The 127,605-nt window shown below is 58.1% G+C and overlaps 3 protein-coding genes, 1 long non-coding RNA gene and 1 other non-coding gene across 5 annotated transcripts; 1 reads left to right on the top strand and 4 right to left on the bottom strand.

The window, feature by feature from the left end:
• Nucleotides 1–7,544: 7,544 nt before the first annotated feature.
• NOC4L (nucleolar complex associated 4 homolog) lies at nt 7,545–11,657 on the bottom strand. The gene is made up of 15 exons (XM_032846894.1): nt 11,529–11,657; nt 11,251–11,371; nt 10,775–10,881; nt 10,386–10,493; nt 10,034–10,183; nt 9,857–9,956; nt 9,719–9,753; nt 9,245–9,295; nt 9,053–9,164; nt 8,824–8,884; nt 8,559–8,669; nt 8,312–8,472; nt 8,135–8,217; nt 7,920–8,033; nt 7,545–7,834 (listed from the first exon to the last, which is right to left on the bottom strand). The coding sequence occupies exons 1-15, from the start codon at nt 11,643–11,645 to the stop codon at nt 7,715–7,717; spliced, it is 1,551 nt and encodes a 516-aa protein (XP_032702785.1). The 5' UTR covers nt 11,646–11,657; the 3' UTR covers nt 7,545–7,714.
• Nucleotides 11,658–11,713: 56 nt separating this feature from the next.
• Nucleotides 11,714–16,652, top strand: DDX51 (DEAD-box helicase 51). The gene is made up of 15 exons (XM_032846898.1): nt 11,714–12,187; nt 12,283–12,434; nt 13,438–13,588; nt 13,904–14,044; nt 14,130–14,201; nt 14,292–14,398; nt 14,518–14,626; nt 14,710–14,855; nt 15,054–15,246; nt 15,326–15,441; nt 15,528–15,644; nt 15,842–15,943; nt 16,046–16,109; nt 16,201–16,335; nt 16,573–16,652. Exons 1-15 carry the CDS (start codon nt 11,714–11,716, stop codon nt 16,597–16,599), a joined length of 2,106 nt encoding a protein of 701 aa, XP_032702789.1. The 3' UTR covers nt 16,600–16,652.
• Nucleotides 16,653–28,499: 11,847 nt separating this feature from the next.
• On the bottom strand, nt 28,500–110,858 carry EP400 (E1A binding protein p400). Its single transcript, XM_032846896.1, is given in 53 exon segments — nt 28,500–28,832; nt 29,573–29,650; nt 33,262–33,408; nt 35,283–35,407; nt 35,823–36,018; nt 37,790–38,008; nt 39,760–39,929; nt 40,034–40,241; nt 46,421–46,530; nt 46,612–46,657; nt 47,608–47,859; nt 47,947–48,025; nt 50,623–50,679; nt 50,817–50,953; nt 53,182–53,355; nt 53,482–53,723; nt 53,934–54,087; nt 54,166–54,210; nt 54,426–54,560; nt 54,862–54,945; nt 55,153–55,293; nt 58,744–58,887; nt 59,074–59,185; nt 62,087–62,283; nt 63,336–63,505; nt 63,589–63,791; nt 67,186–67,457; nt 67,930–68,024; nt 69,192–69,347; nt 70,952–71,116; nt 72,922–73,022; nt 73,024–73,141; nt 73,840–74,009; nt 75,319–75,485; nt 77,335–77,521; nt 79,363–79,499; nt 79,604–79,778; nt 80,026–80,195; nt 81,035–81,171; nt 84,151–84,328; nt 84,580–84,770; nt 85,784–85,891; nt 88,375–88,464; nt 89,216–89,273; nt 89,635–89,684; nt 90,435–90,513; nt 91,109–91,249; nt 92,778–92,963; nt 93,695–93,985; nt 96,067–96,452; nt 96,969–97,076; nt 98,429–98,519; nt 109,533–110,858. Coding segments are annotated over 53 exon segments (9,231 nt in total). The 3' UTR covers nt 28,500–28,559.
• LOC116860720 lies at nt 62,459–62,588 on the bottom strand. Its single transcript, XR_004381339.1, has one exon. It is a non-coding gene; the product is annotated as a small nucleolar RNA SNORA49 (small nucleolar RNA).
• Nucleotides 110,859–110,872: 14 nt separating the features above from the next.
• On the bottom strand, nt 110,873–123,339 carry LOC116860715. Its single transcript, XR_004381338.1, has 3 exons — nt 123,227–123,339; nt 113,600–113,749; nt 110,873–110,892 (listed from the first exon to the last, which is right to left on the bottom strand). It is a non-coding gene; the product is annotated as an uncharacterized LOC116860715 (long non-coding RNA).
• Between the last annotated feature and the right edge of the window lie 4,266 nt (nt 123,340–127,605).

Below are 127,605 nucleotides of genomic sequence, written 5' to 3'. Positions count from 1 at the left end.
CAGAGCACCTGACCGGCCTCAGAGTGGATGGACCCCCACCCTCCTTGAGGCGGTACATTGAACCCCCCCAGTGCCGTGGTTGGCCTGCCGCTGGGGTCCCGGGCCTCTCCAGCAAAGGAGGCTCCCAGTTGTCCCCTTGGAGGGCAGCCCGGCCATCCCCGTGGACCCTCGCTGCCCAGCAGTGCAGATTGTCCAGCCCAGGCTTCAGGGACCCTGTGCTCCATGGTGCCCTAAATGGCTTGGATCCCCCCGATGCAGGCCCAGGTTCCACACTGGCTGCCTCCTTAGTCTGTTGGGCCGGGCCATCCCCCAAACATGCACACCCCCAGGGTGGAGAGTGCCTCCCCTCAGAAAGTCTTTCAAGGAGTCCAGTTAAAACTGGCTGCACGAAGTCCCTTTCGTAAATAGTGCCTGATGGGCCTGGGCTGCCACATGCTCAACCCCTAGCGCCAGACTCACTTCCCATGGCCCAGGCTGTGGCGGGGGGAACAGGGCCCTCCCCAGCTGGGTTCGGGACACGGGGATGGGATTACACGGTGCCCTGGAGGTCCCTGTGGACGGTGCCCATGTTCAGGGAGCGGATAAAGGGGCCAGGCAGGGGTGGAGGCAGGGGTGGGAGGGACACAGCCTCTGGAGGGATCCTTGGCCACAACCGGAGGCTGGAGACACCAGCAAGGACCCTCCCCTGTAGCCTCAGGAGGCAACTCGGCCTGAATCACCCATGTGAGGACCACTGGCTTTCAAACCGGGGAGACCACACCTTTGTTGTTTGCAGCCCGTGGGTCAGTGTCCCCACATGAGGATGGCCCTGGGAGCCGTCCACCTGCATTTCCCCATTCCCTCATCAGAATGCAGGTGGGAGGGCACTGTTGTCCCTACCCGAGCTATGCCCAGCCTTCCCGTGTCCCAGCTGGCCGTACTGCAGGGTCCAGCCCCAGGTGAAACCCAGCCACAGGGCTTGGGGACACAATAAAACGCTGTTTTATGGCACTGAATTTTGGTTTGTTACACAGGAACATAAACAGAGGCGCGGGAGCCCTGCCTGAGAAATCAACCCAAGTGATGCAGGAAATGCATCACAGTGTGTCCCTCCCCGGGGGACGGCTGCACAGCTGGCCAGACCACACAGCATGCAGTGAGCACAGACTGCAGCTGGGAGGACAGAGGGACAAGGGCGCGGAGGGGTGGGAGTGGATAAGAGGCACCTGCTTTTACTAAGAGAGGAGCCAGGTGGGGAGCGGGCCCATGGGCAGAAGGAGAAGTCCCGCGGCACCCGAGTGGCCACAACAGGGCAGTGGACTCTCCCCCCAAGCACGACTATGCTGGGCGTCCTGTAACCCCACTAACTCCTCCAGCTCAGGACGCTGCGCAGCCGGGAAGGGGGCTGCCCAAGGTTAGACATAGGACCTCAGGACCCAGCAATCCATCCAAGACAGGTGTGACAGGTGGTCATAAAGCCCCGCCCACCAATGTGCACGGCAGCGCGGTCTGCGGTGGCCAGAGGGGCAGACCCCTGAATTTGCCCAAACCGATGACTGAACAAACCCGACGTGTCCATCCATACCAGGGACTGTTACTTGGCCACGAAAGGAGTGGAGAGCAGCCACGCTGGGCCTGGTGCCGAGGCCGAGGAGAGGAGCAGGGGTGGAGAGGGAGAGGTTGGCAGGTGCCTGCACGGTCCCAGACGCTGCTGCATCCTGCTGGTAGCAAACGCCCTACTGCACGTCCAGAATTTGACCCAACTTCCAGGAATCGGTTGTGTCCAATTAGCAGAATTAAGCACAGAAATACCAGCCCATGTTCTCCACGGTCAAAGCAAAAGCAATCACTACTGACTGACAGACGATTCAATATCACAACTCAGGGGACACAGAGGGCAGAGGACGGTCTCACGTCAGCATGCACTGGGTCGTCATGCTTCCAAAACAGAGGCCGGCGGGATTCTTGGGTTTGTGCCGAAGGGGAATGGGTGCCAACGTGGTAAGCATGGCCATGCCTGGGACCAGGTTCAGGGGATCTCACGCAGACATACCGGAACGTCGTCAGAGCAGCTGTCCAACCCTGGGTAACGAGGCGACCTGTAAGACAATCCAGCCGCTCCACGGAGAGCCCTGGGGGCACGCCTGGCAGAAAGCCAAGAAAGGAACTCCCCAAACACAAAGCCGATTCCTCCACCGGCAAGGGCTGTCACCTGTCCCTCCAGGTGGCCAGGTTCCTCTGCACGTCCGTGGACCGGACCCGTCGCCAAGCACTCGGTCATGCACACGTCCACGGCTTCCAAAAGGTTGGCAAGAAAGATCGCCAGGCCAGCGCTTGGCCGGCCACCACCCACTGGCCCAACCCACCCACCCCCTCTCACGGAGAACCACTGAGGCGCACACGTACTCACCCAGGCCCTGTGGCCTGCCGCGCGCCGCCGTGGCACAGGAGAGCTGCTCCGCGAGACCACAGAAACCACACCTGCCACCATGGCCGTTTGCAGAGACCTGGTTTCGAGCCCTAAGGCCTGGGGCAATTTGGTGCAGCCCTGGCACCTGCACCGCTCACTGTGCGCTTGGGACAGCCCAGGCGGGGTGTGCCGGCCTGGCCAGCGGACGCCAAACTCACAACCTTCACCACCCTGCTGCGGAAAGCGGCGAAGAGTGTCGCGGCTTCCGTGCAGGGACCAGCTCCTCTCCCGCAGGGGCGAGTGAACAGGGCACAGGGCGCAGTCCCGGGGGAAGGCACTGGCAGGGGAAGGGGGCATTCACCGAGCTCGTCAGGCTAACTGACCTCTCGGGAGGTGCACCTGCCGACACCGGGCTGCCCGCAGCTGGTCTGCCAGATGCCAGGCAGGTACGCAAGCGCTGTTCCCTCCGGGATGGGCACACCTCATCTGGTTGGATGGCTGCGTGACTTAGGTGACTGCGACTTCATTGTCTGCCGGCCCCATTCACCTCCTGGAGGGGACAGGGCATGGGACACTGAGGGAGGGAGAGGCTTTGCCAGGTATGCGTGGCAAGGACCCAACGGAAGGATGCTCCCGCCCACAGCAGGTGCCCGGTCGGCACTGGCCTTGGCGATGGTCCAATAGAAACTTCGAGTTTTTCTAAAAACTCTGGGCCCGTGGACACTGGAGCCTCTGTGCCAGGAGAAGGGGCAGTGAGCCAGGAGCTGCTCACAGGCACAGGAAGGGCCCATGTCCCTGGCCCCCTGAATAAGAGGATGGCGAGAGCTTCCCCGTGCACCTCCTTGCGGGGCAGGAAATGCCACACCCCTGAGTTTCTGCAAAGGGATACACATTCTGTTCCCAGCTCCCATCCTGGGAAGGGCAAGAGTGGGGTCTCTGTTGGTCAAGATCCCCCGTTCCCCTGGGTTGGGTGCTGCCCAGTAGGGATGTATGGGCTGGGAACAGAGAAGTTGCATTTGACACTGGGGGGTGGCTACACGGTCACAGGGGAGGAGAGGCCACTGCTGCCCCACGCAGAGGGAAAAAGGGAGGGGCCGGGCCATCCGTGAGAGCCAACCCTAGAGTCAGGATCACACCCACAGCCCTTGGGACCTGAGTGCCCCCCTTCACTACCTGTCCTCCCACCCCCCCCCATGCTGAAAGGACCATCATCCCACCCATGCTGTCCTAAGACACACACAGGAGGCCGCTGGTCCTCCCTTACCCGGGAGGCTCTTGCCTGCCCTGCTGCCCCTGGGGCCTGGACATCAGTTCCGGACGCTCCATCCAACGCTGCCTCCACTGACAGTTTCTATTCCGGAGGCATCCCTCACCTGCTCTCTGGGCCTGCGTCCTTCCTGGGAGCCAGGCAGAGGCCAGCCCCCAGTTTGTTCCGGGTCTACGGACCCCAGACTGCAGGGCAGACAGCACACAGGGTCGCTGGGACAGGACCTTCTTCCTACAGAGCACAGCGCAGGGGCTCAGCCCCACACCACGTGTCCACCAGGGCTACTGATCCCTGCCCGAGGACGAGGGCTGACACAGCCCGGCGTGCAGGACTCTCAGCCCGCCTGCTGGGGGCTTGCGTCTGCCTGAAGCAGGTGACGGGATCTAACTAGATCCAGACGGTAGTTACACGGCATAAACGCGCCAAATGGCACTGAATCAGGCACCGAATCAGTTTTAAAATGGTCAACTTAGATTGGGTGGATTTCATCCCAATTTTTATAACCATATCCCAAATATTGCATAGAGAATACTTTAATAGTGTATCTGAAATTCCAAAAACTGTTGTTAAAGATTTGCTTATTTAATTTCAGAGGGAGCATGTGCAGAGAGGGGCAGAGGAAGAGAACCTCCAGCAGACACCTGCAGAGCACGATTTCATGACCTGAGCTGAGAGGGAGAGTGTGACGCTGGGCCCACTGAGTCACTCAGGAGCCCCTCAAAAAAAAGTGTTTTTGGGGGGAGCCTGGGTGGCTCAGTCATTAAGTGTCTGCCTTCGGCTCAGGTCATGGCCCCAGGGTCCTGGGAGTGAGACCTGTGCTGGGCTCCCTGCTCGGCGGAGGGCCTGCTTCTCCCCCTCCCTCTCCAGCTCCCCTGTGCTTGTGTCCCCTCTTGTTATCCCTCTGTTATAAATGAACAAAACCTTAAAAAATATAACGTGTTTTTTAAAAAGCTCCAGCTCGAGCTAGGGCGTGACAACATCCCCAGCAGCAAAGGTAGGGCCATGGGCTGGGTGGCCAGGCGGAGGCGCCAGAGAGCGCGGCCTGAGCCGGCCCACCACGGGGCGCTCCCCGGAGCCGGTGGGGTGGTGTGTGAGCGGCTCCTCCAGACCACCCAGGACGGCAGTACGGGCGCTGGAGGGGATGAGCAGCAGGTGTTGGAGAGCCAGGCACCAAGGCTGGGAACCGCGGGTCCCGCCAGCGCGGCTGGACCCTGGGTCAGCGCCTCCCCATCTTCCGTGCACTTTAGCTTTGCGTTGCTTCTGTAATTGAAGTGATAAATGAACCCAGAACCATATTTTTTTTCCAAAGATTTTACTTATTTATTTGACAGACGGAGATCACAGAGAAGCAGGCAGAGAGAGGAGGAAGCAGGCTCCCCGCTGAGTGGAGAGCCCGATGCGGGGCTCGATCCCAGGACCCCAGGATCACGACCCGAGCCGAAGGCAGAGGCCTTAACCCACTGAGCCATCCCGGCGCCCCGAGAACCACGCTTTGATTAGCGAACCAGCAACTGGTTTGTGGAAAAGCCTTGTTGTGCTGTTGAGGGCACAGCCTGAAGCAGCCCGGCCCTGGCCTCTTGGTCCCCAGGGGTGCTCACGGACTCATGGTCAGCACAGTACAAGCCCCAACAGGGAGAGGCCTCCGCACCGGAGAACCCCCAGCAACTCAGACCAGCTCCCGGAAGGCCAGCCCGAGAGATCTGCTGCAGGAAACCAGCACCGTCCTGGGCACTGGGCGCCGACACGGTCCCAGCAGAGACGGGCAGCACTCAGACCACCGACACGCGCCGCATGTGGGGTGGGCAGCTGCCCCCGCAGGGACGGCCACAAGCTGCCACGGAAGGTAAGGAGGCCCTGGAAGAGCAGGGGGCACGGCCCGGGGGCTGCCGGGACCAGTGAGAGGGGCCTCCATACAGATGCAGTGCCACCTGACCTCCTCAGGACGTGTGACCGCCAGGCCCCACTCCAGCACTGTCACTCAGATCCCGGAGGGTTCCGGAGTCCCTGACCATTCCAGCTCGAACATTCCCGGACCAAGAGCCCCGACATCTGTCAGGTGCTCAGGTTCCCAGCCCAGAAACCTGAGAGGCTGTCCTGGCCACCCCAGTGCTACTGCCCCTGCCCCGCGTCCACTCAGCCAACCTCCCCAGGGGCAACCACCCAGGGCCAGAGGTGGAGAAAGGCCAGCCCGGGGGCCTAGATGGCTCAGTGGGTTGAGCACCCAACTCTGTTTCAGCTCCAGTCATGATCTCAGGGTCTTGGGATCCAGCACCACCCCTCCCCCCAACCCAGTCAGGCTCTAAGCTCAGCGGGGAGTTTGCTGGTCTCTCTTTCTCCCTCTGCCCTTCCCCCCCCCAACGCTTGCTCACTCACTTGACAAATAAAATCTTTTGAAAAGCTAAAGTAAAATAAAAAAGAAACAGCAGCCTAATACCAAATGTGCCCAAGTGCAGCTGCCCAGCCCCGGCACTCAGGGGGCACAGCGGCCTTTGTCCAGGCGGTGAGAGTCCCCAAACCTGCCAAATTGAGGAGGTCTACACAGGACACACGATGCTGAATTGGGGGTGGGGGTGTGACAGACCAGAAAACGTGCTTAAGCCTTTTATAATTTAACTTTAAAAGTCAATGGCGTTTCTTTTAATCGGTGAGCCCCCAGCCCACCCACACGGCCCCCTGGTGTCCGCACACAGAAGCTCAGGCAGGACATCTGGTAGCCAGGAGCCTCGGGACAGTCCCTCACAACACGCATGAGCCCCTCCTCTCTGCCAGGCAAGTCCTGGGCCCTGGGGCTGAGGCAAGGAGCAGGTCAATAATGAGCCTCCCTCAGTCCTGGCAAAGGCTGGCAGGGACAGTCCATGGACTACTGCAGGACAGCAGGGCCATGACGATGCAGAGAGTGCCACATGGGACACACAAAGTGGAGCCTCCCCAAAGCCCCACTCAGCCCGAGGTCTGAAGAGCAGAGGCAATGCAAGAGACAGCTGTGAAAACAGCAGAGCAAAGGCCCTGGGGCAGGAACCGGGCTAGGAGAAGCCCTGCAGTACAGCTGGGGGCAGGGGTGCTAGCATCCGTAACTCACACAACCCTATACAGAGGGAAAGCACTCCTTCACCACCCCGGCAAAGCCCACACCAGGCACACCAGGTCCTCAGCCACCGGAGCAGTTCCCTAGAGGCCAACCGGGCCAAACAATGGCCCACTGTGACTCCAGGGCATTCCTGTGGGGAGGGGCTGTGCCGGGAATTCAAATGGGAGGCTGCAGGCAACCAGGGTATCCCACCCCCACCTGTGCCTCTGTCAGGCCCCCTAGCCCACGCGAGCTGCTGTCACACACGGGATTCCTCCATCCCCAGACAAGTAGGTTTTCCAGAGGAACCTGCATTCAAACAGGGTCACCTGACAAAAATGGGGCCTCAAAGGAACACACCGGACCGAAATAAGCGCCTGGCCCGTGGCTGCCGGCACCCACTCTGCTGAGGGACAGGATGGAACAGTAAGCGGCCTTCAGCTGTAACTCCCTCTGATGGGGGACACACACCCTGGGACCCAGGGATCAGGGGACAAAGGGGTCCTCCTCAGGACCTGGCCAGGAACGGGCATGAGCGCTCCCTGTGTGCCCCAAGACTAAGCAGGACAGAGATCCCTCACTGTCGCTCCTGGGTCACAAAGTCCAACTCTAGTGGAAAGACAGAGGACTTGACCCAGACCCTTCCATGATACAAGGGGCCCCGGGGAGTCTGGGGTGCCCAGGGAAGCTGGCAGGGCTGCCAGAAGCCACTTCCGTAGGCCCGTCCCTCCCAGCACCCAGCCTGCACCCCCCAGGCTTCGGTGAAGGGGGAGGCCCCTGGACAGCACCTTCCAGTGGCGGCGGCGGGGGGGGGGGGGGCCTGCCGGTGCACACAGCGGGCCGGCACTGTGGACGTCGGCCCGTGGACACGGCTGCCACAGGAGCCGGGAGACAGGTTCAGCGGCTCCCCAGACCCCTCACTGCCCACAGTCCACCCTGTTGGCTCTCCCACGAAACCACTGATGGGGCGGGGGGCAGGGAGACCACAGGGTCAGCTGAGTGTGAAGTGCTGCGCGCAGAGGTCATCCTGCCGGCCCAGCAGACCCCGAGCGGGGATGAACTCCAGTGGTACGGACCCCTGGCCCTTCTTCTTCAGGTCCCGCTCAAACACCTGCAAGGCACAGGCAGATGACACGCCCGTACCGCGAGGTCCCTGCACTCCAGCCACCCAGGTCCCAGCGTCCCCCAGCCCTCACCTCGAATGCTGTGAGCTCCAGCAGTGGGGCGATGCTGACCTCGGGCACAGACAGCGCCTGGTTGATGACGCTGGCAGCCTGGGACACCTCAGGGTGGTAATGCCGCTGGAGGGCCTATGAAGCACGTGATGTCACCTCCCCCCCGCTCCGGACACCGGCCCAGGCTCAGGTCGGCGGGGGCGAGGCAAGGAGAGTGACACGCCCACCATGCTCACCTGCAGCTCCCACAGCGAACTCTCCAGAGCTCGGCTCTTGGCGGGGTCCTCCTCTTCGGGGTCATAGGGGTCGGCATCCAGCTCTAGGAATGAGACCAGGCCCTACTCCACAACTGGCCCCGTGTACTGGCTGCTGGGGGCAGGCCCCCCGGTCTCCCCAGCCCCCGCTGCACTCACCCGGGCCCAGGGGGCGGTGCACGAGGACACGGCAGGCGGGGTGGCGGCGCAGCAGGTTGCAGATGAAGGGCAGGACCATGAGCAGGGCCTCGGGGGGCGCTGTTAGGGCCAGGCGGGACAAGCGCTTGGCGAATGCAGCCACCAGGTAGGCGGGCAGATGGCTGGGCGGGACAGTGGGTGTGAGTGAGACCCCCTGGCCCAGCACCTCGATCCCTGCTCTGGGTCTCAGCCCCGCCCCAGCACTCACGAGGACGACAGGAAGAGATCGGCCAAGTGGAAAAACCGGGCCCGGTACTTCACGTGAAAGACAGACGGGTCCAGAAGACCATAGAGTTTCCGGTAGAAATCGGGGTACTCGCTGGGGGGCGTGTAAGTGAACAGCAGGCACGCAGTGGAAACAGGCAATGAAGAGACAAAGAGCGGCTTCCAGGGACTCTGTCCCCTCTCCCATGCTTCTCCAGCCTGACCCCCACCACCGCCCCCGGGCCAGCCCAGCCCAGATGAGCACTCACAGGTTGTGCTGATGAATCAGGATAAAAAGTCCGTTCAAGGCCAAGAGACTAATGGCTCCCCCTGTGGACAAACGTGCAGCTGTGAAGCCCCAGCCCACCGCACCCCTCCAGCTGGGGCAGGAGTCCATCAAAGCTGGAGGCCACCAGCCCACAGACCCAGCTTCCCCAGTCCAGCCCGGGAGGGAGGGCAGGATCCTGAGCTGCCGGAGCCCAGACCGCAGGCACTCACCCACGTCGTAGGCGCGGGTAAGGAAGTCGATCATGAGGCTGGGCTGGGCCAGGTGCGGCAGGATGGAGTCGTGCATGATTACCAGCACCTTCTTGTAGAGACTGAGGGGTAGCTGGCGGGAAAGCAAAAGGTGTGGGTCCACCTGCCCTACTCCAAGAACCCTGTGAGCCAAGGGGCCCATCCCGCCCCTACCTTATGCTTGAGAAAGCCGAGCCACATCCCTTGGAAAGCCTTCCTGTGCTCCTACAGTGGGGGGTGGGGTGTCAGACCTGCACACAAGGACACAAGGCGCCTACCCCAGTCCCCTGCCCTCAGAAGAGACACTGCCCATACTGCTTCCCCCCTTGCCCTGTGGTAGGAAAAACTCACAACCCCAAATCCAAGAATTCCCGATGACACAAGAAATGCCCCGCCTGGATCCTCCCCCCACGAAAGCAAGTAAGCGTCCCATCTGTGACTGCCCACAGCAACAAGGGCCCACTGAGAGTCCTGGAACAAGGTACCAGTGCACCGCCCCCATCCTGGCCCCGGTCCCTGTGAGGGAACCCCACGACTGCCTAGGCCAGGGGAAGGGCAGCTAGTCCTCTTCCTGTCCCACACACACTGCCTCTGCCTGGAAAGAGCCTTTGTCCCAGGGAGGCCCCCAACCCCTCTGGAGCATCTCACCTTCAGATGAACGACCTTCCACGTGCGCGGCAGCTCTGTGAGGAAAGCAGCGGTCAGCGGACGGGCAGGAGAGGGGCAGCCCACCTCATGTGCCTGCCCGCCCGCCGGCCGCCCAGGATGCCCACTGAGGATGCTCACCCCCGTGCTTCACGTAGAAGCTGGAGATCCCACGCTCCTGACAGGGTAGACTCACGGACGACAACAGCGTGAAGGCATTGTTCCAGAACGTGAGCGGCACCTGCAGAAGGCCTGGCCTGAGCACGGGCATGGCCACAGCCCACCCACTCCCCTAGCCACAAGACCCAGCCGGCTCACCTCCGGGTGCCTGTCAGTGACGCGGCCCACAGTGTCCGTGGCCGCCTGCATCGTGTGGTAGCGGATGTCGTCGTGCTCCAGGTACTCCCGGAACCGGGCCAGGAGCAGCGAGCAGTCGTCCTCCGGAGACAGCAGACCTTCCACCACCGCCTAGATGCCGGACGGGGAAGGGGGCCTCAGTGTGTCAGCCCACGGCCAAGCGACCACCCGAGGAGACCACCGAGCCAGCAGGCTCACCCCCTGCTGCATGGGAGAGTCTGGCAAGCGCACCACACTCACTAGCCCCCTGCACCAGGCCCCATCCCAGCTCTGGCCAGAGGTTTCTGTGTCCTCCCGCCCCAGCGCTCCCCACCTTGAGGAGCTGGCGAGGAAACAGGTAGTAGCCGTCCCACTTCGGTTTCTCCAGGGGGTGAGCTCCTTCCAGCTGCACAAACTTCATGAGTGTGCTGAGAGCCAGCTCCTGCGGACAGCGGGGAGCAGAGTAGCCAAAGGTCCCGACCACAGGTGACGCCCGCTGTCGGCAAAGCCACAGAACCCCCCAGCACGCCGACCCAAGTACGCCTGACACGGCATTCCCACAAGCACCGGGACACAAACACCAGCCATCAGAACTCCAGCCACACGGAACGTGAACACGGCCTCAGCTGGGCCCAGGATCGGAGGCGTAGGCAGCCTCAGCCCTGCGTCCGTGCCTGTGGACAGCCTGGTGCAGGCACCGTGGGGGAGACCAGCAGGACTCACCTTGACCTCGAAGGAGGGGTGAACCAGGAGCTCCTGGAGGCGGTTGAGGCAGCTGCGGTAGCGGTGCCGCATCCACACCTTGTACTTGCGTGTAGCTCCCTGAGAGCCTGCAGGGAGCCCCAGGTCAGCCCACCCCCCCCCCCAAACCCTCCACCACTCCCGCCCCGCCAGGGACACTGACCTGGGGTGGGAAGAAAGAACCTCCTCCCTCCAGGGCATGATCTGTCACCCCTCACTGGACCCCAATACAGAAACGACCCAGGATGGGAACGTGTGGCACAGCTTCACCAGATGCTGGCCATAAAGGCAGACGCTGTGGTCACCAAGCCGCAGGGCTCTCTCCGGCTGCCGCCCCCAGCACCATCCTCCTCCCACCCTGGGCCCGCGGAGCAGCTTCGGGGCCGAGTCTCCTCCCGCTTTCCCAGAGCGTCGACCCCGCAGGCGGACCCCAGCCCAGGGCCCTCGGGGACGCTCACCCGCCATGACCGAGTCCTCGGAGGGCAGCTGGCCCACAAACAGCTCTCCCCGCTGCAGCAGGGCCCCGAAAAGACGGCTGCACGCGCGCACCGCCTCCTGGGTCTCCTCGTGGTCCTCGGACTGCAGGGACAGGCCGGTCGCGGGGGCCCCCACTTCGGCCCCACGCCCGGCCCCGCCCTCACCCGCCCACCCGAACCTCGCGCCCGCGCGCCCCCCGACGCCCCCTCCCCGGCCTCCGACCCCGGGACCCCGGCCGCCGCGACCCGCGCGTCCCCACCTGCAGCACCGCCAGGATGTCGAACACCGCGTTGGCCTCGCCGCGGCTCGCCAGCACCGCCTCCAGCAGACGGCCCATCGCCCGGCGCACGCCCTCTGGGCCGGAGTCCTGCTCCATGCCGCCGCCGCCGCCGCCGCACGCGACAAAAACCCGAACTCGCGCGCCCGCACCCAGCACCCCCGCTGATGTCACCTCCCCACGCAGGGGGCCTCCTGCACGCGGCCGCCGTCGCCCCGCCCCGCTGTGACGTCACTTCCCCGCGCCCGGGAAGTCCCGCGAGCGGCCGCCGCCGCCCGGTCCGCGACGTCACCGCTCCGCGCCGCTGCCATCATCGCGGCGCGTCTGGCCGGGAGGCGTGCGGCTGGCTGGCATGGCGCTCTTCCACGTCGCGCGGTACTCCGGCCCCGAGGCGGCCGGGGCGGACAGCGAGGCGGACGGCCGGGCGCGCGCGCTGCTGGAGCGGCTGCAGTGCCGGGCCCGAGAGCGGCAGCAGCAAAAGCAGCCGCAACAGCAGGCGGCCGCACGAACGTCAGAGGCGGCGGGGCGGCGGCGGCGGCGACCGCGCCGACCGCGGAGGCGCGAAGGCAGCGGGGCGCCGGGGAGCCCGCACGCGCCGCCGGGGAAGCGGCGGAAGGTGGACGGCGAGGACGCGCGCGCAGGTGGGGCCGGGCCGGGCGGGAACGAGGGCGCGGCCGTGCGACCGGGGTCCGCGGGGTGCTGACGCGCCGCCCCCGGGCCCGCTTCTGCCGTGCAGGGAGCAGCGAGGAGGCGCCGGGCGAGAGCGGCGCGGACGCCGAGGGCGCGGGGCCGCCGGAGCACCCAGGCGGACGGCCCCTGGGAGAGGCGTCGGGGCCTCCAGCCCACGCCCTGCTGCTCGGGGGCTTTGGGAGAAGCAGGGCGCCCAAGGTGAGCGGCCCGGGGTGGGAAGGGAAGCTTTCGACGACTTTGCTTCAGCCCGGAAGTGGGTGGGGTGGCTATCGCCAGTCCCGCCCGTGCTCGGGGTAGCCCGGAGGCCGGCGCCTGCCACCGGGGAAGGTCCTTAAGTAGATGAAGAGTCTCCCCCCGAGTTGCGTGGCCTGTAATTTTCCTTTTGGTTGTTCAAGCCCTGTGCAAGCTCAGTACTTCTGCGTTTAGTTGTAAGCTCGATTTTGTGAGTATAGTTAAGCGGGTTTGCAGTTGTCACAGTTGGGTCTTAAAGTAATCTAAGTTACCTGGTGTGTACGTATAAGGAGCTCCTATCCCATGTTTGCCTGCTTGGTAAAGAAAATGAGTTTCTGGTGTCTTTGAAGTTAGTCTTTTTATTGGGGTGGAGATTTTCAGTAAGTAAGGACCGTACAGAAGGCTTCTGGGATGACCGTGACTGCAGGGAAGGAAGCGGTGGGCTTGCCAGGGTGCGTGGGGGCACCTTCATGTCTGTGCCCGTGTGGAGGTCTGCCTTGAGTTGGGATAAACTGGGGTAAGATGGACAGCGGAGGTGAGTTATCACTCAGAAGGCAGGTGGCACCAAGGCCCTGAGGCAGCTGTGAGCCTCAGTGTGTAGGAACAGAGGTGTGTATGGCTAGGGCTCACAGTGATTGGAAATGAGGCTGGGGGCAAGTGAGTCTCATGTCATGGAGAGCTTTGCAGGCGCCGCACCTCAGGGGTGGACGTTATCCCGAGTGTGAGAGGAAGCCCCCACCCCCAGGGGGGTTTGCTCAGGAGAGTAGCACTTTCTTGTGCGTTTCTAAATTCCTTTAAAGATTGTGTGGAAGCTGGGGAAGAGGAGGCGTAGGGAAACTAGTTCGAGTGGTTGCCTGCCTTGCTGTGGCCTCGTCAGCTTGAGCCACCCAGAGCCTGGTTTCTGCAGGTCTTACTCCCCTAGCCCCACGGAGCCTGGAGTATTCAACTGGCCCCTTTCTCTTTACGGTAGGTCCAGCCTTTCCTGCCTTCATGGCTGGCTGAGCCCAGCTGTGTTGGAAGGAGTGTCACTGAAGACTCGGTGCCTATCGAGCACATCCCCGCAGTGCACCCCGACATGCAGAAGAAACTGCGGGCACACGGCATCTCGTCCTACTTCCCAGGTGCTGGGGGCCGGGACGGGCACGCCTTCAAGAGTGTCTGCACCAAGAGCCGCACAAGGCCACAGTGCAGCAGCTGTGAACGTGGGCTTCTAGGCATGTCCGGCTTCTTGGCATGTCCGGCTTCGCGTGCCAGCTGGGTTTTTGGCATCTTTGGCCGCCGGGCCTGATGCTCCAAGAGGCTCTGGAGCTGTCTTGGAGTGCGAATGGCCTAGAGATCGTTGAGGAGGAGCAAGGCTGCTCGTGGCTTCGGTGCCTGTGTTGATTCTGGGTGTTCGTGCACATTGTGACCCGCGTCTCCTCCTTTGTCCAGTCCAGGCAGCAGTGGTCCCTGCCCTCCTGGAGAGCACAGCCAACGGGTTTCTGGTGGCCAGAGGTGGCTACCGGCCCAGAGACCTTTGTGTTTCTGCCCCGACAGGCAGCGGGAAGACTTTGGCCTTTGTCATCCCTGTGGTACAGGTCAGTGTAAGGACCCCAGCCTCCGAGGGGGCTCTGCAGGCAGGGAGCTGGCTCTGCTCACAGGGTGGCTCTCGTCCCCCCCCAGGCCCTGCTCGGTCGAGCTGTCTGCCAGGTCCGTGCCTTGGTTGTGCTGCCCACTAAGGAGCTGGCCCAGCAGGTTCGTGCACCCTGCGCCTCCGGGTCAGACCTAGGATCTGTGTCACTGTGCTGCTTCGTACCAGCGTGGTGACGGCTGCTTCTTCTCCAGGTGAGCAAAGTGTTCAACATCTACACAGACGCCACACCTCTGCGTGTCGCCCTGATCACCGGGCATAAGTCACTGGTCAAGGAGCAGGAGAGTCTCGTCCAGAAGACGTAGGTCCTGGGGGGCTAGGGGCTCCTCAGGGAGCGGCTGTCTGAACCCTGTCAGCAGGCTCCCTGTGGTGTTGCGGGGGTCGGTGTGGGGCCCTTGGCTGAGCCACTCTGCTCCTCAGAGCAGACGGCTTCCGCTGCTTGGCTGATGTGGTGGTGGCCACCCCAGGCCGCCTGGTGGACCACATCGACCAGACTCCAGGATTCAGCCTCCAGCACCTCCGATTCCTGGTATGCTGCACCCCAGAGGAAGGCCGGGGTTTGGAGCTGGTGCTGGCCTCAGCCACCCAACACCAGGCCTCCTGCTTCCCCAGGTCATCGACGAGGCCGACCGCATGATAGACAGCATGCACCAGTCCTGGCTGCCCCGGGTGGTGGAGGCAGCCTTCCCGAGCGATGGTGCCAAGGATCCCTTTGTCCTGCTCCAGAGGCGGCAGCCCCAGGCCCCCACCGCCGCCAGGTACCTGAAGCTGAGCCCTGCCCTGTTCTTGGTGCGTCCGCGCGAGCACAGCCCCATCAGGCTTTCCCTCTGAGACCCGCTTGGCCTCAGGCTGGTCCGGTTTGTTCTGGGGCGGTCAGTGTCTGGGGGGGTGGCCAGGGCTCTGTCGGTTAGCTGGCCGGGCTGAGACTGCTGTCCCACCACCCGCTCCCCTTTCAGTATCTCTTGTCCTCAGATGCCCCTGCAGAAGCTGCTCTTCTCGGCCACCCTGACGCAGAATCCAGAGAAGCTGCAGCAGCTGGGCCTCCACCAGCCCTGGCTCTTCTCCACGGGGCTGACGCGCAGAGACCCGGGAGACAGTGACACAGACAGGGACTCAGGCGGGAAGTACGCCTTCCCAGCCGGACTCTCGGTGAGGGGGGCGTGCAGGGGCGGGAAGGGGGAGCCGCTCAGGCGCTTGGGGCCTGGCCAACCCTGTGCCATCCCCACAGCACCACTACGTGCCCTGCAGCCTCCGCACTAAGCCACTGGCCATCCTGCACCTGATCCTGGAGAAGAATTTCTCAAGGGTCCTCTGCTTCACCAACTCCCGTGAAAACTCCCACAGGTGCGGCCCCAGGGGGTGCAGGGGGAGCCCAGGGGAGCCGGGCTCCAGGCCCGGTCCACTCAGTTCCTTCTGGTTCTTCCCACCAGGCTCTTCCTGCTAGTCCAGGCGTTCGGAGGCATGACGGCGGCTGAGTTCTCCTCCCGCCGCGGGCCCGGCCAGAGGAAGGCAGTCTTGAAGCAGTTTGAGCAGGGCAAGATTCAGCTGTGAGTGCCCCAGAGAGGGGAAGGGGACGGCTCCAGCCGGGTAGCAGCCTGGGATCCCTGCAGGGGGCTTTGCTGCGGGAGACTCAGCTCCTCAGCGCGGAGGCCTCCCCGGCAGGCCCGGGCGGGGTCATGGGCACAGGGCGTCGGGGGCTCCCGGCCTCAAGCAGGGCCCGCCCACAGCCCCTGGTGTCCCCCAGCCTCATCAGCACAGACGCCACCGCTCGAGGCATCGACGTGCAGGGCGTGCAGCTGGTCGTCAACTACGACGCCCCCCAGTACCTGCGCACCTACGTGCACCGGTGAGGGTCCCGTGCCTTTGGAGGGAGAATCCGTGGAGGGAAGCCCCGTCCCATCGGACCCCCGTGCGCCATCGTCCTGGAGGTAGTTGTGCTTGGTTTCAGGGTCGGAAGAACCGCCCGCGCTGGGAGAACCGGACAGGCATTCACTCTGCTCCTCAAAGTGCAGGTCCGTCTGCTGCAGTCTAACCGGGGGCGGGGGCCTCTGCTGGCAGCACTGCTCGTGGAGAACGGGACCCCTTTCTCTCATCGCCCTGCAGGAGAAGAGATTCCTCCGCATGCTAGCGGAAGCCGGGGTGCCAGACATGACGCGGCACGACGTCCCCAGTGAGTTTCTGCAGCCGCTGGTCCCGCGGTACGAGGAGGCCTTGTCCCAGCTGGAGCGAGCCATCAAGGTGAGGGGCCGAGGTGTTCCTGACCCATGGCTCATGTCTGGGAAGACCGAACAACAGCGTGTAGGAAGGGGAGAGGGTGGGAGGGCGGGGAGGGGTTTCCGGCCTTGGGAGGAGGGCTGGGGCCAGAGCTGCACCCAAGTGAGTGCTGGGCCATGCTGCTGCTGCGGCTTGGGGGTGGGGAGCCTCAGGGGCAGGGCGCAGGTGGCGCCACAGGGCCTTTGCCTCTCCCTGCCGCAGGAAGAACGAAGGCAGAAGGCGCCCTGACGGGCTCGGGGGACAGGCGAGCTGAGCCCCCTGCAGAGCAAACCCTTCTATCCTCTGCCGGGCTCAGTCACTTCCTTTCCAGAAAAATCCTAAGCCGCAGCTGCTGGATACGGAGCAAAAGACAAGATTCCTTGGACTTCAGAGGGAGCAGCCAGCAGAAAAGGCCTTCATCCCCCAGCGCGCTGCCTCCTTGTGCCAGGCCCCAGACAGTCGCTACAGCAGGCCTGGCGCTGGGCAAGCTCAGGCCTGGGTGAGACGCTCACCAGGCAGCCTCTGCCCGGGGTGCGGATCTTGTGAACCTGCTCACGTTACTGCAGAACTGACAGGGCGGCATCCGGGACCCCGGGTGGCCTCAGGGCGTCTGCCACGCTGCACATCCATGAGCCATTCCTGCGCTGTCACGGCTTCCACGCGGGGCACAGCACACCACGCAGCTGGGGGTCCTCCCCACGGGGATGAGACAAACCTCACCACCCACCAGAACGTGCGCCGTGAACATAACGGAAAACAGGCTTCAGAAGCACTGACCCGGCACTTGTGTAAGGATTTTTGTCCAAAATTGCACGCTGATATTAAAACAAACTTGAAGAAACCCGAATGGAGTGGTGGCGTTTGGTGTGTCCTGAAAGCATGCGCTTCACTGCGGCAGGGTAAGGTTCGGAAACAGCCACATGGTTGCTCGTGGGGCCGTGGGAGGGCGCAGGAAACCTCACACTCAAACGGCCACAGACTTCTGGATGGAGAGCAGCTTTCACGTGAGACCCGCTTACATCTCCAAACACGGGCTGTGCACGGCCCACTCACCACCACCCGCTCCCACCCCCCTCGCTGGGGCCTTGCTGGCTGCTGGAGCCTGGCTGGGCTCTGCATACGGGGGGGGGGCGGTGGTCAGGACCCGTCGCTGGGGCACCACCACCACAGACACACCAAGCTGCCTGCTCGCGGGACAAGCTCTCACTTCCCCGAGGAACCCAGGCTCGCGGAGGGCGGCCTTCACCCCGGGCTTCCTTGCAGACGTCCCCTGGACTCTGGGAACCTGAGGCTAGGCTGATGGGAGGGCCTGTCCCACCAGCACAGCGAGGTGTGTGCTTACTGCTGTTCCGTGTGTTACCTGTCGCGTCCACTCACGCGTGACGACTGCTGGTGGAATCTGTTCGGGAAGGGGAGACCTGGATACGACACGCTCCAGACTCGGAAACACATATTGCAGACACGGATGCGTGCGCGCAGACAGCTTGTACGCCTGCCCCCACCGCTGGACTCTGCGACAGCTGGTCTTCAGCTACTTTTCAGCTACCCCGTGTCCTTTCACTGCCTCACTTACTTATTCTCTGCTTCCTGAGTTGTCTTACTGCAGTCGCTCCTGCTCTCCTCTCACGTCTGGGGGCAGTAACGGCTCTAATCGGCGTTGGTCCTTCGTATGCTGACCGTCGCTAACGTGCTCTCCGCCTTTGTCTTACATACGTATACATACATAGATATATTTTTTTAAGATTTTACTCATCCGACAGAGACAGCGAGAGAAGGAACACAAGCAGGGGTGAGTGGGAGAGGGAGAAGCAGGCTTCCCGTCAAGCAGGAGGCCCATTCTGGGGCTCCATCCCAGGACCCCAAGAGCATGACCCATGCCAGACACTTCATCGACTGAGCCACCCAGGCGCCCCTCCTTTGTTCCGTATTTTGCCATTTCAGGAATGTTTTAAAATTCTATATTTTTATTTAAATGCAGTAAGTTAATATACACCGTATTGTTAGTTTCAGAGGTAGAACTCGGTGACTCAGCAGTTGCATACAACACCCAGTGCTCGTTCTGCCACGAGCCCTCCTTCGTGCCATCCCCCCGTTACCCCAGCCCGTTACCCCACCCACCCACCACCCCTCCAACAACCCTCAGTGTGTTTCCTATGATTAAGAATCTCACACGGTTCGTCTCCCTGATTTTATTTTTCCTTTCCATCCTCTGTATTCCTGTTTTGTTTCTTAAATTCTATATATGAGTGAAATCACATGACATTTATCTTTCTCGGACATCTTTCTCGGTATCGCTTAGCACGATACTCTCTAGTTCCATCCACACCAACACAAATGGCTGAGTGATACTCCATCGTCTATATGAACCACATCTTTATCCATTCATCTGTCAATGGACATCTGGGCTCTTTCCACAGTTTGGCGATTGTGGACGTGGCTCCTATGAACGCTGGGGTGCACGTGCTCCTTCGGATCCTTACTTTAGGGGCAGCCACTGCTGGCTGTGTCTCCCCGTCCACGTGGCTCTCCTGCGAGCCCATGCTTCCCATCCCTGGAGCCCCTTGTGAAAGGCTAACGATCTGCACAGGGCTTGCATTTGTGGGGGCTGCTTGTGGTCCCGCTGCTGGGCCCTGTGCCTGTGTGTCCCCCACCCCGGGAGGCGACGCTGCGGCTGAGGTCGGGGGGCTCCCCACCTTCAGAGCAGGGCTCCATATCTACAGCAGGTGCACGCGGTCCATCTGCACCGTGAGCAAAGAGCCAGCGAGAAGCTCGGCAAACAAGATAAGAATAAAAACCTCCCCGAGTACCCATCCCTCCAAAGCCGGCAAATCTGCAGGCGCTAAAATCACAAGGTTGAGTGTGTCATTTTCTGGAACGTCCTCAGTCACTGTGATCTGTCACCGTTGACACCACAGAAGCACACGCGGGTCCGTGTTCCACGTTCCTTCTGTACGCTCTCGTCGGTGCAGATCACCGTCCCAGGCAGGGTCCTCACCTGGCCTCGGAGAAACGCTCGTCCTTGTTTTTAAGACACTGGAAGGCTTGCTCATTTTGCCCCGACACGGTGGTCCGGGAAATGTGTGACATCTCAGGAGACGCTAGGGGGCTCCCCACGAGGACCTCCTCTGAGCGCAAACTCGGAATGCTCCCGGGACTCGAAAACCCAGTTTGCGCGCACACAGCAAGAGCAGGTCTCCCAAAACACACCGTCTTCCTGTCGGCCCCCGCGACGGCCCCCCCGCAAGTCCTTACAGCACAGGCTCCCAAGTGGAAACACTTATAAATGCTCCTGGACTTGTTTCAACATGGTGCTTTTCGATACTTTTCTTTGGGTTTAACCCAACTTGTTACTCACCTAAAGGATATTTTTTATTTTATTTATTTTCTTACTTGTACCCTCCTCATCCACAAACGTATAAAAAATTTTTTCTGTTAAACATTTCCTCAAATGCGTTTCGTCAATTCAATTTTAAAATCCTTCAATAAAGCAGGTCAAATCCAGGGACAACAAACAGTGCTCTACAGTCTGTGGCAGAGAAGCCCACGGAGACTTCCAGCTCGGGCCACGCCTCCGCAGAGGGTACAACCAATTCCTACCCAACCTCCCAGCCCCGCCCAGCCCCCCGGCTTCAGACGGGGACTCACGATGCTCTCCCTGGCCAGCTCTCCCAGGCAGCCGAGAAAACAGCCTCTTCCTAATTCCACGCGTCCCTCCGGCAAGTTGACCTGTGCTCAGCCACCAAAATGCCCCTGATTACCCGGTACAGCCCTGAAGGGTTAACCAAGAATTAAAGACAAATTAGTAGCCAACTGTCTTTCACGGAGGGATCCTCTCTGTGCTGGTTTAGCCTTCCCACGCATTTTTAATTTCTGCTTAAGGCTACGAATTCCTAGGACAGGGGCCAGCCAATTTTCAGATAAATAAGTGATAAAAGGCTCTTGACAAATACCAAAAACCTAGCAAAACGGAGAGTGCTCACAGGCCATGATGCAAACCCCAAGACGGCAGCCCTTACAGGCTGTCTGGCGTGCAGCATGTGGCTCAGGGACCGTCCACACTTCCGTGGCTGCTGCTGTTCAACTAGACACAGGCGAGCCTCCCGAGAGGGCGAACAGACACTGGGAGCTGCAGCCCTCGGAGAAGGAGGGTGCCGCCCAGGGTCAGGCTGGTGTCCTTGGTCCCCGCCCCTCCCCACACTGGCAGAGGAAGACAGACAATCAGACAAATGCAGGAGACTCTGCCACACAACCTGCCAGGGCCACGAGGCCCAGCCCACCCACCACCCACCAGCCCGTGGTTTTTCTAAAGCATGCAGGGAATCGTAGACTACATCCCAAGCCATCAAACAAAGAAATATTTTAAGGGTCAAAATCATAAGAAACGTTTTGATTGTAAGGAGCAGATATCTGGCACACCCCCAAATATCTGAAAATAAGTATTAAATAAAATCTTTAAAGTGTAAAACCTTTGACAGGAATTCCACATTAGACATATGTGTCTCCATACAGAACGGGTAAGGGGCCTGTCTACAAAGTCACTAGCGGTGTCAGCCCAGAGTCGTAGTTCGACACCTTCAAGAGACACACAAAACGTCCCAGAACCACAAATCCCAGACTACGCTGCTGAACGCGTCTCTGCTTATCCTGAAATCTGGATAGAAGTGACTGCGATCTGTATAGCACCTGCCAGCTCACCCCTTCTGTCACTCCTCCGGAAGGGCACACACCCCTTCCTGCCGTCCTTTGCTGCGCACGTATCTCCGTGTTTCTAAACACAGAAGAGAGCACGTGAGTGCATCCAGATGGTGCAATAAAACATTGTTGAGTGTCAGCTCAGTGTCGAGCTCCCGCAGCTGGCTTTCCTGGCTGAAAAAAGGAAACCAGGCGATGTAGGAGGCCCTGGAGGGAGTGGGGGACACTGAGGGTCAGACCCTGACTGCGCTGATAGCTGGGTTTAAATCCCGGCTTTTCCTCCAATGGTCCACACGACCTGGGATAAAACGCTTAGAACCACAGACAGTTTTCAATTTGTCCAAATAAGAAACTCAGAAACACAATCTTAATTGTTTAACATTATTTCATTATTTGAACATTTCTAAGATTCTAACCACCCCACTTCTCTTCTCTGACTAAAACTATTTGGTGACCCTGTCCTGTCTCTGGCCTCAGGAACCCACTGCTGGGCTCCCGTCCCGCCCTTGAAAGGTGCAGCCACCCCCATGTGAGACACCACGTTGTACCCTCTGCGATGTGCACCCTCTGCGATGAGGCACGTTGTACCTCCCTTGAGACTAAGTGGATCTCCCCCCTCCACTGGCCCGGCCCCCACGTGCCCTGCAGTGCAAGGTCCTCCCCACGTGAGGGACTGCCCACTAACCAAGCAGACTCACCTCTGCACCTGTATTTACTCGAATTAAGGAAATACACCCCCAGGGAAAACTAAGAATACCATTTCTGTCCAAGCACCAAAGGGACCATCCCGAGCCCGTGAAGCCTCTGCGCCCCGTCACCCCCACCTCACCCCCGCTCCCAGGCTTAGACAGCACAGCTGCCAGCAGGGGCATGGCACCCAGCAGAAACACTGAACAGAGGGAAACAGAGGGAAAGCAGCAAGAAGACGGAAGGGAGGCCGACAGCCAAGCCCCCGAGGAGCTGGACAGACAGGAGGACACGGAGAGCTACCTCCCTGCTCCAGACTCTGAGCGGACTGTGACACAGACGAGAGGACTGCTCGAAAGACCCCTCTCATCCCGGTCTGCCGTCCTAACAAGTACAGTAAATGCTTCCATTTCCGATCCTCTCTAAATGGCGCCGCTGTCCCAGGTCCTAGTGGCCCGGAGGCAGAATCTTACCAGCCTTACTTGCTCTGCAGGCCTGGCCCATCGGGGCCCCGCCGCGGTGAGCTCTGCGCAGGGATGCCCTCCTGGCCCACAGGCTGGCCGCCGCAAGGATGCTGGCGCGTTGCTGGCCGTGAGGCACGCGCAGGTGTCCGCACAGGACACACGGACGGGGCGCCGAGGGTGCTGGAGACCATGCGGAAGGCCGCGGAGCAGCATCGTGGCGGGCGGCGGTGGCCTGTCCGGCGAGAGCTGGTGACTCCGCACACTGCCGCTGTGCTCACGGTCTCTCCCGCCCCGCTCGGACCTTCGTCCGGAACCGGGCATGTGCTGTGAGGAAGAAACTTCTCGGAAACGCGATCTGCCCCTCTGGGTGCCCGCGGGTGTGCAGGCGGCGACCAGAGAGCGGCCGGGCCTGGGGAGGGCTGGCCCGCCCCGCGGAGGGAGCCCACCGAGCACTCGCGGGGCTGCCCGTCCCCGGCCCGGCCGTACTGCTGCGGGCTCCGCTTCCGTCCCGGGAGCCGGGCGGCCGGCAGGGTCCTGCCCGCACGACAGGGGCCGCTGCTCACGCGGAGAGAGCCCACGGCTCCCCGGGCTGCACCTCGGCAGCGCGGCCCCGGGGCGGCCCCTGCCCACCAGCGGGCGTCGCGACAGCGGCCCCGCGACGGCCGGGCCGTGAGCATGCGGAGCCGCGGCCGTACGCGGGCCGGAGGACACACGCGGGAGGCCCCGGCTGGACGAGGTCGGCGGAGCCCTCCCGTCCGGAGCGGGGCCGGGGCCGGGGCCGGGGCCGACCCTCCGTGGGGACAGGGCTTCAGCCGGACGCGCGCCGCAGACGCGTGAGGGCCACTCTCGGGGTCGCGCGTCACAGCGGGGGCGCGCAGCAGCCGTGTCTGCGCTGCATGTTCTCAAAGCGGCCGTGTGACGGCCTTTATCTTACCTTCGCAGCCACCGCGGAAGGTCGTTTCCGGAGCCCAGAGGAGCCTACACCTACCCGGCAGCCCGAGCGGCACCCCCGCAGCGCGCAGGTGCGGACGGCGGGACCGCACGCGGCCCAGTGCGCAGGCGCGGCGCGGCGCACCCGGAGGCCCGGGAAGAAGGGGCGGGGCCTGCGCGGCTCACTGCCGGCGCCTGCGCACTCCGCAGGTCTCCGCGCTTCTGGCCTCCCGCTCCTCCCGTCCTCGTGCCCGCCACCGCGTGCCCCCGCCGGCACCATCTGCCAAGGGGAGAGCGCGCGCTGTGAACGTGGCGGGGGCCAGTCACGGAGCAGGACCCAGGCGCCCAGTGAGAGGCGGCGGTGGCCGCGCGGGGAGAAGGGTCCAGGGCCCCCGCAGACTAGGGAGGGGGCAGAAAGTGCAGGTTCTTCGCCTGGGATCCGGAGCCCCCAAGCGCAGGTGCTGCTCCCTGACCAGGGAAGCGGCGTGGCGGGGCCGTGGATCCCGTCTCCCTTGCTCACAGCCCTCTCCCCAGAGGCCGACACCCCTTTCTAGGATTTTCTGTGCATATCCAGGCATATAGGCCATAGCTCCATTCGGAGAGCATCCCACACGATTCTGCACTTTCCTATTTACTGAGCCTTGGCAGGACCCTACCTTGTTCTCGATGGCTACGCTCTAGGGCGCCTGCGTGGCTCAGTTGGTCAAGCGCAGTCTGCCTTCAGCTCAGGTCAGGTCATGAGCTCCGGGGTCCTGGGATCGAACCCCATCCATGTCAGGCTCCCTGCTCAACAGAGAGCCTGCTTCTCCCTCTCCCCTTCCCCACTGCTCCTCTCTGGCTCCCTCAAATGAATAAAAAATCCTTTTAAGGGCCACCTGGGTGGCTCAGTGGGTTAAGCCTCTGCCTTTGGTTCAGGTCATGATCTCAGGGTTCAGGGATGGAGCCCCACATCAGGCTCTCTGCTCAGCGGGGAGCCTGCTTCCCCCTCTCTCTCTGCCTGCCTCTCTGCCTACTTGTGATCTCTGTCAAATAAAAAAAATCTTTTTAAAAAAATCTAAAAAATAGCTACACTGTTTCTCTGAATGTACATACCATAATTTATCCAGTAAGATGAAACGTTTGGAAGATTATTTGAGGGTATGGGCAATGCGGGCCAAGGACAGAGAAGGGAAGAACCTCTGCCCGGAACCTATGGCAGAAGTCCCCCTCTTCTCTCCCCTGAACCACGGCCCCTAATCTGGGCCGTGGAAAGCACGTTGGCAGAAGCTGACCGGGATCTGAGCAGCAGAGACCAGGCGGTCAAAAGACCTAAGTGAGACCTCTAGAGCTGGCTGTGGTCAAAGGGGCCTGCGGGCGAGCCTGCTGGGCACGTTTCCTGTTAAACCGAACTGAGATGCCCCTATGCGCTGGAGGTGGAGGCAAACAGAACCCTGGGCTCAGATACGGACCCCACGGCAGCCAGGTAGCAGAACCACAGCACTAAGCAGCCGCAGCCCCACCTCCAATGCCCACAGAAATACAGCCTGGGGCCAGAGGAGCACACCCTAGGCCTCCCGGCATACGGCATACATACAGTCGGCAAGGACGTGATCATAATACGGTCATGGTGACAGAAAGGGTCAGAAATCACAATCTTCTCCGCTGGGAATAATCTACTGAGCACAGGTGGCAGAGGCTAAGAGATTTGCAAATGTCACAACTGCCTTGGGAGAGGGGTACACAGGAGGAAAGCAGGGCCCCGAGGAGTAAAATCACTGGCCCCAGCGTGCAGAGCAACACATCCACGGAGCACAGGGTCCCAACCACCCCATCCTCTCCACACCAAGCACCTGGCAGGGACTTGGCAAACAAAGGGTCCTAAGTGAGCTGCCCCTGACTTCCCCCACCCAGGTCTGTGGATGCAAGTGACACACAGAGGAGCCCGTACGCTTGGCTTGAGGTAGGGGGATGAGAAATGGGAGCCTGGGGCCACAGGCCCACATGGCTCCTGGGCCCCCATCCCTGCAGTGGAAGACAAAAATAACCACAGATTTCCCGGGGTGCTTCTTAGCAGTGTATGAAGTTGTGCATTTTTTTTTTTTTAAAGATTTTATTTGTCAGAGAGCAAGAGTGAGCACAGGCAGAGAGAGTGGCAGGCAGAGGCAGAGGGAGAAGCAGACTCCCTGCTGAGCAAGGAGCCCGATGTGGGACTAGATCCCAGGACGCTGGGATCACGACCTGAGCCGAAGGCAGCCGCTTAACCAACTGAGCCACCCAGGCGTCCCTGAGGTTGTGCATTTTTAATTAAAAAGTAGATATGTTTTGTTACTAGCAACCTTTTTTTTTTTAAGATTTTATTTAAGAGCAAGCGAGGGAGTGGGCAGGGGAGGAGCAGAGGGAGAGGGAGAGACAAGCTCCAGTAGACCGCGCTGCGCACAGAGCACGACGTGGGGCTGGATCCCAGAACGCAGAGATCACGACCCGAGCCCAAACCAAGAGTCAGATGTTCAACTGACTGAGCCACCCAGGTGCCCCCAGAAACTTTTTTTTTTTAAAGGTTTTATTTATTTGAGAAGGAGGAAAAGGGAGAAGCATGCTCCCCACGGAGCAGGGAGCCCAGTGTGGGGCGCGGTCTCAGGACCCAGAGAACATGACCTGAGCTGAAGGCAGACACCCAACCATCTGAGCCACCGAGGTGCCCCCAGAAACTTTTTTTTTAACAAAAGGAAAAGTAATCAAAAGCAAGAGTTGATAAAGCAGGCCGCCTGCTCAGAGGAGTGCTGGGTAGAGTGCGTGTGAGGCCCCACCTGACCCTCCACCCGACGGGGAGCACCAGGTCACATGAGGACAGCGGTGTCCACACATACCAGGTAATCCTCCGTCTCCGCAGGGCGCGTGTAGCTTTCCCTGAGAACCACCCCACACGCTCCACTCCTCCCACGGCGGGGGTCAGTCAGGAGAATCAATCCCCGGCCTCCAACCCGGCGTGCCTTCCCACTGTGTTTTCTTCACACAAATCAAACAAAACTAGCATCTTATTTTAACTTGAATACTAGTTTTCTATGAAAGAGAAAATGAAAAAGCATAGAAAAAGGTCATTTTATTATACCTTTTGTTTGCTGGGATATCAGTGCCCTTTTTAAAACCCTACTATTCAAGTACAAAGGGGTATGTTTACAAAGTATTTACAATTTCAGTCTTCTTCCTTTATATTTGAAACGTGAGAGCCGTGTGGTGACACAGGGGACAGAAAGTGAAGACCGCCTGCAGGCGAGCCCCGCCTCCGGGGCATCACGTGGGAAAAGCCCCAGCCCAGCCCCCTGGAAAACAGCCCAACCTCGGTCAGAGCTGGCAGCTGCCCCCACTGCGCCGAAGGAGGGAGTCGGACAACGCTCCGGCGGTGGGCCTGACCGCCGGTCCCGCATGCTATCCTGGCCGGGGTGCCGGTTCTTGGGCCATGCGGGAGTCTGCGGACAGAACCACCCCACACTTGCGTGGAGCTCAGAAAGGACAGTGGACCCCTGACAGCAGAAGACGAAGAGAACCACAGCCGGGGAGGAGGAGGTTTCCTGGAGCAGCTGGTGAAGCCGGGGGCCACCGGTGCATCTAAGTCGGACAAAAGCCAACAGTCCGCCCTGGGTCCCACGTAAGCAGCCAGGGAAGGATGCGGCCTCGCACACGAGGACCGCTCATTCATGCACTGAGGCAGGCAGGGGCCCCAGGCCACAAATGCTGGCACGCCGACTCGCTTCTGTCCCAGCGCGGCCCGGGCAGGGTGCACCAAAGCGGGTGTAAACAGATCCTCTTCCTCTGCCAGGCCAACTGCCAGCGCCCCCAGAAGTGGGGGGCCAGGCGCACCGGGCACACAAATCACACCGCACCTCTGCACATCGGGGTAGGAGAGCAGAAGTCCCCGGCATGCTGTCCTCTCCTGGCAGCACGGGCCACGCCAGAGGGTGGTGGTGAGAAGACACGTCATAGCACTGCCCCCACACAGTGCAGCGAACTATCATGTTAAGTCCCTTCCATTTTTTTCAACACTTGATTTTTACCTTTCTCCAAACTTCTCACCAGAGCTCAGTAATGAGCTGCCCCGTCGCCTCAGTAAATACTGCCATGTTACCATCCACGTCAATCGACGGGAAACCAAAACTATGGTCCGTGTTCCTTCGTGCCTCAGAGTGGTACACAGGGGAGGACACAGAAAACGAACAGTGAGACTCTCAGAATGCCCACACACACCCAACAGGACCTGATTTTCCGGACCCACAGCAGAAGAGCGCCACAGAGCCCGCGCACAGAGCGGGGAGCCCGATGCGCGCGTGGGCCTGGGAGAGCGCGTCCATGTAAGCAGACGTCATCGGCCAAACACGCCCACTGCAAACACTTATACTAGCTCACTGCAGTGAAAAAATAAAACAAAAGCAAACACGGGGCCTCCTCTTTGTCCCTCAAGTGCATCCCCAAATACTGCATAGAAGGTCCTCTGCTTTACACAGACCCACGAGGGAGTGCATCCGCTCCCGGGTGCGACGCCGGCCTCACGAGAAACAGAAGTTTGGCTCATCAGCCCGCAAGGAAGCACTCACGCCGCCCACGTCTGTCAGGGACCCTGTACCCTGTCCGTGGAGGCTGCTCCATTGTCAGCAGATCCCGCCTGGGCTGGGCGGGAGAGCGATGGGGTAGGGGTCCGACCCTCACACAGCAGTCCAGGCCCCACAGCCCGAGACGGAAGCCTCATGGAGTTTGCCAGAGCCGCTCCCGGGTGTTCCGTTCACACACGCGCTTCATCCGCCAGCCGGGAGTGTCCTGGATGTGCCGAAAGGACACCCACGGCACCACGGGCAGGCCCAGCGTGAGCCCCACTGGCTGCTCTTTGGAATGAAAATTCAGTCGGGGACAGTGAGCCTTCACATGGCCGGAAGCAGGTCATGAACCTGGAAACACCTCGGAGGAGGGAAAGAGAAAACCACACTGGCCGCCTCGGACCGGAGATGATCTCCTCAGCCGACCTCTCTCCTCTCCGAGGACCAGAACGCGCGTTCAGGTAGGAGTATGGAGCTAAGCAGAGGCAGACGCTGTCCAAGACCAGGTTTCAGGTTCAAGAGCTCTCCTCTATGACTCATTGCCCCTCCGCGTGGCCCCACGCAGAACACCGCACACACACGAGAGCCGGCACTACCACTCTGCAGAGACGGGAAGCTGAAGCCGCCAGCAGCACCTCCGCCGTAGGTCACCGGACATGGGCACAGGGGCACGGACCACGGCTCACCGCCCCCCGCAGAGTGGGACGCAGGACAGTAAAACGATGACACTACTTTGTTTCCGTTATAACCTCCCCGGGGCCAAACGCCTCCAACGACATGGTTCCATGGTTCAGCAATAAATAATGTGCCTGCTCCTGACTCGGCAGTGGAGTGCCCAGTGGCCCGCCCCGAGGTCAGCCCGCCGCTGCGACTAGGGGCACGGGGGCTTGGCGGGCGTCTTCAGCCGGACTGCAGGGACTCGCATCTGCAGCTTGGGCTGCTGGCCAGGGCTGTCAGAGCTGGCCGGCACCTGGGCGGGGGCAGCGACGCCGGGGTTCTGCAGCTGGCCCGCCGCCGTGGGCACCACCTGCTGCTGCATGAGCTTCTGCTGCACCACCTGCGCGGTCGCCGTCACCGTGGGGATCATCTGCACCTGCTGCCCGGCCGCCGTCGCCTGAGTCAGGGTCACAGTCTGCGGGGAGGCCTGAGCCGAACGGTCAGAAATCACACACGGCCTAGTAACACGGCCGACTAAACGTTCTTGGGGGTGGGGGGGGCGGTTCAGAAGCTTCTGTGAGATGTGAGAACCACGTGACGTATCACGGTACAACCTCTGGTTTCCGACCACACAGAAGCAGGAAGAGCCACTGAATGAAATCACTGCTGCTTTTGGGCAAAGGCGGACAGCGGGGGCCTGGAGGCGCCATTTGGCTTCTAGTGCGTTTGGTGCCTTGGAATCTACGTGCCATGGGACTTTGAACAAAACGGTATTCTGTTAAGGTGCTGCTTTACACAGCCACATTTTGCAGCAGTACATAAAAGGCAGGAGCCTGACAGTTTGGTGACAACGGTCACTGCTGTCCCCAGTAGTAGTAACACATCCAGGACCAAAGTCACCGCGAGCAGACTGTTTTGTGTTTCCCTAAAACTAAGGCATGGGGGCTTCGGCTCGGAGGACGCATCTGAAATCGCCAGCCAATTTCAGGTCCCACAGACGGACGGGCTCCTTTCGGACACCTGGCACTGAGTTTGAACTGGCTGCTCAGACTAAGTGTTGTCCCCAAATTAATCTTTTCTGAATTATGAACCTCAAAAGTGATTCTCTGATAGTTAGTCTTCTACTTTCTCAGGGCGAAAACCAAAAACCCCCCTGAGGGGAAACGTGAAGGTTACCGAAAAGCCCGTGTGGGACTCCCGGGAGGGCTGTGCGTCTGCACGTCCTACCTGCTGGGAAGCAGAGGCCACCTGCTGGATGCCGGCCACGGGTGTCTGCTGCTGGACCACTTGAGGGAGTTTGGCAACCTTTGAGAAAACAAAACAAAACAAGCCAAATGTAGAATTTACATGAACGCGTGCACAAGAAGACTGTCCCCTCTCCTTCCTTCTCAGTTCTTAATACAAAAGCAGGAACAGACCAGGGGCCAGATGCCACCGCAGAGCAATTCTCCATTTGCTGGCCGGAGGGCCTCAGCACCCGCTCCCGCGGAGGAGCACCCGCCTCCCTCGTCTGCAGAGCGGGCACCAGCAGCTCGCCTGCTCTCATCCTTCAGTCACGGCTTCTCTTTCACCAGCAACCTCTCCGGGTTTATGTAAGAGAACTACACTGAGGACAGAGTGACTCAGACTGACTCACGAAAGTCCCCTCTTCAAGTCTGGGCACCGTTCCAGGAAGGCACCCTCACCGAGAAATGATCTGGACCAAGCGGGGTTCAGCCCCGTTCCAAACGCGTGCCAACATCTCAGGGCAGCTACCGTATCACCTCGTGGTGTTTCCCTCCAGCACGATGCGATCCTTGCTCCCGACAAACCTCTTTGCCCTACGCCGCCTGTCGCACGCCATCCCACACATACATGGCTGCCTCAACACGGCAAGACGGTTCAGGCCCTATGTCTACCCTGTCGGGGTGTCAGTCCGGAGAAGCACAACAGGTCCAGAGCAGCCAGCTGCTGGGGGCCAGGATACCCCCACCGGGTCTCTAACTGGTAGGACAGGGTGAAAGTAAGGCTGCCCGAGACAGTTCTGCAGGAAATGTGAATGACATGACATACTTGTGGCAGACTCCGAGGCAGTGCTGGCTCCCCTTGTAAAACCTGAAATCACCGGAAAGCACTTTCTAGTTCACTGTAACTCGAATAAAAGTTGTAAACAGGATCTGCTAAGACAAAGAGAGCCCATGCCTGGAAGCTCTCGGCCCTGGTGGGAAAGCAAGACTTGGGGAGCAGGAGCAGGACGTCCCTGCACAGGGTGGGCTGGCACGGCCACCCACAGAGGGACTCCCAGTTTCAGAGCCAAGCGGAGGCGGGAACCCAGAGCAAGGAGCCGAGGCACGGCAGACCAGAGGCCAAGTCCAAACTCGGGCAGGACCGCTCACCAGCCCTGCAGCTGTGCCCGTCACCCAGAGGGGTCTTGGAGGAAGTCAGCTGCCTGAGGCCCTGAGCTGCTGTGGGAGGGGACACAGGTTCAGAACCGAAATGACGCTGCCTGAGACATACCAACCCTCAAGCCACAGCCGACATGGCCCTGGCAGTGCCCACGGGCGCCCAGCAGGAGTCAGCCTTCAACCCAGACCTCAAAGCAATCCTAAGATAGGCTTCAAGGAGAACTGGTTCCTGAGAAAATAACTACTACAAATATAAACACAGTTCCTGAGACAGCAGCGAAGACCCAAACTCCTTAATGTAAACGTAGCTAATAGGTGGGAATCTAATTAAAAAAGCAAAAATGGGAAAAAAAAATAGAGAAACAGATAAATGCAAAAGCAGAGTGGGAGATGTCAACGTATGCCTGCCAGTGATGGACATGGAAGGACACGGAAGTAACCGAGTAGTAACTAGACGACCTGACAAGGGCACCCGGCACCATCGTAAAGCAAGTCTCACACCTCCCACTCTGTTACAGAATTGCTGAGGGATGGGGTCCAGCCACTGTGGTCCTGGCACGGGGATGGGGGGGCTGCTGCCCCCGAGCTGGAGAAGTTCAGGTGCACACAGGGGTGGGACAAGGCACCCAAGAGGTCACGCAGCTTCAGGGACCTGTCCAAAGGCAGGCAGGACTGAGAGTCTGCAACAGGGCTAGCCGTCGGCCGCAGCTGTGAACCTGGGGTCATAGGCCTGGAGACGGACTGAGGCCTTGAGACTGGGGGAGACAAAAACCACCATAAAAAAGAACGAAAACGTTCAGCAAACTAGGTGAAAATTCTGACTCTACTGAAAGGTGATTTCAAAACTCAGACCTTGCGAAACAATCACATGAACAGGGATACAGCTGACTTCCCTACATACCACCAGCCAGGGGGGCTGCGGCCCTAGCCAGCATGGTAAAGCAGAAAAACTGGGCAAGGGAAGAGGAAGATGCCACCGCCACTTGGCGTGGGCCACCTGCCCAGGGACAAAGGAAGTGCCAGAGGCCACAGATGACTGTCCAAGAACAGGGACCGATCAAAGCAGCGAGGTTCAAAAGTCAAGGCACCAAGAGAAAGGCCCAGACAGAAAACAGTCGCCCAGTAACACACGATTACAGAAGCATCCGAAAACACCAGTCACTCAGGAACAAATCCAATCCAAGCGGTAAGACTGTCCTGGGAAAAATTCAGAACACCCAAAGGGCACTGAAAGGGCCAGATGGCAAACGATGCATCGTGTGGGTGAGTCTACGGTCAAAACGGCAAAGACATCGCTTTCCCCCTTAACGTCGTCTAAAAAGTGAACGTGGCTCCGCGTCCCGCAGACTAGCACAAGCACTGCCGCAGCGACGTACGCAAGCACAATCCCGTCGGAGTCAGAACAGCTCTGCCTGTGCTGAGTGAGCTTAGCACGCAGACTTGAAACTGCCAGGGAGGTGAGGAGGGCCACGGACAGCAGCACGTTCTCAACAGGAGGGCACGGTCTGCCCCGGGGGCCAAGGCTCACCACGTGGCCACAGGGACGGCCACACAGGGACCGCAAGGCCGAAGAGTGCCCCACACACAACCACGCACGACCTACGCCAGAGTCGCACTATGGGTCAGAAGGAAAACGGTGCTGAAAACAACAGGATATTCTAATGGGAAAACTGAGCTGAATTCCTAGTCTTACATTGTCTGGAAAAGCCCGTTCCAGGAAGATGAGAAACCTCAGCGTCAAAGAAAAATTACAGTGTTTTTAGAACATGATAGGAAAGGAACACCATGACCTCTGGGAAGAATTCCTTAAGACACAAAAGCACGATTCAGAAACAGAAAAACTGGTCACTGCAACATGTTGAAACTAAGAACTCTTGTTCCTGCAAAGACACCACAGAGTTAAGGGTGAAAATAAGTCACAAACTGGGAGCAGCCAGTGAGCGGGACGGAGACCTGAAGGCTCCCAGAGGAAGGGAACAGCGCCAGGACGACACGTAGCCGGCACTCGGCAGAAGGGAGCCCTGACCGTCAAGATTCACGAACGGCAGAACTGCAGGGCTCGGCAGGAGACGCAGGAGCAGGGCGAGGCTGAGCGGAGGCTTGCAGGGCTGGGACCGCAGCAGAAGCCTGACAGACACGCACACACTCACAGCACAGCTCCCCCACCCCAGGCAGCCACGTGCGGTGCCCACACACAAGAAACAGTCACTACTGCTGAAAGGCCGGTCGTCTGTAAGTTCCACAGGCCAGGAGCGAGGCCCAGAGCAGCCCCCTCGGCCATCAGCAGCAGAGCAATGGAGTGCCAACTCACTAAATCAGGGAGGACCCCCCAAGACGTGAAGGACAACCCCCAGAGTGTGACCCCAGCATGGCCCCCAAGCCATACTCCATGACCCCAGAGGTGGAAAAGCCAGCGAGGAGTGTCGGGGGCCAGCCACCTCTGTCCTCGCTCTCCGGAGCCCGTACGTTGACCACTCACTTTCCAGGGCACCTGCTGTCCCGCGAGCCGCCTCACGCCTGACTCGTGCTCACCTGGATCTGGGTCTGCACCTGCTGGGTCCCAGCCAGTTTCTGGGCCTGGGAGATGGGTGTGGTAAGGAACTGCGTTTTGAGGGCTGGCTGGGTGGCATAGGTGACCTTCTGTGGTTGGCCCTGAGCAGCAATCTGCTGTGCGGCGATCTGAAGGAAGAGAAGACCGCCCAGGTTAGAACCAGGCCAGGCTGTGTCCTCTTCTTGGGAGTGCCAGGGCCTCCCCTGGGCCCCCACTGCCCCAAGAGCCACAGTATGACCACTCCACACTCCCAGCACGCCTGCCCTCCGCCCAGTCCTGCAGCTGCCTGGGCGGCATGCCCAGCAGCCCCCGCCTGGAAGTCCCCCCGCCGAGATCAGGCCGGGGTTCATCTTCACGTCCTCTGTCTGCTCATCACGTGAGTGAACGTCTCTTTCCTGAATCTGACTTGAAGATTTGGGCACATACTCTAAAATACTGAGCACAAAGGATAGATAACAAACCTATAAGCACCGTCCCTGCATGATTAACTTCTAAGTTTTCTCTGCCAGAAGAACGGGACTCCTACTCCGAAGACTAAGCATACACACGGTGTGTGTTTTACAAAACCACGGTTACACACACATATTTTTCTAACGTCTCAGAACTTTTCTTTCAAATCCCGTGAACATCAGACCAAGGCTGCAGCAACCTCTCACTCAGCGGTAAGCTAAGCCCACTGGATTACCCAGGCCCACCCGGCGGTGTCCCTGTCCTCCTGTGACCAGTGCCCGTGGCAGGCTCCGACGTGAGAGCTGCCCTGCAGCCGAGCCCAAGGACAGCTGGAGAGGACTGGGGAGGGGACTGAGTGCTGTCCCTCCCGGAACTGTCCACCAGCAGGGAAGAAGGCAGCACCCAGAGGCGGGTGTGCTGACTCTCTCCATCAGAGAAGACCCCAGGCCACAGCTCTCCCCGGAAGGCAGGAGGAGGCTGTCTGAAGGGCACACGTCCAGCGCAGTGGGCTGCTGCTGGGACAGCTCCTTCCTGGGGCCCGGCCCACACTGCTCTACCAACGTCCCAGTGCCTCTGCTGTCTCCGGCCTCAAGACCTTCCTTGCCGGTGTGGCCCCTCCTGGCTGCCGGGCCCTCCTAGCTCGTCACCTCACCCTGGGCTGCTGAGGACCGCTCAACTTTCGATTCCCTGCTGTCCCCACAAACCGCAGCAGCGTCAGGGACGGGCAGGATCTCGGCCCCCACCAGATCGGGGCTCGGCTGCTGCCCACGGAGGGGCAGGACACACGCACAGCCCCACACCCGGTCAGCTCCGTGACTCCAGGTGAGTCGCTTCCTTTCTCTGATCCTGTTTCCTCAAAGTGACGTGCAGCCCTGCTCTGAGCACAGGCACCAGCGGCCCAGAGAGCTGTGAGCTCACACGGGGAGCACCTCAGGCCGGGCACCCGACCCCAGTTCCGAAAGCAGGAGGGACAATGCCCGGTGTGAACATGGAACACGCACATCTGCACCCCGGGCCACACGCTGCCAGAAGCTCACGGAGCAGAGTGCGGGGGGCACGCTCTGCTCCTGGAGGTCAGTACAGCGCCTGCCCGGGGCTCAGCCTCGACACACTGGCCTACCGACGGCTCTGCCCGGGCCCTGCCTCCGCTCAGAGCCAACTCCCAAACGTCTGAGTCAGGGGACGCTGACAGCACTCCGGGCCCCTCCGCCCGGCAAGCACACACGGGGAAAGGACACGGTCCTATCACTCTGCACACCAGGAGCCCCGGCAGTCACGCACCAAGAGCTACACCCGCACCCCTGGGCCCCTTGGGCCCAACCCAGCCACGCGATTCCATGGCCGATTTCACGGTTCCCCACCGGTTCCCGTCACCACCTTCTCCTTGCAGGGCCTTGTTGCAGCTCCCACCCCGAGACCTCTGGGCACAGGTCTTCTGTGTGTGTGGCTGCCGGGAAGCCAGGAAAGGCCCTCGCCGGGCCTTCCTGCTGTCCGTGCGCTCTGTGCCCGGCACGCGGCCAGGACGACAGGAGCCCGCCCGGGGAGCCGGTACCTTCTGCTGGACGGCGGCCGGGCCCGGGGCCGCCTGGGGCTGGATGGCTTTCTGCTGCTGCACGGCCTGCTGCTTCAGCTTCAGCAGCTGCTGTACGTGCACAGGCTGCGCCACGACGGTCTGTCCTGTGAACAGCGACCAAGACTTCAGTCACAGTGCTCTGTGGGGACGAGGGTCTCACGACCTCCCTGAAGTTCCCTCCGTGTCCCGGAACTGCTGAGCTATTCCTACTGACTGCTTTCCGTAGAAAAAGCCACACGCGGAAACCAGGCCAACACAAGACAGACGGCCCACGGCAATCCTGAAGATGTCTGTAGGCCCGCAAGGACATTCAAATAAAGGTGTGGGGAGTTCCGAATGGTAACTGGTTAGGGCAAGGGCTGCAGTTTGTCCCGGGGCACCTCTGAGAGGCACTCTGGCCAGACGGTGCCTGGACACGCTCAAAATGGGCGTCCGCACAGAAGCCAGCAGGAGACCTGTCGCCCCGCTCCGGCTCTCGGCGGGACAAGGGTGGAGGCGGAGGGGTTGCCCACGAGGTACCTGCGGCTTTCTGCGGCTGTCCGATGGCCACGCTGATCCCGGCGACGTTCATGGGCAGGGTCGTCACACCGGGCGAGGAGACCACGGCCGCCGGCACCGACACCACGGGAGGCTTGGCCAGTGCCACCTGCGCGGGCTGGGGCGCCTGAGCCTGCATCTGCCCTTGCGCCTGCAGCTGCGAAGGGGGAACCCGGGTCTAAACAGTGAAAACGGGAGAGTCCACAGATATTCGGGATGCCATGTGTCTGTGTCTTTGCAAGCACTCCCCCCGAGAGCTCAAGTGGATCAAGAGGAAAGATCCACAAAGGTGGGAAGTGGTCGTCCGCTGAGGGGCCACACTTCACAGAGGACCGCGCTATGCTTCCTAACCCATCAGCAACCAGCGTGGGGAGCCCAAAGCTGCTCGCCCGCTCTCACGCTCAGACCCTGCTACAGGGAGCCCAGGAGCCGGGCTCTGCAGCTCCTCCTCCCGGCTTCAGAACTCCGAGGAGCCCCGTCCCGCTGGGTCGCCTACAGACTCACGTCTCCCACTCCTCCGGCTACGCCTGAAGGTCAACCACCACCCCAGCCCACGACCACCGCAGCCCACAAACACCAGCCCATGACCACCCCAGCCCTTCCCGCAGACACACTCCTGCTACTCAGTGTCCTGCCGCCACCAAGCACTTGTGTCCCAAACTTAGATCTTCAGAAAACAGACCCATCTTACCTGTACAAGCACTCAGACTACCTGAGAAAACATAAAGAAGTAAAAAGCACCCCTAACCCTCAAACTCCCCATATCTGAATGTGAAGGCCAGCACCGAGCCCATCAGATGCTGGTCTTACCCACGTGACCTACTGTGCAGGTATGTGAGATGGGACAACTTAGAATACTCTGTAGTATTTGTACGGTTTCTCTCCCTTCCCAAAGTCACGGACTACCCCAACATGGGGACATAAACTCCCCAGTTAACAGGGACCTGTCTCCTCTAACGCGATTCAAACAGCAGGACTGCGCGTCCGCCCCACTGTCCTCCCTCCACTACTGCTTCCCGCAAGAAGAGAACCAGGACCGCCGGTTAAATGCACGCTGCGTAGCTCAGGGACGGGAGACCCTCCCAGAGTGGAAGCCAACCTGTTTGGCCAGTCCCGCCTGAGCAGTGCGGGTTCCCCATGCTCTGGCTGGCACCTGGGCTCGCCGCCCTTCTCTGAATTGGCATGTCTTGTGAACACGGTGAGGCCACACTGTCTTTCCCAGTTTCAGTCCATGTCTACCCTGCTTCTTAGAGACGTGAGGTCAGGGCGAGGCGCCCAGGTGAGCTGCAGGTGATGAGCTCTCGGACTCAGACAAGTTATTGACTGCGGCCGCAGGCCTCAGTTTCTGCCACCTACACACCGGAGTTCACGTTCAAACATCCACCCTGGCCTCGGCAGTGGTCTCTGGGCACTGACCACGGGACAGGGATAGAGTCAAGGGCAGCGGCTCGCCTCATGGGACGCTGTCCCTCCCACAGGACATTTGATGGATGCTTGTTGAATTTAACTGAGCTTCCCTGCCACTGTTTTCACCGCGACATTCTGCTCCTCTTCAGAAACCTCCCGCGTCTCCCTGTGCCAAGAGAGCACAGGGACACCAGAGCCTGGCGTTCTGGCCTCGTCCACCTCCCCACATGGGTCTCCTTCCCCGCAACCTCTGCTCCAACCACGTGGGCCTCGTCCCCAGCAGAAACCTCGCCCTCCCTGCGCCGACCAGCCCACCATGAGCTCTGCAAAGCTCCAGGCCTGGGAAGCAGGACGACGTGAGAGCCTCCACTTGTATTTTATCCTGTCCGAGGACAACTTAAGCTCCTGGGGGAAGGCACCCATCTTCTACTTGACTTGTAGGTCCGCCAGACACCTGACATGGTCCTCAACAAGCAGTAACAATTCAATTAAATGTTAAAAGACATAGCTTTGGAAAAACAAACGTATCAACTGGAACTTACGAGCCGGGCCACCTGGAGGTTGGCCACGGTGGTGCCCGTGAGCAGGGCTCCGGGCCGCGGGGCCGTGACCGTGGCCAGCTGGGGGCTCTGCTGCGGCGTGGGTGGCGGGGCCTGCACTTGCACTTGTGTAGCGGGCTGTGGGGGCCCTGGCGGGGCCTGCGGTGGGGGGGCCTGCTGGGGCAGCTGCAGTTTCTGCTTCTGCATTTTGATCAGATGTTCCTAAAACCCAGATAAAGTAGCTTTTCATCAATATTAACTGCATTCCATTTTTTATAAATCTCGGTTTAAGTTACTGTTGTTCTATCCATCAAACACCAAGGCAGACAGCGGCTAGCACACAATACACAAACCACCCTCCAGGGGCGTTCTGACAGCTGTTCCATGTCCCTTTATTAGAAACTCGTGTACCGCTGATGATAACCAGAAACGGTGATTGACACATGAGTAAATTTATAGCAAAATTCCTGTTTCTTCTCACTTACAAGTATGTCAACTTAAACCTGTAGTACTGTAAAATTTTTAGAAAGTCTTAAAACCATGGTCCTTCTTGAATTTTGTAAAACTTACTACGTTCATCACCTCTCAACTTTTCATTCCAACTGTTTCCAAATGACTAAATTGATGAATAAACCCCAAGTCTTTAGAAAACGTGACAGTATCGAGGCGCCTGGGTGGCTCAGTGGGTTAAAGCCTTTGCCTTCGGCTCAGGTCACAATCTCAGGGTCCTGGGATCAAGACCCACATCGGGCTCTCTGCTCAGCGGGGAGCCTGCTTCCTCCTCGCTCTCTGCCTGCCTCTCTGCCTACTTGTGATCTCTGTCTGTCAAATAAATAAATAAAATCTTCAAAAAAAAAAAGAAGAAGAAGAAGTGACAGCATCAACATGTCAAAACAGCCCAAAAACACGTTAAGGAATCAATTTTCTTTTCAGAAAACTTCTAGTGTGTAGTTCATAACTATCTGAAAATGACAGTGACTCTGGAATTGACTCAGAACAGGAAAGAGTGGAGAATCCAGACGCAGGCCAACCAGCAGGTAAGCGGGGCTCTGGCCGCCAAAGGAGGGAACGCGGGGGCACAGCCGGTCATCATATTCTGAGGAGAGGCAGGAAGGGGAGAAGGCCAGGCCAGGGGGGCGGGCAGCAACTTTCTAACTTAGCGCTGTCCCCAGACTTCCAGGCATATTCTAGAACTGGCCTGTCCAACAGGCTAGCCACAGCCATGCACACCCGCTGCACCCTTGAACGTGGCTGGTGTGACTGAGGGGCTGAACAGTTTACGTAGCTGCATCTCCTCTCTCTGGCGTGCGTGCTGGGGCTGCAGCAGGGACCCTGTGGCTCGGGCTGGCGCGTGCTCCATGGCCCTCCGGCATGCCCGCCTGTCCCCTCCGTAACCAAGAAGGGGCAGGTCTAAGGTCAGGTACTTACTGTGGCCGGCCCAGCAGCTAGCTGCAGTTCTAAAACACTGTCTTGTTTCTATCACATATGCTTCTCCACTCACTTTCCGTGCCAAGCAAGAACACGTCTCCGTTTTGGCAGGAAGACAGTACTTCCTTTCAAACTGAACGCATTTACACACACAGCTGCACAGCGGTGCACAGGATAGCAAACCCAGTGCTCAGCACTGCAAAGGAACCACGCATGAGGAGACCAAGCATCCGGCACCTCATCCTGGAGCCCGGGGCAGCACTTCCCGCCAGCATCTTCTCTGGTCGGGCACGGACCCGAGCGGCTTTCTACTTCTCCAGAGCCCGAGCGGCTGCACAGAGCCCCAGACAGCAAGCAGGAAGACAGGGCTCCCAAATGCTGTCAACAGGCCGGCCACGTGGCCACAGATGTGGCTCCGTGCAGAAAGCTGTCTATAGGAGCAGCACAAGCGCACTCCCACAAGGACAGCAGCAGACCTGTGCTTCCAGCTAAGGGACACACGGGGCCCCCCACAGCGGGTGTGCGGTTTCCTAGGAGACACTCACCGGAGTCAACTTGCCGACAGCCTTGATCTGTGCTGGTGATGGGGCCTGGCCCTGGATCTGTGGGACCTGCACCTGAGAGGGCGGCGGTGGGGGCGGCGGCGGCTGCTGCTGCCGGAGCAGCTGGAAGTGTGCGGGAGTGATGGCCTTCCCGGGCAGCTGCACCCCTGTGGCTGGGAGAGGGGACGCCGTCACGCTGCGCACACGTACTGCCCGCCTCTCCTCCCACGACAGAGGCATGCACGTGTGCTCACCACGAAACCCCACCTGCCCTTACCTTGGGACACCTGAGTCACCAAAGACCGGGTCGGAGTCTGCACTGGGGTCAGGCTGGTAGTTACCACGGCTGAGGCTGTCACAGAGGTAACCGCTCGAACACCTTGGGTTGGTGCCAGAGACACAAGGTCGGACGTGGCCGTGGCCGGGGAGCCGACGGCGCGAGGCTGGGTGTGGACCACCTGGGCTGGAGCAGAGCCTCCGGAGGTCTGTAAGAGGCAACGGGGGAGTCGTCAGGTACCTCCGCGCTATACTTCAAGGCTTCCCCGTGCACTGGAGAAGACAAGAGGACATCCGTCTATGAACCCGAGGAAAGGAAGCACTTGCCAGAGCTCGGTGGTTTGGCAATCAGAACGCTGGAAGGAACACGCTTCACCTGGGCCTTGAGTTTCAAAGTGGGCCCGTCACCACAGAAAAAAGCCGTTTCAGGCGGCAAGACTCCCACTCCCATTCTGACACTACCCCGGTCCCTCTATCCGCACTGGATAGACAGTCTGGTCCCCCAGGACACTGTGAGGTTCTGACTACCCTCCGGACACCTGTGCTTGCTCCTCAACACACGGTGTAGGGTCCCACTGTCCACCACCGCCCCCTCCTGCCTGCGCAGGTCTCGTGGCGGCACAGAGCCACCTTGCGGTCCCCCACCCCCCACACGGACCCGCACGGCTACAGCCACCCAGTCCTACACCCACCGTGGACAGACCCCACCGGCTCCAGCTCTGAGACAGCCGGCGCACGTGCCACCTGCCTCCGCTGGCCCCTCCGTGTGGGCGACCGGGACGTCCTCCAGACTGCGCGGTTCGCCCCCAGCCCTTCTGCGCGGCCCCACTCCTCCCGCGTGAGCGACTCCAGCGTCGGACACGGTGCTTTCTGTTCAAGCCGTCCGGCTCCGCGTGCCCTCAGCTGCGTCTCCTGCCTTTGCTCACAGCGTTTATTCTCACTTTCCCCCCCAAAGTCTGGAAGTTACAATCCTTTTATGCTCTTGGTGGCTCATCTAAAATTGTACTGAGGGGTGCCTTGGGGGGCTCAGTTGTTAAGCATCTGCCTTCAGCTCGGGTCATGACCCCGCGGTCTGCGGATCGAGCCCCACGTCGGGCTTCCTGCGCAGCGGGAGCCTGCTCCTCCCTCTGCCCCACCCCCCACCCCACCCGGCTTGTGTTTGCGCTCTCTCAAATAAATAACTAAATAAACGAACTTCTTAAAAAAATTATACCCTGGTACTTGCCAACATCTATCTCACTGACAGTCTCACACTTTTCCTGAACGGGAGTCCAGAGCATCTCAGCACCTCGGCCCTTGGCTGGCTTACAGCCGCGGACCCCACGCAGCGCACCCTGGCTGTCAGCCCCGTAAGGGGTCACGGCTGCTGGGAGGGTCAGTCTGCACCTCGCCTGTCTGCTGTCACCACCTCTGCGCTCACTTCTCAGACCTTCTGCCTCAAGTGTGTCCTTTCGTCTGGACCACCTGCTGCTAGCCCGGCCAGTGTCTGCTTACAAGCGTCACTGAACCCGCGTTCTTCAAGCTATTTCCGGAACACGCTGCGCAGGGTAAGCAGCGATTTGCGGTTCTTGGAGCACAGATGTCACTCTGGAGGCTCCTGGCTTCCCCACCCACGACGACCCCACCGTGCCCCTGGCTGAATCGGGCTCCGGGGGGACGGCTGCATACACGGCTCAGTGTCACTCCTCCGACCTGGAAAATTCCCATCTTCCAGCATCACCCTTGCTTGCCCTCCTCCCCATCTTGAACTCTGGGTAACCGCACTCCCCACCCTCCCGGTCGGCCTCCCATGACCTCACGGCACTCTTGCACGCCGCCCCTGCCGTCATCCTGCACTGCATTCGGGAAAACGCCTCCTGACTTCTCTTCCGGTTCCCTAAGTCTCTCCTCAGCGGTGTGTGAACAGCCCATCACCAGGGACCTCTTCCAAATTCTGACGACCATAGTTTTCATTTCCAGAAGTTCTCTACGGTTGCCCTTTTAGAGTGTGGGGATTACGGGCACCAAAGCCCCCACACAGTTGGCAATCCACGTACAAGGTTTTTGACCGGAGCCTTACTGCTAACAGCTGACTGCTGGCCGGAGGCCCTCCTCACAGCACAGCCGGTGAACACCTACTCTGTAGGTTACGTGCTTTGTACACTGCATCCTTACGTTAAGTTCAGCTAAACAAAAACAAAAACAAAAACAAAAACAAAAAAGATTAAGAAAACCGCAGGAGGGCACCTGGGTGTCTCAGGCATTAAGCAACTGCCTCCAGCTCAGATCATGATCTCAGGGTCCTGGGATCGAGTCCTGCATTGGGCTCCCTGCTCGGTGGGGAGCCTGCTTCTCCCTTTCCCACTCCCCCTGCTGTGTTCCCTCTCTTGCTGTGTCTCTCTCTCTGGCAAATAAATAAATACAATCTTAAAAAAAAAAAAAAAGAAAGAAAGTAAGGATAGCACCCGGCACTCAGAGGGGTGTGTAGCTCCTGGTCTTGGGGCCGCGAGTTTGAGCCCCATGTTGGGCTCCACACTGGGCATGGAGCCTTTTGAAAAATAAACAGAAACAGAAGCACAGGTACTTTATGACCCACACCCACGAACTGCACTATGCCACGTGGGGGCGGCTGCCCGCTGTTTCCACGGGTGCCACTCTTCCATCCTGTGTTGGGTTATCTTCCACCGTGCACCACTCGCTACGCTGCCAAGTCACTTGTGGAGGGTCTAAGGAGCCCAGGTCCCAGGCGAGCTCCCCCAGGGCACCTGCACTGGCTCCTGGCCGCCCACCCGAGAACCCAGTCCAACTGAGGCCACATCCGCTCGAGCTGCAAGCTGACAGGCCAAAGTGTGGCTACAGATTTGCAGGCGGAGGGGGTCCCTGTCCGGCCTCTCCACTCAGTGACAGCATAGAGGGCAGGCGGGTTTTCCTTCTGCTTCAACCCCGCCCCAAGGGCTCAGCCACAGAGCTCCCATTTGAGGGGTCAGCACCTCTGTCTCCTCCGGGGAGAGGAGGAGAGCCCGGGGCTTGTGCTGGAGCCTCCCGCCAGATCAGGTAAAATGTCCATGGCAGACCCTGCCTCAGGGCACCGTTTTTCTCTCTGGGTTTCTTCCCTGAGATTTTACCCTAATCATTACGTATTCTTTGGTCAGCTCTCTTAAAACTTTAAAAAAGATTCAAAATTTTTTTATCCAATAATTTTTGTTTCACTGGGAGAACAGTGTAAGTCACCTCCCCTTGTCATCAGAAACAGAAATCTGCTCCTGGACTTCCAAAACAGTTTCCACTCTGCTCAAATCTGCTCTGTTACACACAGCATCGTATCTGTGCTCAGGCACTAGCAAGGGCTTAAAATCCATACTCTCGCTGGCTACCCAAACTCTGCGAGCAGCCATTCTGGGATCTCCCGGCGCCGAGCGCACACAGCCGTGCGGAGCCTCCTGGCGGGTACAGGAATCACCGCTACTCTGTTCATGCCTGTGCCCCCCAGACAGACCTACTCGCTGTGCCTTGTACACCCCACACACCTTCCCAGCGCCGCAGAGCTGTGGGGGGCGGGGGGTGATGTCGTCCTGTCCGTCGGAAGCCCAGGAAGCCCGCCCCGTCTTCGGCAGCATCTTCCCAGTCCAGCGGAACTGGAAAGCCGGTCGCCTGTCTGATAGTTACTCTTCCCATATCTCCAGCAAGAGTACCCTGTCTGTGAGAGTTCCTCAGAAAACACAACATGGGTAAGTTCCTTATCTTCCAAAATATTATACGTAGCAAACAGCCTTTTGCAAAACGAAGAGTGCCATGATCTGGGCGTTGCACTCTCACGTGAGGAGCGGGTCGCTCAGAGAGAACGCTTGTGGCGCCACACGCCCCCTTACAGCTCTTGGTGCTTGTTAACGCGGCCGGAGCAAAAGTGACTTACTGCCAAGTATGAAGAAAAATAAATAATCCTAAGTCACACAACTAGAAAACCTTTTCATATATGCTGTGCCACCTAGAGAATAGGCAAATTTTTAAAGCAGGATTTACTGAAGTACAATTTACATACAGTACAACCCCCCACTTCAGGTACATGGACCTATGAACGTTCCTGAACGCAGACTGCCAGGTAGACACCACAGTCCAGACAAAGAACAGACTCCACTGCCTTCTCCCCAGTAAACGGAATCTCGCAGCATGCGAGGTCTTCTGAAACTCTCACCACAGCAAACTGTGTTTAAGAGTCGCACTCCCTGGGGCGCCTGGGTGGCTCAGTGGGTTAAGCCTCTGCCTTCGGCTCAGGTCATGATCTCAGGGTCCCAGGATCGAGCCCCACATCGGGGCTCAGAGGGGAGCCTGCTGCCCCCCGCCTACCGCCTGCCTCTCTACTTGCTTGTGATCTCACGCTCTCTCTGCCAAATTAATTAATTAATTAATTAATCTCTTTTAAATAAAAAAGAGAGTCACACACCCTGTTGTCTGGCCAGGCAGCTAGCTCAGTCCCATGTTGCTGGGCAGTCCTGGACGGTGCCCACATCTTCGCGGAAGGCCCTCAGCATTGTCTCCTCTCTCAGTAATTACAGATAAAGCCACCAGACACACTCATGTCTGGGTTTACCTGTGCACATCTATGATTTTACTTCCCTTGGGGGAAAACCCAGGCGTGGAAGTGCTAAGTTGTCCAGTAAATGTACGTTTGTCAGAAGTGGCCAACTTCGCACATGACTCTAAGATTCCACGAGCCATCAGCAGCACAGGCTCCAGCCGGGCAGCCTTGTTGCATCTGCCACCGCCAGGTTTCTGTTTCTAAAGCTGCTCCCAGAGACATGTGGTGGCATTTCACTGTTTTTTCTTTTCTTTTTTTTTTTTTTTTAAGTGGGGGCAGGGGCAGGGGGAGAGAATCCTAAGCAGGCACCACGCCCAGCACAGAGCCCCTTTCCACAACCCTGAGATCACAACCTGAGCCAAAACTGAGAGTTGGATGCTCAAACGACTGAGCATGGTGGTTTGCATGGGATTCCCCATGACTAATAATGCTGAACGCCTTTTCACATTTGGTTGCTATCACTGCTGCTTCTTTGGTGAAACAGCTGCTCGAATCTTGTCCAGGTTTCAGTGTTTTCTTATCACCGGAGAGCCCCCACTGACTTGGCAGACCAGGACTTCATCATATGTATCCTACAAGTACTTTCCATGTTTTCCATTTCTATTTCTCGAACAGTAGATGTCACTGATTTTGATAAAGACCAACTTACTAATTTTTCTTTCATGATTCATGATCCTAGGAAATCTTTGCCTAAACCAAGGAAGCACAGGTGTTCTGTGACTTTCGCCTAAATATTTCCGGGTCTCACACTCGGGTCGACGATGCACCCAGAGGGACTCTTCATACCCGGTGCAGTTACAGACCACAGCCCAAGCGTGCATGCGGCGCCACGGTCCTACCAGCACCGCTTGGGAAGCCCACCTTTCTCCTCCTGGCACTCCTTCGGCACTCTTACTGAGGGTCAGCTGGCTGCAGACCTGGCCTTCACTTCTGGACCCTGCATCCCGCTCCACGGAGCCATGCCCATCCTTCTGCCAGCGCCACCCTGTCTCAATTACCACAGGAAGACCTTTGTAGAAAAGACACTTCTCTGAGCCCAACAGGGACAGGAGAGTGCTTCTTGTGCAGGGCATGCGCTGTGTTCCAATATGTAACTAAACTGGGAAAACACATGGGAACTTCACCTCCTTAACCTCGGCTGTTTACTTTGGTCATTTATGGCAAACACCAAAGTCGCAGAGGTGGCTGGACAGGCAGCGTGTCTTTCGGTGAGTGCAAGGTCCCCTCTGATTCTGCGCTCAGAGGGTCTGACGGCTCTGCCCAGGCCTGGTGCCTCCCTGCCTCCCAGGTCTGCATGTGCTCCACCCGACCCCCGTGAGCTCTGGCACCGCAAGCGACAGCACACTCACCCTTGTGAGACGCCATGCCACCCCCCATACGGTTCCCCCAAGAGCGCCCATCCCCACATCCCCGTGTCCCCCACAAGCAATCTGTACTGTGGCACAGGCAGACCCCACGAGCTCACACCCTGCCTTCCTCCTCCTGGAATCACCGTCGGTAGCGCCCTCCACACGCACTCCGTCAGCAAGCACACCACGAGAGCCATCTCCCGAACTCCCGAACGCTCACATTATCTTGGGAAATTCAAGCTGTGTCAGGACTCTTGGCACCGCTGGGATATTTCTTTACAAAGCAAACAACTTTCTGGGCACCGGGCAGGCTCAGTCGGGAGAGCACACGACTCCTGGTCGTGAGTCCAAGCCCCGTGCTAGGTGTCAAGATTGCTTTAAAAAAATTAAAGACAAAACAAAAACCCAACACCCAGACAAACAACCCTCATGGGTCCTAGGTCACAGATGCTATGAAAAGTGCCCCGGAGCAGGGACAACTCACAGTCAAGGCTCCCGGTGCCACAGGTGAAGCGAGGCGCTTGTTAATGGACTGGAAGGTGGCGGCAGGGACCCCCGCGATGGTGTTCACGATGACGTTTCCGCTCACCGTGCCTGCGGGGGAGAGACCTGTGAGGCAGGAGCACCGTGAGGGGGAAGCACCGACTTCTGACGGGGGCATCTCAGGTTTCTTACCCGTTGGCATACTCGTCCCCGTGACAGACGTTTTCATGGCTCCCGCCTGCTGAACACAGAAAACCACTTGAATTGGAGCGCAGGCTCTCCCCTTCACGAGACCTCCAAATGTTTCCACTTCCTGAGAACCATATCCACACTCCCGCCTGGTGACGCACAGCCACACAGGCCGACCCCCCGCTCCCTGCCCCCATGCCCTGCACGGGCTCTCCTGCACGCACCCCTACCACCTTGCTGAGGCCCACTCTGCCCACCAACTCCTGTCACTCAGGCCGCAGCCCGGCAGAGTCCCTCCACAGCCACCTGCCATGGTGCCCTTGGGGCCACAGAAGCAGGAGCTGAGTGCGTGGCTTTCTGACCCCAGAGCTGGGCCAGAATGCCCCATGGCAAGCCCGCCACAGCAGACAGAACCACAAATGAGCCCAGACCGTGCCCACGCCCGACTGGCAGAGCAAGGCCGCGGGTTTCCCTACGCAGTCCCAGGCGTTCTCCCCACATGGGACTCCAACGTACGTCCATGATACACGGACACGGGCACACGCAGCAAAGCGGCAGATCAGGGCCCGCTGGCAGCAGCACAGGCCATGTGAGGTCACGAGACAGTCTGCCTTTCTATGCCTTCTCTGTGCCTTCGTTTTACCCCTTTCTCTAACGGGCAGCAAGGATTCAGGTACTCGCGTGTGCAAGAGCACGCGTGCACCAGCTTTGAAGATAAGGTCGCGTGTGGCACGAGCAGTACTAGCCCTGCCGGGTGACGTCACAGTGGCACCTCCCAAACCCCACCGAACTGCAAACTTCCCGGGCGCCCCCACCTCCCCAGCCGGCCAGAGCCCGGAGCAAGCCGAGTGGGAGTGAGGGCGCCCCTCTGCACGATCCCTCCCGCCAGGGACGGTGGGGCTGCTGCTGCCTCTGAGGGGAGCAAGTGCTAGCGTCTACACAGACCACCCGGCCTTGCGCCCTCAGGGGCACCCGCGCCAGAGAGCAGCGCCTTCTCACCAGCACGGCAGCGCTGCCCACGGTGGTGATCGCCGGGGGCACCTTCGGTGGGGGTTGTGCGGGGGGCGCCTGCGGCTGCGCCGGAGCCTGCTGCTGGACGGCCGGCGGGCCTGCAGGCTGCTGGCTGCCGGCTGCCTGGGGCTGGGGCAGAGGCGGGGGCGGCTGCTGCGGCGGCGGGGGCTGCGGCTGCGGCGGAGGCGGCGGGGGCTGCGCCACGGGCGGCTGCTGCGCCTTCTGCTGATCAGCCAGCGCCTACGGGGACGGAGAGGAGAGCACCCGTGGGCAGGAGCCCAGCGCGCCCACCAGCCCAGTCCCGCGCCGGCGGCCCGGCCCCCACACCTTCTTCTCTTTGGCAATTCGCTCTGCTCGGAGAGACGCGACCTGAATGGGAGGCAGCGGCTTGTCGTAGTTGATCCCGCTGAAAGACAGCAGCAGACGCAGAAAATAAGGGGCCACGCTCGGAGGGAGAGGAGCACTCCAGAAACCCCGAGCTCTCGCCGCCCAAGCCGCCAGGTGCTAGGAAACAAGTCCCACCAACCCCTCCTCAGAGAAAATTGCTCGTGTTGTCCAAGACCCCGTCTCCCACTTCCCTTCGACACAAAACCTTCCAGAAGGCAGGCGGTGGCCTGGTGCCCCACAGCAACACACAGTACAGGGCCTAAGACACCAGACACCCTGGAAGGTGTGTGGGTGCACCTCACGGCAAACCGCCTGCCCCTCCCACCCAGCCCACCAAAATGACCACCAGCCCCAAGCTGGGCCTCCCTTCCCCAGCGGAGCATCAGTCCCTTCCAAGAAGCTGCCCGCAGCCCTGCATCCCCAGGTCCCACTCTGGCCTGCAGATGCCCCAGGTCCGTAAGACCGATGCCAGGGCCCAGGTTACCTCCCATGGCGCCAGGCTTCCCGGGCGCAGAGGTTGACCAGCAAAGCCCAGAGGGAGGGCCCCTCACAGCCCGGCACCACGAAGTCCCCACAGGACCCCCCACCCTCTCACGGAACCCTTGCTCCCGGGGCCTCCCCCGACCCCACCCAACACTGTGAGCGACCCACCTCTGATGCCTCCCACCGCAGACAGCCTGGATGTGCTTGAAACCCTGTGCACGCCCTCCCCATTTCCAGGCCTCCCCTGCCTGGCAGGGCTGGGGCCGCACCACAGCGGTCTGCTGCTGCACATCAGCCTCCCACCCCCCATCGCTCACGCCCGCTCACTTAGTGACCTCTCACCCATTCTCTGACCTCAACCACATCCGTCTGCCCTGATCCCCCCACCATGCCCCACTCTTACACTGACAGCCACGCCTTCCTCCACCAACACTCCCTGCATCACACTTGGCAAACGTATACCCATGCCGGGCTCCCCTGGTCTGTCAGTTCCAGGTCGGGCCAGGTGCCTCCACTGATGAGACAGAAACCACCCCATGCACATCAAGGCCCCCCGCTAGGCCACCCGGCCTCACTGACTCCTCCTTGGTGTACAGCCTGGCCCCCGACCCCTCACGGACCCTTGCCTCTGGCTGCCACCTCCAGACCCCAGAGGACACCCAGAACACAGAAGGCTGCGTCCCTACCCAGCTATAGACCTACATGCTCAGTTCTCCCCTCCGCTCCCCTCTCCACCTCCTAGTCATGTCCTCTGGCCCACGTGGGATCCAGCCCTCTGTCACGAGCCAAACACAGAAACAAACCTGGGCCCCCAGGATGCCACAGGCCTGCGCTCACCTCTCAGCCTCCACGACCTTACCCCTGCTGGGCTTCACACGGAACCTATTCCCGCTGCTGCCCCCAGTCCACCTGCCTCCCTGCTTGCCTGCCCCCCCACCTCAGAGGTACAACCAGGGGCCCCCTGTGCTTGTCCTGTGGACCTGCGGGCCCCACACACTGCAAACCCACGACGGCCAACCTAACACCCCCTCACGCTGGTGTGACATCCGGCAGAACACACCCTTGTCTCGCCCCCAGGCCCCACTCGCCCTTGGCTCTGCCAGGCTGCTCCATCCACCTGCAGGACGGGTCCTCGAGCTCTCCAAGATCACTCCGAGTTTGCATCTCGCCACTCATGGAAATAAGAACGTGGCCTTTTGCTCGCTACTCAACTGCTGGGCCCAGCAGAGCACTAGGCACGCAACCCGCCCATAGATACTAGTTGGATGAAACAATCTGGTAACGTCACTCACGAACCCACGCTAACGCCCGCTCTGTACTCCAGGATCCAGAACCTTACATCCACAGGCGTGGAGACACCGTGTAACTCAGATAAAGAACGCGAAGGTGATTCGTGCTCTGAGAGAAAACAGAAGGCCAAGCTGCAACTGTCGACAAGGTGGGTAAGGTGACGTGTGAGGGGGTCCTGGGCCCAAGCCCCGCATGTGTCCCGGAAGGCCGCCCCAGGCGTGAGCAGTAGCGCACGGCCATGAGGCAGGCCTGCAGAGCGGGATGGGCTGCACAGGCCTTGGGCTGCCTCAGAGCTGCCAGGAAGGGCCGTTGGGGGTCTCAGCAGAGATGTGCGCCGCTGGGGGCCTCACTGAGAGCACGTAAAGAGAAAGCAAGGCCTCCGGTGTCCTGCAGACCCTCCCTCGGGCAACCACGAAGGGTCAAACCAGACGAGTACCTGGGCTTCATGTAGACATGAGGTTCCCACCACCTCAACGTAAAGCAAACAGCCGAGAGCACGGGGAATGGGCAGCACGCACACCCAGCGTCTCCCTGCCCGTCCTGCTGTCGGTCCTCTTCTCGCTCACTCAATTTCAAAGCAAGCACACCCTCTCCTATGCTGGCTATACTTTCAAGGTAGAGCCAGTAACACACACGCCAGGTGAGAGGCGGGCACGGCCGAGAAAGGAGAAAGCCTCTCCCATCTGTGACCCCTGCAGCCTGCAGGCGAGGACACACCCTCGCCACGGCAGCACCACGGGGCACTCGCCAGCCCCCACCAGCCCTGTCTGGACGCACAGATTGCACGATTCGCTGACCACACTAAAATGAGATCATTTCCAAGAGTGGAAAATACAGAAATACCTTTCTGCCAACACGGAGGCGTGCTTGGGGTTTTTCTGAAAGGGATTCATGCCAAGCCTGCAGTACAGAAAAGGAGACAAGGGTTACCAAACAAGGAGTGCCCAGGAAGGCCGTGTGGCCGGCACACTGCGCAGGCCAGCGTCCCAGCCCGGGTTCGACCCGGGGGCAGGGCGGGAAGGGCATGGGGAGCATACAGAGGCTTGATGGGGGGGCTTCTCTTGCCGGCTGTCATCTTCATCAGGTCGAAGTGGCTCGTGTACAGCTGCGTGTGCGTGGCGTTCTCGTCCTGGGCGTACATCTGGCCGGTGCGCAGGGGCCGGTTGTTCTTACTCTGAGACGAAACCCACGGCAGCACGTCAGTCAGCCAGTGGCTCATCTGGAGGCCCGACCTCAAACCTCCCGACCGAAAACGGTTCCTTCTTCCCGAGGCTCAACGCCACTGCCCACCGCCTGCGAACACTGTTCCCTCCGCACGTCACCTCGCGCGAACCCGCAATCACCCAGTGCAGGACTCCCTGCCTTCGCAGGGAAACGTGACCGCTGGGCAAAGTGCCCAAGGTCACACGGCAACTGCTGCAGAGCCAGCGCACCTCCGTTGGGGACAGACCCTGGGAAGCAAGCAGAGGCTGCCCAGGCACAGGCCTCCGCCCACGCGCACAGGCAAGGGGAGAGGTGTTGGGGGCGTGGGAGTGCTCTCGGGGGCTTCACGGTACTACCGGCGGACGGCCTGCCGTCAAGCCAAGCACCTGCTCATTTCCAAGACACCTCAGTATCCCGCACAACTTCGGAGCGACCCTCATCCCCGAGAGAAAACTCCAGTCTCCTGACACCGTGTGTGTAAAGCGAGCGTGCTTGTTGGCAACCAGGTCTCACAGCTGGGCCACAGGGCTCCCTGGGACTCCCCCCCACCCAACCACGTCCCAGGCTCTCACTGCCCCATAACCAGGACTCCAACACGGTGTGCCAGAGGGAAACTGTTACACAGTAAGAACTGCACACTGGAGGGCCGCGCACACGCGCCTTCCCACGTCGTCTGTGCTGAGCAAGGCTTTGTTTCAAGGAGACCCACATCAGACAAAACTCAGAAGAACAAGACCAGCATGGGAGGCTCCTGAACAGGGGACCGCATCTGCGAGCGCTCCCACGTCCCAGCAAAGTGAAGGAGGAAAGGCAGAACAAGAATAAAATCAGGTAAGTCATGGTGAGCCCAGGTAGCAACGAGCGGGAGGGGGCTCCTTCTGGAGCCCCCCCCACGGGCTGCCACCGGCGCGCAGCTGCTTCTGACCCCGTCACCTGGCCTTCTGCACAGCTGCTGGCCTGTTTACCCACGCTGTCCCCTCGGAGCTAACAAACGCACTTCTGCCTTTGCTCTAGATTAGCTTCTCCCGTGACCCAGAACGGAAGACAGACCTTCAACTTTACGCGTCTCCCTGTTAACGTCACGGCTGTCGCTAGGAGGGTTTCCAACACAGAAGAGACCAAACATGAGATTCCACGAAGTCTCGCTGGCGAAGGCGCCACAGATGGCATTGTGAGGAACACTCGCTTTCTTGTTTTTAAGCGACAAGCCAATAAAGGCCTTAAGACAAAATGTTTCCAGGAACACGAAAACAGGACGGTTGAAGCCATGATTTGCACACCACACCTGGGCTCCGCGTGTGCGCCTCTGCCGCATCTGCCCCGTGCCATCCGGTGGGCTCCACGCGACCCCGGTCAACGCCGGCAGCCCACCAGGTGAGCAGCAAGAAGGGGGGATCGGGGAAGACAGCAGATGGACAAACAGAAAGAGACCCTCTCGGCCCAAGAGCACCAAGAGGCACGCAGGGGAACCACACCGCAGACACGCTTGTCCGAGGGGCTGGCTCTCGGGGGTCAGGCTGCCGCCACCATGGAAACACACCAAATACCCGGCCTCCATGTGCTCAGCCTGTGTGCATGCGCACCGTCAGCTGGGACCAGGGTCCGGAGCCGGTCCCACCACCGTGGCAGCCGACACGGCCGGTGGGAACCTGGAGCAACGGCACGGGAGGCACCGACAGACTTCTCGCCAAATAAGCCAACAGAGCCAAAGTCCCCTTCATTTACCCGACGCCTTTTCCAAAAAATAAAAAGAAGGGGCGCCTGGGTGGCTCGGTGGGTTAAGCCTCTGCCTTCAGCTCAGGTCATGATCTCAGGATCCTGGGATCGAGCCCCGCGTCGGGCTTCCTGCTCCGTGGGAAGCCTGCTTCTCCCTCTTCCACTCCCCCTGCTTGTGTTCCCTCACACTATGTCTCTCTCTGTCAAATAAATAGAATCTTTAAAAAAATTAAAAACAGAAGAAGAAAGAAATGAAGGTAGGAGCAAGCTCTCAGTAGCACAGGAGCCTCCAGATGGCATCTGGAATTTTCCAGGCACCTCGGGCAAGCTCTCAGGCCCGGGGCCAAGTCCCGCACTGCCTGCAGCCGGGACAGCTGTACGCGGCACATGCCAGGCGCGGCACAGGCCTCCTGCCTCACTGGCCTCCCCCGAGCGCGGGGGCTGGAGTTCTGCAGTCACCGAGTGGAAGGGGTCTGCTCTCACCTTGCCCTCCTCCCTGGGAATGAGCACGTTCTCATAGCGGCTCCGGCACTGCTTGGAAGAGCGGTAGATGCGGCTGCAGGAGTTGACGACGTCGCTAACGAGGTCCCAGTTGGGCGTGTGGGCCGGAGACACGATGGTCAGGTTCAGAGGCAGCTCCAGCAACTGCTTCACGGCCTGCAGGACCGGGTTTCAGGCGGCACCTCAGCGAGCCGCAACCACAGGTGCACACGCTTGCCCCAGGGCTATGACCCTGGGACGCGGACAGGAGGGGACAAGACGTGGCCTGTGGGCCACGCTCACCTGCAGCAGCGCCCAGTCTTCACTGATGAGCCACTCGGGGTTGTCTGGGCCCGACTCGGCTGTTGGTTTGGCAAAAGTCGGCAGTGGCTTGGCAAACTGTGTCTGCTGCTTCAACAGAATATTCTTTTTCTGCTCCTTCCCTTCCCGGCGCATTTTCAACATGCCGGGCGTGGCGCGGTCGAACAGCGAGCGAGGGGGGACAACCGGCTCCCCGTGGCGCTGCTTCTTCTTCCTGCCTGCAACTGGACAGAGAGCCCTTCTCAGCGTGGCCCTCGGCGAGCGGACTCTGCCTTCGCGGGCGAGCAAACAGGGACGAGGACAACTGAGGAGGCCGGGCACGAAGGCGTCTGGGGCAGACAACCCGACTCTTCTGCCCTGACGCCGCGCAGGCCGCAGGCGTGCCACTCCAGCCGCGCCCCCCACTCCCCGCCAGCCCGGCCGCAAGTGCGCACCTGAGGGGTCCGTGCGGTGCCGCCGGCGCTCCTTCCTCACGTACACAGGAGGCAGCTTGGACTCTGGGATGGGCGTGGTTTCGTACGTGAGACACAGGACTGGGTCCACGTAGATGTCGTTGTCATCCTGGGGTGGCGTGGGCGGCGTCCAGAGCTGCGCGGAGAAGGCGCGCCGTGAGCAGTGTGCCCCGGGGCCGGCGGCCGCCCCGGCACTCAGGGAGACCATACTCACCGGCATGACCTCCACCTGCCCGTCGGCACCTTCGCACACGTACTCCTGCGGGGGAGGGCAGCGCGTCAGCACGACGCAACGTCAGATGCGCGCCGCGAGCCACCGGCTCTCTACCTGCTGCCCAGCAGGTCTCCAGGGACCTGCGACACCGCCTGAGCACACCCGGGAAAAGCGCAAGCAGAAGCAGAGATCTGCAGCCAAGCCCGAAGCAGCACACTCCGGCTGTGCCCGCCTTGGGCACCGCGCCGAGCCGCACGTACCGCGTTGTAGGCGTCCTCCCTGGTGTAGGTGAGAAGCTGTTCCTGCTCCTGCTCCCGCAGCGCCCGCGCCTCCCTCTCCCGCAGCGCCCTCGCGTTCTGGGCCTCCCACTCCCTCACGGCGGTCAGCACGGCGTCCTGGCGGGAAGACCGCAGAGAGGAGCCCTGAGACCCGCCCCCGCCGCCCCGCCCCCTGCTCTTGCCGTCACCAGCCGAGCCCCGCGTCTCCCCCTGCGTGGGTCCCCGTGCCCCGTTCCCGCCCCAACAGGTAACTGTCCATCAGGCACCGAGCCGCCCCCGGGAGACGCGTTCCCGGGGTTTTCCCGGACTCGATCCGTCATGCTTCCACACGGCTCAGTCGGTTTTTATTCCCTTCACCCCACGCAAGTCACGCTGGCTTCAGGCCAAATTTGACTCTGAAGGCTGAGCCCGCCCTTACCTCCCCGGCTCCCTCCTTGTCGGGGCCAGCCGGCGCGTGGAACAACTCCAGGTAATTCAGCGCGTACTTCTCAATAGGCGTGAGCTGTTTCAAAAATCGTTTGAACGGGGTGAACAGCAAGTTAACGAAGGTGGAGGCCCTCGGCCGACCCCCACCGACACTTGAATCAAGAAAGCGATGGTTCTTACTCTGAGCAACCAAAGGAAACTTTCACAGAAGACTCAAATGTCCAAAACACCGAGGCGTATGGGGAAAAATCAGGCTGAAGTAGAAGACCGCGCGCGCCCAAACCTGTTCCATGAAGTCCGCTAACTCCTCCAGCTGCGACGGCTCCTCCTTCCGCCTCGGGCTGTCGGAGCCGGACGCCCCCGGCACGGCTTCCTCCTCAGGTTTCTGGGCGTCTTCCTCCAGATACTCGATGCTCTTAAGGGCCTAAAGAAGTTACGTGCTTGTCTTACTTTCACATATTTTTAAATTCCAGGGTTTGGAAAAGGAGCCGCCCCACGTCACGCCAACGAGACACACCCGCACGGCACGTGGAGCCTCCCCGTGGTCATGCGCTCCCGCTCGGGCCCAGGGAACGAAGCGCCGAGGGAGGGAGAGAACGAACGTGAGGGGCTCACGGCCACACTGGACGGCGAGGCCCAGGGAAGAGCCACGTGCGGCCACACTACCAAGCTGCCAACCCCGAGGATAGAGCGGGATGGGGCACCTCGTTCAACCTCATGCCTGACACGCACCGTGGCCACGGCTCTGATCGACGAGAACGATTCCGTACGATGCACGAGACACAGGCCTCTGTCCACGGCATGAACAGGAGAAAAATGACCCGACGCCACGGCTGCCAGAACCAAGCCCACACACATCAGGCGTGTAAGACGGGCAGTGGTCCCACAGAGAAACAGCAGCGAGAGGAAGGAGGTGCCTTCCCACCGCCAGCAGCTCAGGCCTGACACGCACACACACGCACACTCACACACTGGGCGCAACCCAACAGTCTCTGGTTCCTGGGTGTCAATTAGGACCTGTACGACCTCTTTCCTTGGCGATTTGGAAAAATCTGCGGCTTACAACGTAATCTGACCTCACGCTGCACGCGGAACACACACTGAAGCGCCCAGGGAAAAGCGAGGCGGACGTCCTGATGACCTGGGGTCAGCAGAACGTCTCTCAAGCAGCACACGAGAGCAACAGCCACGATATAAAGGGCCGCCACGCGGCTTCAGAACGCGCGGTCCCCGCTCACGACCGCATCCCCAAAGGCATCCCCAACATGCAGGAAGGTATTCCATGTGTATCCATAGAGAACACAGACACCGACCACTGAGAAAAAGAAACAGCCCCGTCAACCAAAACACGGGGAAAAGACGTGAGCAGACACTTCAGGGACTGCGCAGAGACGCCCAAATTCAGAGGCCGACAGCAAAGGCAAATCCCACCCGAGACATGGCACATCTGCCACACGCTGTGGGGAAGGACACGCCAGGCCCTGCCTCCGATGCTGCCAGAGCACAGATCGGCCTGGCCATCCCCTGTGGGTCACACGCACGCTCCCCGACAACCCAGGGGCCCCACCCCAAGGTGCGTTCCCCAGAAGTCAGCGGAAACGCACACACGCATCTGCCAAGAGACACGGAGAAGATATTCACAGATGCACGGCTCAGAACAGGCGGTGGGCCGGAGAAGGACGTCACAGCAACCCACAGCGCAGTGTCGCAGAGCCGCGAGAACCACCACGACCTGAACCAGAAGCCGGACCCGCATGGCAGCTGTGTGGCAGAGAGCAGCACTAGGGGATGGGAGTGGGGGGGGGGGCGGTGGTTTCTGGGGAGCTTTCCCTAGAACACCCTCTCAAGCTCCTCTCTGATGCAGTGCTCCCACGGGGTTCTTGCGCTTCAACGACACCTTCCCCGAAAGCTGAAAGCTGTTTCCCTGCACGAAGCACCTGAGGAGCGTCGCCCCTGCTGGAGGAGTCCCGGACTAGTCGGGCAGCAAGGATGTCGCCCGGCACCGCTGCTCCGTGCGCGGCTACTCCGACCGTGCCCTTGCCACTGGCCTCTGCGACGGCCCCCACGACTCAGACTCAGCACACAGCCAGAGGGCCATTTGGAAGAACACAGCCAGGCCCCACCGCCCTCACCCCTCATCCCCTGCTGCCCCCCAGCTGCCCGGATGGTCCCTCTGCCTACACCGCCCCTCCCTGAACACCGGTCCCGGCCATAGCACAGAGAGTCCGTATTCTACCCGTCTGCTGGCTTACAGTCTTTCCTCTTACTGGAACGTACGCTGCACGGGGGGCGGCGGCACACCACGCCGTTCAGTCAACGCTAGGTCCCTCCTGCCTAGAACATACCCGACGCGCGGCCAGACACTCAACACACACTGGGACAGCACCTGTGTGTTGAGCTAGCGCGCTGCTCCGCCCGGTACGCACACGTCCCTGAGACAACTGCGCATAGCACGCCACGTTCTGCACCTACACACCCTCCTGCCTCTCGTTTCTCTCCCAGGACATCTGCGACACTTTCAGTAGAAAGGTCAGTATTTCTGGGAGAGAACTGACCTTTTTTTTTTTTTTAAAGATTTTATTTATTTATTTGACAGACAGAGATCTCAAGTAGGCAGAGAGGCAGGCAGAGAGAGAGGAGGAAGCAGGCTCCCTGCTAAGCAGAGAGCCCGATGCAGGGCTCGATCCCAGGACCCTGAGATCATGACCTGAGCTGAAGGCAGGGGCTTAACCCACTGAGCCACCCAGGCGCCCATGACCTTTTCTTTTTAACCTCATGCACGTAACACCTGTTTTTAAAAGAACGAGGTGTGGGGTCATCATACACGGCAAACTCCAGGAAGGAGGCAGGAGGATCCGCTCCAAGTGGTCATCGCTGAGCCAGGGGGAGGGTCTGGTGCGGGACACCTGCTTTTCATGATAAATCCCTGAAGCTTTTACATGTATGTATTACTTCTCAACCAAACGAGAACCTTTAAAATAGCCAAAGCTGTGGCAAGTCCTCCTCACCAAGGGCACGGGGATGGGGGTAGAGGGGCACCACAGGGGAGCCAGGGCAGCCATCTACCCTGGGCAAGAGAGTGGGAAGAGGCCCAGGACATGGGGGTACCTCCGAGGCCAAGAGCCCAGAAACTGACACCCAGGAAGGAGGGGGAGGAGGGGGCGACCCCCCCAAGCAGGCCAAGGGAAAGGGGGAGTCCTGGGGGGAGCTGCAGCCAGGCTACTCCACGAAGCAGGGCAGGAGGGGACGTGGCCCCAAACAGGTCTACGGTGTGTCTACACAGCCAGCACTACCCAAAAACACAGCACACAGGCCGCGCGTGTGATTTAACTTCAGAGGCTCAGGCATTAGCTGTGTAAAAAGGCAGTATTCTACTTAACCTGATACATCCAAATATTACTTCAACAAGTAACCAACGTAAGACGGTACCAACGAGATCGTTTATGTCCTCCTTTGTACTGTCCTGACAACCAGCTGTGCACCTCGCACTCACATACAGGACTCCCATCAGACAGGAGTGAAGACAGCAGGCCACGGGCATGGGCAAAGCAGTCAAAGCAGGTCAGACAGGACAGGTGAGGCACGCCCCCCTGTCAGCTGCCCGCTACGGCTCAGGGGAGGCAACGTGGCTCGGGGACAGCTGATGAGGACGGGGACGACTGCCAAGCTGGACAGCAGGCGCCTGAGGCCCCCAGACTTTACACTGCTTTTTACCTGCTTTTCCAGATGAAAACGCCCAGGGGAGAAAGCAAGCAGGCAGGAGGGGTATAACAGGGCTGAGCGAGGGGGGGCTACAGAGCAGGCAGCGCGCTCAGGGCCCACGGCACGTGCAACACATCCTCGGGGACCCCCAGGGCAGGCCATCCGCCCTCACCTCAATGAAAGGTCTTGCAATTTTGGGGGCGATGATTTCTGTGGCAGAAGGCTCCTGAGAGAGGACCACGAACTCCTCCGCCTTCACTGGGAAGCCGGCATCGTCAGTGGGAGAGCACACCTCAAACAGCTCCTGGATGGTCCGCTGCATACGAGACACACGTTAGCGTCCAGCCGGAAGCAGGTTGGCGCCTGACCTGAGTGTCAGACCGCGTCACCAGGGAAACCGCCCAGCAACTCCTCACCTGCGCGCTGAGCCGCGTTGCCTGCCCCCACCCCCCACCCCAAACACCAGGTAGCAACCCCGAGGACGGCGCGCCCGTGATGGCACCTGTGTCAGGAAGGCCATGGAGTAGTCATTGCCCTGTGCGGCTACTTCCCGGATCAAGTCTTTGGTTCCGTTTTTCAAAAGCTTCTCTTCAATGGAATTACCACTCACAAGCCTACAAAACACAGACCCGTGTACGATGACAGCTGGGCGTCCGGAAGCACGCCGCCACGAGCAGTCAGGGTACAAGGGTGGGGAGGCTGGTGGCACAGCACCCAGACACTCGGGCAGGAGCTGCACAGCTCTGCAGGTGCTCGGGGCATCCCCTGTGAGGCGGTCAGGGCCATCTCTCCCACCCCACCTCTAGCCACCCCTACCGCCCCCGCCACACCTAGAAATGCCCTCCTGGGTCCCCTGTGAAGACCTCCAGTGTGGACAGCCTGGCAAGCCCGCTCACAGGACACAGTCCGCACTGTCAAGGAGTCACGTTTACACGCAACAGTGGGCGGCATCTGCTTCACCGCATCTGCGTGCTGCGTTCTCACCAAGCGGTGCGCTGCAGAGATTCCCCGCCCCACGCCCAAACACTTCCAGCGGCTGCTCGACGCCCAAGGCATGACTGTACCCCAAGCACAGGCACTCTCTGTCCCAGCTGTGTGCTGTAACAAGCTCCAGAAGGCAGCGACGCCACGGGCCGGCTCCCGGGAAGGAAACGCTGGGCACAAAGGGCACGCACCATCTCCAGCCCAGCAGACCCTGCTAACCGGATGTCCAAACAGCGCAACAACCCTACATCCCCAGTCAGGGCGGGCGGTCCCCGGCCATCACCACTAGCAGCTGTGCCCACCGCTGACCCGTCGGGGCGCGTAACAAAGACCATCACACGTGCAGCACCTACTCTCCACCCATGAGCCTGTGCATCCCACACGTGCGTGCGCAGCTGGAATGGCCCGCTCGGATGCTTGGGTTCATCCCACTTGTCTCGAAGAAGGGCTCATTTACCTTTTCTTCCTCAAGGTGCATGAGCGATCTAACCCTGTCTGCTGTGAGAATTGCAAATCATTGTCCCAATCTTACTTGGGCATTAGCTTTGTTCATGGAATCTTCTTACAAAAGCCAAACTTCGGCTTTCATTTTAACTGCAGTCCGATATGTCTGCCTTTCCTTCCCTCCAAGCTTTCTGTCTAGCTAAAGTGATCCCTCCAAGCCACAGGCACCACCTCTTCAGTGCTATGCTAAGACCACCACTTCCTTTCTATAGCGGCGTGCCTAACCCTGGGGCCGGTGTTCTGGCCATCAGGTGGGCCCAGCACTCCGGCCCCGGCTCTTCCTCACGGTCCACAGCGTCAGCAGCAAGTGCTAAACGACCTGGGCCCCAACGAAGCTGGAACCGCACCCGCTGGTTCATGCCCGGCTGTTCACGGCTTCCCTCCGACGCCGCCTCCCCTGCCCTCTGCTACAGCCCTTGTCAGCATCTCCACTGGCTGCTGTCAGCTACCCTTCGCTCCAAATACACTGTTTTTAAAGATTTTGTTTATTGGGTAGAGACACAGAAAGAGAGGGACCACACGCAGGGGAAGTGGGAGAGGGAGAAGCTGGGCCCCTGCTGGGCTGAGCAGGGAGCCCAATGTGGGGCTCAATCCCAGGACCCGGGATCGTGACCCGAACCGAAGGCAGACACTTAACAACTGAGACACCCAGGCGCCCCCAGATACACTTAAAAAAACACTTTATCCGGGGCTGCTTGGGTGGCTTGGTCGGTTACGTGTCAACTTGGGTCATAATTCCGGGGTCCTAGAATCACCCCACGTTGGGCTCCTGCTCAGTGAGCAGTCTGCTTCTCCTCCTCCCTCCGTCCTTCCTCCCACTCATGCATGCATGTGCTCTTTCTCGCTCCCTCTCAAATAAAGAAAATCTGAATAATAAAAGCAAATAAATCCCACTTTATCCACTCATGGGTGCGCATGCACGCATATACACAAACCCCCACGCCCCCACGATGACAACTTTCCTAAACACTGTTCTGCGTTTGACATCACTTTGGGGAAAGCACATTTTACACACCAGGTCTTCCTGTGCGAGAACACGGCTCAGTCTCCAACTCACATCTTACCACATTTTGCACAATTTGGTTCTCATTTCCTACACAACCTGCATCTTTACTGCCAAGACTATTCCTGATTGGTGGATTACGGCCACTGAGAAGAAAAGAGCTTTCCCGCTTCCGGCTGGTAAGCGCTGAAGGGTCACAGCCTCCGTAACCGCGGAGAGCAATCACGCAGGAAAACGTTGCGCGCACAACACACACAGTGCGCCAGGCTGCACTTTACCAGCACGGAGACAGCCCGCAACGCGCCGCTGAAGGAGGAGCGGTTACCGAGGCCGTGGGCAGCAGCCATCTAGACAATGAGAAAGACGCCTGGAAAGACACGCAGCAAACTGTTACTAACTGCCATCTCTGAAGGACACTTCTCCACGGACCTCAGACAGGCAGCGACACAGCTGCTCAGACTCCGCCTTCAGAGGACTCTGCCTCGGTTGCAGGTCACAGGCACAGGCCAGGGCCTCGCACATGGTGCCAGCACCACGTACCCGCCCGCACACCCAGTGCCAGTACATACTGCAGACCCACTGTTGTCGCACGATCACACTAAATGCTTCTGCGAGTTCAGACACGCACGGGACAGCCGGCTCCACTTTCCTCAGCCACGTGCGGGGCCAGCAGAGGCGGTGCACACGGGTCTGAGCTCTTCCAGTCATTTTACTGACAGACAAGGGGCATCGGACAGGGCTCTAGAAGACGCGCGACAGATACGCGTCGAATGCACAGCAAGTTGTGTGTAAGCAACATAATTTGAGTGCAGTTTCAAGCAAACTAATTATAAACTGAGCAAACGTTGGGCCTAAAGAAAGAACACACAAAGCAGCAAGAACAGAAATCTGCCTCAGAAAAAATAAAGCGGTCGAAACTTCTGGAACAAGTTGTAACGTACACTTGAGCTCCACGGGGTGCTTCTGCTCCAGCACCTGCTGCCCCTACACCTCCACACTCCTTGTCTCATCCCGCCACCCTCACCTGTAGATGTGGACATCCTTGCGCCTCCCGATCCGCTCGCACCACTCCTGGGCCTTGGCGTCCATCACGGGATTCAGGTCATTGTCATAAAACACCACTGCATCAGCCTCCACCAGGCTCACACCTGTGGCACGGCTGTGGGTCGACAGAATGGCACAGAAGATCCTCCTGTCCCTGTTGAAACTCCTCATCAGCTCCTGAGATGAAGGAAAGCCCTCGGGTTAGCTCCCCTCGTCGGCATTGGCACAGCTCGGTGCTCCTAGGAACGAACATGCAGCCATCTCCTGCTGACTGTGCACAGACACCCCCACGCGCTCTGCACAGGCCAGGCCTCACCGACCAAAGGAAAACGTCCGCCTCCACCTGACATGGACTGTCAGCTCAAGCCGTAGGCCCCAGGAGAACACAGAGTCTTCCTGGGGAGGGACGTGTGCTCGGTCCTGTACCCTCAGGCAATGCCTGGGTCTTCACAGCAAAAGACCCAGGAGTAAGGCTGAGGGAGCAGAGAAACAGGCCAGAGAGGCTTTCAGCCTCCTGGGAGCACAGCTCTCTGCAGTGCGCTCAGCACCAAACCCGACCGTCACAGGGACCCCCCCCTTCCCGGAGAGTCCACGTGTGGTCTGTGAAAACACTACCGACAAAGCTCGCTCCTTAACCCGGCGCTGCGTCCCCTCTCAGGCCCTTGTCCACGTGCACGCCTGAGGGTGGAAAGGCCCACGTGTGCGGGATCACAGAGTCTGGGAACCTGCTCCCAGCGGAAGCATTCTGCTGGGCTACTCCATCCCGTTCCAAATGCTTTGATGACCAACTTGCAGTCCAGCCCACGGGCACTCGGCACGGGGCCACCCAGCAGCACGGCACATGCACGACCTATGGACCCATCGTGCTGCCAGATGTGTGCATCGCTCCAGGGAGGAGCAGAGGTGTCACAGGCGCACTGAGCCCTTGGCGCAGAATCACTCGGGCCGGCGCACGGCCTGCACCGTCAGCCTGACTCCTAGGAAGCCGTGCGGCTCTGCGCCAGCCAAGAGCGCAAGAGATCACCCGTCTGGCTGCGCCAACCCATGGGACACAGCCTTAGCCAACCTGACAAGAGACACAGGGGCACACAGCACGACCTGCATTTCCCGTGGGGTGCCTCGTGGGGGCTGTGCCCAGGCTCTCACCCCAGCCACGTCGGAAGCTCACCAGCCCGCTCCTCATGGCACAGGCCACCACGCCCCAGCAGCACGTGCCCCTCCTTCCTTACCTGCCGTTGCTCGCTGTTCGCGTTCTCGTCGATCCTGATGTAGGTGAGATAATGGAAGTTCAAGAACATTTCTAAAATGTCCAACATGAGAACCATTTGCGACAAGATCAGCACTCGACGTCCCTCAGACTTCAACTTCTGAAGCAAGATGGCTAAAGCTTCGAGCTTTCCTATGGAACAAACGACACCGAGTTTGAGCCCGGGCGAGGAGGGCCGACCTCGAGGCCAGCGCAGACGGGCGCCCCTGTCGTACCTGAGTCGAACTGCACCAGTCGGAGCTCCGGAAACCGGAGGGAGCGCAGCGCCGTCATCCGCCGCAGCTGCTGCGCGTAGGGCGCCGTGTGCTCTCGCAGGCGGTGCCTCAGGAGGCTCATCCTGCGGCTGTAGAGCGACGGCGGCCTTGCCACCCACAGGGACGGGGGCGCAGCCACCACCGGAGGGATCACACACACCACTCTGAGAAGCAGAAAGCACGTGGGTCAGACCCGCTGCCTACGGCGTCTCCATCAGCAGCTCCTCCGTCTCAGGAAGCAGAGGGCCAAGAAGGAAGCAGGCAGAACCTTCTACTGGTGTGGCCAAAAAAAATCCAGGGTGCTTAATCACAGTCCCACGGGGTGACACAGCTGCTGGCCGTGTCACAGCACCATCCATCACAGAATCCGTGGGAGCGAGTCCCGCCAATCCTGGCCCCTGCCGGCCCCCAGCCGGAAACAAGCTGCATAGGGCACCCCCCAGAGCCTGCAGGAAAGGTCACAGAGACACCCCATTCCCTGTCAAACTCATGTTCTGGTGGGAATCTCGGGGTGTGGGTCCTGTTGTCCCCAGGATGGTCTGGGGGAGAACTGCACCCCAGAGCTGGGAGAGCCATGTGCCGTCAGGAGCGGAGCCAGACTTAGCAGGAGAAGGCCTGCTGAGAGCAGCACGAGACTGACTCCAACGGGCCATTACAGCACAGGACACATCCTCCAGACCTCTGGGTGCCCCCCACACCAGGACAGCCTCACTCTGGAGGTCAGCTCAAGCTGCGTTTCCCTGATTTGCTACCAAATACATGCAAATAAAAAGGCCATCTATGCCCAAAACCACTGGTGACAAAATCAAACCACTAAGTAAGTGGACAGCAAGTCCACGCTCACTAACCCGGAGTCCACATGGCCGACCCGCCCGTTCCGCCCACCCGCCCTGAAGATTTGGCATGGCCCTAAGCCAAACCCCAGCCGCTACTCTGTAGATCACCGACACAGTGAGCCAAAGGCTACCACACCAGAAGGGCCACACAGGACCGGGCGAGAACAGAGCCGGAGGCACACCACCCAGCACCGGGGCTCGCAGAGGGAACAGATAACACCCAGCTGAGGAGGGCCCAGGGAGAGGCCCAAGGCAGTCACCTCAGCTCTGCCAATGGAGCAGAGCGTGTCTCTCAACAAACGGTGCTCGACAAGCAGGCACCCACACACAAATACGTGAACGTGAAAGACTCAACCAGACGTCCCGGCCTCCTCGCGGTGGTACCCAGTAAACCCCACTCCTGCAAACAAAGAAACCCCAGATCACTAGCAACCCACATGAATTTGATTGAGCCTCTGAATCTATTTACAGACGATACAGGCAACAAAGCTATACACCAGAGTACACCTCCAGGAACCAATTCAGCAAATCCACATTGTGGGAAATTCTACAGAGAAAACCACCAGTTTTCCTCGACAAATAAACTGCAAGAGGAAAAAACAGGCAAGCCAGAAGTACAACCTACAGATTAGGAGCTACACGACACGTATCCCCAACTGCTGCATCTCTACGTCACTGCCATCCTGATTCGAACCATAAAAACGCTTGAGACAACCACACCTGCGTATGCAGAAGAGACACTTAACGGTATCAAGAACCGTTCTTCTCTTAGCTAGGGTAATGGTACGGTGCCTGTGTTGCTTTCAGAGCACAACGAAATCTTACACAGGAACCCGTCTGTCCGGAGCTAGCTGCAGTCTGTGCTTCCGGGCAGTAAACACTGACGCAGAGCTGGGCAGGAGCCAGTCCAGGGCTGGAGGAGGGTTCCGGGTACACTCGGGTTCACTGCGGTAGTCTGCCTGTATAGGTTTAAAGATTTTCTGAAACACGAGATTCTTCAAATGGGGAAAAATGAATCTAGACACAGACCTAGTTCCTTCACAAACATCAGCTCTGAATGGACCGCAGATCCGAAGTGAAAGGCCGACAAGGGGGCCCTAGAAGAGGGCGCAGGGCAAGCCCGGGTGACCAGGGCCTTGCGATGACTTTCCAGGCCCAGCCCCGAAGGCACGGCCGGTGAGAGGAGGGAAGCTGGATCTCACTAACCCTAAACACGGCCACCCCCTGAAAGCAAATGTTTAAGGAGACAAGCCCCAGGCCAGGGGACGAGAGACACCGCTGATAAAGGACTGGCACCCGAAACATACAAGCACTCTGAAAGCCCAACAGCGAGAAAACAAACATTAAACAATGGGCCGAAGACCCCAACAGACACCTCTCCAAAGAAGAGACGCACACGGCGAAAAGCTATGAAAACAGGCTCCACGTGGCATGTCCTCAGGGAACTGCGGATGACGCTGGCCCCGAGACACCACAACACACGTCAGAGGGGCCAGAACCCACAGCTCGGACCACAGAAGCGGGACGAGGACGAGGGGCCACAGGGCTCTCGCTCACTGCTGCTGGGAACACAGAATGGGGCGGCCACTCGGCTAGTCTGCTGGACCTTTTCTACTGGGTGAAACATGCTCCCACCAGACAACCTGACAATCATGCTTCTGGTTCTCATTCAAATGCACTGGAATGTATGTTCACGCAAACACCTGCACGTGGACCTTTACAGCAGCATCTGTGACTGCTGAAACCTGAAAGCAACCAAGCCGTTCTCCAGTAGGTGCCGGATAAACGGGCCCACGAGACAAGGGGCATCACCGGGAGCGTCGAGCCACGGAGCACTGCCAGGAGCCTTCACCGCATTTCGCTCAGAGAAAGCCCATCGGAAGAGTCCGCACCCTGTACGACTCTCGGAAAGGCAAGCTACGGGAACAGCAAAGAGGTCGCTGGCTGCCCGGGTTTTGTGGGGAAGCGCGACCAGGCGGGGCACGGGTCTTTACGGCAGCTCCCAGACCGTGGGAAGGCGGTGGACACAAGCCGGGCCACAGGAGCACGGCCGGGTCCCCACCGTGAACACTCAGCCGCAGGGCACACAGCAGAGAAGGGCCTTGTGATGACACAGAGAAGACCCATCCTCAGGCCGGACGGGACCAGCGCTCAGTGCAGGGAATGGAGCACAAACAGGGCAGCCGTTCTAGTCGGGGCCCAGAGGAAACACAGCTCGGTGGGCGGGGTGGGGGGGCTGGGCTGGCCCCCGGCCCAACAGCATCTGCGTTTTCATTTTCTCTCCTAGAGCTCGTTTCTGAGTTTAACCCTTAAATACACATCCCTCACCACGCAAAGTTAACTTTTTCGTGTGGTTTTCCAATAAAATATTACTTTAAGAAAAACGCAGAGAAACTCATCAAGCACACAGAGGTGTGCTCCAGCACCTGGAACGTACACGGCTGCTGTGGCCCTGCGCCCAGGCCAGCCAATGTGCACCCAAGCGGGGCCCCAGGGACAGGGCCAGGGCCCAGGGGAAAAGATGCCACCCGAGGATACACAGCCTTCCCGGAGAGACAAGCCGGTGCCAGAGCCGCAGATGCAGGAAATAATTCACCATCGACGTCTGAGAACCACACAGCGAGGAACTGAGATAACAGGCTGCCGGCAGGACAAGCGGGGCCAGAGGCCCGCGGGGCCCACGGAGAGACTGAGGAGTGGGCTCCCACGCAGGCCGCCCTACCTGTCGATGACATCCTGCAGGCAGGCTTGCCGCTGGGTCAGCGTCAGAATCAGGTCCTTCTGACCGTGGGAGGGTGGAATGTACCCGCCCGCTGGCCCGGCCCCCTTCTGCGGGCTGCTGTCAGAAGTCCCGGGCCAAGGCGTCTGCTCTCGGCCGACCACGGAACAAATCCGCAGCAGATCTCGGCCGTAGACGGGGGCCCGCGAGCAGCGCCGCTCGTTGACAAAGTAGATCTGGTCCAGTCGCTCCTTCAGAAATCTGCTCTTCTCCTCCTTCATGGGAAACAGTGTGGAAAACGGTCACTGAGGGACACAGGCCCGGGGCCTGGTCTCGCCAAGCCCCCCAGTGTCCCTCGCGCACGGCGGCCCTGACACACCCGCGTCCCCCTCTACGGTGGTCCCCGACAGAAAGGAGGCGGACAACACAATGTGCGTCTCTGACTGAAAAATCTTTCTCCAGACGAGGTGAGATTTCTAACACCCAGACGACGGCCTCGAAAACAAAAAACGTGGAGGATATCTGCAATCACGAAGCCCAGCTTCTTTGTTATGAAATGTGTTTTTAGAGTCAAATTCTGGGATTCAGAGCGATGACGTGCTTTCAAGGCCCACACGCCGACAACTCCATTAAATACCACAACCCATTAAATACCAGCCCCCCAACAAGCGGCTTCTGAGAAACAACTTCGGAGGGTGAAGGGGCGGCCCGGGAGCCTCACGCAGGGTCGGTGAGGGAGGCGCGTACCTGGGTTGGCCCTCCGACAGGGGAGGCCGGTTTGGAGGCCATTCCGGGTTCTCCAGCAGGCGAGGGGTTGACCGCCACTCGCCCGGGCACACCAGCTGCAGAGCAAGAAGGAAGAGCTGAACGCACATGTCTGCGGCTCCGCAGACCCTCCTCCGGCAGCTCGCTCTAACGACACACTACCACACCCCTCGGGACTGCCCCCAAAGCACCCGCTTGCCAGCCATCGTCTGAGCCGTGGGTGTCTCTCTCCTCTGGTGACAGCTCAGTGTGCTCAGAGGAAGCACCCACACCTGAGGCCCATGGTCCTCCTCACCGCCATCACGTGGCCACACACACATCCCCTGGGACATCACCCGCCCGCCCACCCCCAGCAGGGAGTCAGCACTGCCCTTGTCCACCGAAGCCGGACAGAGCGGTCGCTGTGGCCCACCCAGTGGCCCACCCCCATCTGCCAGGCCACACCGCACATCCTGACACAGACCACACAGGAGGCACCAAGGACTTAAAGGGGCCTGGGGTAAGACAGCCACTTCAGGAGACCACAGGGAGGGTAGGGAATGTCTCCTGCCTTGGGGGATGGGTGCTGGCAGCGGGTTCTGGTGGGGTGGGAGGAGGCCTGGAAAACAGAATCAACCTCAGGTGGGAACATGGGCCACCGCTGGGACACAGAAATGCTACTCCCTGGACCCCATGGCAGGGCCCCACCCAGTCTCACCGCAGACAAGACAGAGACCAGGGCTGATCAGGGACAAGGGCTTCGGGTCGGGAAGGGACCCCCACTGCGTCCACCCACGAGCCCCATCTGACCACCCACTCAGCCTCCTCAGCAGACCACACACGGCTGGGCATAGCAGGGAAGGCAAGACCCTGGTGAGAAGCAGGCCACGGTCGGGCCAGATGCAGAAGGGCCCAGATCCTGCTCCGTACCTGTCCCAGGGGAATATTCCAGCATGCTCATTAAATGTATTTGTGACCTTAGCAAGCCAAATTCTCATGATTCTAAATGTCTTGTCAGAACAAGAAGAAAACAAAAATCCAGGTGAGCAGAGACTATCATATTCAAAATACCTCCGAGAGGAAGGAGGGAGAAGACAAGCCAGGCGGACGGCAGCCTGTCTGCAGAAAGCAGAGACCGCCACAGCTGGAAGTTCGGGTTCTGAGACCTCGGGAACAAATCAGCAGCAGCTAGCTCCCGTCCCCGTCGAAGCAAAGTCACACGGAAAGAAGCTTCCACATGTAGTGACCCCATCAGAGCACTCTACCTGGCGCAGTCACGGGGGCTGGGCCCGGGCCACCGGCCGGGGGCTTGCTTCCCAGGGCGTTGAGGGCTCCCGCTTGAGACATGGTCTGCATCACCACGGGGCCTGGCGGTCGCAGGTAGGACTGCCCCGGAGCGGACACGATCTGAAGAACGCTGCCTGCAATCACACGGGCCCGAGAGGCGTCACTCACGGGCTGCAGGCACCTCCTCCTACCTGCCACGAGCACCTCCAGACGTGCAGGACAAATGAAGCAACACACCGAAAATCCAAATTTAGATTTACTCCAACAAGGCAGTGCAGAGTTCAGTAATTTGGGAAAAAATGACTATTTTAGTTACAGCGAATGAAAAACTAAGAATATAGTCACTTTTACCTAAAGTCAAAAAAACGCTCAACTGGGGCGCCTGGGTGGCTCAGTGGGTTAAAGCCTCTGCCTTCGGCTCCGGTCATGATCTCAGGGTCCTGGGATCGAGCCCCACATCGGGCTCTCTGCTCAGCGGGGAGCCTGCTTCCCCCTCTCTCTCTCTCTGCCTCTCTGCCTACTTGTGGTCTCTGTCTAATAAATAAATAAAATCTTTAAAAAAAAAAAAGAAAAAGGAAACGCTCAACTATTCTTTGCCATTTCTGGCTTCGGGCAATGTGGTGGGCACCAGGACCGGTCTGTTGTGCCTGCCCGAGGCCCCACGCCACTCCCAGAGCCAAGGTCCCAGCTCCGGACCACACATGGGGGCTGGCCGGCCTGTAAAGTCGACGAAAAAACACGTCCGCTCTCCACCCAAAAGTTGCAGCTCTCTCTGCACTCACTTCAAGGTGCTCACCACATTCAGCCTCCGTGTGAGGAAGCCTGACATCGCTCACTCTGGAGGAGTGTCCCCGCGCCGGGCTCCGCGCCAAGGGGGGCCCGCCAGAGGTACTGACAGATGGCCTTGCCCTTTCGGCCGGAAAACTGAAGGAATAGGGAATTAAGCCAAATTAACGGCTGTCTTTGCTGTAGGTGTCCTGGGGCCTCCACTCCGCTAAGCTGTGTGTGACGTCCCAGCGCCCGTACAGAGTGTCCCTGCTCTGGGTCACAGATGCTGCACATACCTCGTCCCGCGGAGGCTGTGGCAGGCACCACGTGTGACCTAGGACCACAGCCAAGGAGGACTCAAGCACTGAGCCACTGCCACCGGTCCCTTAGGGCTAATCCCAGCATGCCTCTCGGACCACTCGTCCTCTGCACAAAGCAGTAACCACAGGAGTACGTCGTGCTCAGACAAAGGTCTAAGAGGCTTTGGCCTCGGAGTCAACGCTGTAAAATCCGTACATGAAAGAACTTAACTTCTACGTAACTTGCTAGTCCTGGGGTGTTTTCAGGACACTTTATTTCACACTAAAGTTAAAAGAGCAGCAAATATTTCTATTTCGATTTTTAAAACACGGAACATTTGGGGCACCTGGCCAGCTCAGTCGGGGTGCAGGTGACTCCTGATCTCGAAGTCGTGAGTTCAAGCCCCACACTGAGCGTAGAACTTACTCAAAAGAGAATAAAAGCAAAAAAATTTCAAAATGGGCAACATTCCCAAAGAGCATATTTCATCGAGAAACAGTATCAGCTACACGGCATGCATCCGCCACAGGCCAGCAGGCCAGCGTTCTCAACACCCCCCGAGGCCGTCTCCGGGTGAGGCACCCACGCTCCTGGGGCCGCCCAACATGCCCAAGTCCAGCAGCGGGAGAGGGGTGGGGACGACAGTGGGGCCGCGGCGGCCGGCCCTTACCTTGCAGCTGCAGCGGCTGGCCTGCGGTGAGCTGCCGCAGCTGGCTGTGCGACAAGGTGAACTTGTTCCCCTGAAACTGCAGCGTCACCGGGGTCTCTGGCTGGGCGACCCGGCTCTGCGGCCCCGCCAGGGAAGCCAGCTGGGCTATTTTGACCACCTCCCCACCTGCGGAAACGCAGAGGAAGACGGGATTAAAACGTCTGGGAGAAGCCTGCAACTGTTCTGCTGACGACCATCTGTCGTCCAGCGTGAGCGTCTGTGGCAAACTGAGGAGTCACAAAAACGTTTCTTAGGCATCGCTTCCTAACGCTTTCAGAAAATGACTCTAACAGAAAAGAGAAAATTAAAATTAACATTGGATCTTAACGGTTGATTTATTTACTCATAACTGCTGAAGATTTTAGATATCAAATCTTAATATAATCAACCAAACTACCAACGAACGTTTTACTTTTCTCTCCAACCAATGAAAAAGCAGCAAACGTCAAATATAGCAGAAATCTATTTCTCATATGTTTTGGAACTCTAATATCAACCTCTTCAGAGACCTTTCAGAATGGGAAGAGTACGTGTCCGATTCACTGCACAGACGTATAGGAGAGATTATACCCCTAACAAGTGTAAGAGAGGGGGTCACTAGCACAGATCCGCCACACAAACGTAGCTGTAAAATACAAAGGTTCCCACTAACTTGGACTACACTGGGGGATTCGATCTAGAACGCTGACTGAAAAAAAGGCCAGACTCAACATCACCTAACACATGGTTTATGAAAACATGACTCGGATGGAGTCCTGTGCACCCGACTCAGAAACGTACGCCCTGCAGGCTCTGAGCGAACGCCAAGGGTACAGGGTTCTGCCCCCAGTGGTTGATCATGAAACCTGAACACTCCCCCCAAGGAAATCCATGCCGGAATGATCGGTGACACCATGTAGAGAACAGTTAGCGGAAGACCAGGAAAATGCCCAGAGGTCCTGCCCACAGAAGCTGTGAACAGGAGGGAACGACAGGAGGAGGCGCGGAGAAGTGTGTGTGGACAGGACAGCCCTGGCCCTGCCCCACCCACACGGAGTGAAGGCTCAGCTTCCGTGGTAGGGTCCCCCCGCAACACCTGTCCCTGGCAAACAGAAAGGTCACCCGTGCCCTCCCCCAGGCAGCTAGCCAGGACTGTAACTCTCCACTCAATGACAGTGGAAGTGAGGCCTCATTATGAGGGACTAGCCTGAACTCGGGGTCTCGTGACACCCGCCCCCCAGCTTCCCAGGGAGACCTCCACACACTGGTCACACCGAGATACGAAGTGCTCTAGGGGGCATCTGAGAAATAGTGGTGCCTAGGACCGTCTCCGTCAGGACACTTCCTACGGCACAGTCAGCAGGGGCCCGTGAGAGATGTGGGAATGTGCTAATGACACTGGTCACAGTAAAGAGATCTAAGAACACGGAGTAACACTGTGATGTTTTCATCACCAAGTTATTATGAGAGCCTCAGCTGAGCAGGAAATCACTCCAGGCTTAAATACGATGGTAAGCAAGAGAGTCAAAATCAGTCATGGTTTTTAACAACCAGCTCCGGATCCCTCGCTGGCAAAGGCGTCCCCTGCTCTCGCCTGAGTGCCACCTGCTCCCCAGGCTGGGCCCCGATGCCCACGGGGCAAGCCTCCAGCTGACGCTAAGGAGAAGTGAGGCTGTCAGTACACCAGTAGAGCATGCGCGGGAAGAAAGCAGAGGTGACGTCCGGGGATCAGGAGAAAGGACAGAGGAGGACAGGGCCCTGGACGCTGGCTCTGCAGAGGGCGTCCCTCTGCACACTTAGGGCCAGAAACGACAGCGTGGCGAAAGGCAGCACCCGGGCGTGGGGTTAGGGAGACAAAGGGAGTGGACAGCAAGGCTCTTCACACACGCTGATCGGAACACAACTTCCCGTGGCAAAGACGTGGCAGAACCGGGAGGGGCGAGGCCACTTACTGGGCAGGCGCGCCTGAGCCTGCGAGGTGAGCACCAGCCCCTGAGGCAGCGCGCTCGGCCCCGCCGGGTGCGGGGGGGCCCGGGGGCGGGGGCGGGGGCGGGGCCCGCGGTTTCGCAGGATGGGCCGGGGCGGGTGCTGCGCCGGAGGTCGAGGCGGGCGGCTGTCTCGGAGCGGGCGCGCCGGCGGAGGCCTGGGAGCTCTGAAACGGGGCTGCCGCCACTGCAATCGATAAGGTTTGTTTGTGCAAAGCTGTTAGAGGTTCTTCACCAAATGCAGTATTTAAACCCGAACTCAAAGAAACAAAACAAACATTTCAGTAAAGTCTCTCGGATGAGAAACCCTGTCTAGAAAACAGGGCGGGGGGCGCGGCATACGGGTGAAACAGAGCCGTCTGCCCGCCGCGCCGTGGCCGAGTGCGCGCTCCCGCAGGGCACGCACCGCGGGCCGCCAGCCGGGCTCCGACGGGACCGCGCCGCATGCGCACGCGGGCCGGACGCGGAGGACCAGGCAACGGAGGCTGGAACTCCGGCCTGTGACCTGCGGCCAGTCAGCCCTACCCTCCTTCACAGCGACAGCGGGGCTCCGGGCCAGCGGCGGCCTCAACGGGAGCGAGCCTTCCCGAGCTCACGTCCACAGTGTGACCCGCACGTCCCTGGTCCAAGAGCCCCCGCCGAGGCACATCTTCAGCAGCACGCCAATAGCGACTCGACCAAGACCACGGTGTCTGGTTCGGGGACAAACTCCACTTTCAAGACGCCAAAAGGGCTAGCCTCGTGAGGTGAGTTCCGCAGAGCCAGAGCAGGCCCCCGCTTCCACCAGAGCAACGGCTGCCCGTCCAGAGGGGCGGGGCAGTACCAGGAACTCCGGCCATGAAGACCCACGGCAACCCCGAGGGCACACCAGCACGGGAGGCATACCTTTTGCATCTGGATTGGCAGAGAACGTGGCAACCGGTGGCCGTCCTCTCACATGGCCCTGAGGAGTGGCCGTGGCTGCAGCAGAGGCCGCCGTCCGGGGCGGGTGTGTGCTGGGGAAAGCCACGGTGCGACCCTCGGGCTTCTGGCCGTACTGCACGGGCTGAAACAACCTGGCAAGAAGGCGTGAGCACCACTGAGACACAGGGCTCGGGCCACCCAGGGACGGGGAAGGTCCCTACTCCCGGTGCTGCTCCAAGAGGGGTCGGGGTTCCAAATGCGCCACTGAATAGCTCAGCATGGGTCTGGGGAGGGGCTGCGCACCCTTGGGACACACACGCCTACCCCGAGCCTGGGGAACCTGGGCTGAACGTGCGCATGGAACGCTCTGAGGTCACAGCACCACCGCGTCGAGTGCAAGTGGAGTGGGTGGGGAGCCACAACCGTCAATCAAGCAACGCAACAGCACCAGGCACGTTGGCCAGAAGCGGTACTGGAGCCCCGGAAGTGACAGTGGCCACTGTTTCCAGTATTTCCACACCACAACACACTCTTTCATCACCCTTTTACCTGGGAAACCATAATGGCAGGAATTCTAGATTTTCAAATCCCCTACGCAGGGCAGCAGCTAGGGGCGGCGAAGAGAAAACCAAGGACCTGAAGCCAGGCACCCCCAGAGCACCGCAGCTCTGCTGGCCCACGTGCAGGTCTGACAGAGGCCTGCGGGCTCCAGCGAGCGCCAGGCAGAGGACAGTGGGCCCCCAAGGCCCTGGGGAGGCCACAGGTAGAACACGCAACGGGAGCAGGCACCTTTCTCTCTAAACTTTTATTTTCTCATTTCTTTCTCCTTTTCAACCCAACCCTGAGATTCTGTATACTCCAACTTGCTGGATTAACCTGTCTTATTAAGTCATTTCCTTCCACTCACTGAGTGTGCTCTGCCCCTCCCAGCCCCGTGGCACAGTCGAAGTCGGTGACGTCCTTCAGAAGTCCCTCTGGTGGGGGGGGGGCGCTCTGCCCACCACCCACCGTGCACCCTCTCCCCGCCACAGCAGCCACCGGAGCACACAGCAGGCACAGCAGCCTGACCTCCTCCCCTCACAGACCCCTCCCGCTGCCCAGGGCTGCCCCACCGCCACCACCACGCTGTCCTTAGGAGAGCGAGGGGCCACACCGTCCCTCCCAGGGCTGCAGACTGCCCACACAGGCCACATGCAGTGAGCTGCCCCACAGACACTGAGGACACCAGCACAGACTCCAGAAGCAGGAGACCCAGTGAGAGGGTCGGCCATTTCTCCCCCTGGCCACAACCACAGCCGGGTCCTCATGTGAACTCCCGGCACACATCCCAGGTCTCTCTGAGGGGCTGTGGTCTGGGTCCTTCCAGGGTGGGGGACATCATGCCCCAACGGCTGATGCGAGGCCAGGCAGGACCCAGCCGGGGACTTCAGTGAGCAGGAGCCACCACTCCATGCCACGCACCTGCTGGGCTTCAGTCTGAGGGTCGCCGGCCTGCCCGACGGGGACGGCGCGGCATACAGCTCGTCCAGGAGCTTCCGCGTCACCTTCTTCTTACAGAGCAGTTCTGCTTCGTGGCGGGTCATTTTGTTCTCTAAGCCAATAAGATCAAATATAGAGAGATCCGTTTCCTAAGAAGAAAAAGAGCAAAGTGTTGCTCTGGGAGACCGGAGGAAAATGACTGGGAACCCAAGCACCTCTCTAACTGGACGGCCAGGCCCCACACAGCCTCACTGCCCAGGACGCGGCCTGAAGCCCAGGGCTCAGGCAGGCTGCTGGACCTCAGCATGCCTCAGCGTCCCCATCGTTAAGAGCACCCCACGTAGCAGCACGAATGGAAAAGGCAATGCTTGGAGAGAGGATGGCCTCGGCAGACAGGGAGGGGGTCCGGACAGCATGAGTGCCAGGGCGCATGGACAAGGGGCACTTTGGGGGAGAGACCCACGTGTACTGGGGAAGCAGAAGGAGGCAGGTGACACGTCACTCGGTCCAGAGCCTGGGTATACGCGTTCCACGGGCGGAAGTGCTGCCTGGGTCCCCAGCTGGGGCAGACGCCCCACGTGCCCAGCACCCGTGTACTTCTCTAATGAGAAAGCGCAGCCGCTCTCCCACCACGACGTCGAGCGTCGAAGGAACGACAGCAGCTACTGGTGAGCCGTCCCACACTCTTGCACACATAAGGGATGTGAAATCCGCCGGCCGTTCCTCGAACGTTAAGCATGGAGTCGGCACATGACCCTGCAATTCCACACCTAGACACGTGTGTGAAAGCCTGAAACCTAGTCCACACGGAGCTGCTGTCAGTGTGCGCACTAACACGGTCACAGCGGCCGAAGCGTGGAAGCGACCCAAGTCGTTAACTGACGGCCAGATCAACACGGTCCCTCACACTGGCGAACGCGACTCCGCCGTACGAAGGAAGGAGACTGGGCCACACGCCACAGCCCAGAGCAACTCTGAAAACACTACGCTCCGGGAATTAAGCCAGACACGAGGACCACGGGTGAGGGATCCCATCTGTGTGCAAAGCCCAGAACAGGTGGACTCACGAGGCAGGTCAGGCAGGGGCTGCCTGGGGAAGGGAGGGAACAGGAGGGACGGCTGGTGTCTGTGGGCTCTCTCTCGGCAAGGACGAAATAGTCCGGAATCAGTGGTGACGAATGCAGGCATTTCCAGCTATCTTACTGCCATCCCAGTCGCTAAAACACTACCAGACAGAGGTGCCTGTGGCTCAGTCGTCAAGGGTCTGCCTTCGGCTCAGATCATGATCCCAGGGTCCTGGGACTGAGCCCCACATGGGCTCCCTGCTTGGCAGGAAGCCTGCTTCTCCCTCTCCCACTCCCCTGCTTATGGTTCCTCTCTCGCTGTCAAATAAATAAAATCTTAAAACAAAAACTACCAGTCACCCAGCATGCCTCAAGACTTGTTGAGCAAATGATGAAAACACCACAACATCACACACAACTAGCTCACAAAAACCAGGTACACACCAGGCTCTTCTCATGGAGTCGACACACACACGGCGGGGGAAGTGCACGATTATTTGTGTCCTAAGGGCACTTGGCCCAAAGCCCCTCAGCCGGGGCGAGGGTTGGGGGGGGGGCGCAAGGAGCACACAGCAGGGCCCCACAATGCACACAACTCAGGAACAGGACCTCATCGCACACACGAGAGCGGCCCGTGACGGTGCTCGCGGAGACCCCCGCACGTGTCCTCCACAGGCCTCACGCGGGGGCCGACCAGTACCCCACACGCCAGGGCTGTCTCCCACGCTCCGGCAGCACCCGTAATGCTAGGGACCCCTCCCCTGCAATCCTCCGGCCAGGACCTGCCCCCTCGGGCCAACCGCGTACGCACCCCCAGCACCCGCGGACTGCTGCCCGGCGCCCGGAGAGACCCAACGGCAGGGTGGGCGCAGACAGCAGCCTCCGGAGCCGCGGGAGCCACGGCGCGTCTGTGCGACACCAGGCGGGCATGTACCTTCCAGGAGTCCCTGTCGAGCGCCTTGAGGACGAGGGAGGCCGAGCGGTACTGCAGAGGCCCCGCCGTGTACGACGACTCCGGGAGCCGGGGCTCCACCAGCCCGGGGTGGTTGCAGATCCTCTGCAGCCGCAGCAGGATGCTCAGCACGTCCACGAAGTGGCCGCTCTTCAGCGCCTCCTGAGTCCTGCTCGCGGGAAGACACACCGTCATGGGCACGGCCACTGCTGTGCCACGGACTCCAGATCGCTCCTGTCAGAGCCCGCGGCTCCGTGGAGTGAATGGTTCCATCCCTCGCGTCTGCTCCCACTCGCCCTCCAGGGGTTCTGACTCTCGGCCTCACTTTCTGTGCCCCCAAAGCAGGCTGGGAGGCCAGACTGCCAGGACTGAGGGTCAGACTGGCACGCAGCTCTCCAAGCCTCCTTGCCCAGCGGAGGATGACACCCAGTGGGGACAGGGACGGATTTCTGCCCCACGGTGAGGAGCGCTGGGAGGCAGGGGTGGGCAGCAGAGTGAGGGCACCCAGTGCGGGGGGTGGAGAGGCCCCTCAGGTGGGACACCAGCCCCAGCTCTGCGGCCACAAAAACAGCAGACACTGAGGCTAACCCCATGCAGGCCAGACCACACGAGAAACACACAGCAGGAAAGAGTCCAAGTGGAGACCTCCAGGGTTTCCAGGTGAGGAGACACAGTATCTCCAGGTTAAGGAAGGAGCCGTATGGACAGGACTGATGGAAAGCTGGTCCACAGAGACCCAGGAGCAGAGGCAGTGGGGTAGAGGGACCGGCGATGGCAGAGAGAATGGCCAGGCTTCCAAATGAGCAGCAGGGTAACGGGCTATGGCGCTTGAGGACAGAGCCTAGAGAGCAAGTGCTCCGGGGACACCCTCGTGAGAGCGGGTCTGCAGCGCTCTGCACAGTGGCCAAACTGAAGCTCGGAGGCCCCTCGGGGACCCGAGACCGTCAACAGACACGCACCGAGCGCCATTAAGAGAGCTGAGGTGCGCTCAGCCACAGGCGTGCTCAACACTTCCTGTTTCACCTGACAGGTTCAGGGGAGAAGAGGCCCACAGACGTGAAGCAGGACAGTCACGAAACCCGACAACGGCCCAGGTGTGCAGTCACCAGCATCCCTCCTCCCCCGGCAGGACGGATGCCGGCGCCCTCCCACTCCCAGGGCAAGCGCAGCGCGCCGGCGGCCCAGCCCCAAAGCAGGGCCCGGAGTTCCCGACAGCACAGCGCGCGCCCGCAGGAGGACGGCGAGGGGAGCCCAGCGGACGAGCACAGGCCTTCCGGCCCAGGAGCAGCAGCGCCCTCCACGGACTCTGCCCTTCCCGACCTGAAGTCCACACCTGGAGGAAGGGCTGCCTGACAGCCCGCCCTGCCCCCACCCTGCCGGTGCCACCTCCTGCTCGCCCCGCGTGCTAGCCCAGAGCCCACGAGGGCGCTGCTGGACGGCGTCAGTGATGCCGCCCGTCAAGGACTAAGACGCTAGACCAGGGAGTACGAGCACACACTGAGGTTGTGCTCTAAAATTTTCTAAACCTAACCCGAAAAAACGAACGTCGATGGCAAAACCTCCTCCTGAAGACTAATCACGCGTAGACAACTGTTCCGACGGCGTGAGTGCGATGACACGAGGCCCACAACGGCACAGGGCCAGCCCTCGTCTCACGAGGGAACAGCAGGCTAGTGGAGGGCCCGAGGGAGCCCCAGCAAGCCCAGCACGTGCAGCCTCAGGGAAGCTCCCCCTGGGGAAGGCAGGCGGCCCCTCAGGCTGTAAGAGACCAAGCCGCTCGGGCAGGATGTGTGGTCGGCATGAGCCTCAACTGAAACACTGTGAGCCTCGCCCGTGAACTCAGGGAGTCGGGCGGGAGCCAGGCCAGTGCCGGCTCAGCTGCGCAGGGGCACAGCCCCGGGAAGGCGGGTGGGCACACAGGGATCCGGGGCGAGTGCGGGTTCTGGACACTGATGACGGCAGCCCAGCACCCTCCGCTGGGTGGGACCCGCAGGCGCGACGCCGGCTCACCCGGGCTGCAGGATCACGTCCTCGTACAAGGCCTTCTGCCGGCTCGACAGGCGACACTTTAGCACGTGCTCGTACTTCTTTGTCAGCTGCTTCTCCACGTCTCTCTTAGTTCTCCTCAAGATGAAGGGCTGCGTCACCTGCGAAGGAGACGAGTGTGCGTCGCCCCCGTGCCGAGCCCCCGTCGCCACACCCGGTGCAGGGCTCGGGCCGCGGCTGCCGCCCACATACCCCACACACATACCCGGTGCAGCCGTATGACCACTTTGTGGTAGTAGTCCTGATTCTCGTCGTTCGGGGCCTTCAGGGGCAGGTGCAGGTAGGGCCTGGAGATGCCGGGGATGAGGAAGTGCACCATGGTCCAGAGCTCCAGGAAGGTGTTGTGCAGGGGCGCGTCGATCAGCAGCAAGCGCTGCTGGCTGGGGGGAGTGAGAGCGACCGCAGACGTTGCACCCCTGGGAGCCGGCCGCAGGTGTGCTTCCTCCACAGAGGTTTACGGACAGGGACAATGGGCTCACAGAGCCCCCGGGAGAGGGACCCGCAGCCCCCGTGCACTGACCAAGGGAAGGGAACCGGGCAGCCAAGCAGCAGCTCGGTGTGCCCATGACCACACACACCCCTCCATCCGCCACCCCCAGGACCCTGAGCGGGCCACACGGGTCAGACCTCCTCAGGGTGAACACGGCCTCCCAGTGCCTCTCGGTCATGCCGCGGACACGCTGCATCTCGTCGATGACCAGGCAGCGCCACCGCACACGCGTGAAGGCTGCATAGCCCCTGAAGAAGTGCTTGTAGGGCGCGATGCACACATTGAAGCTGTTGGGCTCCGTCCACTCCTACGGCACATGGAACAGGCCTCACCTGCGGCGTCTCCCCACACCCCGGCGGGGGCTCAGCCCGCCACCACCCGCCGCGCACAGCATGGCGCAGCTCGTCTCCGGGACCGCTCCTACAGGGGTTTATGGTGCTCGGACTAACCGAGAAGCCACTGTGGGCATTAACCACCGTTTTGGGACAGCACCAGAGAGCGTCATGAGGGCAAGCAGCTTCCGCAGGTGCAACCCGAGTACGCAGGAAGCAGCAGCGTCCGTGCCACAGAGGACTGCTCTGTACGCTTTTGAGACCCACAGAAATAACGAGAAACGGGGGAAGAGAAGACACATCTCAACGTTCTCACTTTTCCACTAAATGCTACTCAACACAAAAGTCTAATGATGAAGCAAGCTTTCAAGTTCGGGAAAAAACTGTGGCCTCCAAAACACTTTCACTCAGAACCAGGCGCTAGATGCGACAGGGCAGAAACCCTGGCCAGTGCATCACCTGTAGCCCTACGGAGTGTGTCCCCGGGGGTCACCTCACAAGTTCACAGCTCAGAACTCAGAGTACACTACAAGTTCCCATTCGGGCTTGTGGCGCTCACTGGCCCGCGGGCGGAAGGGATGGTTCTGGAAGGAAAGCGGCCACAGCCAGGCATAGGAAGGGCCGTGGGCACGGGGCTCTCCTTGCCGGGGGCAGGCTGTGCTTTCCAGGGGCTCCAAACCTAGAACAACCCGAAGGTCTCACAAACCAGGGATTCAGACAAGTACACACATCCGTCTCCACATCCTCAAATCTGTCTTCTATACAAACAGGGATCATTTCTGTCTGGTTTTATCTCATGTTTAAAATCAAATACCTGTCTCTTGGCTTTCAGTTCTCTATGGCTGCCAACATATAGCAGAGTTTTGAGCCCGGGGCACCACCGCTTCAGCTCGAGCTCCCACTTGAGAATGTTACAGCCTCTCACGACCACGAGATGAGGGCCCCAGTTGCCTACAAAGGAGAAAAGAGACAGAACTTTCCCTTTAACCAAGACCATCTGTCAGGTCTGGACGCCGTGCGCTGTGCTGACCAGAGACACGGGGCAGGTACATGTGGGAAGCCCCCGGGGCATGACGCAGACGCGTCCTACCTCCCGCACCACCGCCAGACCTGCGGAGGAGGGGCAGGGGCCTGACCCACAGGGGGCGTGCGACAAAGAGCCGCTGAGTGGGGACTGAAGAAAGTATTTCCTCAAAGACACGCTGACCCCACTGCAAGCACAGGCAAGATCGTGTGTCTCTGAGGAACAGCGCCAGGAAAGCCAAGGAAGTGCGCCCGGCCCCGGCCTGGAGCCCTCCCGTGGCAGCCGCCCACTAAGGCTCGGGCTCGGGTGCAGAGCCCACTCCCCGCGTCCAGCCAGAACACACCACCCAAAACAGACAGTTCCAGCTTCAGTCCTCCGAAAAATAATGTCCTCAGTTCTGTTATGAGAACACACACAAGACAAAGTTCCACTTCCGTGCTATAAACAAGACGTACACCGCACCGAGACGGAAACGGCAGCTTGGAAAGGCTGTGCGCGGGACACACGGCCTCGTGTGCAGAGCACTGTGTCCTGCGCTCCAGAGGACCCACCCAAGAGGGACATGAATAAGGATGTGAACAGACACAAGAGGACAAAAACTCTCCAGAAGGTGCCCCCCCCAGGAGAAGACAGACGCACACCAGCCCCGGGTGCCCTTTCTCCTACCAAGGAGAACCACGACTTTATATAAGCCAGCATTTAGAACACTGCTCTGCGATCGGTTTTCTGCAAGGCCCCTCACACCGGACGCGCTGCTGGGGCCCAGGCTGGGCCTCCTGACGGAGGGGCTCTGCTCTGCTCACAGTCACAGCCTGATGCCCGGACCAGTGCCTGGGGCAGCACGGGCACCAGGCGGGTACCTGGAGTTCGAGGGACTCACACATTCACTTGGTCAACTGATGAACTAGTAAGAGTCCCTATTTTTGGAACTGTAGGCTGCTTCCATTTCTTACTCTTCTAAATATAATAACCAACAATTTTTCTGGCTAAACAGCAAGATAGTGAGGCAAGGTGACAGTCTGAAGTAACTGTGTCTAAAACTTAAGATTATTTATTTGTTTGACACAGAGAGAGAAAGATCACAAGTAGGCAGAGAGGCAGGCAGAGAGAGAGGAAGGGAAGCAGGTTCCCTGCTGAGCAGAGAGCCTGATGTGGGGCTCGATCCCAGGACCCTGGGATCATGACCTAAGCCGAAGGCGGAGGATTAACCCACTGAGCCACTAAGGCGCCCCTAAAACTCATTTTAAAGTGCCACACTGAAAATTTCAGGACACCAGGTCAGAAAACAGAAACAAGTTAATCAAGAAAATAAGCCCTAATATCAATCCATTTGTATTGAAAAACTGAGGGGGCGCCCGGGCGGGGGGCTCAGTCGGTTAAGCATCTGCCTTCAGCTCAGGTCATGATCCCGGGGTCCTGGGATTGAGCCCCACATCGGGCTCTCTGCTCCATGGGAAGCCTGCTTCTCCCTCTGCCTGCCCACTTGTGCCCTCTTTCTCAAATAAAATCTTTTAAAAAATAAAAATTAAAAGAAAATAAAACTGAGATTGACGAAGCTTTTCTCACAGAGGGCCAAGAAAAGGCACTGCTAGCGATGATGAGGAAAAGAGTGCAGCAAGCCTGGGGAGAAGGAAGCAGCAGCCTTCCCGAGGCGGGGTGGGGGTGGGCAACCACCACCCTCTGCACATCCGCCTCTCTCAGGTCTGCTGAACGCCGGCAGTTTCCCCACGCTCCTCAGCAGGATGCCACCACCCTAATTTCAAGAGTCCCCTCCCAGCTTCTGAAACTCCACAAAGAGGACAATGTGTCGGCTCTTCTGGTCAGCTATCCAGGAGTCCACTCGGTCTGCATCTGGAACACTCCCTTTGCAAGAGAAACACTACAGATGACCCATGGACAACATGGGAATGAACCACACAGGTCCACGTAAGCATATGCGGATTTTTTTCAGTATATACAGTACCGTATGTTCTCTTTCTTACGGTATTCCTAATGACATTTCCTTCTCCCTGGCTGACGTTATAAGAACACACTACGTAATACACGGAACATACCAAATACGTGTTAGTCACCTACTGGTGTTATCAGGATGGCTTCCAGTCAACCATTAACTATCAGGGTTAAGTCACGGGGAAGGCAAAAGCTCTATGTGCATTGATCTCTGCGTGGGAGGTCAGTGCTCATGACCACCATACATTGTTCAAGGGTCACCCGTATGCAAGACCCTGTCATGTGTCAGAGACACAGGCAGGTGTCCCTCTATAGCCCTCCAAGGCCCAGAGCAGGGGACAAGACAAGCACCTGCCCCAGAGGCCGAGTGGAGGGCAGTAAGTAGAGGGAGGCGGATCCCTAAACATGCCAATACAGAGGCCAGAGGGCCTGGACCAATGTCATGTGAGTTCCAAGAGTCTAGAAGTGAGAAACCATTGGGAGTGGGCAGCCCCTTACAGGGAGGCAGGCACCCTGTCTCAGCCGCGGTACAGCTGTGGGCCCCGAGCAAGGCCCACACACCAGCCCCTTCGGAAGCCCGGCAGTGGAGAAGCAGTCCCAGGTGGCGGGGCTCCACCCAGAGGCAAGGTGGTGCACGCCACTGCGACAAGGAAGGCGGGCACATGGGGAGAGCTGCCGTGCACACCCGTCTTGGCCCACAGGGGACGCGGGAGTCACACAGCCCTGCTGCAGCCTGGTGGGCCTCACAGTGTGCGAGATTCTGAGTCACAGCGAGTTGCTCGCCCTAAGGTCAACCGCAAGCCAGTTCTTCACTTGTCCACGCCATGCGCATTTCTGAGCGCTGTTCTGCGTCTTGCACCAGAGCACAGAGCACAGCAGCAGGAAGAAGGGCCACTCTCCATCCTCACGCCAGGTGCACTCCCCACAGTCAGCCTTAGCAAGGACACGCTTCTTACCTTCGTTGCAAGCTAGGTGGGCAAAGAAAGCAATGACCTGCACCGTCTTGCCCAGCCCAGCTTCGTCCGCCAGGATGCCGTTGAGGTTCTTCCGGTAGAGTTTGGCGAGCCAGTCCAGGCCAATCTTCTGGTAGTCCCTGAGCGCGCCGTACAACAAAGATGGCGCGTTCAACTTCACCTGTGGCAACACACGGGCCGAATGCGCCTTCTCAAAATAACGCTCAGAAAGTTTTATGCCACGCGAAGCCAAATCAGCCACACGGTGAGCCACTAGAGCCCACAGAAAAGATCTAGAGGTGACAGGAGAAGCAGGACAGTACTCGCTTCTCCTGACAACTTCCACAGCTGGCACAGAGCTGTGGGGACAGACCAAGCCTTTTCCCGGCCTCACAAAGACACAACCCGCCACGTGTCAGCTCGGCGCCTCACCGTGGGGCTGACCCGGGCACTGCCCTTGGGCAGGACAGCTTCGGCCACAGCGGTCACCTCCGCGATGTCCTTTGCGTGAGGGCTCCCAAGAGTCATTCTCTCCGCAGCTTTGAACTGGTCCATGATGAACAGCGAGTCTATGAGAACCACATCCTTCCGGCCCTCTCGGTCGCCCGGGGCGCCTTCCACATCTGTGAACAAGAGGACAGATCTGCAGTGGCTGCGACACTTTTATGTGCCTACTTATTGTTTATAAAAAGAAATACAAGGAAACAAGTTGACAGAGTCCCAATATTTCAAATGCACTTTTTTTTTAATCTGTTTTTAACCCACTTTATATACCTAACACTCCCCAGATCAATGGGTATAAACTCCTATAAAACCATCACACACAGGAGAGCTCTGAAGAGCCCTCAGGCAAAGACGGAGGACCTGTACTGAACCAGGAGCCAGCACCACCCGCAGACGTATGGGCACCGAAGGGCTCAGTGGCTGCCCCTCCACGACCAGGAAAGGGAAAGTCGCAACAGTCTCCAAGGGCCAGCAAGGAGGCCGCCAGCCCACCCTCTGGCCCGGTCAGCCCCAAGCTTCTCTGCTCATAGGAATCTGTGTCTATTGACCAGGACAAGTAGAATGGAAACAAGGGAAAATAGGCTGTTTGTTTAGATCACCTAACGAAAGTAAAATAAATTCCTCAAAACGAGCACATTAGACAAACACAGCCCACCCTGAACACACATGATACAAACCCAAGTCCGTGAAAACAAGGACTTTGATGAACGTAGACAAAAACATTTCCATGTTGTTCACAAGTACTCTAATAATTGTGCCACGTTAATAAATGAAAATAAAAAGCATAGAATTTAACAAAACCCTCTCAGTGCAAAATTACACATTAAACATACTTGCATCTTTTTATTTTATTTTTATTTATTTTTTGTTTTTGTGTTTTTAAGCAGGCTCCACGCCGAACATGGAGCCCCAGTCGGGGCTCAATCTCACAACCCAAGATCAAAACCTGAGCTGAGATCGAGTCAGATCTCACCCAACTGAGCCACCCAGGTGCCCCCACATAACTGCTCGCATCTTTCTCTCCCATTGATCTAGAAGGAAAGGAAGGGGACTTAAACCCTGTCGTAAGCACCCTCGTCCGTGTGATCTGGCTTTTGCCGTGGGTGAGATCTTTAAAGATGTCAACACAGACCTTCTTCTTCGCTCGCCTCCTCACTGTCGGGCTTCGGTTGCGGCCACTGGAAACTGGGCAGAAAAGCTCCTTCGTACAACTTCATCAAGTCAATTAAGGGCAATTCAGCTGGAAAGGATCACGGGGAGAAAGGGGGATAGTTTATAGCACGAGTGGCAGCCGGGTGGGAAGAAAACACAGCTGTAGCCCTCCTGCAATTAGTTTTTTCCAAAGAGTAACTATTGCCCATTACTGATACTGGCTTTGAGGCACATTCTTTACAAACATGAGAATCTTCGACATGACATGAAGAAATTTAATTTTCACTCATAAAGGAATTCTTAAAATTTCTAAAATAACCTCAAAAATGAAGACTAAAAGCTATAACCTAATAAACGTAATAATAAAAACACTGTTGATGGAAAATAACTGGTAATATGAAAAAAAAGAAACTTCAAATAAAAGTCAAAACAAAAATTAAGCCGTACAACAAAAATGCCGTAAAAAGCACATAAAAAAGTTGTGATCCCTCCCGCACCGAGCCTGCCCTAGCAGACGGCCGGCGGGGCCGTTCCCTGTCCGCCTACGGAGCGCGGCAGAGACGCCGGCACGGAGTCCGACCTGGCCGAGACGCACCCGGTCCAGGGGAAGCCACAGCAGCAAGAACACAAGCTGGGCATGGAGGAGGCATGAGGAGCGCCGGGGTGGCAGAGGGAGCAGCCGCCAGGCCACCCCACAGCACCCCTGGGGGAGGAGGTGCTCCCTTCCAGCCCGCGCCCAAGCGCACCCCGCCCCGGAAGGAGCGCGGCAAGCGGGCGCTGATGCGACAGGCAGAGTGGACGCTGCCCAGGGGGCGTGTGTGAGCCCCACGGGGCGGCCGCTCTCCCGCGCTCAGTGAACACACGCCCACTGCGACTCTGAACCAGACCAGGCACCAAGCACGACCCTCACAAAAAACCTGCCATCGTAAATGTCCTGCGGGCGCCCCGAGGAGTGGACGGGCAGGCACACCGTGATCGGGGACTGGAAAAGCTCGGCCTCGTTAAGACGCAAGAGTCAACTATCACCCGCCGACTCCAGGCCACGAGTCCCTGTGGATGTCTGTTTGAAGCCGATGAGCGGGTCCTGAGGCGGAGGAGGCCCGGAGGAGGCCCGAGGCGGCCGAGGCCGTCCCGAGAGGACGGATGTGGAAGGACCCCCAGCCCACTCTCAGAACCCGCGCGGAGCCCAAGGACCGCACGCCGGCCAGCAGCATGGCAGCAGGACAGTGGGCGGGGAAGAGCCTGCCATCTGAGCTGGCCAGGACCAGCAGGAGCAGGCACCAGCCTTTCAAATGGGGCCATGGCGACTGGGATCCATATTGGGAAAGGAAAAAAGGAAGGAAGGAAGGAACCAAAGAACAGTACTCTTACTCCACGCAACAGGCAAAGGCTATTCTAAATGGATCAGAGACACGGATGTGAGAGTAAAATAAAAAAATGTGGGCAAACAGGAAAACCGCCTCATGATCTCGAGGTGAAAAGAGGCTTCCTGCACCCCTGGGGGTCTCAGTCCGTTGAGCGTCTGCCTTTAGCCCGGGTCGTGATCCCAGGGGCTAGGATCCGGTCCTCTATCTGGGTCCCAGCTCAGCAGGAGCCTGCTTCTCCCTCTGCCTCTCCCCTGCTTGTGCGCCCTCTCTCTGACAAATGGATAAAATCTCTTAAAAAAGAGAGATTTTTTTTTTAAACAAGACTGACAAATCCAACTACACTAAAGTCAAGAACACCCACGCATCAGAAGGCCCCATAAGGACAACGGAAACACGGCAGGAGCCAGGAGGGGCCGCTGTGATGCACGTGACCAACGAAACCGCCACATCACAATGCACAGCTGCCGCGTGCTGACACGGGAAAGCAAGCCCAAGCCCAGAGTGGAAAAGAGGAACCCGTGAAAAGGTGCCACACCTCGTCTGTTCTCCAAGAAGTGCCACCCACAAGCACCGGGAGACGTCATGTGCCCCTCACCGGGGGAGCAGCAGCACCCCGACATGCGGGGCTTGGAGCAAGCCCTGCAGCCCCTGCCGGGCCAGTCTCATCCAGCGGCCTGTGTGCTCGCCGGCCCGTCCACTCTGGCACGCACGCATGTGCCAACCCCAGCCACAGGAGCACTCCCGCGGCGTGCTGAGGGCGGACCAGGGGACAACCGGAATGTCCAGCAGCAACCCACTAGGGAGTCAGTGACACGGTCATGCCCGGAACGCGGCTCAGCAGTGACGGCTAGGGAAGCCACAGCAACACGCCACGGCCAGACGAAGCTCAGGGACGGGAGAGCCAAGGGAAAGCGCGCTAAGGCCAGGGCACGACACCGTTGAGACACCGCTCCTCCGAGCGAGCCCAGCAGCACCCCGGGCCGTGTCAGGTGACAGGGCAACCGGAGCGGAGGCGACGAGCCACTAGGGCAGGTCACCGGCCAGCGTGCAGCGCTCAGGCACTCTGCCCCACGCTGTGCGGTGCGGCCCTAACGCCAGCGCTCAAGGGCTGTGTTGGGTTTTAGATCTCACACGTTTTCACGCGTTCTTCTGTGCATGTTCAACATTTCCTAAGAGCATCTGTGGCAAGACCCGCACAGCCTACCTTCTTTGGCTAAATTGGACAGCTCTGCCTGGTGGTCCACAGCCCCCTCGTTTGCTTCTTCCTCTTCTATGGTCTCCTCCTCATCTTCCACTGAAACAGTCACCACGAGATGTCAGCGACACAGATCTCACTGCGTCTTCTCAACTGCTCATAACACTACCAGCCTCTAACACGGTCTCGCCAGCTATGAAAGAGCTGAACTTGGCCTTTCTGTTTCACAGGTTAAGTCTAGAAGTGCGGCTGTACTGAGTGGGCAGGGCGTGAAACATGGCCTGGGTCTTCACTACTCGACAGACCATCTCCAGCAGAACACGGAGTGATGTCAAACCTCTCATCCACCTGCTAACCCCACAGCAGAAAAACCCAGGAGCAGGCTGTCTGGGGTCATGCTGACTTTGTCATCACCCACACCAGGGTCCCAGCCACTGCTTGGCACGCCGTCCTGTGCAACCAGCGCCTCAGACCAGGTTGGTCCCACACCCCGCACCACACATCCAACAGAGACATGACTCTGGGTGAGAAGAACCCACCGGCAGCCCACAGCAGGACTGGCCCAGCTCCGGCCTGCCCCCGATCCGAGCACAGCTCTCAGCCCCTGGGCCCCGCCAGCGGACTACACCTTCTCTCCCGCCAGCCTCCGCCCTTCCCAGCACTCCTGCGCTCTCCCTCCTCCACAGTCTGGCCCGTTTCTGCAGACACCCACCTACTCCCCCAAGGTGCCTGGCCCCCAACGACACAAGTCACTGGGCCCCCAGGCACCCTGACAGCACTGAGCAAGCTCTGGGCCTGCAGTCTGAGAGAGCCCGCCATGCGGACAGCGAGAGAGTGCCAGGGGACAGACCTTCATCATCAGTCAGAGATGTGCTAGCTTTCCTCTTCCTTCCAGACAACCCCGACTCCTGAAACAGAGAATAAAACCTGCAAACACAGAATGGGAAATGCAAGCAGAAACTCCCAGGAAGTTTGCTCCCAGGAAGACCGTGGCGAGCCTGGGACACGCACGCCAGCCTGGACCGCCATGAGGCACCGGTGTTAGGCGGCAGGCAGGTGAAACTACATCCAGGCACTGTGTCCTCCCTTGTCCCCAGATCAACACCCTGTGACAGCCGAACACTAAAAACCAGGCTTCTTCCCCAGAGAGACTACTACGGACGATATATACAAGTTTCTCCAGACAAAAAAGGGACCTGCTTTATCAGGCGCCGTGTCTTCTCTGTGGTCTCCCTCTCTCACCTAGTACAGGAGCGAGCCTCAACTTACCAGGAAAGCTTCCGGCAGTGCATCCAGCCCCTGAGGCCTCGACTCTTTTCCTAAAGACAAGGAAGCTGATTACTTTCACCGAAGCTGCATGTGTAGGCCGTGCCCTACTGGTACCTCCTCACGGGAGGACAGCAAGTGTCAGCTCCGCCTCCTTCCTTTTGGGAACCGGGCCACGACACAGCACCAGCCAGCAGCCCTGGACCTACCAAGTTCTCTGGCAGCTCCCCACACATCTCTGGTCTGGGAGGTGAACCTGGGCGCTAAATGGCAACATGTGTCTTCTAGAATCTCTACAGTCTCACGGCTCTATGACTCCGAGCAGAGCCCGCCGCTCTGGCTCCATCTCCTCACCAGCAGAATGAGAAACACGCCCCCCTGCCCACGCCAGCCAGTAACAGCTGCATCCGCTGGTGCCCGGCCCACATCACGGTGTCCAGGGAAGGGGCGGTCCCGTCAGAGCACTGCAGAGGCTATGCCCCGACCACAGAGGTGCCCACGAGGTGCAAACCCCTGGGGGAGTTCATCTCAGTGTCCGGCACCAGCCACAGGGCACAGCCCAGAACCTCAACCCCGAGAGTGCCCAAAGCTGATTGAGGGGCCCGGGATGCTGACTTGTGCCAGCAAACCTCAGAGCGGGGTTCGCAGCTAGAGCAGCTGCACGAGGGACCGCGTAACGTCAGGCAGAGCACGGGCTCAGAGAGGCGAGCAACTGCCCCCGGCGCCACCACAGCAACCAGCTGCGGGACAGCAGGGGACTAAAGTGCCAGCAGCAACGTGAGGGCTTCTGAGACGTGTCCTACCTCTCCTGGGCACCTTCTGTAAAGTTAAGGCTTTTTTCCTTTTCTCTTCCAATTCTACTTGTAGTTTTATCTCCACGACCTGAGTACAAAGAGTGGAATAAATAGGCCGTTAGGGACGGAGGTCACGGGAGCTCTGCGCAGGACGTCAGAACTCACACGCGGGGTCGGAAAGCACAGCCGTCCCACCACCCCGTCAGGATGAAGCCACGTGGCACTCCGCCAGCTGTTCCACGGGTTGCCTCCCGTGAGTGGCGCTCACACAGACGGAAACACTGGACGGCCCCTCACCGACGGCACGAAGCCAAGGCCGCGGTGCGCAGCCAGGAGCTCAGGAAGCCGCGCAGGTGCACGCACCTGTCCCAGGGACGCAGCAGGCAGGACTGCCCGGGTTTCCGCGTCCCTCAGTCAGGCACATTTAGAAAGCACAGTCTATGTTTTCAGGAACCCATTTATTTTTTTTTTTTAATTAATTATTTATTTATTTATTTGACAGAGAGATCACAAGGAGGCAGAGATGCAGGCAGAGAGAGGGGGGAAGCAGGTTCCCTGATGAGAGCCTGATGGGGAACTAGATCCCAAGACCCTGAGATCATGACCTGAGCCGAAGGCAGAGGCTTTAACCCACTGAGCCACCCAGGCACCCCTCAGGACCCCATTTAAATTCCAGGATTTACCTGTTCAATATTTGACCAAAAACACTCTATTTCTCGGGCGGTGGAGGCCGCAATGCGTCTCAATCGGTTCTGCTCCTCCTTCCTTCCCCTCTCCTCACGCAGCTTCTTCTCCTCGTGGTGACGCACCACCGTCCTGATGAGCTGGAGAAGCAAGGGTCGCGGACCTGACACAGTGCGGCCACAGGCAGGCACACAGGGTCCCCGGCCGCCGACATAGACGCGCAGGGGACGTGCCTTCACCTGCTCTGAAGGTGCAGGGGACACGCCCACACCAGCACAAAATGCCTCCAACACCCTGCCTGGCTTTCTACAAAGTGCTAGTTTACTAAATACACTGACTTTTCCCCAGAAAGTACACCATGCTGCATCACAATCTTCTTTCCCCGCGTGACCTACGAGTAACATCTTTCCATCCAACACGAACACCTTCAACAGGCATCACTTGCACCACAAGTGGGGGGAGTTCATCATTTTCACGGCTTTTCCTTTAAATCCCACCCCACCTTCCAGGATCTGGGCTCTCATCTCCTACTAGCAGTCCTCCAAAAAGTGCTGAGAAGGAACCTGGCAACAGACACCTTGTGAGCCTGGGCATGCCTGGCTGCAGGCCAACACGTTGCAGGGAGAAGCTTGCTGGAGGCCTGCTGGACACCGCGGACGGACCCCCCCCCCCCCACTCAAGACTCCTCGGGGCCGCGTCCTGGTCCAATCACAGCCCTGGCACAAAGCCTCCTGCTCAGGGTCCGCAGTCTCTCACAGGAGAGGGGTAGCACTAGCTGCTGGTGCCCTACCCACCTGGTGCCCACATGCTCAGGCCCATCGTCCTTTATGAAAAAACCGTGCCTAAGGAGCAATCAGGTTTTTCTGAATTCCATGAATCTGATTTAAGACCCCGGCCTATGTAAGGAAAGCAGAGTTCGGGGAGGGGGGTGGACAGCAGGGCACACGGGACCACTCCCCAGACCTGAGAGCACGGCAAACAAAAAGAGAGCAGGTGCGCCCCGAGGAACAGACGGCAGTGCAGTGACCTGAGAGAAGCAAGGCCCAGAGCCATTTACACGTAGGCAAAGATAACTGCTTCGCACTCTGAGACCCAAGGCTTCTGGAACACTGTCCCCTTCTGCATTGCTAGTATGTATGCCAGTGCCATCTGCTAAAGGCTCCCCAGGACTGGGTGTCTGCTTTAGGACCAGTGTGAAGGAAACCAATCCTCAGCCAGAACTGGAGGGGCGCTGGACAGAAGACCAGGCAGTGCAGGGCAGTGGGCAGCCTGAAGGCCCAGGACAGCCCCCTGGCTGCCCAGAAGCCAACCAAGCCTCACTGCCCCCTGCCAACCCTGGGCCTCCTCGGCTCCCGCATCACAACAGCCCTGGCACCAGCCTGCGTTCTGGGGGCTGCAGGCCTTCCGGCCGCCAGGAGGGGCTGACAAGCAGCAGCTGAACACACGCTGAAGCCACAGCAGGGGCAGACACGTCCGTCCCCCGCGGTCCAGCCCAGGGCTCTGAAGACAGCCCCTCGCACGGAAACCGCACAGCACGGTTACTTCCTCAACAGTGCCAGGACACGCTCCGTGTTTAGGAGGCAAACCCCTCAGAGGCGGTCTGCAGACCCCACATACAGCAGTGAACACGCACTTGTCCGGGAACCGCCGCCCCTGTGCCTCACCTACCTTCCTGGCCGCGGCCATCTTCCACCTCCTCTCCTGGGCAAAGTCCGTGGCCATCCACTGCATCTCCTCCAGCAGATAGTCCCAGTGCGACTTGGGGCGTGGGGCCTCCTGCAGTTTGGGCAACCGCCTGAGGGACCACAGACCTTCTTTCCTCAAATCTGCTATCCGCTGATGGATCTGGTTTTCCTGTGAGGAGTACAGGGGTGAGGTGCGTCCCACACGTAATTATTAAGTGTGCCCCACTAAGTCACATCCCGAATTCACAAAGCCTCAGTAACAAAGACAGGACTGGACACAAAGATCCAAAGTGGCCACAGAGAGGTCAGCAGACATGCCACCCACCCGGAAGCTGGGGAAGCACAGTCACACCCCGTCTCTGAAACACAGACCAAATGCACAGGCCAACGTTCACACCAGAGCACTGACAAGGGAAACGACACATGCCTGGCCCTTGCTCCAAAACCACTGTGAAGGGGAGGGCTGGATCACCCGAGGCCGGCCACACATCAGCACCTAGTGAGCACTGGACAACAGCGGACGCTGGGGCTGGGACATCCTACCAACCTCGGTATGTTTAGCTCCCCTCAGGAAGTTTGAACTGCTCAGTCACCCCATAAACAGCAAGCACTGAGGAGGGGCCAGGCCACGGCCACGCGGGCCTCAGCAGTCCTCCTGGCCCCGCCCCGCAGCCCGCACGGAGCGCCGCCTGGGAGGTCAGCAAAGAAAGGACGTCCCCGCCCCAAGCCCACGTCCAGCAGGACAGGTCCAGCTTCCCAGTGGTAACCCTGGTTTCTAACCGATCAGAAACCACGTCTGACCATCCGCACTACAGGTACGCATCCTGTGCCGACACCGAGATCGGACACGCCTCCCAACGAGAACGCGCGGACCACCCTCCCGGCCTCGCGCGCACTCACCAGCGCTATCTGTTCTGCCAGCTTGTCCTGAGAGCTGTCTTGGGGCGGGACGGCGTTCTGAGCTGGGCTCTGGGGTTTGGGCGGTGCGGACGCAGCTGTCCCCAGGGACCGGGAGGTGCCCGGAGACAGTGACTTGCTGGCTGCCGAGGAGGGTCTATTCCCTGCAGAGACCCGTACCGGCGACGGGCCCGAGCCGCTGGCAGGAGCCACGGACGAGGCAGAAGAGGCCGCCGGCGGGGGTCGCTGACAGGGCTGGGCAGGGTCCGTGGGCGGTCTTGTCGACGCCGCCGCCTGGCAGGCAGAAAACAGGCCAACAGAGAACAGGAGACCTCACCCTCCCACCGGCGCGGCCACATGTCAGAGACCGCGCCGCCCCCAGAGGTGCTCACAGAGGAGCCCCTCTGCAGCAGAGCACAAAGGTCGTGGGCACACGGACACACAGACACACCCGCCCGACCACGCCCACAGCGGGGACACATCCCTGCACTCCACAATGCTGCACCAAGAACGCATCTCAAACTCAGCTTTCATGGGCCATCTTTTCCCAGGGGAGCCCCTTCCTCTGTTTTTTACTTTTTGTAGCTGTTTCTCCTGTTCAAATTATTTTTCAGAATTTATAATTGTATAAGCTTCTTTTTTTTTTTTTTTTTTTTAGATTTTATTCATTCATTTGAGAGAGAAAGAGACACAAGCGAGAGAGGGAACACAAGAGTGGGAAAGAGAGAAGCAGGCTTCCCGCCAAGCAGGGAGCCCAATGCAGCGCTCGATCCCAGGACCCCAGGATCATGACCTGAGCCAAAGACAGACGCTTAAGATGGAGCCACCCAGGCGCCCCTGTACAAGCTTCTTCTTAACTGAAAAGGACCAAATGTTCATCTTGTACCTTTTCTTTGAAAAGTGAATACCAACTCCACATGCCCCTCTCCCAGCAGGCAATCTGTCAGGTAAAGAGTCCATCTCTGTCCATCAGAGCAGGTCAAGCCAGAGGAACCCCCCACCCGGGCTGAGACAAAAGCTGAGCTCCCACAGAATTCCGTGGGGAAGCAGAAAGCAGAGAAGGCAAGGCGGCCCCCACAATGTAAGAGGCACGTCTAGAGCCCGGAGCCTGGGGAAGACACCGACGGAAACTCTCTGCACCCAGGCAGTGTGCGACTCCTGTCCCCATCTCACGCGGCGTCCGACTGCGGCTGGCCGTGCTCTTGGAGAGAGAGCTCTAGCGGCACCGGCCACAGCCCTCATCTCCGTGCTCGGGGGCTGTTCACCATCAACGGCGGGGCTCGGAGACTACAGCGGAGCCCGTGTGGCCCGTGGGTCCTGACGTGTTTTCACGTCCCCTCTTTGTGGCCCCTTACAGAAGTCTATCAGCCCGACCCAATCTAGAAGGGACATGTTTCCATGGGTTTTCTAAGGAGCTGATCCTCTCAACAACAGGGGCAGGTAAAGGAATCCAAGCAAAACCCCAGTGTGGCCTGAAGTTAGCCCTGTACCTCAATAAAACAAAGTACTAGAACCAGAGAGACTTGTTTCCACAAAAATGTAACAAAAGAGGTGCTGGGTCCCCAAGATACGCAGAACGCGGCCACGCGGACCTGCACAAAAGGATCCAGAATCCACTGGGGCACAGATCACAGCTACTCCAGTCACCAACCAGGTGATCATGCCAAGTTATTTCAGTCTCTCGAGTCTTTTTATGGTAAAATACGGATAACAAAGATTGTACACCCCAGAGCTGCTGGGCAGAAAAAATGATGCCAGTAAAGTCTCCCCACAGCGCCAATGCCGAACAGGTGGTGAGCACAAAGCAAATACGATTGCCGTCACCCCGTCACCACAGAGGGTCAAACCCCGCACGCAGCTCAAAAAAAGTGTCTGGGCCAATGGCGATCAGTAGGGGACGAGGCGCATCGTGCTACAAACCCAGGAAAGGAAGGCTTCGTGCCTTCGCAGAGCACAGAACACCCAGAAGAGGGAGGTGCCCGTGGGGGGCCCAGCGCCGGCTGGGCGTGGACAAGCCTCCCCAGGAGCTCACTGTAGCCACGCAGCCTACGGCGGCCCCGCGCTCACACCACCCCTGTCGCACACTGGTGGGAGGGCGCCTGCCATCCACCTGCGTCACTGGACACATCAGCCGGGATGACAGCCACGACACCCTCTGCGTGGCCACCAAACCACCAGCAGCAACTAGCCTGTACTGCTCGCTGCTGTTCTCACGGGGTAACTGTGGCCACAGAGGCAGATAAAGGGACGCTGGGCGACGTACTGGCTCCAAGCAGGACAGCAAGCCACCAAGAGGGCAGGACGGCACACACACCCAGCGCACACCTCGGCTCGCCTTCCGTTTCTGAGCAACAGGACAGGCGCCCACCAAGTACCTGGGGCTGGGATGAGAGCTGAGCGGCCTGCATCTGAGCCTTCCCAGGCATCGGGGCATGCAGGGACTGCGGCACGGGCTGCGGCGGCGGCGCCGGCAGCTGGCTGGGCGAGGGCACGGGGATAGAGGCATTCGGCTGTGGTGTCTTCGCAGGGACCTGGAGCTGCACGTGAGGCTCCACCGCCGGAGGCTGCTGAGGAAAGTGCAGTGCCGGCGGGAGGGGCGCGGTGGGGAGGCCAGCGGGGGGCAGCCTGCCGGGGAGCTGCGGCGGTGGGGTGTGCAGGCTGGCGGCATTCTGCACCGGGGGCCCCGTGGATGGGTCGTACTGCTGCTGGCTTTGCTTCTGTCCGGTGAGCTGGGCGGCTTGAGGGGCCGGAGGCATTCCTCCTGCAAGACAGGAACAGCCCCAGCAGCGCTGAGTCTGCAGCCCCCAGGCTCTCCGCACGCCGCAGATCTCCCACCCTGGTGCTCATCACAGACCCGTTAGAGCCACCACACACTCCAACGGGAAATGCCACGGGTACAAACGTCTGTTACGTTACCTCTAGTGTCGTAAACGAGCACACAAAGAAGGAAGGAAAGTTGCTTGAGCCCTGCAAGCCAGCCTCAAGCCGAGCAGGCACGGGAACCAGTGCCCCGACCACAGAAGCAACCAAGGAGTGTGCTGGCGTGCGAGGGGCAGGATCCCGAGGAGGAAGAGAGGCATGGCTCCCTCAGGCAGAGGGCCCACCTGCACTGGCCCTTGCCCTCACCCGCACCAGAGCTCAGAGCCGTGTCCCAGCCCCAGGAGCCACATCCGCTGTGCGGCCGTGACCGCATGAGTCCCGCCGGACACTGGGCCTCGAGGCCTCTTCGCTGCACGCGCTCTGAGCGGTAAGAGCGAGTGCGGGCACCGGGCCTTACCTTGAGCCGTGGGCATGAGCTGCTGAAGAGGAACCCCTGCGTTCGCCCCCGGGTGCTGGAAAACTGGCCCCTGGTGGCCCACCTCAAGCCGAGGCCGCTTAGACGGCTCTAGAATAAGTTTCAGAAAAGGTGCGATTAGATGTAAAAACAGCACAACAGAAGTAGAAAAAACATGTGTCAGTGTTTTTTTTAATAATCTTTGAACAGGGAGGCCCTTTGGCCCTTCCATACATGAACCAAAATCCGGAAGCCAGAAAACCTAAATGAATACAAGTTCTTTCCGTTAGAACTTCGCAAGTGTAAGAAGCAGCCTCATACAAAAGCAAGGGCGACGGCACCCCAGGAGACCACGGTGTGTGCGGCACGCGCGTGCGCGAGAAGCTGGCGGGGCGGCCATGCGGAAAGCTCTCCCACGTTCACGGGACAGGCGCCAGCGACCAGACACACGGACAGGCGAAGAACAAAAAGGGCTCAGCAGAGGCAGAGTCGCGAAAGGTTAACGACATGGCAAGGGCCAAGCAGTGGCATCAAAACTGAAGAGCTCCACAGCACACCAGACGAGCCGTGCTCCCCCCGCAGAGCAACAAAGACCAGAGGAGTGATCGTGCTTCACCCACTGGCCACAACGTGAGAGCACCAGAGACTGGAGACGCGACTGCAGAAGGGCCGGCCCTTCTGCAGGACCACACGCGTCCCCGTGTGGTCTGACCGAGCACTTCCACTCCTAGGAGCTTCTCCCTTAGATACAGTGACAAACGTGTCAAAAAAATAAAATAAAATCTGGGTTCACCGTTCAGAGAAAGGAGGCTATCAAGAGGAACACTACCAAGGACGTGAAGAGGGCCGGAGCCCCACGCGCTGGAGGAAGGAGTGGCCGTCGGAAAGAGTGTGGTCCAGGGTGGGCGAGGCGGCCTGGGAAGTAACTGCTGGCGACCAAACGGGGCACAGCGAGCGCACCCCCACACGCCCTCGGAAAGACCACGGGCGACAACGTGAGCGTGCGGGCAGCAGGTCCGGCATGCACACAGACGTCAGCAGCAGTACCTCTGCGGCTGGGGCACAGGGAGGGAACACGAAAGCAGAGGGACACTCGACTCACAACTTCGACTACCCCAATCTTTCACAAAAAAACATGTGTTTTTATAATTCGAAAAAAAAATTAGTTCACAAAAAAGCGATTGACAACTTGAAAAAGAAGGCAGTTTTACCCTCAATCCTATCATGAGGACTAAGAGCCCGCCAGCGCACAAAAACGCGAAATGGAACCTACCGAACTCGGGCAAACTTCGAAGTTCAGTACACACCCATGCAGCCACACAGATGCTCTCTTCAGCCGATCAGCACAAACAAATTACTCTCAAAGTAGAAAGAAAGTCACCAAAGCTAAGCACATCAGCATTCATGCGGCCACTACACTGTACGCCCCCTCAGGCCACTCGGGCCGGTGCTCCGGGACATACCTGCCGGGGTCCCCGCCTGCTGCCTCTTAAAGGGGTCCGTCTCTGCCACACTTGCAGCCCCCGCCACAAGGGCCCCCGCCAGCGCTTGCTGCTGAAAGAGAAAACGGGCACGTGAGAGGCTGATCATGTCAGTGCCTTACAAGACCGGGTATGAACTAAACTATCGTGATTACACCACACACTGGCCTCCCTACTCTCTAACTAGAGAAATGTTAGCTGCGCAGCGCGTGTAACGTATGTTCTTATATAACACGGAATTTAAAGTTCTAACTTACCTCTGGAAGGGAAAAAAAGGATGTGTGGAAGATCTTACTCTGGTTTTTAAATGGAGTTTCCTATCAGTGCAGACCTACATTCCCTCAGAAATGAACAGAAACAGCAAAGGACAAGCCAGTGTCAGCAAACACCAGTCCTCAATCCGACACCTGCGCCTCCCTCGGCCACGCTGCCTGTCATCACTTAACCCCCAAAACACAAAAGCTGAAAATTTCTTCCTCCTGTAAAATGACACTAAAACCCTGCCTGACAGACAACACTGTGATCAACCTGGGTCTCCACGATGGCACTGCAGCCAGCGGGCTCCCTACGCAGCTGGGGATGCCGGGTAACGCGCGTACAGGTGATGTCCACTGCTGACACGGGGAGCTTCTGGCACAGACAGGAAGTGGCCGAGTCGGGGCGCCCCACGCCTTCACATCTGTGTACCGTCCCCGCAGGACTGCTGCTTGCTAAGGACGACGTGTACCGAGCCCTAGTCGTGAACACTGTATTCACAGTCCCGCTGGGTCCGCCCTGCTGAACCCAGCACGCCAGATGCCGAAGTCACGCACGCCTACACAAGGCAGTGCCCCGGGGGGGGCACCACGCTGTCAGCGCCAGCCACGCTACAAGTCAGGGTCTCCCCTGGGGACAGGTGCAGTGACCAACTGAGGGCAAAGGGAGCGCTCCTATCTACGTTTAGTGAAGATGGGGAGGAAGGAAGAGAGGAAGGGGAAAGGAGGGAGGAAAGAAAAGAAGGATTTGAAAAACACATGGTATGTGATAGCAGTTATCTCTAGGGACAGGATTAGAAGTAATTCATAATTTGTGTGTGTGCACTTCTCTAGATCTTCCAAACATCCTGCAATGAACATATACTTTTATATCAAAAGAAGCCTTTTTTTAAATAACAGAAACTGACAAAAGGTTCTACGTCCAGAAACGGCCAAGCGATTCCTATCAGACTGCACAGAATCCAGACGGACACGAACTCTGGAGGATGGGACTGGACGCCTGCGAGGACGGACAGGACGAGGAGAGGTTTAGAGCTTCCTAGCACTTGGCCTGAGGGCAGGCCCCAGCCCTCGCTGTGAGGGCCAGCCCAGAACCAGACACACAGCCTCACTGGCTGGGCGACCGCGAGGACGCAGAGCACAACACCGCAGCAGAGGAAGGCGGAGTCGGCCCGGGAGATGACTGCACACGGGGAGGCCCCGAGTTCCCACCCTCGTGTCCGGCTGCCTCCTACAGCAGGCACACATGGACTCCAAGCACAGGCCAAGGAAAGCACGCCGAGGTCTCAGGTGCCCTCACTCGGGAGAGTTCCAACTCCAACTCGCTCGCTCCTGAAGCCGCAACGGGCAATACTGCTCGAAGACCGTCACTGAACCCGGTGTCTGCCACTTCTCGTTCACGACGTCCGAAGTGTCTCCCAGACACAGAGACGCAGGAAAACCCGAGCCACGCTCAGAGCACAGCGCATGGGCACAAACCCCACGCCACGCGAACACTGGGCTCAGCAGCAGAGACCGCAGTGACTTCAAGAAGCCCAAGGACGTAAAGAAAACATACTGCAACGAAGAACACAGGAAAACCGTGACCACAGAGAAGGACTATTAAGAAAGAAAACCAAACGGAGGTGCCCGAACTGAACAACAAGCTCTCTGGAAGACAAGATTCACTGGAGGGAGAAGCAGGGAGCGGAGGCCCGCGAGCTGCAGGAGCGGCGCTGGGAGAAGCAGAGCCGCAGGCCCGGCACGCCCAGGTGCAGCCCGGCTGGGCACTGGGAGGACGACAGCCAGGCCGAGCCCAGGGGACGCACGCCCACGCGGCTCAGTCACCCCCTCAGCGCTGCACAGCCCCCAAAGGGGATGCAAAGTCTTCTCCAAAATGGTGCTGAGGAACGAGGCATCCACAGGAAAATGCTAAACACTGGATGTTACTGAAATAAACAACCTGCGCCCATCACAGACACGGGCAGGTAGGGCCAGCCTCCCTTCCCCCGGCTTCCTGGCTGCCCCTACTCTTGCCATCAGAATGACTCTGCTTTCTCTTACACTGTCTGGCTGACTATTCTACTGGGAAAGATACTGCAGTGTTTAAAATAAAACCTGAGGGCCCCTGGGTGGCTCAGTCATCAACTGTCTGCCTTCAGCTCAGGTCATGATCCCAGAGTCCTGGGATCGAGCCCTGCATCTGGCTCCCTACTCCGTGGGGAGCCTGCTTCTCCCTCTGCCTCTCCCCCTGCTCGTGCTCTCTCAATTGCAAAAATAAATAAATAAATAATTCTTTAAAAAATAAACTTGATTTCAATTAGCAGTCATTTATTAGAGTTCTTAAAAAAGAGAGAGAAAACAGAGATTCTCTGATGGGAACTGAACTCTGAGTGCCCATTTTAAGAGAGCAGCAAAACAGACCTTATCCATAAAAGACAGTGGAACGTCAAGGGAGCGGAGAAGCTGCACCGGGAGAAAGAACAGGTGAGGGCACTGGGGGTGCCGCTCACGAGAGAGACCGCCTGCCCCGGAAGGAGGAACCAACCGAGTTACTCGGGATGAAGAAACTGAGAGCAGTCACGGCAGCTGGCAGTCAGCCGGGAGTAAATCTCAGCCCGATTTAAATAAACCCAACCACCAAGCAACTATGAACGAACTGGGCCTGTGGTCCGCAAGTCTGGGCCTGCAGTCAGAGCGGGGACAGGACTCGCAGGTGGGGAGAGCTCTGGTGCACAGGTCTCACCACATCTCAGCTCGAGGTTCTCCGGCGGTCTCCCTAGGCTCACCTTGGGCAGGGAAACTGAGGACAGCACAAACAGAAAAAGCACTTGCCCTGACAGCACGCCTATTACAACAAACCAAGCTGCAGACCTCCACCCAGTCTACACCCACAAGCTTGTAACTATACACGTAAAACAAGGACACACATGTAAGAGCAAGACAGCAGCAGCAGGGGTGTCTGGGTAGCTCGGCAAAGCCTCTGCCTTTGGCTCAGGCCATGATCTCAGGGTGCTGGGGTCATAACCCACGTCCAGCTCTCTGCTCTGCTACTTCCCTCTCAAATAAATAAAATCTTTAAAAAAAAAAAAAAAGATAGCAATAGTGGGATAAGGTCACAGAGCTACCGTTATCCGTTTCCTCTAACATCATAACTACCAAGAAATCATCTCCAATGAGGACGGCTGTTTCAAATCTAAATAACAAAGGGACACCAGGATGGCTCGGTCATTAAGCGTCTGCCTTCAGCTCAGGTCATGACCCTGGAGTCCTGGGATGGAGCCCCCACATCGGGCTCCCTGCTCTGCAGGGAGCCTGCTTCTCTCTCTCTTTCTACCGCCCCCACTCCGCTTGTGCGCTCTCTCCTGGAATCAAGCCCAAGTCAGGCTCCACGCTCAGCGGGGAGTCTGCTGAAGATTCTCTCCCCAGCCCTCCCACTAGTACTCTCGCTCTCAAATCACTGAACACAATAAAAATACAAACAGAGCAACACCTGTGCTGCTCAGGCTCGTGCCTCACAGAGCCCGGGCCCTGCGCGGGCACCGCTGCCCAAGCTGCGTGTGAGGGTCTGCGCTGTGCTCACCTACACACTCAGCTCCACACACCGTGTCCTCTGCCTCTGCTTCCTAGACAACTCCCCACATACCCTTCTGCTCCACAAGGTGTGGCCAAGCCCCACACGCAGCCACGCGTGTCAGCACTGGGGCCACCACCTCCTTCCCTACTGACGGCTCTCACTGACATTGCTCTGCACGAACGTGCACGATCCACTGACCTCCTCCCTGCCAGCGGACACTCGGTTCTTACCAGCTGGACTCTCTTACAACCAGGGCTGCTAGGGACACTATTATACCTGGTTTCTGGCAGACACACTCAAGAATTTCTTACAGCATGCTTCTAGGACAAACGGTCTGCCTGTGCTCACCTCTTCCACGTCAGGCAAAATGTTTCCAAACATCTGTGCTACCCTCTCATCAAAAGTAGATGAGAGGGGCGCCTGGGTGGCTCAGTGGGTTAAGCCTCTGCCTTCAGCTCAGGTCATGATCCCAGGGTCCTGGGTTCGAGCCCCACATCGGGCTCTCTGCTCAGCAGGGAGCCTGCCTCCACCTCTCTCTCTGCCTGCCTCTCTGCCTACTTGTGATCTCTGTCTGTCAAATAAATAAATAAATTCTTTAAAAAAAAAAATGTAGATGAGAATCCCACTGACCCACAACAGCGGATTCTGTCTGGTTTGATTTCTGGTGATCTGGTGAGCGTGACGTCAAGTCACAGTGGTTTAACCTGTGTCACCATGGAGGCCACACGTTTCATAACCTGACAGGTACTTCTTGCCTTCCGCTGTCCCATTGTCCTTAGGCAAATACTTACGGATGTGGTCTAGAAACACAGTAATGCATGACACTCCACAAAGTGTTAACAAGAAAGATGCCCGGCTAATACACATCCCAAAGATCTTAGCTTCAGTCGTGTCAAACTCATCACGGGAAGTATCTAAATATCAGGTCCAGATTACGCCTCCCCCACCAAAGTGGATGGGCCCCCTGCAGAAAGGACTGATTCTAGGCCAGAGGAAGGAAAACACAAGATGAACCTTAGTGTGTGCCAGCAAGGAAGGGCTCAGTGACCAGGACATGTCAACCGCACAGGAGGCCCAGCATGAGGGCTCCATCAGGTCAAAACACACAGTAACAGAAGGGGGGTCCCGGGCAGCAAATGATGGAGGGGCATAAAGAGACCTGAGTGGAGTGGGTTAGACCAGCACCTGACAAATTCCACAAGCCGAGACACTTATATCTGTGCCTTCCCCGCCAATAAATTACACCTCAGTGTGATCGAACTCACCTTCTTTACAGACCCAGGAAGAAAAAAATCACATGATAATGCAAATAGATATAAAAATACCATTTGACAAAATTCAATATCCATTCACGATCAATACTAGAAATAAAGAAATTTCCTTCACCTAGTAAAGGACATCCACAGAATCTACGGCAACTATCACACCTCATGGCGAAATACTAAATGTTTTCCCCCAAAACATCAGGAAGAAGGTAAGAGTAAGTATTCTTATTCACTGCAAAGGCCTGACGGACCACTCCACTTAGCAAACCTGGAAGTCCTCGCCAGGACAATAAGGTAAAAAAAATAAAAACACATGAAAGGCATATAAACAGGAAAAAAAAATAATAAATCTTGCTTTTCTTGGCAGACATTACTCCCTCTGTAGAAAATCCCAGGGAATCTACAAAGAAGCTCCTAGAACTAACAGACAAGTTTAGCAAGGCTGCAATACAGGTTCAAATAATCACCCGCATTCCTACACATCTGCAATGAACGTCTCAATTTTTTCTAGAACCACATACAATACCACAGAACCACATACAATACCACAGAACCACTGGAAACACCTGAGTACAAATCTAACAAAATATTCACAGAATGGGCATGCTGAAAACTACATAAAACACTGATGAAACAAGTCAAAAATGACCAAAACAAAGGGAGAGCTACGGCATATTCCTGGACGGGAAGACTCAGTACTGTCAAGGTATCACTCCTTCCCACAGTGGTCAACAGATTCAACATAATCCAAATCCAAATCCTGCAGATATCCACAGAGCAGATTCTACAATCTCTATGAAAATGGAAAGGAACTAGAGTGGCCAAAACCATTTTAAAAAAAGAAGAAGAAGAAGAAGAAGAAGAAAAGAAAAAGGTTGAACTCACACTGATTTCAAGACTTCTGGCAAAGCTACTGTGGCCCAGACCATGTGGCGTTAGCAAGACACAAGATGAAGGGAATTCCAGAGGGTCTAGAAAGAGACCCACACAGCCAGGAACCAGCTCATTTTCAGCAGCGAGGCAAGGTCACTGTGCGGAAACAGAGTGGCCTTTTCAAGACACGTTGCTGGAACAAGTGGAAATCGACAAGCAGAAGGGCGAACTTCACGTTCATGTCTGCCACGTCATACAGAACCTGCCTCAAAGGGGATCGTGGACATAAGTGTGACACTCAGAACCATACAACTTCCAGGAGAAAATACAGGTTTCTGTGACCTCGGGCTGAGCCAAGAGCTCTTAGGATGCCAGAAGCACAATCTATAAAACCAACAAAATGATAAAACAGACCGCATCAAAACCTAAAACTTCTGCTCTGGAGAACAGTGTAACAGAGAGAAAGATAAGCTTCAGAATGGCAGGAAAGCATCTTCAAATCTGTATCTGACAGGGAACCTGCATTCACATCATACAAAGAATTCTCAAATCGAACAGCGACACGCAGGAGTCTGACATTCCCCAAGACGACTCACAGACAACAACCGTGCAGGCGTGTGGCCACGACCGGAGAGGAGCAGGCAGGACGCACCGGGGCCTCCCCACCACTGGGGGCAGCAGAGCGCAGAAGGGCACAGCCAGGGCGCCTTTGCCAGTTTTTTAGAAAACTCGGGTACACCTGGGTGGCTCCGTGGGTTAAGCCTCTGCCTTGAGCCCTGGTCACGATCCCAGGGTCCTGGGATCAAGCCCTGCATGGGGCTCTCTGCTCAGCGGGGAGCCTGCTTCCCTTCACCTCTTTGCCTGCCTCTCTGCCTGCTTGTGATCTGTGTCAAATAGATAGATAAATAAGAAAAGAAAAGAAAACTCGAGCCTATACGAGACTGCAATCTGCCGCCGAGGTCTGAACCCGAACGAAACAAAGGCCGAGGTTCACACACACCAAACTGTCTGTGAACACCGAGGCAGCTTTACTCCTAAGTAAACAATCCACCTGCCCTTCAATGGGTGAGTGAAGAGACAAAGCGGGGACACCCCTGCCCCCAGACACAGACGACTGGTAAACAGCACAGCGTGGCCGCTCAGCGACAGAAGCCACGGGCAGTATGACTCCATCCAGGTTTCGTTCATTCTGGAAAAGGCAGAATCACAGAGGCAGGGGGCACAGATTCTGGGAGGGTAATGGAGCTCTGTTTCTGGACCACCATGGTGGCTACACAACTCTGTGGGTTTGGCACAACTCAACAGAACCACAAACAAAAAAAGAGTGAGTTTTACCGAATTCAGTAAGTCTAAATAAATAAATACTATTAGTGACATAACCCAATGACTGAAATAAAAATCCACATATGAATATGTAAATGGAAGAAAAAGGAAAGCACACCGTTCACGGCAGAATGCCGACTGATAGATGCATTAGGGACAACGGAGCTAGAAAATCCATTCTGCAATCCTGAAGGTGAAAACGGATTCTGGCCAGATGGCGGAATTAGTGGCCGAAAGTTTAACGAGATACAGGATATTTAACCGAGTCTCAAAGTATCTTCCCCAGATTATTTATCATTTACCAAAGAAAAACTAAGAACCTTCCATTGCAAAAGCCTGACAGACACCAGTCTCACCGAGCGGTCAGAGTGCGCGTCACCAGTCCCAAGACCGCCAACCTCACGGCCTCCTAATACAGGAGCATGAGCCGCACACAGCGTCACTTCTGGGAATTCCTCTCAAAGATACATGGCCCAAGTCAGACACAAGGGAACAGAAGGCAATCCAGTATCAAAGGGCATTCTACCAAACAAGTAGCCTCAACTCAAAAACGTAAAGGTCATGAAAGACTGAGGAGCCAGGCCAGGTTAAAGAAGACCAAGGAGGGGGCGCCTGGGTGGCTCAGCGGGTTAAAGCCTCTGCTTTCGGCTCAGGTCATGATCCCAGGGTTCTGGGATCAAGCCCCGCATCGGGCTCTCTGCTCCTCGGAGAGCCTGCTTCCTCCTCTCTCTCCCTGCCTGCCTCTGCCTACTTGCAATCCCTGCCTGTCACATAAATAAATAAAATCTTAAAAAAAAAAGAAGACGAAGACGACAACAACCGAGGAGGCATGACAACTACACCCAACGCCCAACAGGCGATCCCAGCCTAGGGTAAAACCACCACGGCCGAACCTTGAACAAGCCGGGTTTGAACTGCACAGGTTCACTTACACGCAGATTTTTTCCCCTACAGAACAGTAAATGTATTTTCTCTCCTTCCTTGTGATTTCCTTCTCTCCAGCTTACTTTACAAGCTGAATACAATATATAAAACAAATTAACAGACAAAATACACACTAATCAACTACGTTATCTAAAGCTTCCAGTCAACAGCAGGCTAACAGCTGTTCAGTTTTGGGGGAGTCAAGAGTTGTACGTGGCATTGCGCTGCGCGGGGACGGTGCCCCTGCCCTGTGTAAGGGTCCACTCTGTCAAGGACACCATCAGATCAAGACACAAAAACCACGTATGAGCTTTGGCTTAGTCGTGGTCCTGGCATGACCCGGACCGTGTCAGGTAAGAGAACATTCTCACCTAAGGCACACAGGGCATCAGACTTACAAGCGCATGACGTGGGATCTGCAACGGCCTGTCGCCGATTCGGTGGAGACGTGTGTGTCTACACATACGCCAGAGTGAAAACAACAGAAGCGGGCAAAAAGGGCACATCCGGTGAACCCACGTAAAGGGCACAAAGGAGTTCTTTGGAAGACTGTTTTTGCAATTTTCACATGTGTTAGAAATTACAGCAAAATTAAAAATAAAAACATTGAAAAAAAAAAAGGTATCTCCACAAGATGAAACTAGTCTCCGAAGCAAGAACCATCCGTTCCCTCCTGAGAGAACGTGACCTGTCCTTCCAGGTTCTTGGCATCACTGACGTAACACTGAACAATTCTGTTTCCAAACAATTAATGTTACTCAGTCTGCACTCAGTGGACACCTGGGGGAGCCTATGGTCCTGACTTCAGCGTTTCTTCCAGCTGCAGAAAATATCAAGTTACCAGCTGCTTAAATCTTTTTTTTCTTATTCTGTTTTGCACTGTTCTTAAAGATACAGATAGAAGACACAGGAAAGAACCAACATTTAAAACACAGCACACAAGGAACCCTGAGCACACATTCAACAGGACTGTATTAGGTGACATGCATGCGAAGGCTACTACCGCGTCACACTCAACACAGAAAAAATAAGAATGCATTAAGATCCGTGTTGTCATTTACTCATGCAACTTAACTTTATCATTTCATATGCAGGAAGTCTTTTAAATTTTTTAAAAATAAGGAATGGGCTCTGGAAAAAAAATGCTGGAGAGCAAATAGTAAAATTGAAGGTTAAAATATCTGGATGAAGGAAAGCTTGGGATGAGGCTACATTTGAGAACCATCGAAAAGTACCTGAAGCGGTTGCTGCTGGGATGAAAAAGCAGCAGAAACATTTGGCGGAAGCTGGGTTGCTATAGCAACGGGAGTACCAGTCTGCCCATCCTTTCCTGTCACAACCTTTACCTGAGAGAAAATATTTTGAGAAAAAAAGGCAACATAATTTTTAAGACTGCTCAAAATTTTGTCAGAATTTTACTGCTGATAGCTCAGTGATGTCTGGTGTATAAAAATGGAACGCTTTTGCATGAAATCCTGTAAAAGGACACCGAACTGACTTACGGTGGAGTTACAACCTAATGACCTCACTCCAGGGCGCATCATGTGGGAACTCCAACTTGAGCTCAGGTTCTGCGACTTCCAACTACAATCAAGACAACGGCAGGCAGCCTCTGAGCAGCAAGGCTCTCACGCCTGCACACGCCATCGGCGTGGCAGCCACCCCACTGCCCGCCGTGTGTGGGTCTCTCTGAGCAGGAAGGTGCAAAAAAGGGGAGTCAGGTCTCCTCGTTAGCACAGAGGAGGGGGACTGAGCCTCCAGACAACAGTGTGTACAAACAGAGAGAGAACTGAATTTCACTATTTCGTGGCAACAGAGGTGTAACCCTCAAAATAATATAAACCTTTTGGAAAATAAAAATGATCCTTTCTGGAAAGGGTGTTAAAGAAAACACAAAATGGCAAAGCCACACAGATATGTCCATAAATCTCAATGAGGACGGCAGAGCAAAGAGACCAGCTTTTGCTCAGCAAAGGCTGATTTCTTTGCAGGAGAAGAGCTGACAGAGTCAAATTACTTTAGTTGTGTTGTAAAACAAAATGAGCTGCACCAACATACTGTACACTACACAACACAAAGGCACAAAATACAGTGCGCTACAGCGTCCCTCACTATTGCCCTGGTTTGACTCGCTCCTTTTTCAGGAAATACAAGTGGAAGGACCTCGGGAATCCCTATGGTACTGAAAAATCCCACCCGGGGGTGTATAAAGCACCCATTCCAGACACCCCAAAATTTCACTACCTAAAAAAGATCCTATGTCAAATATCACTCAGTAGGTATTTGCACACATGTGAGTTTAAAATACCTCAAACCAGAGACTACATCTAAAAATTGAAAAATTCTCAGAGGTTTTGCCACAACAACTGTATCTTCCTCATGAAAACACCACACAGACGTACCTCATGATGTGGAATCATGACCGGTACACGGTAAAAAGGTAGTGACTGAAATGCCTGCTTAAAAACCACATCTGCGGTGTTTTTGACAAGAACCAGTGGCAGTGAAATGCAAAGTCCACACGAGCAGCCAGAAGGGGTCCGCACCTCCAGCCTCAGTGCTAGACGAGACCCCCCGCCCAGCTGACCACGGGGCAGGGCCGGGTCGCACCGGGCCAGCCTCAGGACACTGGACGACCTTGCTCTGGATGCTTGGGCCTAGCCCAGCACTGCTCACACAGCATCCTGCATCTTCCTCCCAACATCCAGAGCAGCTCCTCCCCTCCATGCCGGAAAAGAGCAAAACACGACTTCAATTTCACTCCTGGATCAAAACCTTATGAAACCACGTCCCAGAAACACCCCAGCCTCGTAGGTTAGGTCTCATTTACAGTTGCCTAGAATCAAATCTGCACAGCATGGTCCTCTCGTTATGAAACGGCTGTTTCTCACCTCATCGTTGATAACCTCAGACTTTTCTTCCTCCTCCTCCTCCTCCTCCTCATCCTCCTCCTCCTCCTCCTCCAGGTCCAAATCATTCTGCCTAAGATAAGCTTGCAACGGGGCATAATGCTTCTTCTTGAAAGCCAAGAAGTCCATCATGTTCCCTTGAAGGTGTTGCAAGAAGAACAATTCGATCAGGTACTCCTTGAAGGCCTCCTTCAGCGCCTCCATTTCGCGGTAGTGGTAGTCCAAGCACTGCTTCCTCATCTGCGCCAGCTCCTGAGAGGCCGGGGGGATCTCCTCCAACTTCTTGGGGGCCTTCCTCACGCCTGCACTCCCCGCAGATGTGAGAGGAAGGCTGGAGAGGCCCGGGGGCACTGCAGTCCTGGAGGGGCTGGTGGGGGGCGGCGGGGAGGTCATCCCGAAGGCCGAAGCCCCCCCAAGCCCGACTCCCGGGAGCAGGGGTCTGGTCAGCGGCGGCCCCTGCAGCACCTGCTGCTGCTGGACCAGCTGGCCCTGGATGATACTGCTGATCTGGGGCGGCAAGCTTGCTGTGGCGATGTGGCCGGGGCTGGCCAGGGGCTGCAGGCCAGCCGCACCCGCGGCCGCGGGGCTCTGGGGCCCCAGGTGGTGGACGGTGCCCCCAGACTGCGCGTGGGGCTGCGACAGTCTCCGCTCCCGGACCGCGATGGGAGCCCCCGCGTGCTGCAGCTGCACCTGGGTGCCCGGGGCCATCTGGGCGAGGCCGGGGCTCTCCTGAAACACAAAGTGCCCACTACTAGATGGGCTCAAGCTCATCTGCCTCACTAACACGCTGGCATCCACAAAGCCCCCGGTGGGGCTGCTGCTGCAGAGGCCCAGGCCAGGGCCAGGGGTGCCAGCCCGCACGCTCTGCAGGCCCGGCCCCGGCCCGGCACTGGGCTGGGTGGGACTCTGAGTCTGCACCTGCTGGGACAGTGGCGAGGTGACCTGGATGTACGACGGAGACCCATGCTCAAAGCGCCTCTGCTGGGCGCCAAACTGGAAGCCTGGAGAAGCCGGGCTGGGGAGCGGAAGAGGAGCGAGCGTGATCTGCGGGTTTCCTCCCACCACCGGGCCGACACTCTGCAGGGCGATGTTCACGTTCTGTCCCGCCACGGGGCTCCTATTCATGCGCTGCTGAACCTGGAACCCGGGAGACTGCGGTGCGGACGGGCTGGCGGAAGGCGCGAAGGGTGCGGCCGGGGACTGGGGCGGGTTCGGGCGGGCCTGCTGTTCCTCGCCCTCGCTGGGGGCCAAGGCCCTGGGCCGCTGCAGCTGGTGCTGGGCGCTCTGCGGGCCGCCGCCGTGGTGCATTATCGCCCTCCTTCTAATCCAACTTAATGTTCTCCTGAAAGATCAAAGTTAAAATCGAGTTACTGGAAGACAAACGGAAGCATCCGACCAGCGCGCGGCGACAGGGCCATTCAGCAGCACTGGGGAGAGCGTGAAGGTCCGTGCCGGCTGGCACCTGACGCCAGCGAGTCCTGTGAACTCTCATCGAGCCATGGAAGAGAGCGCTGCAGATGATGCCCCTCGACACCGATGAGGGACAGGTCACCGCTGGGACCCACAGGTGGGTCATCCCAGCCAGCTACCGTGGAAGGTAACCAGCATTGCTAGCTCAAGGCCAAGCACGACCTGAACTCAGCACTGGCACTCGTGACGGGCATGTTTCTCCCCAGAAGCCTTCCCCCAGCCTAGTGGCCCCTCTCCACTCCCATGTGCGGTGGGGCTGTCTGCCTGTCTGCTCCGGGGAGGGGACAGCACCCTGCTCGCCGCCCAGGAGGCAGTCAGTGGCTGCCGCCGAACGCAGGCCCAGGCTGCGGGCTGCCGTCGCCCCACACCAGAGCAGAACACCTCACCAAGCCCAGGGCTACATCAACTGCAAACACACAGAGAAACCAGTGCGTGTCAGACCCTAAGCTCCCGAGGGAGAGGGCCCGGCCTGGGCACCAAAGCCTCACCTAAACCCACAGTAGGAGCCAGGACCAAACAGGAAGGCACCCACACCTCAGAGAGAGAGAAGGCACACGGCCAGGACTCAGGCTCGCGCTCTCCGAGAGTCTCCGTCCGAGGTCTGCAAACTCCCTGAGCGGGTACCATAGCTTCCACGAGGCTCCTAGCCCAAACACTGCTTTGTGCCGAGGACGATGCAAGGGCTGGGGGAGTGGAAGACACGCGTTGGGCGTCAGCCCTGAGGACAGGGCGAAGCAGGAGGAAGCCAGTTCTGAGGTGGGACCCTAGAACATTCCCAAGTCAGACCTAGCTAGAATCTCAATGTCTGTGAAGAAGATGACCCACTGGGGACACAATGTCGCCTACAGCCCCCTCTGGCTGTCTGCTCCCCACTGAGGCAGGATCAAAGGGACAGAAATATCCACCCCTGGAAATTCTCAAGTCAATTCTGACGCACCTAGCTCCCCATGTCTTGGCGTTCCTCCCACCCTGCCCCCAGAACAAGCAAGAGGGCCGGCCCTGTCATCCTCGGGGCATCAGGACCTATCTATCTCACAGAATCAGGGATAAAAACATCAGAAACCAGAAGTTACCAACATTATAATGCAAAAATACATAAACGCATGGACAGACACCCGGGCCCCTGGCTGAACTAGATGGAAGAAGCTACAGGACGTGGGGTGTGCCAGTAAAGCCTGGGGAAACACAAAAATCAGTGCCTAGTTAAGCAGCAGGAAAAGGGCTTTTGGCTCTGAAGGCAGAGTCCCAAGATCACAGGGAGGCTACAGCACACATCAAGGCAGGAAGTCGGGAGGAACGGCCATCCTGGGCAGCCCCTGGCGCAGCACGGCCTCACCCCCGAGCAGCAGCCCCACACAGTGGGTGGCTCGGGCCCAGGCACGCCTGCCCGCTGCCTTCAAAAACGTTTCTGCTCCTGAGTCTTGTGCACGAGTGCCATGAGGAGACGTGTGTGGAACTGGCACAAAAACAGAACGCACATGACAGACAGACACGCGAGGGCGCATTTCGGGTTACTTCCTTCGGATACGTTCTCAGAACATCAAAGGTGAGCAAGGAGAGAGAACGAAGGCCAGAAACCAGCTCTCCCACTTAAAACAATTCACAAAACCTGGGGAAGGTAAGACTTGGGATAAATATGTCACAACCAGTGACACAGAGTGCAAATCCTATTTAAATTCCCACCACAAATCATTCACCAAAATAAAGAAGCATCTTACAAGGTGACATCCAAGCTTTATACCAATTATAGAAATGTCAAAACAGAAATAGGTAAAGAATACAAAAATGAATACTTACTAAAGCTCTGAAGGGAATTCAAGTTCCTAAACTTAAAACAGTAAAGCTGAATCTGAAAAGACAGATGGATTTGAAGACACGCAAAATTTAAAAATGTTTAAGACTTAACAGTAAATCATCAAGCTCGTGAGCATTTGGGGCAGTCGGGACAGGGCGACCACGGGTACTGGAGAGAGCACGCATGCAGGCGGAACATCACTGCAGTCCCACAGAAAAGTGAAGTGAGAGACAGTTTCCCAAAAAGAAAGCATCTACTTAACTGGCATGAAGGAAAGCGTCCAACCTTGCCGCTAATAAAAGCCACACAGACAAGCGAGACTCTCCCAGATCCGCTTTGCCAAGACACTGCATCACGCAGCTGGCGTCCTGCCAACCCCGCTAAGGGGTTGTGGGAGGCAGACGGGGACACATAAGCACAGCGCTCCGAGGGCTCAGAGCCCGGAATATGCCTGGCGGGGCGGGCGACAGGGCTGGAAAAGCAGAAGTGACCCATCTCACCCATGACCTTTGACCTAGTCCTACTATCTCTGGAAATCTCTCCTGAGGAAATTCACCCACGTATTTTTTTAAATTGTGCATAAAAACGTGCATTGCAGAATACAGTAAAAGTAACCAGAAACATCCAGTGTCCAGGTTCTAGACAGAGACTCTAATAAAAATGAAACACGTACAGACAAATTAAGTGGAAAAAGCAGGATACCAATTATGGGACATAACTCCGACAGCGTTAACGACGTGCATTAAAGAGCTATCCAGTGAAACATGAAAACATGAATACTGACCTTCACCCGGCGACAGGACACAACACTGGAGCAGCCTTGGCGATGTAAGGACCGAAATGACAGACCCGCACCACGACGAGTCTTGAGACGCCAGGGGCAGACACAGACCCAAGGGTCACGCAGCGCCGGTCACGGATATGACATGATATTCTGCAACAGGCGACAGGGACAGAGATCAGAGAGATCCCGAGGGCTGAAGGTGGGCGAGGGGCGGACTCGAGAGGAGCAGGAGGGAATCTGGGGGTGTGCACCCACTTCTCCAACTGGTTCGTGCGGATGGTTACAAGTGTTTGTCCAACGTCATGGAGCCACACACTGAAGCGTGAACTTTGCTACATAGAAACTATACCTCAACCTTGTAAGAAAATGGATCCTGACCTCATTAAGCTTACAGCCAAGTTAGAAAAACAAGCGCATTCGACAACGATATAAAGACACTACTTATCTAAAGCAGCGTTCCCCAAAAATGTGCCAGTTACCCCAATGGAGAGCAAAGCTACCACCAATGGCAAAACAACTTCTGTTTTGTAGCAGCTGTTTCTACTTTGGATGTCCATCAGGCGGAGCCGGAGCCACATTCAGCTCGCCACCCCGCACGGGTGCTGCTCGGACGAGGCGGAAGTCAGCAGCTCGAGGGCAAGGCAGGTGCGCAGCCCGGCGAGAAGCAGGGCGCGACCCCCTCAGTCACCGCACGCAGCACTCACCAGGGCCGCTGGCAGGATGCTGGCCACAGGCTCACCCTCTCTGCCCGCTGTTGCTGTCAGGGTGACCACAACATCATAAACAGGCACAACTAGACACCAGGAAAACACCACTATAAGGAACACTACCTGGGCCCTGCTGTCAGTGTAGGGCAGGGGCCCCCAGGCCAGAACCAATGAGAGAGTCCGAGAGACTGGGTACTTAGAGCAGCTGCTCCCGGGCCCCCTGCTGAAGTCTGGAACTGCTCCCGCTGCCCACCCTCCACTCCCAGCTTCCCGTGTGGGAGCCACCAGAGTCCGGGCGGCTGGACCTCCCCTTGAACAAGCAGGCAACTCAGGCCATGAGCCTGGCTCCCTTCCCAAACTCACCTCCTTCTCTGTCCCCACGTTTTCCCAGAGCAGCCAGGCAATCCCCCTGCTTCAGGCAGTTCTGCAGTACTGTCACCATGGTCACGGTGCACCCCCTAGGCCAAAGCCAGGGCCCGGGCACCGCTCATCACGCAGACAGCACTGCTCGTCATGCAGGGAGCACTGCTGTTACTGCAGGGAAGTACTTCTGCCCATCCGTGACACCCCTATGTCCAGCACCCAGAGCATGAGCCGAAGAGCCTGCTGTGAGCTGTGAGCAAACACCCAGCTGCAGACACGGAGGGGTCAGAGAACGTCCAGCTTGCTAAAAATAAGGACGGGGCGCCTCGTTGGCTCAGTCACTGAAGCCCCTGCCTTTGGCTCAGGTCATGATCTCGGGGTCCTGGGACTGAGCCCCATATCGGACTCCCTACTCAGCAGAGAGCCTGTCTCTCCGTCTCCCTCTGCCATTCTGCCTACTTGTGCTCCGTCAAATTAATAAATAAAATCTTTAAAAAAAATAAATAAAAGTAAAGACCAGTGCATGGCTCCAAATGCATAAGTCAGAGCCTAGACTTGGCCCTCGTGATCCATCAAAACACGGAGTATCTCTACAAGGCTGCTCACAAGCCACGAGCTAATGTTTGACTCACTCACTCGCAGCCCTTACGAAATGACATTTCCTGTTACAAAAAAACAGTAAAACAAAGTCGGACTCCAAGGCTTGAAGCTGAATTTTTCAAGCATGTTAACTTGTAAATCCTCTCTCCTAATAAAAGAATTGGATTAAAACTAATCTGAAATGCCACTTCTCATGTCCCAGACCAAACAACTCAGCAGCCCAACAACACAGTGCTGGCGAGGTGGTGGGGACACGGGCCGCTCAGCTCTGCAGGGGGAGCTGTCCCCCCCCCACCCCGCCAGGGCTCCAGCAGCACCTCACAAGTGTGCTCCTCCACACACTAGACCCGCTAGTGCCCCCCCAAGCTCCCCCCAACAGCCCCCTCCAGGAAAGAAACACGTAAACACCAAGTCAGTCACTACGCATTCTCTGCAAACACAGCGCTGGAAATACACTACATGGCACGTTTCAGAGACAGGCGACTCCACCTGGTGCAGCCCTCGACAGAGCACCACGCAGCTGCAGAAATGGGTGAGAATGCTCTCTGCGAACTCCGTGCGGAGCGACTTCCAGAACTCCAACATTACGTCAAACAAAGCGCAGAAGACTGTATGGGGGACACCACCCCTACATAGGAGGACAAGATAGACAGACACATAGATACGTCTTGCCTGCATTTTTTCCTACAAAAAGAAAGCACATACCCACATATCTGCACATACAGAACTTTTTCTCAAAAATGTATTCCCTAGTTATCCGCACTGCAACAGTCTACAAGCACTGACATCCCCCAAGTATCTGTTTACTCTGCAGAAAAGGAACTCGTGAAGACTGCGTCAGAAGCGAATGAGACTGATGACCTCCTCAGGGTGGTGTGAGCAGGCAGGGAAGAGACTGACACTGAGCTTCAGAACCGTGTTAAAGAGTCACATATTCGAAAAACAACTACATCTATAAGGACAAAGAACTCCCTAAAACCGACGTGCACAGAAGCAAACCCTCAAACTCTAGGCAGGACAACAGAGTCACCCGGGAGACAGGGCAGGAAGGGACACAACTCCACGCAGCTGGAGGAGAACCAGCACTGGGTGAGCTTTCAGGTCCTTCCCTTAAAACACATCTCCTCGGGGCGCCTGGGGGGCTCAGTGGGTTGAGCCTTTGCCTTCTGCTGGGGTCACGATCCCGGGGTCCTGGGATGGAGCCCCATGTCGAGCTCTCTGCTCAGCGGGGAGCCTGCTCTCCCTCTCTATCTGCCTGCCTCTCTGCCTACTTTTGCTTACTTGTGATTTCTCTGTCAAATAAAAAAAAAATCTCTGGGGGAAAAAAAAAAAAAACACATCTCCTCGTCCTGCCTACGGAAATGGCCTACAAGCAGTGACATCCTAGCAGAACGGAGGACCCTAGGGGCACCGGGGCCAAGGCACGATGACAAGCAGCAAAGCAGGCAGCCTCGCCTCAGCAGAGGACACAGGGAAAGGCGGCTACGGGATTTGAGGACAGTGGCTCCCAGCTGTTTTAACCTGATCCATCTCTGAAAAGACAGTTATACTGTCACTTAACGTTCTTTGAACTTCAACCTGAAGTTAATGTTGAGACTAAAGTCGAAGCAGTAAGACTAAAGCAAAGCTTCTCCCTTCAGCTCGGGCTCTCTAGGACATGCTGCCACACACCCAACTCACACTCCGGAAAACCAGCCAACAGGTCAGCCCGGCAGGCCCAGGAAATGGCCACAGGTGGACAACCCAGACGGGGGGAGGGACGCTGCTGAGGCGTCCTGCATGCGCTAGAACGCGTTCAGTGTCGGCCAGGTCGAGTCTGAGGCCTGCGAGGTCTGCCCGCCACCACGTCTCGGTTCTGGGAGGAAACAGCTCGGGCAGAGCCAGTGCTGGGATACACACTGAGGCCCACCCTGGCAGCGGCGGCTACACAAGGACCTTCCCCCAAACACCCAAGCCGACCCCCGCAAAACCTCCCTCCTTTCCTGGGAAAGCACTGCTGCCCTCCTGACCTTCCCTTCGGCAGGGACCGCTCTCTGCCCACCCCGCCCTGGTCAGCCTGTGCCCCGAGGCTTTCTAGGAGGGCCTGCACCCCCCAGGCAATCTGCCAAACACCAAAGCACGGAAGTGCCTCTGCCTGAGGGAGAAGGAAAAAAAGAGGGGGTGAAGCTTGAATGTGTTAAGAACATTGCTTTCACTTATCTTGAAATGCTTCCCGAGACCTTAAAAGACAGAGAGACGGCTGGGCGATAAAGCAGACACACCAAAATGCCCACGAACGGAAACAAGGCCACAGTAAACACCACGGGAAAGAGACTTCCTCGTGGGACGGCAATGCCGACAGTGCTCCAAAAGTCAAGGCCCTAAGAGAAGCCCATGCTAACAAAACATGCACTCCTCCCAGACAAGATGAGCAAGGCAGGCTCCACACTCACTCCTAAACTATGTCAATTCCAAGTGACATAAACTGGGCCACACGGAGTTTTACAACTCTGCAAACTTCCCTGTGCCACATGCCATGTCACAATGCCACGGTGCGGAAACGAGGACGGACGGCCCCGTGTCCCCTTCTAACTTAACAGGCCACAATGCCAGGAGCTTACAGTCATGGCGGCGGGGGCAGTCCTTAACCCACTGGGACAGAGAGCCCCGTGCTCCCCAGAGGCAGGATCGATCTCAGCTTGGGAGGAAGAGGCCAGAGAAACGGAAGTCCTTCCTCAGACACGAGCCACACAGCTGCAGTCCCCAATGACTGTCCCACTGGCTGCTGCTCCTCAACATTTTACCCACAGCCCTCGAGGGGCCTGCTTCCACCTTTCTCTCCTAATCCCTCCCGACACGCTGTGAAATTTTAATGCCACAGCCCTAGCGTAGATCTGTGGATGACTGTGACTCTTTGTGAGGCCACAAACCACTGTCATAGCTAAGATTTTTTTCAACCTCCCCCCAAGAACCAATTTCCAGTCCCGTGTGAGAAACAGCACCGCCATGGAGAACACAGTTCTAACGCGCAGAGACCTGGAGAAGTGGAACCAAACCAGCAGGCCCTGGGGAGGAGGGCAGGAGCCGGGAGAAAGCAAGGAGGAACTTGTCTTCCCGCGGCCCTCGTGTTGCGACCCTTGTGTATCGTCTGAACAGCACACGACAGGAGCCGCACAGGAAGCGCTCCCATCACGGGACAGCAACAGCAGGGGACTGGACAAAGGGGGGCGCACCCACGCGTCCAGCCCACCCAGTGGCAGGACACGAGCTCTTGGTCCAAGCAGTAACCTTGGTAAACCTCAAATGCGCTATGCTCAATGAGAGAAGCCAGATCGGGGCGCCTGGGGGGCCCCGTTGTTACGCATCTGCCTTCGGCTCAGGTCACGATCCCAGGGGCCTGGGATCGAGCCCCGCATCAGGCTCCCTGCTCACCGGGAAGCCTGCTTCTCCCTCTCCCTCTGCCCTTGCTTGTGGTCCCTCTCTCACTGTGTCTCTACCAAATAAACAAAATCTTTAAAGGAAAAAAAAAAAAAAAAAAGGAAAGAAGCCAGACTCAAGAGGCTCACCCTGGAGAGATCCCAGAGGGGTGCCTGGGTGGCTCAGTGGGTTAAAGCCTCTGCCTTCGGCTCGGGCCATGGTCCCAGGGTCCTGGGATCGAGCCCTGCATCAGGCTCTCTGCTTGGGGTGAGCCTGCTTCTCTCTCTCTCTGCCTGCCTCTCTGCCTACCTGTGATCTCTGTCAAGTAAATAAATAAAACCTTTAAAAAATAAATGACATCCCAGAAAGGACAGAAAACACAGCGACAGAGATCAGCAGCTGCTGAGGAGGAAGAGCTCGGGAGAGCGGCAGTGCTAGGGAATTCTTAGGGTGATGAAACTATTTTTTGAGTTTTTTTAGATTTATTTATTTACTTTAGAGAGAGAAAGCACATGTATGCGGGAACCAGCAGGAAGAGGGGCAGTGGGAGAGACAGGATCTCAGGCAGATTCCATACAGCGTGCGGATCCCAACACAGGGCTCGATCTCATGATGCTAAGATCATGACCTGATCTGAAAACAAGAGTCAGACGCTCTACTGAGCCACCCGGGTGCCCCCAAAACTGTCCTGAATCCTGACTGTCCTGGAAATTACACATCTATCAAAATTCTCAGAATTCTACTTCAACAAAAGGGAATACTATGATGTATAAAGTGTTAAAAAAAAAGGGGGGGGGCACGTCTGGGCGGCTCAGTCGTTAAGCGTTTGCCTTCAGCTCAGGTCATGATCCCAGGGTCTTGGGATCGAGTCCCACACCGGGCTCCCAGGGAGCCTGCTTCTCCCTCTGCCTGCCACTCCGCCTGCTTGTGCTCTCTCTCTGACAAACAAATAAAATCTTTTAAAAAAAATTAAAAAACAGAAAACTTAAAAAAAAAAAAAAAGCTCTAAGTAAAATAGGAACATGAGGTTATGCAAAGTCCTTCCCTTCACTCAGTACATTTTTATTTCTATAATAATACACCAAAACAAAGTAACAATTCCCAATGACTAGAAATACAGCAGGAATGGGGGGGTGCGGGGGGGCTGAGAATATAGGCCCAAAGGACAGAGGCCCTGCCCAGAAGAAAACACTGAGGGCCAGGCCTGATTCCTGAAGGCAATGGGCACACGGTTCCCCTCCAAGTGGCGGAGGAGCAGAGCCAGGCTCCCTGAGGAAGACGCTGGTCTTTCACCTGTAAAGAGGCTCCACCATCAGCCTGTCCTAGGCTCCAAGGAAAGGAGCAGACCAGCCAAGCAGAACACCTCCACACTGGGACTGGAGAACCTCAGGGACGGCAAGACCTGATTCCAGGGCTGGACCCCGAGCCCAAGCTGGGCAGCCACAAACCCCTAACAGAAAAGATAGCTTCCGTCCTCCGCAGGAGGAGCACTGAGACATAAAATGGGGGCTGGGGGGGGACAGAGAATTCACTGCCAGCCCTCAGGGCAGGCCCCACAGATGGTCCCTGTGGAGATGCCACGCCCAACCTCCTACTGAATGCGGGGTCAGGTGACTGACCCCTTCCTTGAATGGCCTCACGCTCTCCCACCTCCAAGCTACCTCCCTTCCATCTCTACCCCCATCAACCTCACCCCCAACATGCATCTGTCCCTCTTGGAAGAGCCGGCTTCCCTCTTCTAAGCACGTGAATTCCATTCCTCAGCATCCCCCAAAATCGTTTGCTACCCCGTACACCGAGGTTCCCACCAGATCCACCTGCTCTAGAGAAGAATTTGACTGTGACTGTATTTACTCAGTAAGTATTTCCTGAAGGCTGAATGCATCAGGCATTATTCTGAAGCACCGGGGATCAGAGAGTGAACGCGGCATAGTCCCTGCCGCCAGAAGGGGGGCAGTCAGACAACACACAAAGTAGGAGGTGGCACACAAGAAGGACTGGCAGAGGGGCGCCTGGGTGGCTCAGTGGGTTAAAGCCTCTGCCCTCGGCTCAGGTCATGATCCCGGGGTCCTGGGATGGAGCCCCGCATCCGGCTCTCTGCTCAGCGGGGAGCCTGCTTCCTCCTCTCTCTGCCTGCCTCTCTGCCTACCTGTGATCTATCAAATAAATAAATAAAATCGTAAAAAAAAAAAAAAACTTTACTTAAAAAGGGGGGGGGGCACCTGGGTGGCTCAGTGGGTTAAAGCCTCTGTCTTCCGCTCAGATCATGATCTCAGGGTCCTGGGATCGAGCCCCATGTCAGGCTTTCTGCAAGGAGCCTGCTTCCTCGTGTCTCTCTCCCTCTCTCTCTCTCTCTCCCTCCCCCTGCCTGCCTCTCTGCCTACTTGTGATCTCTGTCTGTCAAATAAATAAATAAATAATCTTAAAAAAAAAAAAAAGACATGCACAATCTGATTTCTGTCTTAAAAACATCATTCGGCTGCTGTGTTGAGAATCGAGAGCAGAGCGGCTCAGGGGAGCAGGCAGAGCAGGGAGGAGGCACCAGAATAACCCAGGTAAGAGATGGGGGGCGAGGGGACTAAAGAACGGCGGTAGCCAGGAAGACAGTGAGGGGCAGCCAGGCTTGGATTCGATTGTAAAAGTGTTGACAGATCAGATTTAGGATGTGGAAGAGAAGCAGAGATTACAGGAGAGTTCTGACCTGAGAACTACGGACGTGGGGCTGCCTCCAAGAGAAATGCAACGGCAGGGAAGCGGCAGGTCTCACACAAGTGCAAGCAGGTGTGGAACCTGGAGCAGGAAGACCCAGCCAGGAGATACACATTCAGGACCTGACGACATGTGACCTACAGTCCTGACACAGGGTGAGATCACCCAGGTGCACACACCAGAGAGGAGGTCTGGGACTGCCCTGAGGCATTAGAAGATTTACAGGGGAAGGAGATGAGAAGGAACCAGCAAGGTAAGAGGAGAACCAACAGAGTGGCGTCCCCACGCCACGAGCAGACAGTGTTCCAAGGAAGCCATGGGCGGCCTGGTGAAAGGCTGCCTACAGGAGGGCTTGGCAATGTAACAGCACCGGCGACCCCAAGAGGAGTGGTGCTGGAGAAGAGGCGGGACGGAAAGACCAAAAGCTTAAGTGAAGCCGGTTCAAGAGAAATGGGAAGAGGAAATGGTGACGGGGGCACATGATCTTTTTTCTAACCGTGGTGTAAAAGGAAGCTAAGACCTGCAGAGAGTTTGATGGAGGATCTGAATGTCGACAAGACCACCCTGAAGAGAAGATAAACTGAAGACGAGACCAGAACGTCAGAGCCACAGCGCACACGGCAAGAAATGCTGGATGCAATGCAAGAGCTAATGCTGGTCTGTGGACAGACAGGGCTTAATGCGGCCGCGCTATTTTTAAAGGCACATAAAATCACGTCATACAATCTCAATTATAAAGGAAAAATTACATGGCTCAAATGACGGGCCATAAAAACATCAATTGTGCCTATCTTTGGGTGGTAGGATGATAGTTTTCAAAATACACTTTCCATTTCTTGAAACCATTCAGGTACCCTACTTGTTTTACTGGTTCCACGAAAAAAAAGTTACCAAAACCATTTTACCCGCAAACACCGCTTAGACAACCCATCGCAAAGTACACAAAGACTCCAACATGGACAACGGCAGGGGCAGCACTGCTGGCATCGGGCAGCGCTACCTTCTGCACTGATAAGGTGACACCGAGCAGAGCCCTGAGGGCCACGAATCTCCGCGCCACAGCGCTGAGGGCAGAGGCAGCCGCGGGCGGAATGGCCTGGCGGTAAGGGGCGGACCCTTCTTTGGGGCGCCAGGGGGCTCCGCAGGAGGACATCTGACTACACCGCCGCGCAGCCGACAGCAGCGTCGCAGTGAGCGGGGCCTGAATTCGGCCCGCTGTCCCCCCACTGAACGGCCTGGAGAAGTCGCTCTCCTCTGCACCTGTCCCCCCACCCGTGAGGGCGACACGCCGTGCAACGGAGGACCAGTGCAGTGGGGATGCCTGTGCTGCTGAAGGCGCCGGCCACGCAGACCCGAGACCCAAACCAAACCAAAGAGCCGAGCATGCAGTGGGGGTGGGAGAGCCGCCCCCGCGCGGCACCCGCGTCCCGGCGGGCCTCCGCACCGCCAGAGCGCCCCACCCACCCCCGGCGCCCCATCACCGCGGGCAGCGTCTCCGCGCCGGCGCCCCGTTCCGGTGGGCAGCGCTTCCGCAGGGCAGCCCCTCACCGCGCCGGGGCTCTGTCACCGCGGGCCGCGTCTCCGCGCCGCGCCAGCGCCCCCCACCCACCCCCGGCCGACGCTCACTCCCGGCGCTCCCGTCTCCTCGGGCCGCGTCTCCGCGCCAAACCAGTGCCACCTCCACCCCCGGTCCCTCCACCCCCCAACTCCCAGCAGCGCCCGCCCACTCCGGCGGGCCCCCAACTACACAGCCCGGGGATGGGGGGAAGGGCTCCAGAAAGGCTGGGGGCGCGAGCCACACGACTCCGGGCCCTGACCCCCGCCGTTCCCGGCCACGCCGTGCCCCACGTACCCGGGCCCGGACAGCACTCCTGCCGCGTCCGGCCGAGGGCTGGGGGCGGGGGTCGAGGCGGCGCCGCTCCGCTCGGCGCATCCGGGGCCGCGAGCGGAGGAAGCGGCGGCGCGCCCGCTACGGTGAGCCGGAAGTGACGTCCCGCGGCGGGAGACGTCGAGACGCGCAGCGGGCTAGAGCGGCCGGGCGACGGGCGGGCCGACGGGCCGACGGCGGACCGGCCCCGCCGGGTAGTGCGTGGGGAGAGGCTGGGGCCGCGGGGGTCTGCTGGGCGGGCGGGGACCCGCGGACGGCGTCAGATTGGAGAGGGCTGGCGCCGCGAACACGGCCGAGAGAAGACGCCCCCCGAACCGGTGAAGACCCAGGGGCCGGGGTGGGCCGCAGAGCAGATGAGGGGCCTCGGGCTCCGCTCCCGGGAGCTCTTCGGCTTCCTCCGCCTGTTGTGCACCCCGCGGCCGGGCGCCCCGGTGCGGAGGGGCTTTCGGGGGGCGAAGTGCGTTGGGCGCACCCAGACGCCGCTCGCTCGCACCCGCTGTCCGCGGACGCAGCCCCATCGGCTGATGGCCGGGAAATGGGGCGAACCCAGGGGACACCTGCTACGACAGAGATGAACCCTGGAAGCACCGGCCCGGTGGGGAAGCCAGACAGCAGGCCGCGCGCTGCAGAGGTCCATTTCCATGAAGGGTGCAGAATGCGCGGGTCCGGGCGGTGGACAGTAGCTAGCCCTGGCCGGGGTGGTGGCGGGGGAGACTGCCTGCGGCTGGACCCGGGATTTCCTTGGGCGGTTAATGAAAATGTTGTGAAATTAGGTAGCGCCGATGGTTGCACAAGTTCGTGAATGTACCAAAAAACACTGAATTGTGCACTTTGAAAGGATGCGTTTATGGTATGTGAATTACATCTCAATTTAAAAAGTCATTTTAAAAAATGAAGGCTAGGGACACCTGGCTGGCCTTGTCCAGTGGAGTGTGCGATTCTTGATCTCAGGGTTGTGGGTTCAAGGCCCACCCTGGGTGTGAAGGTTACTTTAAAAATAAAAATAAGGGGCGCCTGGGTGGCTCAGTGGGTTAAGCCTCTGCCTTCGGCTCAGGTCCTGATCTCAGGGTCCTGGGGTCGAGCCCTGCATCGGGTTCTCTGCTGGAAAGGAGGACGGGGTGGGGGAGACTGCTTCCTCCTCTCTCTCTGCCTGCCTCTCTGCCTACTTGTGATCTCTATCTGTCAAATAAATAAAATTTAAAAAAAAAAATCTTTTAAATAAATAAATAAAAACAAAATCTTGGGCGCCTGGGTGGCTCAGTTGCTTAGGCAACTGCCTGCAGCTCAGGTCATGATCCCGGGATCCTGGGATGGAGTCCCACATCAGGCTCCCGGCTGCATGGGGAGTCTGCTTCTCCCTCTGACCTTCTGCCCTCTAATGTTCTTTCTCACTGTCTCTCTCAAATAAATAAATAAAATCTTTTAAAAAAATAAATAAAAATAAAATCGTTAAAAATTGAGAAAAGAATTAGAAGACAAATGGGATAAAAACTCCTCAGCAAAGTGCAGGTACAAATGCCCTCTGGTGTTAAACTGAAAATTTTAGAAAGACAAACCCTGGCTATGAAGGGAGTTGCACTTAACCAGTCGTTCCAGAACCATGGTCAAAGAACATTCTCTGTCCTGTTGAATTGCCTGGGTGGGGACTGGCTCTTTGAACCCTCATGCCACCCTCCTACTTGAAGCCGGGAAGTTAAAAACTCGGTCTGCCAGAGTCCTGGCTGAGTGAGGCCCTTCTGTTTGCCGCATTTGTGCAAGACTGGAGGTGGAAGGAGGTGGTCCCAGACTCCCTGCTTCTCCTGGCTGCACCTGCTGCCCGAAAGCAGGTCTGACCCATGTTCCTCCTGCAAGGGTGGCCCAGTGCTGGGTGCCATCAGCGTGGAGCTGTGGACAGTGGTGGCTTCTTTTTTTTTTTTTTTTTTTTTTTTTTTTAAAGATTTTATTTATTTATTTGTCAGAGAGAGAGAGCGAGCACAGGCAGACAGAATGGCAGGCAGAGGCAGAGGGAGAAGCAGGCTCCCTGAGGAGCAAGGAGCCCGATGTGGGACTCGATCCCAGGACGCTGGGATCATGACCTGAGCCGAAGGCAGCTGCTTAACCAACTGAGCCACCCAGGCGTCCCCAGTGGTGGCTTCTTGACAAGAACACTTCCCCTGCGGCCATAGCTCTGGGCAGCTTGTCAGCAGCTCCAGGTGTGTGGCCGTGGGTGGGGGCTCTGGCTCCTCTGGTCCCCCCCAGCTCCAGAGGCAGGTGCCTCAGTGGGCCAGTTATGTTTTGTCCCAGGAATCATTCCGGGGGATCTGGGGTCCAGTCCCAAACCAAGTCCTTGAGCCACCCACCCCCAGCCATCTGTAGGCCCCAAATTTCCTGAAGAAAACATCTCCCAACCACGCACAGAGCCAGTGACGTCTTCCTCTCAGAGACCTGCACGCTCCCAACACACACAGGTGAGAGCAGGTCACTCGATTTCCCACGGCTCCCAGGTGCTGACTCGCATGCCCATCTTACATGCCGGCCAATGTGGGGACCCAGCAGGCAGGGAGGGAAAGGAGGTGCGGGTTCTTGCTCTCCTGGTCCTCGGGATAACACTGCATTCTAGCATCTGACGCCCTGACTACACAAATCCTGGCCCTAACTTTCTGTGCCTTCCATACTCAGGGAAGATCATGCAACCTAGGAAAAGGCGGGCCCCAAGGTCAGACTTGCTCCCCTAAGTTTCTGGGGAGAGTGGGGAACAGCTACCATCATGTGATATCTGCAGAGCTCTGTGGAGGGACGGAGCCGTTAAAGTCGAGTGAAACCCATCAGACCACTGATTCTGCATCCACAGCTACTCACACTTGTGAACAAGGACGTATAGGGACGGTCTGGACAAACGCCTGGCAGCAGGCTGGGCAGCGTGGACATGGTGAGCCACCAGCAAGAACAGTGCAGCCTTTCGTGACCGCAAAGCCATGCTACGTTGAGACAGGCAAGAGTCAAGTGTACTGTGAGTCGCCATCTGTGTGAAGAGGGCAATCAGATGGGCTCGTGCATGCACAGAGCTCTCTGGGAGCAGCCCTGGAACGCGGGATGAGAGCTGCTCTCTTCTGTACTTCAAGCACGTTCGTTACTTTAAAACGCCGCACACCCAGGGATCCTCCGAGGTGACTAACACAGGTCGTCCGTCCGTTCGCTACCTGGAGTCACAGTTGGGAGTTATCTACTCTAGAGATCGAGACTTTGTAGCCTTTCATGGTGAAGCTGTCGTCCAGCAGTTATTAGGCTCATTTCTACACTCGGAAATGTCTTCGCAAAGAGCCTTTGTTATCACGAGGCCCATTACCACACCTAATGCCCACCTCCTCCGTAACTCCTCCAAACCGCCCTTCCCCAATGGCACCATCTGCGAATGGCCCCAACTCATCAGTCCCTCAAGCCTGAAGCCCAGCTCAGCCTTCGGTCCTCTCTCCTGTGCTCACCCCCGTCCCCGTGGTAGCAGGAAGCCCAACTGCTTTTCTTTTTTCCACACCCACACCCTGGCCACACCAGCATCCCCAGCGGTCTTCCTGATGATACTCACGCCACCCTGTCTGTGCACCCAGAAGCTCTCAAAAAGATCTGCCCAGCTCCGTGCACACAGGGTTGTGCCCCCACGTGCATGCACACACGTGTGCACAGAGGCACCCGCGAAGACACACAAGCACACGTGCAATACCCACGGGACAGACACCACACGTCTCGTGCGTGCACGCATTATCACGTGTGTACCTGCATACCCATGCACGGACACCAGCACGCACGCACACAACACACTCCAGTGCGTCACTCCCCCACCGGAAACTGCCGGTGCCTTCCGCAGACTTGCCCACAGCCTGCCCGTCACCTGACCCCCCTTTCCTCACTGACAGGTCACTCCTGGGCTGTGCAGCAGCGCCTGCCACTTGGTAAAGGGAATCTCCCAGCATCCCTTGCAGCTGGACTAGATGGCGTGACATGCCCTTGACCACGAGGGGAGGAAGCTACTGGTGGGTCTTCTGTTGGGAAAGAATGTGCCTCACCAAGGGGCACATTCGGTCCCCTCGTCTGTCCCACTCTTCCCATCTGAGATGTGGGCAGGGCTGCGGTGGATGTGACCGGGGAAGGGCCTGCCCTGCTCGTGCGGCCTTCTACTACGCCGGCAAGCCACCAAGCCCGGTCCTAAGGGCCTGACGGTGGTCCCATAGAGCCTCTTGTGCCCACCTGCTCCAACCTCCACCCACCGATGCCACTTTGTTCCTAACAGCACGCAGCACTCCCTCCCAAACACCGAATGAAAAATAAAAAACAGCGTGACTTAAGCAAAGTTTGTACTTATTTAATAA

This window comes from Lontra canadensis, unplaced genomic scaffold (genome assembly GCF_010015895.1).
Source record: "Lontra canadensis isolate GAN:19392208 unplaced genomic scaffold, GSC_riverotter_1.0 scaffold182, whole genome shotgun sequence".
Classification (NCBI taxonomy): domain Eukaryota; kingdom Metazoa; phylum Chordata; class Mammalia; order Carnivora; family Mustelidae; genus Lontra; species Lontra canadensis.
The sequence above is the reverse complement of the archived record's forward strand: the minus strand, read 5'-3'. Positions and strand labels throughout refer to the sequence as shown.

What these genes read in the sequence shown, in the direction of transcription:
- NOC4L (XM_032846894.1), bottom strand. Translation starts at nt 11,645, where the DNA reads ATGGAGCAGGACTCCGGCCCAGAGGGCGTGCGCCGGGCGATGGGCCGT. An exon ending in CGAGGACTCGGTCATGGCGG is followed by an intron (nt 10,882 to 11,250) that starts GTGAGCGTCCCC and finishes GGCTCCCTGCAG; the next exon opens with GCTCTCAGGGAGCTACACGC. An exon ending in TCACTGACAGGCACCCGGAG is followed by an intron (nt 9,957 to 10,033) that starts GTGAGCCGGCTG and finishes GGCCTTCTGCAG; the next exon opens with GTGCCGCTCACGTTCTGGAA.
- DDX51 (XM_032846898.1), top strand. Translation starts at nt 11,714, where the DNA reads ATGTCACCTCCCCACGCAGGGGGCCTCCTGCACGCGGCCGCCGTCGCC. An exon ending in CTGCGCACCTACGTGCACCG is followed by an intron (nt 15,944 to 16,045) that starts GTGAGGGTCCCG and finishes GCTTGGTTTCAG; the next exon opens with GGTCGGAAGAACCGCCCGCG. An exon ending in CTCTGCTCCTCAAAGTGCAG is followed by an intron (nt 16,110 to 16,200) that starts GTCCGTCTGCTG and finishes ATCGCCCTGCAG; the next exon opens with GAGAAGAGATTCCTCCGCAT.